Below are 144179 nucleotides of genomic sequence, written 5' to 3' on the forward strand. Positions count from 1 at the left end.
CACACGATGCTGCAGAGTTGTGTCAACCAATACACAGCATCCAGGGCCTTAAGGAAATCCACACCCGGGGCCCTGCCACTGAAGAGGTTTTTGACAACCTCAGTAACCGTCCAAAAGTCATTGTCCATTCTCCTTCTGACAGGAGACTCTGCCAGTCATTCCCAGCAGACCCTCACAATACGTTAAGGCCTGCCAGGTCTGACAGGGATCTTCCCATCAGAGCCAACTCACCACCAGATGGTGATCGGTTGACAGCTCTGCACCTCTCTTCACCCGAGTGTCATATGGCTGCAAGTCCGATGACACGATCACAAAGTCTATCATCAAAGTGAGGCCAAGGGTGTCCTGGTGCAAAGTTCACATGTGGACACCCTTATGCCTGAACGTGGTGTTTGTTATGGACAAATCTGTGATGGGCGCAGAAGTCCAATAACAAAGCACCGCTTGGGTTCAGATCAGGAGAGACGTTTCTCCCAATCACACACCTCCAGGTCTCACTGTTGCTGCCAACATGAGTGTTGAAGTCCCCCAGCGGTACAAGGGAATCCCCCAAGGAACAAGAAGTGCCCCCCCCTGCTCGTCGCCTCACCTCTGTGCGTGGAGGTGAGTCCGACTATTTGCAGCCAGAACTTCTCCACCTTGCGCACCAGCTCAGGCTCCTTGCCCACCAGAGAGGTGACATTCCATGTCCCAAACGCTAGCCTCTGTAGCTGAGGATCGGACCGCCAAGGTCTCCACCTTCGGCTGCAACCCAGCTCAGTCTGCACCTGAAACCTTTAGCCCCTCCCATGAGTGGTGAGCTCACTGGAGAGGGGACCCATGTCGTCTCTTCGGGCTGTGCCCGGCCGGGCCCCATGGAAATAAATTTCTTATATGCAAAATATGCAAAATAGAAGAACATTTGACTTGCCAAAGGTGTTTTGGTCAGTCAACCATTTTTTTTCTATTGGCAATTTTTTTTTCTTATTTTTAGTAATATATCTTAGATTTTAGTACATGTTACTCAAGAGAAGCAAATTGGTCTAACATAGAAAATATACATATACAGTACATATACATAACATAAAAAATATCTGGATAGTCAAAACAAAGTATTTTAACTTTGAATTCAGATATTTAATTTCAGTTGGTGCAAGTTTCTTACCACGATGATGCAATCATTTCATAACAAATTTTCACAAAACTTCAGTATGGCTCATATTCATCACTGTGAAAATTCCACTTCAAGGAAGACTTGGGTCTTTACCACACCAACTACATATATGCTTCATTGCCACCCACAGGACTGGAATGGATCTGCCTTGCGCGATATCATGATATTTCAAATGAGCCAGATAGACACTTTTAATATTGTGCGGCCTTGTTGGTGATCTGCGCTCCGTGCTTTTTTCCTATCGTTATCCTGTTCAACAAAGTATTTATCCCTTCCTTCCTTGCCTCACTTCATCCTCTTCTCCTCTCACTGGACATCCCTCTGGGATGACTCTTCCACCATGACCCCCCCCCCCCCCCCCCCCCCCCCCCCCCCCCACACACACACACACACACACACACACACACACACACACACACACATCATCATCATCACCACTGCAATCACCAGCATCAAAGTTCAGGATGCTTTCTCCAAGACACATAAGAGTGTCCAATTAAGGGAAACACACATGAACCCACAAATGCTGATAAACACACATGCCAGTGCGCACAAAAACACACACAGATACTTGAAGGAATGTCAGATATGCCAGTAGGAAGGATGAGGGGCAATGGGAACACAAAGGGGTCCATCTCCTCAGAGGAGAGGAAAAACAGGGCAATAAAACCATCATGTTGAGCCAGGAATCTGCTGATAGCACAAATACATATATGCAGGTTCAGAGAGACAAAAGAGAATCTGTCAAGCAGATAAAGCCATCAGTTCTCCTTTTCATGCATGGTTTTGTCCACAGGCGTCCCCCTTTCACCTCTCCTCTGTCCCGCCAACACTTGTCAGGCGAGAGAGTCATTAATGTTTAGCTGGCCAGTGATGGCATCGCTGACAGAACTCATCTGTCTAAGGAGACGAGATAAGGCAGGGGGACATCCCATCAAAGGGTGCCACTTAGAGAGGGAGAAATGAGGGAGGTGTGTGTGTGCTTGTGGGGGGGTGGGGGGGGGGGGGATGGACACGAAAGGGAGCCATCTTTCTTTGCAAAGTTAAAGGGTACGTCACCAAGGTGGACCACAAAATGATGCTATTGTCATCCTCATCCTCCCCTCCTTTTATATCACTCTCTCTATCCACCTACACAGTCCCCGTCTCCACACCCCTCCTCTTGCTTGTCAGCAGTTTGATTCAATACCTGCAGGTTAGTTACTCATTACTCAGCTGAGGAGCTGCTGGATCCAGTGGAGCTGCATGGACGGCTGGCTTTGGGCATCCACTGGTGTTTGAGGGGGGCTGCAGTTTGACTGACAGATGTGCCAGCGTTGTCCATTCCATCTTGTAAAGCCAAAAGACACAAAGCACAGGAAGTGGAGGGAGGTAAAAAGATTTTGAATATGAATGGTACACTGCAGGAGCGGTTAATAATTGGGAAGTGTTGGACTATTAAACTGAAAGACAAGAGTCTGAGGTTCCTTTTCTGTGTTGCTATGACCTGTACAGCCTTCACTCATGGGTGCACAGTTAGACAATGTTTCCCATTAGCCCAAGAGCCATGCTAATATCCCAACCACAACATCAACATCCATCACACTATTACTGATGTTCAAGCTCTGATGGACCCTGAGGCAATAAATCACAGCTCCATAGGACAAGTTTACTAATCAGTTTTATCTGTGGATTAATGATTGCAGCAATGTGGAAGTGTAGGAAATGAGCATCTCCTTATTCCATCTTTCCTAACATAGGTTAATGGAAAATATGCTTTAACCGCCATGACAAGTTAAATAGAGGGAGTGGGACCATTGTCTTCCAAATCAGCTGTCAGTGTGATTCTGCTGTCAGCACTTTGACTCACTACCTGCCTGGTTAATCATCGAGCAGCTCCGAGCAGCGAGCTGTTGGAGGTGTGGGGCCCACCGTATGGACCCCTGTCAGTGCCACAACAGGACAGCCTCTGATTGACAGATTAGCAAGCGCTGGCGTTTTTGCAAAGAAAGACGGGGAAAACAGGGTGGAGCGAGTTGATTGGAATTGAAGGAGACTGAATGGGGTGCTGCAAAGTAGAGGAGGTGCGTGTACCTGTGGTAGAATGGAGGTCAACAGGTCTTGGACAGAATGATGAGATGTAAGATCTGATGTTTATTTTACAAAGTTTCATATTGATGAACATATAAAAACTTTTCTGGCATTGAAAAGATGGGCAGTATTAACTGTACACTTGTAAATCAATGGAAGCAATTGATGAAATGAGCAGAAAACATTTAAACCCTGTGTGGATTACGACTAAAATATAATAATTATCATCACATTCATTCCATTCCATTTTCTTCCGCTTATCCGGGTCCAGGTTGCGGGTGCAGTAGTCTCAGTAGGGAAGTCCAGACTTCCCGGTCATCGGCCAACTCTTCCAGTTCCACCGGGAGGACCCCACGGCGTTCCCAGGCCAGCTGTGAGACATAATCCCTCCAGTGTGTCCTAGGTCTGCCCCAGGGCCTTCTCCCGGCTGGGCATGCCCGGAACACCTCACTAGGGAGACGTCCAGGAGGCATCCGGACTAGATGCCCAAGCCACCTCTCTGGCTACTCTGAATATGAATGTGCAGCGGCTCTACTCTGAACTCCTCCCGGATGACCGAGCTCCTCACCCTACGGCTTAGGGTGAGTCCAGAAAATCATTTCAGCCGCTTTTATCCGCGAGCTTGTTCTTTCAGTCACGGCCCAAAGCTCACGACCATAGGTGAGTGTGGGAACATAGATTGAACGGTAAATTGAGAGCTTTGCCTTCCGGCTCAGCTCTCTCTTCACCACGACGGTCCGGTACAGGTATCATCATATTCATAATAATAGAAATATATTTTCTTTGCTGATTGGCTAGTAAAAATAACACGCGAGGACGTGGAAGACAACCCCAGGAGCTGTAGGCCCTGAACAACCAGGACTGACGTCAATGTTGACCAGGTCAGGCAGATGGTGCGTAGCGATCGTCGGCTGACTGATCGCAGATGAGCTGGGCATGAATCGGGGCATCGTCTGAAAGATTATCACTGAAGATTTGGACATGCGGAAAGTCTGCGCAAAGATGGTGCCAAAACTAATGAGCGATCGCCGGAAGAGTTGATACATGCAAGTGTGTCAGGAAATCTTCAAGTGTCTTGAAACCCAACCGGACTTGCTAGGACGAGTCATCATCGGTGATGAGTCATGGATCTTCATGGCGGTCATCAAGACGTGAAGATGTGGACGACATCAAAAATGACAACAGAGCTGCTGAGAATCCCGGAAGAATCCTTCCAGGAGTGCATACAAGCGTGGAAGAGAAGGATGGGAAAGTACATTATCCAGGGGGATTACTTCAAAAAGGAAAACTTATAGTTTGCAGTTTGGATTCTAAATAAATCTTTAGTGACACCAGTCCTGGCACTTTTCTGACACACCTCGTATTAGGGGAAAAACGTTATGCGACAAACTTTTGGATAAAACAACTCGCTTCAATGCATATTCAGTGTAGTTGCTACACTGCATTCCTCAATCCCATGTAAACAGCATACCACTTAGAGGGACCATGCACAACCCCATGCATCCTTCCATCACATCCTCGGAAATCTACAATCATGCAGAATGCGATGGGTGCTTTGAAGCGCCACTGATGTAATGAATTTAATTAAAGTGAAAAATATATATTACATTATTTAGAATATATTTGCCTTCATTCTTTTTTAGGACATAAAAATGCGTGCATTGTCATGTTTATTTATGAAACAGTTTGTATACATGAATCCAAAACATCCACTTGAACAAAATAGCGGTATTTCCAAAATTCCTGTTTCTGGATTTTACTGAAAATTCTCCATCCCCTTATAAGCCATTGTGGCGCGCTAATATGCGTAAACCAAACAATGTTCTGCTGGCTGTCACACTTCCTTCAGGGCATGTGAGAGTGGGATCACTTTAAAGGAAGAGGGGGTACATTCTAGCAACTAGAGAGCGTTTCATTTGAAAGGGAAATGGCCTCCCCTGTTGGACATTGTGGCTGCTACAACCAATATTTGTTGAACCCTCCCCTTGATGAGGTTATCACCAGTGTAAGTCTTCTCCTCCCTCCTTTGACTCCCTCATGAAGGTCCACTGAGGTTTGATTTCAAATGGAAAAATTAATAGGAACATAATAGCTGAGGGGCTCGCTCACTTCCACACACATACATGCACATCTTGGTGGGACTACGGGGGTAAAAATAAAGAGGGAGGCGGACTAAAACTTGCCCGGTTATTCCACTGTAACTGACACATGGGACATTGCCCCCTCCCCACACCACCACTTTTGTTTACACCCTAGAGGACTCAACTTTCAAATATTAGCACAGTGGCAGTGTGAATGTCAAATAAATAAACAACTAGGGATATAATTATCAGCAATTCTCTTGACAGCTACTGTATATGAATGATTTATGGTCATATTCACCACCAGGAGAACATTTTTGAAGTAACTCTGACATTGGAACATTTTAAGTTTTTGTTTTCTTCAGAAGTCACAATTCAAGTAACTTGTCCGTTGAATCACCTTATGATAGGACAAAATGTGCACAGTGCAGTTCTGCGTGCCTCTACCAGTATTTCAAAGGGCACACAAACATGCAAACATACACACAAGTTGCACTTTAGCTGATACAGGGCCAATTTGGTTACAGGCCTTATTAAATCAAAGTTAGGACTGGTTGCTTGTGGGCTAACAACGCAAGAAATATGTGTGTGTGTGTGTGTGTGTGTGGGTGAGGCAGGGGGGTCGGCTGTTAAGAGTTTAAAAGCGGAAGAGTTGGTACAGATCCAGTATTGAAGTCGGGGAAGCCCATTGGCACTTTCTGTTCAAACATTTGAGACGACCAAATTGCCGAGCTGCAACGCCCGGGTGGCAGGATTCCCACTCTTCCTGTTTCTCCTGACTTTGAGGAATTTTGCGGTGAACAAACTCCCAGTGCTCCTCTTGCAAGGCCCACCCCTAGTGGCAGATACCTGCCTCAGCAAAACTAGACAGACTGGAGACAAGTAGAACTTTACCGTCACTATTTCCGTACATTATAGAGCAACACGACTATGTTTCAAGTCCCAGTTTCACTTCCAGAATAGTTCTTGTTTTGAACATCTGCTGCACCATTGAGCTCAATCTGCATCTACGCAGATAGGAATACCTGGTCATAGACTATTACAGTGTATTCCTCTGGACACCTTTTGGATTCTCTTATGCATTGCAATATGCAACTAGAATACATTGTGTACAACTGTGCTGCATCTCTCTGGGTGATGTTTCTATTATGGCCATATTATTATTGGCATGCTGAATTAATACCTCTCTCACAATGTCAAAACATGATTATAATATTGGCATTATTTCATGACAGTTGTTTTATTGATTGTTCAGGTGTAGCTAAAGAAGTAGCCGGTGACTGTGTTTTGCACACATATTCGTCAAAACAGTAGTATCTAAATATCTAAGGCAGCGTTACATAATTTAAACCATCTGTTTTGACAGCATAACAATTCATTGGAGGCACAACAGCTTGAGAAAAATAAAGAAAAAACATCATTCAAACCTGATAAGCTAATTTCAGTTATGTTTCAAGCGTTTATAACACCAAAAAACGTTAAAATTGTTGTTTTGTTTTTTTTAAATAACATTGAAAAGCATATGTGGTGTGCTCGAATGTTGTCATATTTACATTTTTTTTAATTTTTCGCCACTGAAAATACTCCTGTCGGAGAATGGAGAAGAGGGAGGAAGTAACGTCATTTTGAGAACCCTACCTGTCTGAACTTTGGTAATGGTAATGGTAATGGTAATGGTTTAATGTTATTTGAACATGTATACAAGTTACAATGGAATACATCACATAGTTGATTTCGCAGTTCCACATGTCCAAAAGGAGTAGAAAAAGCAAAGCTTATTTAATCCTACCCCCCATCCATATCACATCAATTGCAATGCATTTATTCACTTCCTGTATTCCAATGTAGTCTTTACCAGTTGATACATGGGAAAATGATACAATGGAAAATGATAAGGTAATGTAACAATGTAGTAATATACTGTAATTGTCAGATTGTCAGGGTTTTTCTTCAGGCTTTTGATCAAACACTCAAGCAGACGCAGTAAGCCTGTTGAGATTTCCAAAAGACGGCATTCGCTACGTAAGATTCTTCAGTATTATGTTTGGCACATTTCAAGGTCAGTAGTTGTTTTGATAATGTGCCTCACACAAAAGAAAGGATTGAATGTGTATTACCAGAGGGTGCTTCTACCATCAGCTGTCCAGGCTGTCTTTCCTCGACCCAGACCAGGGGAAAATACAAGCACTGACACAGATGGAAATAAGCCAAAAGTAAAAAAAACAGAAGACGTTTGATGGTGGAAAAGCGTGCCAAGGCTGCAGTCAGCCAATCCAATTTTTTTCCTACTCTATATATTCTACGAATCTTAGAATAATATGCCAAATTTCAAGGCTAGCTAAACTGGGACCGCTGCTCACTCGTCTTGTATCTTGCAATCTCTGCAAGATCTGTCAGTGTCAATCACTGGCAGTCAAACAACATACCTGTTGTGGCTGATATCTTTTGTGTGTGTTACATTAGATGCTCAGTGAACTGCTTTGTCAACAAACGGAAACAATTCTGGCTTCCAAAACTGACAACAACCGACAGTGCTTATTCTCTAAAATGATAACGTATACGTAATGTAAATGTATAAATAATGTATCGATGTATGTAGTAACAATGTACGTGTCAGTGAATGTTATTGTGTTGTTGTTGTCAGTAGTTCACTTTCTTTGCTTTGCTGTGCGTCCATGACTGTGTTTTTATGAGTCTGGTCTCTAGAGCGTGTTCTTGGCTTGACATCACAGCCAATGTGGTGAGAGGTGTTTGATAATCACTTCATTTCACTCATTTTGTAGTTGATCACTGCATTTTTCATTATTGCATTTTTCAAACATTTTTTGGTGAGCACCTTAAAGGCATAAAAATTTTAGTTTCTACACAAAATATGCCCCAGAAAATCCGTTTTTCGGGAGACATTGGTCAGTATTTTCTGGGAAGAGGCTCACTGTGCCACATTTGTGAGGCTACTGTTAGTGATTCCTCCAGAAATCGGTCAGGGTCATGGTTTTATTTTTTTCAGTTATGATTAACAAGTTACATAAAGCATAGCACATGATTACAGTTGAACAATTCAACAAGTCCGAAAAGGAGTAGGAAGAAGCAGAGCTTATTTAATCCCATCCCTTCTCCATATCTCAGCAATTACTGATCACTTTGTTAACTTCCTGTGGTTCAAAATGCCACCATTTTCAAAAAATAGAGAATGCGTAGAAATAGATAGCTTACGCAGTGATGAAAAGAGGGGGAAAAAATTAAGTGTAACAAAAATAAATAAGAAATAAAATGAAAACAAATACAACGTAAAATAATACGTTTAAAGATAAATTACAAATTTTCAGGCAAATATTCTTTTTTTGGCAAACATGGGTCCTTTGGAGCCCTCGCTGTCACATGCGCCTATGAAGCAGTTCTGACATTATTTTAATGCTGCCCAAATGATTCAACCTACAAGTTGAAGGTGAAAAAGAATGGCTACTGTTCATTAAAAGACAACAAAAGGTTGGTGTCTAGAGGTAGAGTGACAGTGCGACACACTTAAAAAAAAAACCCAGCGCCTCTTGCAGCAGGCCTAAGGCTCCATGTAGCATTAATTGCTGCCTTCACAGAGCCTGCAGACTCCACACACTAGATAATGCTTGCATCAAAGACAGCACGCACTGAACTTTATGAAATTTTTATTCAGTGTTCACTTCTCTTCCTTTTTTCCCTGTCTTTCTTCCTATCCCCTACCTTGCCCCCCTTCTCCCTTTTTAGCTCCACCGCCAAACAAGACAAGAAAGACTTCTCGCTGCCATGTTTTCGGCTCCACTTCCTTCCTGCCCAGGAGCACTCCAGAGGTTCTCGTTAGTTCTCTCACATAGCAAACGTCTCCCCTCGATCTGCCAAGAGCAAAACTAGAAAGGGGGTAGCGGGGGGAGGGGGGCCGGTGGGCTACAGTGTAGAACTTTGGCGGATACTCTGCATAGCTAGGTGAAAAAATTGTAATATAATTTTGCCGTGATAATTACATATACAAGAATCAGGGGAGAATGAGATGAGAGGGTTTTCTCTCCCTGTAGACAATACACACCAAAGGGCTTAAGTTGCATCATAAGATTAGCACAACTGCATGCAATAAATACAATGCAACCTCATTGTTGGTGTGACAGCACTGCTCTATTTCTATCAGATCAACAAGGTTTGCACAAAGGTTGCCATGAGCAATTCACTTGCAGATTCCTTAGGTTTCACGCTCAGACTCAAACATACTGTGGGGTCATCCATCAAAGCAAAGTGTTGTTTCACACAGAAGTATAAATCAACTACACTTATTTTCTGGGGTCAAAGTTTAAATAATGAAAGCGCTTTAGTTTAGCAAAATTAGGTTCCACCAGGCAGTAGAGCTGATAAAAGAGATACAGTATACTATACTGAAAGAAGTAAAGGTCATTATTATGAAACATACAAATTAATACAGTTAACACAAGGCGAACATATGAGGCCTGAGTGCCACCAAAGACTATTCAAGCTATTAAGTGCTTGAAGCTACAACTACTTCATATGGTTTTATTGCGAATTGTGCAGTGACTACAACAGACAGAACTACTCTATAAAAAATGTTCAGAAAACAGGACATTAGAAAATAATGATGTATGCAACAATGGGCTTTTATCACAGAAAAAAAACAATGTGCTTTAGGAAGCACACGACTGGCATTTTTTGGGTTTGTTTTTAATTTTCCAGGATAGTCAGCAGTGATTAAAGTCTTAAGTCGATCAACCAAGGTGGTGAACATGACGAAACAAACATACACAGTATGATACATTTTATCTGATGTGACAAAGTGTCTACACGTAAAGCTGTGGTTATTCTGCAATTCTAACTTGTACATGTATTTATCTATTTATATTGTAATAAAAGTAATACATTGAACCATTGAACACCCTCAACTGCTGCTGGCAGGGGTGGGACGCTACTGCCCTCAAGTGGACAAACACATGCAAATCAATTCTCCACATGAACATCACTCAAGTGGCTGCTTTACTGTATGTAACAGCCTAAGGAATGGTACTCTATTTGCATTAGTTTGTTGAGTGAACCATCAGCTCTATTGGTTTTGGAACCAGACCTGCGATCAAGCACACTGATAGGGGAGAAACATTCAAAACACCTCTGGGTTTGTTTTACCGTCCTATTATTATCGTTTTAGTAGATATTCAAGAACCCAGAGAACACACACATACACACACACAATACACCAAAGTGTTAAAAACAGAACTGTAAATAAAATAGGAAAATAACAAATATATGTCCCTTTTGAGTCAAGTCAGTAAATTCCTATCAGTTACTAACATGGCTTGACTTCTTGGGTGAAGTTTGCTGGCAACCGTACCCTCTTATTACAAGTATCGGGGATTTGATTTGTAGCATGGACGCTTTGCCACACTGTTGTTCAGTAGTGAACAGCTCAACTGGATTGTAAATATTCAACAGGCTGACTGGGGAGGAAGATAGTAGATTATCATCTACAACACAGTATCACACGTAAATTAGACACTGTGTCGTGTGGTTTATTAATGCCAAAATAAACTTCTAATGTCATGGGTACAATCTCTTGTGAAACTGATCTGCAAGTATCACCAGCTTTGTGAATAATAAATGAGGATACACGTGTATTGTTATGTCTTCTCAAGACATCACATTGCCATCTCCTCTTCCTTCACCGGTCCCCCCAACCCCGGATTGTTCTTCACACTTCAGTTGTCCAAAAGGGAGCGTTGTAGAGCCTCCTGGATCATTGTGTGCTCATCTGTAGAGTAATCCTGTACAAAACATGGTGAAGTATGTTAACATGATTGGAAGTAGCGGGATGATTAGTTTTTAAAGGGATAGTTCAGATTTTTTGACATGAAGTTGTATGACATCCCCATCAGCACTGTAGTCCATTAACAGTGACCAACCCCCACTTGGTCTCCTAAGTTCAGTTCTGGTCAGATTTCTGTGATGAAGAACGTAGTTCCGCTTCGTTGCTGGGGACAATTAGGTAAAAAGTTTGGCTTTTCAAAACAATATGCGTTCAAAAGATTAATACATTTGCATCACAAAAATGCCTTCTCCAAAAAAAAAAAAAAGAAAAAAATCAGACCTCACAAAACGCTCTGTGTTTGTCTCCCGCCGTACCCATGGGTACTGTCACCTGTGCATTGTTGTGTATGTGACGAAGACGCTCACATCTACTTCTGCGACGGAGCGCCGCGGCCATCTTGTTTACATATGTGTTCCACGGCAGAAGAAGATGCGAGTGTCTTCGTCACATAAACACGAACGCACAGGCAACAGTGCGGAGGGATACGGAGGGAGACGAATCTAATGCCATGCGTTTGGTGAGGTTTGATTTTTTTGAGAAGGCATTTTTGTGATGCAAATGTATTAATCTTTTCAACACATATTGTTTTGAAAAGCCAAACTCCTTACTTAACAGTCCCCAGCAACTAAGCGGAACTACGCTCTTCATCATAGAAATCTGACCAGAACTGGATTTAGGAGACCAAGTGGGGGGTAAGTCTTCATTACTGAACTACAGTGCTGATGGGGATGTCATACAACTTCATGTATAAAAAATCTATCGCTTTAAGACATCCTGAACTTACAACAAAGGTATCATATGAAAAAGTGTGTCTAATCTTCAGGTGCTGGAAAAAGTCAGTACTCCTGTAGTTTGGATCCCCCCATGGCATGGAGGCACAGATGGGGCAAACCTATATAGACATAAAAAAAAAAAACATTTTCAGCTATGCATCAAGTGTCGCTGTGGCAGCATGGAGGTACAGTGACTTCTCACCACTTGGCGTGCATCACGAGCATGCTGGGTAGTGCAGTGTTCAACCAGGCCATCCTGATCAAGGTTCTGGCAGTTGCAGTAAGGGCAGGTAAACGTGTAACGGTTTGGCACTGGACTGCAAGGCACAAGACACAAGCATCTATATTACGCTGAAAGATTCCATCTTTTGCTACCAACTACAACAAATATTAGCGAATAAGTCCACTTATAAGGTGTGACAGCAATGCCCTTGATGAGGAGTACAACTACAACATTCCTTTGTGTTTCCTGTTCAAACAGGTTCATTGTTACTCTATATAAAGTCATGCACAACTTTTAAACCCTTTGTGTTTATTCTCACCAACATTAATGCCAACCCCCTTTCCTAATTCAGACATCTTTACTTGGTCATGAACTATAAGAAATCCAACTGTTAATGGGTGATAACAAGACGTCAATCTCAACTTACTGATTTCTACTGAATGGAATGCAAGTGGCTTTTTGACACAGTCCTGTTTTTTCTACTAACCTGATGATAGCAGGCTGGCTCTGGGCAGTCGTCCTCACACCTTCCTCAATGTATTCCTGGTATTTTAGACAAGCTGCAGTGTGGCTTCGCATCTGAGAAAGGCCAACCTGTAGAGTAAGAAAACATGTATTACGAACCACTGAAACAGTGAAAATACGTTCTCACGTCCACCTCTGCTACTGTGTGACAATAGTATATACTATACTATATCCTATTCAATTGTGTTAACAAAATGAGTGTGTCATGAAAAAATAGAAACAACACTGTGGCAACAAACAAAGTATACTACTTTTCAAAAGTGAACATCTTTTGTGAAGAAAAGTAAACATCTTTTGTGAAAGTCTACTCCTGTAAAAAGAAACTTCATAAACATTTATATTCAAGTTGAATGGTTTGATATTTACATACTGGTTGAAAATAGCCCCCTCAGCCAATTAATCAACAAGACTGGCTATGGATGCCAACTCAAGAATGGGTCCACCATCAGTCGCCTCCTCTACATGGATGACATCAAGCTGTACGCTAAGAGTGAGCGAGACATTGACTCACTGATCCACACCACCAGGATCTACAGCGGGGACATCGGAATGTCATTCGGACTGGAGAAATGTGGCCGTATGGTAACAAAGAGAGGCAAGGTAGTCCATACAGAGGGCGTTGCACTCGCAGAGGGCAGAATAGTAGATGTTGAGGAGAGTTATAAGTACCTTGGAATACCACAGGCAAATGGTAACCATGAATAGACCACAAGGAAAGCTGCAACGGTCAAGTATCTGCAACGTGTAAGGCAAGTCCTGAGAAGTCAGCTCAATGGGAAGAACAAGATCCGGCCAATCAACAGCTATGCCCTGCCAGTGATCAGATACCCTGCTGGGATAATAAGCTGGCCAAAGAGGAAGTTCAGACCACAGATGTTAAAACATGGAAGCTACTCACCATGCACGGAGGGTTCCACCCCAAATCCAGTATCCAGAGGCTAGACGCTAAGCGCAAAGAGGGAGGCCGAGGATTAGTGAGCATCAGGACCACTCTCCAAGACGAAACATCCAAGCTCCACAAATACATCAGGAAGATGGCCCAAAGAAATGAAGCACTTAGTGAATGTCTCAGGTAGTGGAAACTGGAAAAGAAGCAGTTGGAGGAACCATCATGGGAGGAAAAACCCCTGCATGGGATGTACCGCCGACAGATAGCTGAAGTGGCAGATATGAACAAGTCCTACCAATGGTTAGAGAGGGCTGGACTGAAGGACAGCACAGAGGCGCTAATCATAGCAGCACAGGAACAGGCCTCGAGTACCAAAGCAATAGAGGCCCAGATCTACCACACCAGGCAGGATCCCAGGTGCATGCTGTGCAGAGAGGCCCCTGAAACAGCCCAGCACCTAATAACAGGGTGTAAGATACTGGCAGGAAAAGAATACATGGAACGCCATAACCAAGTAGCCGGTATAGTGTACAGAAACATCTGTTTAGAATATAGACTGGAGACCCCTAGATCGCAATGGGAAACACCTCCCAAGGTGGTGGAAAATGAGAGGGCTAAGATCCTGTGGGACTTCCGAAAGAGACCGATAAGATGGTTGTGGCCAACCAACCGGACATCATGGTCATGGATAAGCAGCAGAGGACAGCCATTGTGATCGATGTAGCCATCCCCAATGACGGCAATATCAGGAAAAAGGAACACGACAAACTAGAGAAATACCAAGGGCTCAAGGAAGAGCTGGAGAGAGCCTAGAAGGTGAACGCAACAGTGGTGCCCATGGTCATAGGAGCACTGGGGGCCATGTCCCCCACACTGAAGAAGTGTCTCCAGCAGATATCTGGAGAAACATCAGACATCTCCGTCCAGAAGAGCGCAGTCCTAGGAACAGCTAAGATACTGCACAGGACCCTCAAGCTCCCAGGCCTCTGGTAGAGGACCCGAGCTTGACATGAACAGACCACCCATCCTACCAGGGGTGTGTGTGTGTGCGTGTGTATGTATGTATGTATGTATGTATGTATGTATATATATATATATATATATACACACACACACACACACACACACTAAGTCCCCAACTAACGAACACAATTGGTTCCAGACGACCGTTCTTATGTTGAATCGTTCTTAAGTAGGGGAAAAGGTAATATTACCAATGATATCGGTACTACATGTACGTGTATACATATACAATATTTGCGTATGTATGTAAATATGAGTTTGGATGCAGTAGTAATATTAAACGAGGATAATTAATGAAAAAAACAATAATAAAAGTGATATAATAATACGTAATGATAAATGTTATTTACCTTTGAAGAGGAGTGGTCGAGCATACGTCGTGATGGAGTTGTAGGAGGAGATATTGAAAAAAAGGACAAGTTGTCATTAGACTCTTCTAAAAGAGGTAGTGTTCGATGGGTGGTGTAGAATTAAGCAGGCCTATTAACTCTTCATAAACTTTAATCACACGCTCTGTCCGAGTTGTACAATTTAGCTTTCCATTTAGCTTTATCTCCCCAGCGTCTAACTCTTCCTCTGTTGGTCTCATTAGCTCTGAGGCTGCATTACCAGTGTCACAGTGCCCTCTACTGGTCAAGTATGTGCAGTAGCAGTATAAATACTGATTGAGCGACTGACTACAAGGCAAAATAAAATAAAATATAGACCAGTCGGCTTGTGTTCGTATCCGCGAGTGTTTGCTAGTCGGGTGTTCGTAAGTTGGGGACCTAGTGTATACACATTTTTTGTTCGGAGAGTTTGTTTGTAGAGGGTTTTTTTTTTTTTTTTTTGAGCGATGGTCTTAAACTTTTGATTAGCTGATAAACAGCCTATTTCAATTTATTTGTTGTTTTCAATAAATTACTTTTTCAAAGTGCTTTTTGTCTCACTCCCCCTTCTTGCTTTTGCATATTGTAGCGCTACTTAAAACCTCATTAAGATCCAAATGTGCAAAATGCAAATTCTAGCAATTTTTCAGCTGATCTTAAGATTTTGATCAGGAATGTGTATATATATATAATTTCAGACTTAAGTGTTGTATTCTTTTTAAGTGTTTTTTATGACAGTGAAATATATTAAAATGTTATTTCTTTAAACACTGTCTGTACTTCCAGTTTGACCGTCAAATGGGTTGTAGAATAAAGTTGTTTCCAAATGCAAACCATCCAAAAGCTGAGGTTGACCAGTGTCCCAGAATGGATTGCATTCAACTTTAGAGAGCCAACTGCACAAACCTTACCTATTAAGCCCTGTTTGATTTCATAATTTGGCTAACATACCTGAGTTCCACATCCTTTGCAAGCTGCCACAGATGATTGGATCAGGGCCTCCAACTCCACAGCTTTAGTGCAATGGCCAAGAGTAGCCCGACATACAGCACACACAGGTTTCTGTGGACGCAAACATTCCTGCAAACAATTCTGGCAGAACCTGAGTGATAAAGCAGAAATAAACGGTGAACAAGATAGCAGAAATAAATGATGAACAGGGAGATCAAACATTGACAGTCTCAAGTTTTTTTTGTTTGAGCACAAGATTCAAAGTTCAACACACACAATATTTTTCTTTTCCTTTCTCTTTGAACACAAATCTCATGACTTTTTTCACCGTCAACTTTTTTTTGTGCAATTATGCCTTTTGCTCTTTCTTTACAGTTTTCTTGTTTAACTGTATTTTTAGAATGTGCCACGGGCCAATAGAAAACAAGCTGTGGGCCACAGGATGCACTGTGGGCACCACTGGGTGACGACGACATTGGATGGTTTCATTATTACAATTGAATTATTATCGGCTAATAATACATTATAAATATGGGCGTCATTATATCAAGTGATACAAATTACAACAGTTGAATGATATGGCAATATTTGTAGTCTTTTAAATGGTTCACAATTCAGAGTCGACGCAATAGGGAAGAGGACTACAACTCCCATGCGACGTCTCTTTGGTGTAAACAAAACTGATGTAGCAAACTAGCACCGTTTTGCTAAATAACAACAAATGAACATGTACGTTAAGTGTGATTAGACCTGGTCTCGAGAAAGAATAAACATACGGTGTGAACGTAAATATTTAATTGTTCATCCCGTACCACAAACAGTAGGTGTAGGTTAAACCGGAGAACCGAACAAAAATGTTAACTAGTCATGCACGTCAGCGTCGTACCAGGCCTTAAAAAGAGAACAAAAGTACAATCAAGCCGGGTTGATAAACGTCCGTTGCCTTTCAAAGTCCTATCTAAAACGATCCTTTGATGGCTGTAGACGTTTTCAAAGACAATGACTTCCACTGACAATGGCAAGTACTTACGTGTGGCCGCATTGTGTTGTAACGGGACTGTCGAATATTTCGAGACAAACTGGACAGAGAAATTCTGACACGTCGCTGTTGGTGTCAGAGATGTTTTTCTTGTGTTGTGTAGCGCTAAAGCCTCCAAGCATCGCCATTTCCTCTTTCTTCACCCTGTGTTGGTGCCACAGCGCCCACGTGATCACATCATATGTGCTCCTGCGCGAGGGCGGAGCCTCAGGGGGCACTCATTTCATAGATCAATATAGATTTTTAACCATATTATTGTGACTGTACGTATGCATATAATGCTTTAGCCTGTGGAATATCTATGCTATTGTACTTATAAGACTATTTCAAGACATATTGGGCCTGTAAGCGGTGACAAATAGCTGACATATGAAGTGACGTCAAAAGGGTCACCATCGGAAAAGAGGACAAAGCAGTGACAAATAATAATAAAAATAAATTTCAATCAAATGTAAATATATACAAATATAAAAATAAAAATATTAAAAATTAAATGAAATAAAATTTTAAATGAATATACGTAGTGTGATTAAATTAAATAATTAGATATTAAATTTTTCAGAATCTTATTATAATTAACCAAGTTCCACTCTGACTCCTCCCCACCCGTTCGGTGTGTGACGCTGCGGTCCTGCCCATGCGCACTGATATAATGGGAATTTCCAACAGCTGAGAAGGCGTCGCTAGCTACGTCTTGCACTTGTCAAAGGTAAGATGAGCTGCTGCTGCTGGTCTTCCTCCTTATGAAACGTTACAAATAAGGCAGTGTGAGCATCAGTATACACATGTCTCCTCTTAGTGATGCTATATAATCAGTCATTTACAAAGTAGATATATATTAATTTCTAAAGAGTGTAGCCTGGTAGCTAAAGCTAACCAGCTACGCTGAAATGGGCGTTCACTGCTTTTGCTCATTTTGGGGGCCCTTACTAGAGTATCTGGACATTTAGAGCTGCAGATATGTTAATAATTACATGCATGCAGTTTAAACTCAATGTCTCATCGTATCAAATTTGGAACAGTTTGTGGAATGCATCAGCTAAAGATTTTGCTTTCGTCTGTTATTCCACGTACTGGCTGTTCGTGTGGTTTGGTGTGTGGTAACTGGAATAACCAACTAACTAGTGAATGGCCCCTTCTCTTATAGACAACAAACCGTTTAGCCTTTTCCCCAAATACTATATTTATACCCACATTGCGTCTAAATAACACCCTTAATTTTCCAAACAGTGTGATGTTTGCTGTAACTGCTTAGCTTGTAATTATTTACAAATGTTACCGATAACATCCCCACTAGTGGAAATCTGATGTTTATTCAGTCAGCATATTAACTATAACTGACCATGGATGAGTATCTTAATTTCTGTCAAGCATATTCACAGTTATTTGAAACTAACCAAGTTATAGCTATTACAGTTCTTTCTGGTTATCATCCCACTCGCACATCATCCATCCATCCATGCATTTTCTATATACTGCGTTTCGTCATCAAGGTCACAGGTGAGCTGGAGCCTATCCAAGCTGACAGGGCACATACAGACAACCATTCACAGTCATTCACACCTATTCACATCACTCGCAAATCATCTCTGAAAATAATAGCCTGCACACATTCACTCTTATTCTAAAAATTTAGATTTTCTAATCACTGACTTTTCTTATTGAGTAGATTGAAGGCTGACTGACATTGACTGCATGATGCCTGTTGGCATTGTGTGTGTGTGTGTCATGTAAATGTTCATAATACCCTCCCCTGTGTCATTACAGTTTGGAGCAGGCTCAGGACAATCACACCATTGGGATTCTGACTTGATGAGTCCGCATGACCTTGCATCACTGCACTTGCTGATTCCAAGGGATGTATTAGACACAACGTTTCTTTAACAGAGCGTGAAGCAAAAGCCCATCCTCACATCATCTAAAACGACATTGGCTGGTGTCTCTGAAAACAAGTCGCTGTTAGAGCCAGGAACAGAGATGCCCATAAGAAGACATCCATGCAGCTGAACCACAACAACTGACCGTGGCATCTCTTAGTGTACAGAATGTGCTGCTGAGTCTCATTTCCCCTTCACCCTCATCAACGTTATTAACGTTGAGTGTGTGCCGGTGCATACAGAAAAATTTGGTGCCCCAAAATGGTGCTTCAATGTGGCATCCTTGTGCAGAGTATGCAAAGAGGGTGAATCTCTCTCTAAAAAGGCAAACAGCTGACTATTAGTCTGCTGCATAAAATGGATGCAAAGTTAAAAGAGGACCTCTTTCGAAGGTATGTGGGGGCACTGGAGCGGCGCCTGGAAGATGGAGGGGAAAAATCTGGGATAGAAAATTTGCATGATGGAGACAAAGGGAGACACAAGGACAGCGAGGCACTACTTTCTACAGCCACTGCACTACTTGGGGCCTATCAGCCAGATCCAGGACAACGTTTCCGCATGGTGCGCTTTTATGAAGTTGTTGAAAGCTCGCTCCGCTGCCAAAGAGGAGGCAACCTCAGGAGTTTGGAGAGAGCATTCCACACTCTGGAAACCATCTGCACCAACCTCTTGCTCTTCCCCTGGAAGAAAGAATTCAGATGTATAAAAGTAAGTTTATTGTTTCATTAATTGTGCTGCTCAGATTCATGCTTCATTCAAACCTGACTTAAGGCTATGTTAACACTGCAGGTCAATTCCAATTTTTTTGCTCATATGTGACCTGTATCAATTTTTTTTTAATGTAAGTGTGAACAGTACAATTCCAATCAATTCAAATGCAACTCAGGCCTCGTTCGTTTGTTGATATTAATCTGATATGTATCCGATCTACTGCAGTCTGAACGGTCAGATGGCATATATCCGACCTATACGTCATTGATAGGCATGTTCTGCTGGTCGAGACTTGGTTAAAGGTACTCACAGGTGTAGGCAAAAATTTTTCTTGTCATTCGAAAATTATTTTTAAAAAGTGTTAGCAAAGCGGCTCACGCCAATGTCTCACCAGTTCTGGCTCCGACATCCACCTACACGCTCCTCGGAACAGACGTTTCAACAAGTTCTCCACAAACTGTCATAACCAAAAGTGTTGCCCTCTTCCTTTGTCTTCTCCTGATGTGGTTAAGAAAATGTTGACTCCAGCTGCACAAAATTCCTGGAGAGCAGAAACTGGGGCAATGTTTACTTCTGTAAACACACGACAATGAGTGTGAGGTCATGTTTTGAGCATGCTCATCACTTCCTGGACACATCGCCTTCACATTTACAAGTCGCATTTTTTTTTTGGTAATATGAATGACCACATAAAAGTTTGGATTTTAACAAAAGAAATCTGAATTGGTCATCATACCCTACAGTGAATGTAGCCTTAAACTACATTTGGGTCATAACAGTGATTAGTTTCCAATATTCCGCTTCTTTGGTGGGTGGAGACACCTTTAATGATCCCGATTGTACGGTGGCTGTGCAACGTCCAAATGCGCTAAACACAGAAACAATCCATAAAGACACAAACACCATAAAACACATACAACAGGAACATCAGCCAATTAAAAATGATGCAATCGCATAAACACTGTGGGGTAAAAAAAAAATGCAAAAGGAAATGCTGCGAATGCTAAAAACACAAAAACCATGCATGAACAAAACTGAAGGTAGCTAGGCTACCAGGTCTGCGGGATATCTGTCTTTAAAGACATGAGCGGTCTACCCAGAAAAAAAGTTGGCGGGATGAAAAGGTACATTTTCCTTTGTCTTTGTTAAACACTAGGCCGTAAAAATCAGTACTATAAAGTATCACGTCTTAAGTCTTTAAAGGCAGATATCCCTCAGGTCTTGCGACCCGGGTAGCCTGGCTAACTTCAGTCTTGTTCCGTGAACTTGCAGCATTTCTCTTTATGCATGTGCTTTGGTGGTTTGTTTTTTGCAATTTGCAGCATTTTCTTTTGCATTTGTTTATGAGCCTGCAGCGTTTATGTGATTGCAGCATTTTTAATTTGCAGAATTTCCCATTGTGTGTGTTGTGTTTTTTTTAGTTTTGGATTATTTCTGTATGAGCAATGCCATAGCTCACAGTCTGATTGGCTTTTGGCTGCGCCGTTCCTGCAAGAAGGCTCTTCTCTAAAGGAGAAATATCGTCACATTTTACACAAAATCTTGTGACACCCCTGTGTGCCACGATAATTGATTAATCGAATGATTAAAAAAAAAACACATCTATGCTTGTTATGGTTGGGCATCGACTCTCAAGCAAAGATGGGAACCGGGACTAACATTGAGTCTCTCCCGGGATCGTTCAGTTTTTATATTAAATCCTAGATTCAATGCTATGTCACAAATAGCCACGAACACCAACGAAGAAGCCGGTGTGCACCAACAAAGAAGAACACCGCCAGCACCAACAAAGATGAAGCAGCTACAAAGTTTGGCTTATCATAAAAACAGAGCGGTCGGCTCAGTGCAATATTTGCAACACAACAGTATAATGCAAAGGAAGGTCAACATGATTAAACACCTCCTGATTCATGGCGTAGAAATAACCGAGTATGTCCTACATGGGAATTCATCAAAGCAGTCAGAATAAGGGAAGTCCAACAATCAATGACTGTGTCATGTCAATGTAACCAAGGGGTTCAGGGTGCCCGCTGATGAAGTTTGGTGTAAATAAAGCTATGGCTCTAGGAGGTAAGTTTATTCATGTTTAAAGCTAAACTCTTAGCAACAGTCAAGACACCTTTTCAACTCACACAACACACTTCCGGCCTTCAAAATATTAGCTCTGTTGGCTACATCCTGTTTATATAACAAAATAAAGGTGTCATAAAAAATGGCTTACACCAACACTGAAGCAGCAAACAAAGTGCTAAGTGATAACATTAGCCCGTGCACTTTTCATAGACCAATCTTTTAGAAGTTGTTTGATTGTGCATGTTTAAGTGGCTGCAACATCACACACTAACACATAAGCAACAGCATATGTGGAATTATTTTTTCAAAAGTAAACAACTTTTTGTGAAAGTGTACTCCTGTAGAAAGTTCTTAACATTTGCATTCAAGCTGAAAGGTTTGACATTTATTATGGTTTGACATTGGTTGAAGACAAGTTGCCCTGTGAGCAATTCATAGTGATTACATTAAACAATTCATGGAGAAGTTCAAACATTTCATATGAAAAGCACAGTCATTTAAACCATGCAAACCAGAATTAAAACAAGGAATCTGAATCGGAATCGTTAAAATTCAAACGTTGCCCAACCCTAATGCATGTTTACATATACGTGAAGGTGGGGGTACCAATGAGTGGATACTCTACTGAGTGCTAGCAGCAAGTTAGTAAGCAAACGCTGATATGAATGAAGGCACAAAAGCAATGGTTTTGTAAGCCGAATGCCACAGCTCCAGTGTGGCAGTGCAGTAGAGCCTTCATCCCAACAGTCAACGCTTACTGAGGCGTTTGGTCAGCACAGGTAAATATAAACGAAACACAGCAAAATGGTGTGCGCTCACAGACAGTGTCACTCGCTACATTTCAAGAGAAATGCAACCTTCCGATATGGTTGAAAAGCCAATGTTTAGGGAAATGTTGTAAATGTTTGACAGACAGTACGAATTGCCTGGAAGAACGTACATGTCACAAACAGGAATTCCGACTATAACCGAGTGAAAGAAGAAGTGTTGAAGGACATCAGAAAGATTGTATTTTACTCCATATTTTTCCACATTCTGTTCTTTAATTTTCTCTTGCACGGCTAGTCTAAGTGATTGTTGCACAATTAAAAGTACAGATAGAAAGATTCTGGTCAATTTAATAATGGGAACACTGCCATTGCGTTTTGGATGAATGTGAGTCAAACATGATTATTTGACACGTCTCTTAAAAAAAGTACATGGTTAATCATGTTAACAAGAGGTCAATACTCGGTTGTTGTCATATTAGTTACAATTACTGCTGACAACATTTGGTACAGCTCTTGTTTTGGGTCTTATCACATTCAGCAGGTGTGCCTGTTGTGGTCAGCATATGCTCCATATACAGGTGCATAATCAAGGTGTTATTTTTCTCTGATAATGTACAATTCATATAATTGTAATTCGATGAATGCATTTATTTCTTTTAGTGTGTCAAACTTATTTTTAAGGGACCTATAACCAAACCCTAGCAACAGCATACAGTACATTTGATTTATAATCATTAGATTAAAAATCTGCAACATTTTTGAAAAAGTACTTCAGATCTCAACATGTTTCAGAATGTTTGTTTCCTCCTTCAATTTGAACCCATTTATGATCACTTTCCCCATTAGTGTAACTACACAACATTTTTGAGGTTTGGAATGCATGAGAAAATCTAGCATATCTGGTGTCATGCATTGTGGTTGTTGTGACAATGAATTTGTAGTTTAACATGTTTTTAACACTGAACAAGAGCCTGTGCTTCGGCAATGCATTTTGTCCTTCCCAATTTTAGTTCGTATATACAATAATGTTGGTTCAACTGTTTTTCTCTTTCAGACTTTCACTGGCCCATATGTGTACCATCTAAAGTCTGCAATTTCTGATGCTGAGCTCCGATCTCTAATGCGCATAATTGGCTACACCTGTGACCATGACTCGCAGTTTTATTTTCAGGAACATCCAGGCGGCTCGCTTCATCTCCGCCAGTTGGCTTTCGAGTTCTTCCTGGCCCAGGCAGAGTGTCGTCTTCTGGGAGAGGTAGTGGCTCTGGCCCGTGGTTCCGCATCAGAGTTGGAGGCGCTGGAACTCCGCAGGGGCTGCAGAGATGATGCAGCTGGTTGTGCTGAGGCTCTTCGCAGACGCGACAGCCTTGGGGCAGATATGGCTCGCCTGTCTGTGCAGCCTCTGGATATAGAGAGGCCTCATGTTCACCACCTGAGGCGAGGTAGCCGACCGTCAAAGTCTGTGGATGTGACAGATGGGGCAGGTCACTGGCACGCAGCAGTTAGCAAACCGATCTTGAAAGCCTCATTGAGTCTGAGGAAGGAGCCTCTGTTTGTGGATGCAGAGGAAGATATGAAGGATGAGATCATCAGGCCCAACACCTCAGCATCTCTATTCTCTGTGGCAGCACCCCCTTCATACAGCCCCATTGCAGATTTCTTCCCCACGCAGTCACCTCCCCCAGCTGATGCTTACACATCCTACCACCTTTCGTCATTGGATGAGATTGACTTGTACACAGAGCGGGGCGGGGCTGGGACGGGTGGAAGGCAAACACCCTCACGACCTCCGTCCAGAGAGCCCCGAGATGCCCGAGATGGGTGGCTGCTCAAAGCCCACGGTAGTGTGAAGTGCCAGGGCTGTGGAATGGGCTGCTCTACGATGGCCTCTTGCCAGAGGTGTGACATGATCCTGTGCACTGCCTGCCATGATGTCGACCCCTCTCCTTGCTGTAGCCTGCAGGACTACCACCCCAAATCCCCACGACCACTGGATGGATATATTCCTGTTAAGGAAAAGCTTTCTGTCTACTCGAACACACATTCCCACTCGCATCTCCATCCTCACCCTCTCACACTGACCCATTCTCACACTCATTCCCACCCTCACCCCCAAATGGTGGACAAACCTTTACTGTCCACCAAGCTCTTTCCAAGCAAGTCTGTTGCCTTGACTACGCCAAAGGGAGGCAGTAGTGAGCGCATTAGCATGGGGGGATCGCGATGCGGGTTTTGCAACAAGCCAGGAGCATCTCACACCTGTGTGAACTGCTCTAAGGTGTCATGTGACTCATGCATGGGCTTGTATGCCAAGGATATGTGCACACGGAAGAATCCCCAGCACATGTTTGTGCCCAACCATCAGCTCAACTTCAAATCTGGCACCATCTCTCACATGGTGTATCGATGATCCAGGTGTAGGGTTTGCTTCTCTGCTTTTAGTTCCCTGCTTTAAACAGCAACATAGCCTTGCACTGTTAAGCTCTGTAAGCCCTGCTCCCCTTTTTCACAACTCACTTGTAATCACACCTTTTAACTGATGGTGTTTTTGAACTCCACACAGTATATTTTCTGTCACTGTTGGTGGGGCCATAATTTCTGCCCTGAGTTTGGCCTTTTATCTACTGTTATACTTCCTTTTGCCTTGCTACCTGCTCTTGACTAGTCATGTGATATTGTAGCGCAACATTTTTGTCCTCTAAACGGAAAACTAGAGTTAAAGTTCTTCTCATTTTAAATTCCATGCAGAATGATATATACTCCTAAGCTAAAAGTTCCTCAGATATAAAGAATATATATATATAGTGTGCGTGTGTGTAAGAAAAAAAGATTTTTTTTGTTTGTTTTTAACTTGAAAAAATAGCGAGAAAAGACACTGGAAATTAGTAACCTAATAGTATATATTTTTAATCTATATTCTGTAGAACAATGTGAGACTTTTACATAGATGTTAAGTCTACCATTAAGAGTAAGTGGGAAGTACTGTATCTTAAAAGTGACTCACTGAGACAATGATCAGATGCCATATTCTATTTATGAAGTCATGCCTTGTAAATGAACCCCCCCCATTGTTTCTGGCTAATGTTTCAATGCTGCTGTTGACTTGAGAAGTGAAGAGGTTGACCTCTTTCTAGTAAATAGCCTGTTTGTGTGTGTGTGTGTGTGTGTGTGTGTGTTTCAGTTCCATCCAATCGTTAAATCCAGTAATAATCTCAGAACCTCTGTGGTCCAAGATGCTGCATTGCCCCCTCATCAGATCAGACGTTCCCTGTTAGTCTCAGGTGGAGTCAAGTGTCTGGGCCACAAATTAAATGCATGCATTTCTTCAGGCATACTTAAGATTCTTTTAAAAGGTGTAAAATGTGAAAGTGTATGATCTGTCATGCTTTCTGTCTACCTCAAATAGCTCCAGCGAGTTTGTCTTTGACTACCCCCCTGAAATGTTGGAACATTTGTATTTATTACATATCCAAGGGAGATATACAAGAGACAGTCGAAGAGGGAATATGGATAAAACTTACAGATTTGGTATCTTAATAGGTTTTCCTTACCGATTTATACGTCAGTCTTGCCTTTATTCGTTACAGTTCAAACAGTGCATGTGAACAAACAACACCTGTAAGTGTAATGCAGTATAATATTGAAGTAAAGGCTTTTGTGATGCTTCAATGCCACATGTGGTTGACAGTTGAAGCAGTACTATCATCATTTTAGGGGTTCAATGGATGTGTCCATTTTAGCTTAGGAAATTGTGCACTTGAACGTTTCACTACTGACGACATGTTTAATTAAATGTGACTTATAGAGTTAAATGCATGCTTTTCTGACTGTAATGACTTTGAGGGACTCTTCACACATACAAACTTGTTCAGCATAAAAAATATTCCTTTTTCCTTCAAATATGACCTAACGAACTGAAATGCTGCCCACTAACACTACATATTAACTGTCACTTAATTGCTGCTGTTCTGCATTTGGAAAATGTTACTTGGCAGACAGTGGTATAAATACGATGAAGGAAGAGCTCTTATTTAAGAGTTTGAGGGGTTTTACAAAGACTTGAGGTGGCGTGGCAGCTTTTACAGTGCTCTGTGGGGAGGCCCACAAAAGGGATGGCTGCAGTTTGCTGTGCTGCTGCCAGATGGCAACATTCACCCATGTTAATGTGAAATAATATAGTTGTAGTGTCAAGTACATCTGCTTGAAAATGTTATAACCTGTGGCCAATGTGACGTCGATCAGCCTGCATAACTCTAAGCACATTTTAGCTTCACAAAATTTGTTTTTTTAGTATGTGTCCTCCTGGCTATCATTGCAGTGTCAGTATGTTTAGTAGTGGTGGTGTGACACTTGTGTGTCCCTCTCAGGCCATTAGTTTGAGCTCATGCGCACCAGCTTCTGGACAGCCTGGCTGCTGTTAGCATCATCAGCAATGTCATTGATGGATTTGATTGATAGACTTCTAAAATCCTGTGTGTATCATATATTTAGAGTTAAGTTTTCTCATTTACATTTAGCATTTTAAGTGCTTTAATGTTGATCCTCCATGAGTTCAGTGAAATAATGCAGTTTAAAAGTTGTTTATTTAGAAAGTTGTGCTCTTTTAAGGAATTAACTCTCACTGCCTTAGAGTCTTTCGTCTCCCGTTTTCATAAACTAATTACTGCCTGTTTCTGTACCACAAATGAAATGCAAAGAAGTGTGGATTAATCACCACACAGTGTTTCAGAGATGCCTCTTGATGGCCATTCTTGGATCTGAGCAACTTATACTTTTTTTGTTCACCAAAAGACCATACTGTTGTTTGGTCTTAAGATATGGTGTGATCAAACCCGCTTGTTTTCATTCCTTCCCTTTAAGAACTTAGCTTTTTGTTGTCTTTCATATTAAAAAAAACAAAACTTTAGATGTTCTGCTTCTGCTGGACTAATTGTTGAGATTTCCTTTTTAAAAAATCAACTTGAGTCATCATCAAAAGGCAACTTTTATATCACGGATGTCTTGATGTCTATGGGGTGTGCAATCATTTTGTTTTCATCTGAAGCCTTTTAAATGCTTTAAATATTTATCATACCCACACACACATTTATATACATAAATGTGTATGTATATATATATATATATATATTTGGGCTGTCAATTGATTAACCTATTAAATCACAATCACATTCTGTCCTTAGTGTACCTTAGGTCATTTTTAAGTCTTTAATACTCTGATCAACATTGGATTGGACAATATGTTGGCAATTGAAAGGGATAAAAACTTGTCAGGACACTCGTATGTCAAGCTACCACTGTATAAATAATAACAAAATTACCTGCAGTGCTCCAGCACCGTCTACAGCTTCTTCAGTTCCAGCTGCAGTGTGGGCATAGCGATGCTGGTTGCATGCAGCGCCAGTACATCTGTCAGTGGCTCTTGATTTCTATAAACACGCTTGATCATCTCCAGGGTGCTGTTCCATCTCGTCTCATGTCCTGTCTTACAGGGCTTTGAGGCTAAACTTGCCATTCAAAATACCATTTTCTTTGTCCGTTTCTGATGTGTTTCCCCAAACTACGGTGTGGGCCAAGGGTCAAACAGGACAAAAACATAGTGGCGTTATTGTGTTAACAATGACAGACCTAACAAAAAAAAAAAAAAAAATATATATATATATATATATATACACATACACATATACACACACACATATACACACACACACAGTCACATACATTTACTTGTTCATTGTGAATCCTACCAGTAGCACAGGTGATTTATAGAAGTATTGTAAGTGTGATGATGTTGCCAAATGAAGAACAAGGATCAAATCCTGTGATTTGCCCTGGATGTCTTGTCAATATCCCATACAGCAAATAATATGGTTTTCCTAAAGTATAGACCTGATGTTAATTAACCTTCATTTGAATTCTAGAGAATTAATCATCTATGAAAATAACTTCCCCAGTACACCGACGCGGTTCTGAACAGCAGACAGTCATTAAGGTCACTAAAGGGCTAAACAGTTTTCAGGTCTGCTGCTGTGTTTGATAATGGGAAATACCTACTTTACATACATCACTGTACATGAATTGCTGATGTTGGACAAGCAAGAGCTTTGTTATTTTGTTGCATGGAATACTGTATTACGTTGGCCCGTTTGAACACAATTGGTTGGAGATTGACGCTCCCTTTACTTCTTTGTTCGGTAATGGTATATTCTATCAGTGACGTGTGGTGAGGTTCATGGGTAGCGAGGCATGGACTCACTGTCTTTTTTTTTTTTTTAAATACTTAAGTCTTGTGTTCTATTCAACGTTAATACAGGTTGCTCATTAGGTGGTTACTGAAACAAGAAAAAGAAGAGAATAAGTGACTCTAGGTAAAAATGTTTTCCAATACTTCTTAATCCCAAACCCCAAAATCTTTTGTCTCTTGTCTTAAATTTATTTGTTCATGAAGTCCATGTGCCTATCCTTCTTCCGGAAAAGCTCTGTTACTTTGTTGTGAAAGCCTCCTTATTTTTTTGTAGTTTTAGAAGTCTCTGACGTTCTGCCTCAGCACCTGCCATCTCTCGCATGCCTCCATCACGGTGAGCCAGAGTAGTGTGCGCCTCACTGTACATTTCTCTGCAGTTTATTATCCGATTAGCAAGACTAATGATGTCAAACAAATGAATGCTGTGTAATAAATGTTTTTTTCAACCATACTGGCAACATGCTGACAAACTTGCATACACCATCCAATCCAGTTTATGAAGGATGGCACACTCAGAGGGTAGACTCTGCGTGCGCAGCCTCATCTCAGGTTTCTGCCCTGTATTTGATCAGGAAATGTACAAGTTCAGCGATTTTAAATATTGAAAACGATTTAAGTAATACACAATACATTTATAACACAGTTCAGTGGATGTGTATGTATGTTTATGTATGTTTGTTGTTTTTTTTCATGTCGGGTGAAGCTATGCCTCCCTCACCTGCCTCCCCTGACCGCACGTCACTGTACTGTATAGGTAGGCTGTCTTAACCTGACCCACTCTTGGCATGCTCTTTACAAGGCCCAGCCCCATACCTTTTTCCCCTCCCCTCCCACCCCACCACTCTCCTTTTCCCTCCCCACCCACTTTGGCACTGGAGTTCACTGCACAATGTCTTTGTAAGGGTGTATGAACCTTAGGATCGATGTGTGGCCACACATGGGTGTGGACAGGGAAAATAGCCAAAATTGTTCATCTGTGAAAATATATCTAAATGATAAAGCAAATGTAAATGATATTTTATAAAATAATTTAAGGAATAAAATCCTGAAAAAAAATATTGTGAATTTTTTCTTCTGTGGCTGATTAAATGTGTGCATTAGTTATATATCCAATTTAGTTAGTGTATAGCAGATCTCCACTTTTAGCCTGGGTTCTATTCCAAGCATGGTGAAAACATGAGAAAAAAGTGTAATTGCTGAATATGCGGGGATCCACCGTACTTTTTCTACACCAGAGCAGCAGATGGATACACGTTCTTAGTGAGGCTGTGATATTCTGAAATACAGTACACTATTTATTGTGCTATTTGTCTGAAAATGCCTTCACAAATCAATTAGATATGCTTGCAAGTAGTAGAAACACTAGTAGAAGTTACATGTACAAGCAATTAAATATGAATGGCATAAGTGCAGTGAAATTTAATTTTAGAATCAGTAAAAAGCAAAACACTTGAGACAGCTGTTTCAGTCAATCGATGCTCTGATTCCATTCAGGTGAAATTCCTTGTTACATACTCTATACACGCAACAAAAATATAAATGTTACACTGCTGGTTTTGCTCGCATCTTTCATGAGCTGAAGTCAAAGATTTAAAACTTTCTCTATGTACGCTGATGGCCTATTTGTCTCATCTATTGTTCACAAAAAACAGTATCTGGTGTGACCACCATTTGCCTGACACAGTGCAACACATCTCTGTCACATAGAGTTGATCACATTGTTGATTGTGGCCTGTGTAATGTTGGTCCGCTCCTCTTCAATGGCTGTGCGAAGTTGCTGGATATTGGCAGGAACTGGAGCACGCTGTCATTTACGCCAATCCAGAGTATCGCATCGTTCCAGCCCCGACCTCGATAGGTCACCTTTATACTCACGTTTCCTAATATAGTATAGATAGTATAGATCGGCATATGCTGATAAATGCCGTTCAACGCCGATCACCTGTGGCTAGCACTGTTGCAGCCGCAGCGGCCCTTTCATGCAGTGTAGTGTCTTGCCCTAACTAACGTCTTGGGATGCATCGTCCTCCATTTTCTTTCCAAACAAAAACAATTATGTCTGCAGTGTGGAACGTAACTGCTACATGCCATGAAAACTATGTTGCGGGGGTAGCACAAAAGCTTTAATATAGCATTTGAAGAATAACACTTGATGGAGTATGGTGAGTTTTGGAGGCTCACAGTACGATCATCAGTCAAACAGCAGCTAACGCAGCCATGTGACTAACACTCGCCCGTACGTGTATGACAATCAGACGACTAAGCTAATAAGCCGATAAATAATTTGGATTTATCGGACAAAATTAGCAGCCTTTCTCAGCGGCGGAGGTTTGCCAAAAACTTGTTTTCAAAAAGTAAGTAAAAATATGCCCCTCCCCCCCATTAATTACAAATTTTATTAGTATTAATTACCTATTTGTTGGGCCCCCTGGCAGTCAAGGGACCTTGGAATTGTCCTGACTTTTCCCCTTTATACGGCACCCCTGGCCAATAGCACTCATCATAAATAAATTGAAAATTTTATTATTAATTTCAGTCCTGGATGATCGTATCGAAATCGACAGCATAAAGCCCTGATCGGTGCATCCCTCGTATAATATAAAGTTTCATTTAAAAACTGCATTTTGTATTCAGTTGTGTTATCATTGACTAATATTTAAATGTGTTTGATGATCTGAAACATTTAAGTGTGACAAACATGCAAAAAAATAAGAAATCAGGAAAGGGGCAAACACTTTTTCACAGCACTGTATTTTTTCACTTTTGGCATCTACTACAAGATGATCATATGGAAATGGGAAGCCGCTCAGGATAAACACGCAGATGTTTCAAACGCATTGTGCCTAAGCGAATTAGATCACATGCTTATACGTTACGGCAAAAAATAGGTCAGGTGCTGGACCAGTGTCTGCCTCCAACTGAATGATAACCTCTGCCAAGGCAGCTTTATTTTCATGCAGGATTATGCACACCAGATTTACCGGTAGAGTTCTTACGAAAAATGTAGTGGAGAAATATAACATGAGCCAAGACCGAATCCCGTTACTAGGGTAGAGCTGTAGGAAAAGTGTTTCTTTTTTAAATACACTGGCGCTGGCGGAGGTCACTGCCCTTCCAGTGTTAGTTGGGACCTGGTGCAGCTGTGATTATCTGCACAGAGGGAATAAAAGAGATGGATATCAGCAGGACTGCAGCAGTGATCGAAATGCTGAGTGAGTGCCAGTCCCAGCACCCTCCATCATCGTCTCCTTAGGAGCGAGGCAACACTGTGCTGACAAACAGCCTGGAGGGAGGGTGAGACATACAGAGTAAAGAAAAAAAAATACTGTCAAGCTGGAATGAAATATAACAACTGATGGCACATTGCATGGACCTTTAATGAATGCACTTCCTGAGGTCAACTTCGTAAGTTATTTCACTGAAGGCACATTCAGAAGAAATGCAGCATGTCTTGCTTCACATGCTTGTATTTTCACAGAGTCCCTTGTTTTTAACATGTACAGTCATCCCTCGCTACATCGCGGTTCAAACATCACTCCCTCACGCTACAGCGTTTTTTCAAAAATTAATTAATAAATGATCGCTGCTTTGTGGTTGACTACAGCATATTATTAGTCCAAAAATGCACATTTTTAGCAAATTTCACATATTCTTGGCCTAATTTAAGCATTTTCAAGAGTAAAATTTCAAAATTCTTTTGTGGTGTCAAATGACGGTCGTTAGGACACAATGGAGTGGGGCCTCTGCCCGCTAACGATGGTCTTTTGGGTGGTCTCACTTTCGTTAGCATTCCATTCAGATGTAATGACGGTCATGGACCCACCTGAAACCAAGGTGGCCTAAATGATTGGTCATTTAGGAAGGGATAAAAGGACAGCATTGTGTACGGGAGAAAGGTGGTGTCGCAGACCTCCCTCCCCCTTTTCTCAGAGATGGCTTCTCAACCTTAACGTAGATAGCTTCCCTCACTCCTCTTTCAAACCATCTGTCTTCTCTGTCCAGAATGTTTCATTTTGGCCTTAAAAGACTGCTCTTTCTCTTTGAGTTGCAGGTAGACTGCAGGGTCTTGACCTGAAGAGTTAGCCTGTCTATGTTGTGACATGTGCCTGCTCAGTGGCCGCTTGGTTTCCCCAATGTAAAAATTGGTGCATTCCTTACTGCACTGGACAGCATATACCAAATTGTTTTTCTGTTTATGGGGTGTACCAACCTCTGTGTGAAAGTGGTACCAGGTTTGATGTTTACTGGAATGTTGTGTTTGTTAAAAAGTTAGTCAGATAGACCTGAGACATATGGGATGAAGAAGCCTGCTCGGATGAGAGGCAAAACATCTTCTAAGATAACCTGAACAGTCCAATTGCGATTGATTCAATGCCCTGAGAATGTCATAGTCATAGTTTTACTCAATTTTACAGCAGCATATCAAGGCAATATATTGATTGATTGCCTGTATATAAAATCACCCCTCTTTTTCAAGCCCCAATTAACGGACAGTCAAAGTCAAAATCAATATATTTTTTTAAATTAACAACTGGAAGATGACAAGAACAAATTGTTATATTTCTTAGCTGCTTGTCAGTTCTTTCATCAATCTGCTTCATTGATCACCAATATATTAAAATTTGCATTATAACTCCTGTTTTTTTAACTTGCACAACTCCGGAGCCACTTTGATCAAGCCCAAGTCAGCTGGGATAGGCTCCAGCATACACCCGCGACCCTAGTGAGGATAAGCGGGATAGAAGATGGATGGATGGAACATGAGATCGCATTAACCATAATATAAAGACTCATAAAGAGGCACTGTTTGCATGTCGTTTTTTTTTTTTTTTATTTATAATTACACACAAGTATCTCCACACGAGACTCCCACTACCTGGTTTATCTGACTTCAGAGGGCATCCTTAAAACCTTACAGTTGGCTTTTCAATAGGAGTGCAAGCATTAAGAGTAGGGCTGAGCGAGTAAACCGCTATCTGTATCTGTTCACCCATCTATATTATCTGTATCCGTATCTTTACTCGGAGTGGGTGTGGTATAGACCGAAAGTGGGTGTGGTTTAACCAGAAATAGGTGGGGCTTAAATCTGTACATTATTTTAAGTCTGAAATTGGCATGGAGTGATCAGAAGTTGCTGTATTTATTGTTTATTATTCAGCTACAGTATATGTGTACTGTGTATGTGTGTAAGTGATCTGTAAGATTTCATTATTTAAGTATTTTTTAATGATCTGTGTGAAATTGGTGATTCATGCAAACATCCAGTGATGGCAAACAGGGAGGTAATCTGTTAGCTTTGTTCACTGTAGTTTTCTCAAAAGCACCGCGTTCAGTACTACGAGCAAATTTTCTCAACTCACTTTATATCATCAGAAAAATACAAAAAAAGCAAGCACACGGAAAAAAAAATGTGACCGACGCAACACGAGCCGTTTATAGCTCTGTCTTGTCAAATGCACCGCATACGTAATGAAACAAGTTTACCAAGTAATTTGAGATACGAGCTGAGCTGAGGAAAACCTAAAAAAAAAACATCCGGAGTGGATGCAGTGACCAATGCGACACAAGCCGTTTTCAACTTTGTCTAGCCAACTGCACCATGTACTTGCTGCAGCCTGCAGCAAGGCTGTCTAGGGAGTGGCGGTTGCTGTGTGTGACTGGCCAATCAGAGAGCGTGACGAGTGAATACATAAGTAGTTACCCAATGAGGTTTTTCTATCATCACGATTACGGATAATGACGAGCAGTACCCGTTTCATGCCCGCACTCGACAAAAATGCATCATACGTAACGGATGCTCGTCTAAAACCAGTATTCGGCTAATCCCTAATCTCCACGCATATAAGGTCCTTTTTACACTTATTTTACCACCATAGAGTGTGTGCTTTTTATGTCAGTGAATAAAAGGGTTAAGGAAGACATCATCACGATATATTTCCAATTGCTTTATTAACAAGCGGCAAACACAACACGTAAACACACTTATACTGTACATAATTGCAGTAGCACGCTCTGCTAACCCACAGTTCCACTCACGCTAGCTGACAAGTAAGACATGTCTTTCCAAGTTATCTCTCCGACTTAGCTGGCGTTTCAGGTGGCCGCTTCAGGGAGCGGAAGACTGTTTAAGGAAATACTACCATGAATCAGCAGTCCCCTGGGGAAATATTTCCCCACACAAGCGTTTCTTCTCCTCATGATGACAGAATTGAATTAAATTATGTCAATTTACACGAGATTACGCTTTTAACTGTAGTTAAACGTTAAGTTAAAGTTAAACAGTAACCGTAACTGTGGCAATCATGGCGCCCTACGCATAGCACTCGTCTGTAATCTTGCGTCTTCTGGGTTCCACCATATCTGTTGACCTTCTGCAATTTTTAGTCTGTGACACTGCCATCTTCACCTAGTGATTAAACTAATAAGTACAAAACAGGTAAGTACATATTATATGCGGGCCATAGTCTGTTATATTTTTAGACTTTGACACAGACCAGTTCAAAATGGATCGTGGGATGCATTTGGCCCGTGGGCCGTAGTGTGAACACCCCTGCTGTAGACACTGTTGCCCTATGAGTCACTGGGTGTGTCCTTTATTTGAAACTGGGAGGTTAAAGAGAAAACATAGCATGGAGCATTTCAGAGCAGATGAGTAAATAGGAGTAAATAGCACAGTACACATTCTGTAAATGACAATGTGATCCCCTGTGGACACACAAGGCTTTGTACATGCAGACACACACACACACACACACACATAAAAAGTGAATGTTACCCACAAGTGGATACAATTAGGGTAAAGCGTTCAGAAACTGATTTTCTGCCCTGTGACATGTGAGAAAGTACTTATCACATACGTGATGTGTACAGCGTGTGTGGGAAGATGAAGAGTTAGTAGCCTATGTCACAGTAGGACCTGTTTCCTTCACTCTTATGCATCATGCATAATGAAATCATCTTTAGGATGCTATACGATGAAGCCACGGCAGGAAAATGGCACTGGAAAATTACAGTGACATCAGGTGAACATGTTAATTCCACATCACGCACAGGGTAGTAAGACCTGGTTTGATCATATAAATAGTACAGTACACTGACTGTGATAATCGATGCAAAAACAACAAAAGTTATGTTTTGTAATTGGTTATATAACTGGGAAATTATGTAAGAGCTACAGGAAGCACACATGTTACATGTTTGCGCGTCCCTCTGTGGACATCACATTTGAAAGCCTTGGAGTGTTAAAGGATCAGTACGTGTGCACACAAGTGGGAGGCTCAATGTGTACAAGCCAGGGTTGGGTCTTGCCCGACTAGTCTGTGGGAGACACAAAATAAGGTGATGTCAAATGATGAGAAGAATGAAGTGTAGTGATGCAACAGAGGGAATGGAGTTTGAGGAATATGTTGGAAAATGAGGAATAACACTGAGGCAGTGAAGCTCAATGGAAGTAGGCAGCTGAGGCGCTTAAAGAGTTCATTTATTCGCACAAATGGACTGCGAATCAGACAGACCTGTCGGCAGTGAGCGAGACAAGCTGTGACAACTATGGAGGTCAAGGCAAGAGATAGGCAGAGTGACTGGGAGAATGAGGGTAGGGTAGTGGTTGGACGAGGAAAGAAGAAAGACAGAGGAAGGAGGAGCTGAGGAGAGATAAAGCTTGTGGCACTCTCTCCAGTTCGACTTGCACCTGAGTCATGAAGCAGGAAAACAGATAAACAACAGTCTGCCTGTCACTTCAGCTCCATCAATGTCACCCACAACACTCCTAGTATGAAAAATATTTATCTTAGGTATGACGGCAGTCATTACTTAAATGGGCGTCTTCTGTACTTCAGAAAAGGAAAAGGTGTCATTGCAGCAACATCTTTGTCAAGTAAAGTATCTTCTTGCAGAATTTACTGCCAGTTGATTGTCCTGCCTGTAGGGGTGTCACGGGATCACGTGTCGCAAGATTAAAACGTGACGATATTTATCATTTAGAGAAAGTCAGACTGTGAACTATGGCAATGCTCCTGTGAATGACAATACACATAATACGGAAGTGGCTGTGCGTAAGACATGATTGGAACTACACATTAAGTGCTTCACACAGTCTATAACCCCGCAATCCAAACTACCTCGGTGATCCCAGTGTCAACGTCAACGAGTGACATGTGGCTGTTTTTTACATCGAAGTTGAACAGCTGCCGCTGTGTTAATGGCTAAGCAGAAACTGTAGTAATTCTACATTTGTTTTGATTTGTAAGATCAAAACACGTAGCTGTTCGGACTTGCCTGCACCCTTAATCATCGAGCAATTCTATTTACGCTCGTTACATTTGGCTGAGCGCCAACTTTACAAGCACCGGCGATCACCAGTGGAAGTTAGGTTTTAATATTCCAAGTGTCACATTTGCCAGTGAGCACTGGTGGTTGATGTGCTGTGTTGCCTTGGTACCTGCCTTCTCCTGGCCTGTTTTCTCTTTTTTGCAGTCACACCTTGAGCAGGCTGGAGGCGGGGACGCTGGGCACACCTGTAGCTTATTAGTCTGGACCTACTTAAGCTGACTACCCGCAGCTGGCAGCCGCTGGTTTATTGTCTCGCTACTCGTCCCAGAACTCCTACTACACAATCCTCGTGCTACGCCTTTTTGGACCCTGTCGCTCCCTGCCATCCAGCTTTACTCCCCAAGTTTGTACTGCTCTTCATGGTGTTGCCCTTTTGTTTTTCTGTTCCTTCTTTTGCCAAGACACCATCGCTTTCTGTTTGTGGAACTGCCTTTTTGCATTTTTTTGTGATTAAAAGTTCCTTTACAACCACACCAGCTCTCAGCCTCTGCATCTGGGGTCCAAACCACACCACGGACTTAACAGAATAAACCAGCCAAACCATGGACCCCGCGGAGCCCGAGCCCATTAAGCTGGCGCTACGTCACCAGGCCCAACGCCTGGGCAGACAAGAGGAACAAATGAATGCATTGGGTTCGTGCATCAAAAGTCTAGCGGACCAACAAGACGCACGCATGCAGGCTCTGGAGACCCAGCTCGGCGCGTTGGTCGCAATTCTACAACAAGGCTCTTCCACCACCGCACCCCCCGCTAACCCTGAGGTTCCCGCAGACCCCTCGCCCTCGTCAGACGCCATCTTACCTGCATTCGGCGCAGCGCTGTCCAAACCCGAGAGATTCTCCGGCGACTCCGGCGAGGTACACACCTTCTTGACTCAATGCGAGCTCCACTTCGAGCTGCAGGCAGCTGCTTTCCGGTCCGAGCGGGCACGGATCGCCTTCATTATATCCCACCTGACGGGCAGAGCCGGGGAGTGGGCCACGGCGGAATGGAGCCGTCGTTCCCCCATTTGCTCCTCCTATTCCGCCTTCACCAAGGCTATGGAACAGGTGTTCCAACGAACTCCTCCTGGTCGCGACGCAGCACGCACCCTTCTGCGGATAAGTCAGGGGCGCCGCAGCACCGTTGACTACGCCGTGGAATTCCGTGCGCTCGCAGCAAAGAGTGACTGGAACGCTTCTGCTCTGTTGGACGTATTCTTCACGGGCCTCGCCGACCCCATCAAGGATCAGATGATTCCGCTGGAGACTCCGGCGACCCTCGACGACCTCATCGCCTTGGCCATCCGCATAGAGAAACGGCTCAACGATCGCCTCACGGACCGGAGACGCATCACTCCTAGCTACAGCCACGGCAGCTACTAGGCCCAACAGATGCCGCCTCCGCCATCCGTCTACAGGGAATTACCTCCGGCGCCGAGGGTCGACGAACCTATGCAGCTGGGAGGGAGCCGTCTCACTCCTGCAGAGAGGAACCGACGCAAGCTCCTCCGCCTGTGCATCTATTGCGGACATGCAGGCCATTCCATCTCCCGGTGTCCCGTCCGCCCCGACAGCCCACGCACCCAAGCAACACGCTCCAGTCCTCCGAGCGCGCCCGCGGACACGCCCTCCGTGATGACGTCACCACCTGACCCGGCGCGTAGACTACAACTCCCAGGTACACTCTCCTGGTCAACTAGACAATTAGAAATCAAACCGTTTATTGACTCCGGTGCTGATGACAATTTTATTGATGAGGTTTTTGTTAAACAACATTGTGTTCCTGTGATAGAACTCAATGAGACAAGAGTGGTGCGTTCTCTTGATGGGCGTCACCTAGCCACTATCACACACCAAACTGTCCCACTTCTTCTCCGCATTTCTGGTAATCACTCAGAGTCCATGAGCTTCCTCGTCATTCCTTCCCGCTCAGCACCCATTGTTTTAGGGCTTACCTGGTTGCTTAAACACAACCCCCATATTGATTGGACTAAATCCTCCATTATCAATTGGAGTGTTTTTTGTCACACACACTGCCTCAAATCTGCGTTTCCACGCACTCGGTCCGCTCAGATTGAACTCCCAGAAAAAATTGATCTCACCTCGGTGCCTCCGGTATACCACGACCTCCAGGAAGCGTTCAGTAAAGAGAAAGCTCAGTCACTTCCTCCGCACAGACCTTATGATTGTGCCATCGAGTTACTCCCCGGGGCTACCCTTCCTTCCTCGCGACTATTTAACATTTCTAAACCCGAAAGGGAGGCTTTGGAACTTTATATCGCCACATCCCTCGCGGCTGGCCTCATTCGCCCCTCCTCTTCTCCATTAGCTGCTGGGTTTTTTTTTGTGGAGAAAAAGGATAAGTCCTTACGCCCCTGTGTAGACTACCGCGCTCTCAATGATATAACAGTCAAAAATAAATACCCATTACCGCTTATGAATTCCGCCTTCAACTCCCTCCACTCCGCCACAATCTTCACTAAGCTCGACCTCCGTTCCGCCTACCATCTTGTCCGTGTCCGAGAGGGTGACGAATGGAAGACCGCCTTCAATACCCCTCTCGGACACTTTGAATATCTCGTCATGCCCTTCGGGCTCACCAACGCTCCAGCCGTATTTCAAAGCTTCATCAATGACGTCCTGCGAGACATGCTTGGTCGTTTCATTTTCGTTTATTTGGACGACATCCTAATTTTTTCCTCGTCGCTTGAGGAGCACGTCCAGCACGTGCGGCTAGTACTCCAAAGATTGCTCGAGAACAAACTATTTGTTAAGGCAGAGAAATGTTCTTTTCACTCATCATCCGTTTCCTTTCTGGGGTTCATTGTGGAACGGGGCCAACTTAGTCCCGACCCAGCTAAACTCCAGGCTGTGGTCGACTGGCCCGTTCCTACATCAAGGAAGCTTCTTCAGAGGTTCCTGGGCTTTGCCAATTTCTATCGTCGTTTCATTAGGAACTTTAGCCGGGTAGCCGAACCCTTGACGAAGCTCACATCTGTTAAAATCCCGTTTACGTGGACCCCAGAGGCAGACACTGCATTCAGTAGACTTAAATCTTTATTCACCTCGGCTCCTGTGCTTACCCACCCCAATCCCTCCTCTCAATTCATTGTCGAGGTCGACGCCTCCGACTCCGGCGTAGGAGCCGTCCTCTCCCAGCGCTCTAGCGATGACCAGAGGATCCACCCCTGTGCCTTCTTCTCTCGCCGCCTGACCCCGGCCGAACGAAATTACGACATAGGTAACAGAGAATTATTGGCTCTTATCTTAGCCCTGCAGGAGTGGAGGCACTGGCTGGAGGGCTCCGAGCTCCCGTTCATTGTTCACACCGACCACAAGAATCTGTCATACCTCCGATCCGCTCAGCGCCTCAACCCCCGACAGGCACGGTGGGCCCTTTTCCTCACACGTTTCAACTTCACCCTGACCTACCGCCCGGGCTCCCAAAACTGCAAGCCTGACGCCCTCTCCCGACTACACGCACCTGTCCTGGAGGAACCCCGCCAGGAGTACATCGTTCCCCAGTCCCGGATCCTGGGGGCCCTGCAATGGGACATCGAGCGGCGGGTGGCCAACGCGGCAAAGGAAGTCTCCATCCCAGAGGGATGTCCGGTGGCCCGGCTGTTTGTCATCCCGGGACTTCGCTCCGAGGTCCTCCAGTGGGCCCACGGTTCCAAGGTAGCATGTCACCCCGGAGTCTCCCGCACCGCCTTCCTGCTGGCGCAACGGTTCTGGTGGCCCTCATTCCGAGCCGACGTCCAGAGGTTCGTGGCCGCCTGTCCAGCTTGTGCGCGGAACAAGCCATCGCATCTGGCCCCAGCGGGGTTCTTACGACCGCTTCCCATCCCCTCCCGCCCTTGGTCCCACATTGCACTGGACTTTGTGACAGGACTTCCCTCATCTAATGGAAATACAGTCGTTCTCACCATAGTAGACCGCTTTTCTAAAATGGCGCACTTCATCGCGCTCCCCAAGCTTCCGTCTGCCCTGGAGACGGCAGACCTACTTGTCTCCCACGCCTTCAGACTCCACGGGATCCCTCTGGATGTGGTCTCGGACAGAGGCCCACAGTTTACATCAGCAGTCTGGAAGGCGTTCTGCAAGTCCCTCGGAGCATCACCCAGCCTGTCCTCAGGCTATCACCCTCAGAGCAACGGCCAAACAGAGCGAGCCAATCAGGACCTGGAGGCGGCCATTCGCTGCGTTTGCCTTCAGCAGCCCGCCTCCTGGTCCCTCAACCTGCCATGGATCGAGTATGCTCGCAATACCCTTGTCTGCTCCGCCACGGGCCTTTCTCCGTTCCACGTTGCCTATGGTTACCAACCCCCAGCATTCCCTTCCCTGGAGTCAGAGGTGGCAGTTCCCTCCGTGGCTGCCCACCTTCACCGGGCCCGCCGGGCTTGGCGCAACACACGGGCAGCTCTGGGCCGGACTTCAGAGCGCAACCAACGCCTAGCCAACCGCCATCGCTCAGTCGCCCCAGACTACAAGCCAGGACAAAGGGTGTGGCTTTCTTCCCGGGATCTACCCCTCCAAACAGACTCTAAGAAGCTCCAACCCAGGTACATCGGCCCTTACACTGTGGATCGTGTTTTGAACCCGTCCGCGGTTCGACTCCTTCTGCCAGAATCCCTCAAGATACACCCGGTTTTTCACGTCTCACTCCTCAAGCCAGTCACCTCCAGCAACCTCAGCCCTCCGGAGGTGCCTCCTCCTCCTCCTAGGCTGATCGACGGCTACCCTGCATTCACGGTCAAGGCCATTTTGGACGTGAGAAGAAGGGGCAGGGGTTTTCAGTATCTGGTGGACTGGGAGGGGTACGGCCCTGAGGATCGCTCTTGGATCTCCCGGTCCCTCATTCTCGACCCCACCCTCATTTCGGACTTTCACAAGCATTTCCCGGAGAAGCCAGGTAAGCCGCCGGGTGGAGCCCATTAAGGGGGGGGTACTGTCACATTTGCCAGTGAGCACTGGTGGTTGATGTGCTGTGTTGCCTTGGTACCTGCCTTCTCCTGGCCTGTTTTCTCTTTTTTGCAGTCACACCTTGAGCAGGCTGGAGGCGGGGACGCTGGGCACACCTGTAGCTTATTAGTCTGGACCTACTTAAGCTGACTACCCGCAGCTGGCAGCCGCTGGTTTATTGTCTCGCTACTCGTCCCAGAACTCCTACTACACAATCCTCGTGCTACGCCTTTTTGGACCCTGTCGCTCCCTGCCATCCAGCTTTACTCCCCAAGTTTGTACTGCTCTTCATGGTGTTGCCCTTTTGTTTTTCTGTTCCTTCTTTTGCCAAGACACCATCGCTTTCTGTTTGTGGAACTGCCTTTTTGCATTTTTTTGTGATTAAAAGTTCCTTTACAACCACACCAGCTCTCAGCCTCTGCATCTGGGGTCCAAACCACACCACGGACTTAACACCAAGTTAGTAGAAGAAATGAATGTCAGGCGTATCAGTGATGATGCAACAGTTAAGTGGGTGTCTTGCTTCATTAATAATGGTACTATGGCGACCAACTCCTCTTCATAATACACCTTATACATAGAAGAAATCTATGTTGACAATGTAGCGACACGGTCGCTATATTTAGCGATTAGGGGTGCTCATTAAAAGTGAAAGACAGAAAGTGTTTCTTGCGTCATGCATTTATTTGGTAATTAAATACAAGCAGTCACAAAGGTTAACTATGAGAGTGGAGCTCTCCCTGCGATTGTGCGTAAGTATCGCCATGCAATTCTGGTCTGTAACGTTTATAAACCACTTTTTAAACCACTCCACAATGAAACCCAACCCCTGACCAGCTGCAGAGCCCTGTGTTGCCTGGCAACACCTCGCCTTTCTGGCGAAACATGCATGGGTGTCCAAGGTGTGGCCCAAAGGCCATCTGTGGAACGTGGCTCATTGCAGACATAAAATAAACAAAATCTCAGCAAGTGGAAAAGTAGAGCAAAAGGCATAATGTAACAAGAAAAAGCTCAAATGTTGATACTAATAACTAATGAAAACACAAAGATTTGTGTTTAAATATATGCAATAATGTTTTTTTTAATTATAAATATCAAAGGGGCTGAGGTTAATAGACAAAGACGAGTAGATAAGACCAAACTACTAAGTTCAACTACAAGCTGGAACTTTTAATGCTGCACTTTAGCCAATAAGGAACTTATATACTGCATACTATGTGGCACTTAGCGTATGTATAATGTAAGAGTTAACTTTTTTAAAGTGTCTGATTGGCGTAGTGGGTAACAATGTCAGCACAGTGGACTGTGGTTGAAATCCTAGTCTGGAACACTCCTGTTTTCTTTTCTCTTCTTCTCTATCCCCTCTTGCTCCGGTCCGGCCGCTCCAAATTTGCATCACAAGAAAACATCAAAGTCAAATAAATTCTGTATAACAGGAGAGGTGTATCTCACACTTTTCCCTGGCAGAGCAAATCTGTTGAGCGCATAAGGGCATTTAGACCAATTTATTTGAACTTTATAAGATTTAACTTATTTTAGTTTTGTTCTGTCAGCAATGAACAAGATTATTTAGTGTTATTATACCATTTAAAAAATGTAGCTGTACCTACCTTGTCAAAATAAGTAATCCATAATCATATTGTACATGTTACTAAGACATCTTCAAGCATCGTCATCTTAATATTTCCAAGACATCTTAAGACATCTTCAGACAAATGTTTATAAACACGTCTTATAGGCATGTCTTGACTCACAAAGACGTCTTGTCATATGTGTCACCTTGTCTTAAGATGTCTGACTTTTTGAGACAAGGTGATGGCTGAGTATGTACCTCTCACATCAAATTCACAAACAAAAGAGAAGTAGAAAGACATAGCCCAAACGTATAAAGAGGAAAGTGTCACACTAATTGGACATGAATGACATAACAATACAACACATCAGGTATTATTTTAACATCGATTTTGTGTAATTATATAACAGTAATGACATATTAAGAAGGACTTTACCTCCGCCAAGTGCAGCGCAAAATGCAGCGCGGTGTTTTTGCCAGTGTTGTTTTTTCTGTTTGTCTGTTTGTTTGTGTTGAAAATAACTTGAAAAAGTCTGAATGGATCTGGATGAAATTTTGGGGGTGATCCAAAATTCTACATTTTCCCAAAATTCACCCTTTTTCCTAAAACTAATTACCTACTACGACTGCCACATTTCTCAACCGATTCAAGCCATTCCAACATGAAACTGTTCAACAGGCTGCTTATATTTATAATCAAAAAACTCCACATTTTCCCAAAATTCACGCTTTTCCGTAAGACTCCTATTACCTACTACTACCACATTTCTCAACCGATTCACCTCATTCCAACGTCAACTAATTCAACAAAGTCAGGACATTCATGCTATTAGCCACTGGACAAAAATTCCCACATTTTTTCTTCCGGATCATTCCATGTTTCTCTACTGATTCAGACCGTTCCAACATCAAAGCATTCAACTAATTAAAGTTACTGTTTGTTAGTTACTGAGGGACTAAGGCACATACATTTAGAGTAGAGTACATTTAGAGGAACTAATGAAGAACTAATGAGTAGTGGTTAGGGTTAGGTAGGTTCATTCCTCATGAACTACTGTAACTTTGTGTTACCTTATTATAAAGTGTTACCGTATCATACAATTATTAGCATAGTAGGATTTTTAGCGAGACACATATATAAACACTTACTACTATTGTGTTACATGTTAACATGCTAATGTTAGCATGTTACCATTGCTACCATGCTGACATTAGCATAGTAACATTTTTAGCCATTTTCATAGCTGGACACTTATGTAAACACTTACCACTATTATGCTGGTGTTAGCATTCTAACATTAGCTAACATTAGCAATCAAAATATGTAGGTAGCATAACTGTACGACTGATATTTATGGTGTAAATCAGAATTTGGGGGAGGGGGGACTATGGCACTTGGCGGAGGTCTGCCCTCTCAGAGTGCTTTTCTAGTTGACCCTGTTATACAAGCAAATATTAAAATTGTTATTTTGTAATCAATTTGCATATTGAAATAAACTTCTGCTTCAGTTTATGAGGAAAAACTTAAATGTCACATGTTGGCATATTTCATGGCAGCAGGGCACTGTTTACTGAACTCATAATTCTAACATTTACAGAAAAAAAGGTCTAATTTATTATTCAGTTTTTTTCACAGCTTACTATTTTTGGTGTTGTTGGGCCGAACACGAGGTGACGTAATGGTGACGTTTCTTGCACATAACACAGAACACTAGTGGATGGACCCTTCTTCAAGCTCTGTGCGAAACTCACCACTGTGTTCTTCAAAGCATTGTTAGTGAGCACAAAAGTAACACACTTCACCTTCTGCGGAAACTAGTCGGCTACTAATATTTTCCTGAAACGTACTTATGTTCTACTGCTGATTACTAAACAACGGAAAAAGATAGAAACAAACTTTTTTTTTTTCTGATGAAAGACGGAAGCCTAATCTTTCCTTTGGTAGGTTCCATGTTTATATAGCTATAGAACACAATATTCAAAATCGTCTAAAATGGGCAGTACTGAAGGGTTTGTCTTCTGAAAAATGGCTGGGATTGAATGAGTTAGTAGGGCTGTGTTCAACGAAGGATTTTCATAGTCAAATCTGGGTGGTAGAGTGGTTGTCTCCCAACCTGAAGGTTGCAGGTTCGATCCTCAGTCCTCCTGTGATCATGTCGAAGTATCCTCGGGCAAGATACTGAACCCCCAGTTGCTCCTGATGCTGTGTCATCAGTAGGTATATGTGCTAAAAGTGTCAAAGCGCTTTGAGTGCCTTGGAGGTGGAAAAGCGCAATACAAATGAAATACCATTTACCATCAGAAAAGTGCACATAAAATAGGAACAGCATGGTTTGAAAAACAACAACCTAATTTCTTTGGATTATTTTTTTTAGTGGCCATTATGATTCAACAAGTCCGTCGATGTCATCCTAGCACTCCCCGTAGTTCCTTTGGAGTGTGCAACTGCAACGGGTGATTATTACGGGTCATTAATGCTTAATAAGTATAGGTCTTCTGCTGAAACACACAAATCATTTTTAGCAGCATTTTCAGAATGGTACAATCTCGATCACATGACATTTTCGTATGATTTGACGGCGAGATTGATAGTCAGACTCCTCCAAATCGAATCGTCAAATCGTTGATTATTCTAAGACACCTCTAGATATTAGATTAGAAGTATTAAAGGAAGACGATAATTGCAAACGGGCCGCACGGTGGTCTAGTGGTTAGCATGTTGGCCACGCAGTCATGTGTGGCAGTACCGGCCGATATAAAAAAAAGGTTCATACACGGAATGAAAAATTAATGGATGGTTGGATTCAAAACAAGGCACGGCTGTACCCCACACAATAACTTTGCCTGGAATCGTATAACTTGATTCAAGTGATAGTTTTGTGGCACAATTCAGATTTTTAAAAAATGCACGGAATAGAATTGCAATCAGATCTGGTTTAAATGTGGATACAAATTTGGTATCACTCAGATCTGACATTTTCATTGCAGCCAAAAAGGACAGATTTAAACCATCAAGGTGAGCCTGACATTATCAAAATGCAAGGATTGATGCACATACCCAAACAACATAATTAATGTAGTAAATGCATTCATTTTATTTTCTGATTTTTTTTTAGATGTATTCTACTGATTGGCCAGATCTACAAACCAACTTTAATATCAAACGAAGCAAGGTACTAAATAGTGAGGCTGTCAACTTGTTATATCCTAAAGGCTTAATTATGCTCCTGAGTCACAGCGCTTCACCCTCTCCAAACCCTCCGGCGGAGCTTGACGTGCACCCCAAAAAATTCCAACCTCGTGTCAATGGCAACATGGGCTGTAAAGCTGTGATTGGTCAGCTTTTCTTCGTACATCATTTCTGTTTTTTCACTCTCTTGGAAATGCCAACAAGTCCACCATAACAAAAAAGTTTGTAAAAAAGATCACCTAAATAATACTGTAGCATGTTGATGGAGTCACACCGAGTCTGACAGTCTTTTTAAGTTTTACTGCCAAAATGAACGGCAACTGCAGTGCAGTTCCAACACAATCAACTTGCACACACTTCTCTTCCTCTCCACAGTCGCAGCGATATATCAAATAACATTCACAATGAGGTGCATTCACGAACACCAGAAATCAGAACATCAATGTCACATGGTCGCTACAATACGCTATTTTTATTTGGATGTCGCCAGTCATCATTGTTTACGACTACACCGAAGCTAGCTAGTCAAAGAGAAAATGGAGTTGTGGTTTCTCACTCAGGAAAATTTTAGTGGAGACCTGCACTTTAAGAGTGCTCCCGGACAAGAGTTAGAAATGAATAAACGCCGTCAACAGAGCCGGCGCACTGTTAATAATAATTCAGCCTTAAGACGTGACAGAGCGAGACTTTTTGCAGAGCCATTTAAGCGACAGAAGTGGAACCTGATCGAGAGGCCCATAAACAGCATTAATATGCATTACATGCCAAATCCAACTGAGGTACTAAGGGTGGTAATTCTGACTTTCTTTGATATGAGATTCCAAAACCATTCTTTAAGGTCAAATTATGCTTTACTCTGCCGAGCTAACCAAATGGCGTAAGTCTGTAGAGTCAGACTGTGTCAGAGATTATATCAGAACATCTACGTGCCTCAAATCCTTGCCTTGAGCTGTTATGCATGCGGGCCTGCAGGATAAAATGAATTTGCTCCCCATTTAATGAGCAGAGCATTTACATTTTACAGTCTTGTGGGAATATTGTTACTATAGTTACTTGCACACCATTTGGTGCTTTAACGAGTTCATATCTTGGGGGATTTATCAAAGGTCAATTGCATTTTTGACATACTTATAATTAATTGTGGATAAGTGGTCATGTTATTATTCAGACAGAAGAGATTGTCAAAAAGTTTGCAGCCCTTTAAAGTGTATCTGTCGTGATCTTGTTATCTTCTACACTGCATGTACAGTTATTTGTCAAGTAAGTATTTTGTAGAGACTGCAACCACCACGCGCAGGCCAGACTTGGTGCTATGGTTCCCTTCACTAAAGGTGGTCTACATCATAGAGCTCACTGTCCCATGGGAGGATTCCACCAAAAAGGCCTAGAACGAAAGAAAATGCGCTACACAGGTCTGGCAGCAGATGCACAACAACGAGGATGGAAGGCCAAGGTCTATCCAGCTGAAGTAGGATGCAGAGGTTTTGTGGCTTCTTCTACCATCAGGCTTATGAAAGACCTTGGCATTCATGGACAGGCTCTGCGACAGACAATAAGATCAGTCTCTGAAGCGGCCGAAAGAATCAGCCAGTGGCTATGGATCAAGCGTAAGGACACTTGCTGGGCTCAAAGCAGAGGGGGGCACACACCTGGGATGCCAGGTGTTGCCGATGAGCTCTCTGGAGGTGTCATGGGGCTATCATCGAAACATCCTGAAGGAGGGTACCCACCGACCCTAAAGAAGTTTTAAACCCACTCACTTCCTTCCTGCCCTTACTCAGGGGTGGGAGGAAGGGGGGAGGATGAGCGATGACCTGGTGGGCGGGGCAAATTTTTTTTATCCCAGGTCGTGACCTTACTGCCTAGCTCATCTCCCTCCACTTTCCAGGCACTACTTTACTCATGATTGAGCATTGGACATAGGCTCAGGTTTGATCACCCTGTCGTTGGCCGCCTTTGATGAGGGTGTCTAAGTTGAAAGGCCGAAAACACCCACTGGTTCAAAGGTACACTACTGATGATGTGTCCCAAAATTTACATCCTTCCCAGGGCTGAGATAAAGTTCCCACGCCACTCTGAACATCCACGCTTCAGGTGAGCACCATCAATTGGCAGAAAGGACTTTTTCCACCAAGTCCTGTGTATTTATGAACTTCTTCTTATCCTTATATCTGCAGTATGTACATTTTCTAACACTGAACATCTTCAAGTTTATTGTAGTGAACCCTTGTCAGAGAAATGCATTTGCAATGCCTCAAGTGAAATGGGACAACAAAGCAATTTAACTGAAAACAATGGCTTAAAAAATAAACAAATACTAAAATGCAATTCAGATTAACGTAATCATGAAATAGCTGAACTTTTAAGAAGTGGCCACCGTACAAACAAACACTTATTGCTAATAGTCAACAGAGTAGAAAGAAACACAAACGAAACACAAACACAAAAATGAGGGCCAAAGGCTTAAATCCCCAGTGCCACAATATTCCTGAAATAAAGTTTATGCAGACTGCTGAGAAGTACAAGTCAAGTGCTCAGAGGTCATTGGAAAGAAGGCCGAAACACGACCACACGACTCACAAGTTGAAGGGTCAAAATCAGCCCAAGAAATACACAAAGGCTGACTTTTCAAAGGTTTTACTGAATGATGGTGAGATGATGATTATTATGGACTTGTTTCTGGATCAATAATGAACATGAAGCACTGCTTCTAGTCAAACAAGGTGTTTGAGGTGTACTCATATGGGCTGGGCTCATTAAAGCTTGGTTTATGCTCCCACGCCAAGGCACTAGTTTAGGGTGCGCTGTCTCGCGCCTTCCCCTCCAAACACTCACATGCACCTCCAAAAAATGTCATCTGGCGACACGAACTGTAAGGACAGTGAGTGGGTGGCTTTTTCTTCATTATTTTCTGTGTGTATAAAAGCTGTTCAGAGGCCATGCAGCCCACATTTGGATAAGGCTTCTCCTCCGATTTTGGCTTAACATTTGCAATAAAAGTGACTGTTGTGACACATTGATTAGCTCCTACTCCAGTAACATTCTCCGTCTCAAATTATTTGCCATTGTTGACCGAATAATGACCAGAGCCCCTTCCTCACTTGTTTTAAATCCTATTGACAATTTGTGAGCTCTTTTCAAACATAATGAGGGAAGACAACAGCTATTTGAAAAATATACAGGACCTGAATATGATTTGCCTAATAATTGTGTACCGTATACAGTGTATATAAGAACTGTGCGGCAGACATTCACACTAATTATGTTCTATACTTTCCATTGTAATGTCAATTCATAAAAGTTATATAGGGAGTTACAGGTATATGTATTGAAAAGGTACTGGAAACAGTTACTATGATACATGGTTTATTCTTTTCAATTTCTGTTCGAGGGATGTTGTTGACTCAACGTGAGCACTCTTTGCTAGGGTGACCAAACGTTCAGTTTTCTCAGGACATGTCCTGTTTTCACGTCCTGTCCTGGCCGTCCTGGTTTTTGTTTAGAAAGTGATGAAAATGTGCTCTTTTGTTAAAGTAATAGCTTTTTTTTTTATTGAAAAGTTTACAATGAAACATTTGTGAGAGCTATTTTTATTAAAGTTGGATTTGCTAATATAGTTAATATTTTTTTCATATTTTTTTATTTATTTGACCAGTAAGACTTGAAAATATTCTATTCTTACAGGATGATTTTTCTAAAACAGAAGAGACACTATTTCTCACATTATTTCATCCATTTTATTCCAGAGATATTCAAGTTATTTTTACAGAATTGAAACAAATCAAGGAGTATTTTGTAATCTAAATCATTTTTATCCATACACAGGAGGCATGCTTAAAATGTATTGAAATTATAAGGCATTTATGAGTAAACTTCGAACTTTGAGTATCTCATTGCTGGGCTGATTGTCTTGGTTTTCAGTAATCAAAATATGATCACCCTACTCTTTATTGAACAACAGGGGATTGAAACATCTTTGATTTCCACAGCTTTCAGACACATGCTGGGGTAATGTCTCCCATGCTCTTGGATATCTTTTGCTCAAGGGCAGTTCAATGATATTGATGAATAAAACACACTTTCCAACGTATCAGCGTTTTGATCTCTTCTGAATTTGACACCACTTAGGTAGGCATAGTTGGCATGTTGGCAAATTATCCCAAGTCTCCGTTCTGGCATCATATCCCAGTAAAATGTTCTGGATGAGCTCATGATAGCCTCCAGTTACCAGTGCTGGAATGTGTGGTAATTTCAACATACCAAGAGTTAGTGTACCAAGATGCATGTAACTCAATTACAAGGTGTTTTAGCCAATCACAACTGTTCATCTTCAAAACAACATTCCTGTCTATGTTTATCAAAAGTCCTGTTGGAACTGTTGTGCATTTGCATATTATTGCAATAAAGAAAATAAAAATGTATGGTATGCTACATTCACATAGGGTAGAGATAAACTGGCTCCTCAACATCCAGTGGGTTAACAATTTTATTCTAGCAGACTGTGCTACAACCAACTCCAAATCTTCCAAAGTTCTCCATGTTGAGAAAACTTACAAATGTAACTATTGCATTTCATTTTCCTCCTATCATTCTTTGTTTTCTTTAAAATGCAAATACAGGTCAAAAGAATTGAGTCACTGTACACTTACTGTGCACCAGTGTTGCATAAGATTTGACATAAGCAGCTCTTTGTGAGTTGCTATCGTGACACCAATCTGTCTCATAGCTCGCAACGGGTGTAAATTGGAATCAGACACATCTGATTTCTAAAGTTCCTATAACAAAGGCTCGGCTTTTATTTTTGGATTGCAGGAATCAGACACACATCACATCAGCCACAAATATGTTTTGTTTTTATTTCGATCTTTAAACAGTTGTAAATAATCATACTTGTTTTGAATGGTCCATGTACTGTTGATAGAAAATGCAGCACATCCTAGAAGTGGATCGTATGTTAGAAAAACAGTAGAATATGAAGATTGGCATGTTCTACTGCACTGAAGTCAACATCATAAAACATCTGATTCAGTCATGAGGGATGCCCGCTGCAACATCTGCACGTAAGCAGCCACCGTTTGACGACCCCGCACCACCTGAAGTTCCAGTGTTCCACTGAATGAAAAAGTACCCCAGGTCATAATGGACTCCCCTCCACTGTGCCGGGTAGAAAACATCTCAGGTGGGATCTCCTTGTCATGCCAGTAACGTTGGAAGCCATCTGGACCGTCAAGGTTACATTTTTTCTCATCAGAGAATAAAACTTTTTTCCACCTTTCAATGTCCCATGTTTGATGCTCCCTGGAAAAGTCTAAACGGGCAGTTTTGTGGCATTGAAGGAGACAAGGTCTTTGAATTCGCTTTTTGTTTTTTAAACCCTTTTCCCGCAGATGCCGTCTGATGGTTATTGCGCTGCAGTCGGCACCAGTAAGGGCCTTAATGTGGGTGGAAGACCGCCCTCTGTGACAGCCAGTTGGACTGGGTAAGGTTCATCATCATAGTTAAAGGGATAGTTGGGATTTTTTTACATGAAGTTGTATGACATCCCCATCAGCATCCTAGTCCAATAACAATGACTTACCCCCCACTTGGTCTCCTCCATCCAGTTCTGGTCAGATTTCCATGATGAAAAACGTAGTTCCATTTAGTTGCTCGGGACAATTAAGTAAAGACTTCTCAAAACAATATGCGTTCAAAAGATTAATACATTTGCATCACAAAAATGTCTTCTCAAAAAAATCTTTGGTAATCTTTCTTTCTTTCTTTCTTTTTTCTTTCTTTCTTTCTTTCTTTCTTTCTTTTCTGCAGATAGCATACCATTCTCTAACAAATTCATGTGTGATGTTTTAAAGGAAGTCCTTTTAAAGGAATTATACAAATGTAATGTATAAAGAAAAATTACAGACAGAAACAAAAACTACCAGTAACTATACTATTACTGTGCAAAATGGTAACGTAATGGAAATTTTAGGCTAAGGTTATTCATTAATACTCATGGGATGAGTAACATTTGTCATGAACTGTCAGGCACGAGTTGAGGTTATCGAGTGCTTGACCCCCAGTATGCAGAGATGAGGCAGCGGCGTGCAAAAATATAGTTTTTAATAATGCAAGTGCAGTTACTCATTGCAGCAACACAAAAGCGACAGAGGAAACGGTTATGTGGAAAACAAATACAAAAGGTAGAATCAAGGTAAGTAAACTGATCTACGTGACAGCACCGGTAAGGAGACAAGGTACAGTAGGAACCGTGGCAACAGCAACATTAACGACAATGAACCAGCGCCGTACGTCTGACGATGCTGGTCCTTTAACGGCCACTAATGGTAAATGGAAACAGCTGCGCGGCCACCGGGTGTGAAATGGCTACCTCTTCCACCCGGCAGGAAGTACACATTGCCAAAATAAGAGCGCAGAACAGGAAGCACTCGCTCCTGTCCTGCGAAACGTGACAGTATACCCCCCGACACATAACGGATGCCAGACGTTCAGCAAGTCCATCAATTCCAGGGTGGGTGGAGGGAGGATCGGCGGAGGGTCGCCGGGCTTGCACGCCCCCCACCACCGGACGAACGACGAAGCCGCACCGGCATCCCCACCGCTGCCGAGAAGGTGTCTGGTGGCGACGGAGGGTCGCTCGACAGTGCAGCCGGCTAGCGTGGCAGACGAGGCAGCCCCGTGAGAGACAAATGGAGCGGCCGGGTCCGCAGCGACAAAGTGGGAGGCAGCAGGAGCGGCCGGGTCCGGGTGACGGCTTGGTCTCGGCTGTCGGAAGAGCTGCAGTGAGTGGCGGCTTGGTCTCGGCTGTCGAAAGAGCTGTGGTGAGTGGCGACTTGGTCTCGGCGGATGGAAGAGCTGCGGTGAGTGGCGGCTTGGTCTCGTCGGACGGAAGAGCTGCGGTGAGTGGCGGCTTGCTCTCGGCCGAGGGAAGGACTGCGGCGGACGAAGGCTTGCTCTCGGTCGACGGAAGAGAAGGAGGAGCCTCGGCGGACGACGGCTTGCTCTCGGCCGCAGGTGAAACCCGAGCCTGAGGTGATCCAACCCGACCTCGCTTAGGTAACCTGTCGTCTCTGCGGCTGGCTCCAGAAGCCCATAGCCCCCCCCTCAAGGGACGGATTCCAGACGTCTCCGAGAGATCCGGAATGATAGAGAGGTGGCTGGAGGTGGGCCTTGCGTCCGGTCGCCTGGCTGCGAGCGATGCTGGTCCTTAATTCCTCGAGGCGCTCCTTGAGCCCGCCAGGTCCATCGTGGTCATACGCATATGCTCATAACGAGCGGCCTTTTCTGCAAAGGGGAACTGTCTCTGCGGGGGTCAGTCAGGTCTGGCTGGTTCATTCTGTCATGAACTCTCAGGCACGAGTTGAGGTTGAAGATCACATGGTCAACTATGTCAAAGGGAGCGCTCAGTTCTAGCAGAACTAAAAGCGCTACTTTACATCTGTGTTCAAGCGGATAGAATTTGTCACCTTGATCAGAGCTGTCTCAGTGCTGTGGTGGGGTATCAAGCACATTGTTAGAGAGGAGAAAGTCAGTAAGCTGTTGGTATACAACCTTTTCTATTACTTTTCCCAAAAATGCCATTTTTGATCTGGGCCAATAGTTGTTCAGTGCTGTGGCATCAAGACTGTTCTTCTTCAGAAGAGGATTAATGACAGCAGTTTTTAGGACCCTTGGAAATGTTGTAGCCTGAACTAGATGAGTGCTACTTGTGGTAGCAAACTGCTCAGCACAGACACTTTGGAAATCTAGTGGGTAACTCATCAAGGCAGCAACGTTGATGAAACTCAGACTGCAGATGATGTCTTCGACTGTTTTGTCAATGACAGGTGAGAAATGTGTCAGCTCGAGGTGTTTAGCTGGCGGCATAACAGATATTTGTGTTGTGGAAATGATTGCATCTTTTATACCTTGAACTTTGTCATGAAAGAATGTTGCAAATGTCTTTCTCAAGTGAGTTGTAAGGGCAGTGAAGCTGGAGGGTTTGTTAATCTGTTAACTGTAGCATACAGTACACAAGAGTTGTGACTAGAGTTGGTGATGATTTCAGAAAAATAACTCTCATTTGTTCTACGCAAGCTTTGGTTGAAAGCATGTAACTTTGTAAACCTCATGAACCTAGAGCTTTGACTTGCGCCATTTCCGTTCACCTCCCCGGCACTCCCTTTTCTGTGCTGTGACAGACTCTTCTTTTCCAAAACATTTACAACACTTGATGTATAAGAGCTCAACGGGTCATCAAATTTAGAACACGGGGTGTTTTCAAACTTAACTCTTGCCAAAATGTGTCCCAGTGCTGTCATGAGTCTTCCCTCAACAACTGCTGACCCAACTGCTCGTTTGGGTGAAACAGACAAATAAACCACACAAGTGATCAGACAAAGCAACATCCACAACATTCCCATTTGAAATAGCAACACCCTTAGTAATGATCAAATCAAGAGTGTGCCCTCTACTATGGGTAGGTTCAGTCACATGCTGAGTTACACCAAACATGGACAGCAGTGAGTTATTTCGCATGCCTGTCACTAGCTCCATCCACATGCACATTCAAGTCCCCTGTAATGACGAAACAGTCAAAATCAGTGCATATAGCTGAAAGTAATTCAGTAAAATTGTCAATAAAACAAATCTGTGGTGGTTTGTAAATGGTAATATAAAGTATGGAAGTCTGAAGAAAAAAGCCCAAATGACAATTTTTGGGTGAGTATATTGTCCCTGAGTAAGGCACAAACACCCCCACCCCTCTGGTTTTGTCGTGTTTCAAATAAAAAGTTGAAATGAGGACTAGACTCAATCAGGAAAGCATTAGCTGTGTTTTTGTCGAGCCATGTCTCAGTTAAATACATGAAAATAAGATTGTAAAAGGAAATAAAATTATTAATTAAAAATTATTTATTACGTAAAGATTTGACATTGAGTACAGCATGTTTAAGGTTAGCTAGAATGAACTGAGTGTTGTGTTCTTGCAAGGGATCTGGATTAGATTGCTTTGATCAGACAGTCTAAGTAAATGTCTGTCTTAACTAATCGATGTGGATTGACAGTAGTTATTGTTTTAGGCGAGAACACTCCCTCCCTGGGCCTCTGGGTGATATCAGGTTTAGCAACGAAGAGGCCCTTAGTGTTCATAGACAACAGTATTGAAGCTATTGGGAATAGCAGCTACGGGCGCTGATGGTGGAGGCCAAGTTCGGGGAGATTTGGTTGATGGAATGGGCTGAGGAGGCATTTTAATCCCTGATTTCACCAAGCTTTCAAGACGGTCAGGAAATCTCATGGGTGAGGGTGGAGACAGGAACAGTAGTGAAGCATTTCCGGAGGTTGTAGATGCAGCAGGTGGGTCCCAGGCCTTTGGTGATCTGTTTGTTAGCTTTATTTCGGGTGATGATAAATCACCGTGGATACCAACATTACGACTTGGCTTCAGCTTAGCACCAAGTCTATTATAAGTGTCTCTAAAGAGTCTTGGAAAAGACATTTATGTTGTACGTAACAGTTTTATCACTCTTTCCTTTAGAGGTAAATGTGGACATCTTACAATCAAGAGCGAGATTTTCTCTGCTTCTTGTACAATATTTCTCTCCAAATATCCATCCATCCATCTTCTTCCGCTTATCCGACATCGGGTCGCAGGGGCAGCAGCCTAGGCAGGAAAGCCCAGACTTCCCTCTCCCCACCTACTTTGTCCAGCTCTTCCCGGCAGATCTCGAGGCGTTCCCAGGCCAGTTGAGAGACATAGTCTCTCCAACGTGCCCTGGGTCTTCTCCAAGGCGTCCTACCAGTCGGACGTGCCCTGAACACCTCCCCTGGGAGGCGTCCGGGAGGCATCCTGACCAGACGCTTGAGCCACCTCATCTAACTTCTCTCAATGCGAAGGAGCAACGGTTTTACTCCGAGTTTTTCCCGGATGACAGTGCTTCTCACCCTATCTCTAAGGGAGAGCTCAGCCACCGTACGGAGAAAACTCATTTCAGCCACTGGTACTCAGGACCTTGTCCTTTCGGTCACTACCCAAAGCTCATGACCATAGGTGAGGGTAGGAACGTAGATACACCGGTGAATTGAGAGCTTTGCCTTTCGGCTCAGTTCCCTGTTCACCACAACGAACTGATGCAGAGTCCGCATCACTGTAGACGCCGCACTAATCTGCCCATCGATCTCGTGTTCATCCTTCCTCACTCGTAAACAAGACCCCGAGGTGCTTAAACTCCTCTACTTGGGGCAGGATCTTATCCCCGACTCGGAGATGGCACCCCACCCTTGTCCGGGCGAGAACCAAGGACTCGGGCTTGAAGGTGCTGATTCTTATTCCTAGCCGCTTCACACTCAACTGCAAACCGATCCAGTGAGATGAAGGTCACGGCCCGACGAAGCCAACAGGTCCACATCGTCTGCAAATAGCAGAGACCCAATCCTGCGGCCACCAAACCGGAATCCCTCAACGCCCTGGCTGTGCCTACAATTTCTGTCCATAAAAGTAATCAACAGAATTGGTGACAAGGGGCAGCCGTGGCGGAGTCCAACCCTCACTGGAAACGGGTCCGGCTTATTGCTGGAACCTGTCTGACACTGGTCATACGAACAGCCTCGCTCTCCAAATACATTTACTTAATTCTTTAAGATCATGTGATCAGAGGAATGGTCAATGGGTGTATTTAAAGGGATATTCATCAGAGCAATGGGGGGACAGTCATCACACAGCTTTTTGCTCAGAAAAGTTTGGACACACCGATTCATTCAATGCGTTTTCCTTATTTTAATATGAGACAAAGTGCGTTCCTTGTTGGCTCAATATGGGAGTTGGGAACCCTACGTGGCACAGCACACACGCACGTTCATGTTATGTTTGTGTTGTCATGACATGAATTGTCACGTCGCCATGGCAATTGTTTTTTGTCATTGGCTTTGAATGGCATTTATTGGCATATGCTGATCACGTGTTTTTTTACGGAAATCGACTGATACCAATCGGTGGCTGATCCATCGGAGCATCCCTATTTACAACACATCACATTCAGGCTTGTTTGTGGCTTAAAAACTAAGGACAGAGATTCCAAATATCTGTGTATTTCTGTTTACATATTAGTATTTTACAGTGCAGAGATGCAGGACAAAACTGAAACTGAAAGCTCAAGTTGAATAGCCAGTCTTAAGAGCCACAGATACATTCAATGACAAACTTAAAGATACAAATAAATTACCCTATCAGAAGCTGCTGTCATGTCTTAGATAAAGGTGTGTAATGATGTTTATATAATGATTGGTTGATTTGAAAATACTCGATTCTTAAGTCTCTCCTCCTTTCGCATACAGTAAGTACCTGTCAATTGACCTACAGTCTAACTGACTCCAGCTGCAGCAAGGCAAATAAGTTCTCCATTCTCTGGGAACACTGAAGCTATAGCCATCGCTCAAGTTAAATATATGATGCCTGAGAAGAACAGAACAGAGAAGACAACAAAAATTCCTACTGTAATGTCTCCTGGTTTGTACATCCATATAACGCAAGTCTTGATATACATGTTGTGTTGAAAACAACTTATAAGTATGAGCACATGAAACAAAAGCTACTGTCACCTGTGGTTCTATGATATGTTGAATAATTTTCCATTTTTTTTCTAACAATTTAAGATTATTTTCTCGATAGCATCCATGAATTCTAAATCCTCAGTCATACACACGCAGTACGATAAAGCAGTATTTGCAAAGATGCGACATGCAGCAGCAGTCTGTGACATAACATCGCATTCTGTTGGAAGCAGCATGATTCTGTGAGAATTTAGCAGAAAATCATACAAAAAGAGAGGCACGATATTATAGTCTAACTTGTGCAGTGGTTTGGGAATACAAGGCCTTCAAGTATTCAAAATGTGTACAACTAACTGCATAAATTTGTATATGAAATCCTACTATACACACTTGAGAACAGGCTCTTGTAATCTACATAGAAGGAAACATATGGACATATATAATTAATTCCAACCTTCTGATAAGCATCAACTTCACTATGCAACAAACAAAACTCTCAAATCAATTTTACAGGAACAAGTCTTTTGCTTGAACATCTTGTCAGCCAGGGGGCTACCTTAATCTCACTGATATTCAATCTGTATGATTACAGATTGATTCGTTTTGCTGATGTGTTGGATTTAATTCAACCACAGTTATTTCTGCTGTGCTGTGTCAAACTTCTTTGCTTCACGTTGGATAGTAAAGAAGACAAAGCCATATGCAAAAAAAAAATGCAATGGAGATTTGGCAGTTTGAGTAAGTTATAGAGTGATAAAATATTGTTGGGGGGGAAAAAATATAATTTGTGATTGTATTTAGGTGACAAAGTGATGTACCATGCATATGCACCAACATCAGTTTTACAGTATTTCACATAAGTACACCCCTCACGTTTTCGCAACCATATTTATTGGAGTATATCTTCTCAAGGGACAATACTATACAAATTAAACTTACATATACTTTTTCAGTGTACAGCTTGTATATATGCTGTAGGGTTATGATAATGACCAGTTTGTATTCCAGTGGGTGGTGTACTCAAAAAGTAGGTATTGGTCAATGTGTGTGGATTTTCTGTAAGCACCAACATGGAGGCAACTGTCATCTGCAATGTGAACGTCACAGTCCAAAAAAGCCAACTTAATGTCTCTGACATCCTCACATGTGAACTTGATGTTTTTGTCCGTTGAGTTAATGAGCTCAGTGAATGCTAGCACTTCTTGGCTTCTAATTTTGATCCATGTGTCATCCACATATCTGTATCAGTGACTTGGTGCTGTTCCATTAAAGGAGTTCAGAGCCCTCCTTTCCATGTCCTCCATTTAGAGGTTGACCAAGATAGGGAATACTGATGATCTCATAGCACAACCGTGCTTTTGTCTGTAAAAAGTTCCCATGAATTGAAAATATGTTGTACTGAGGCAATGTTTCAGCACATGACATATTTGTTCTGGGTTGAGTGCGGATCTATCTTGGAGGGTGTGGTCAAGGTGTAAAAGTTGCCTCAGTTTCCACTGCATCCTGAGTTGGAATACAAGTGAAGAGGGAGGTGATGTTGAATTAATCAATAGTTTCATTTTTGTCCAGTTTTAAGTTTCTGACTTTTTCAACAAAGTCCATTGAGTTTTGGATGCGGTGTGGTGTTTTGCCCACCAGGGGTACTAAGATGTTGGCCACATACTTAGCAATATCGTAAGTTACAGAGTTAATGCTGCTGACGATGGGTCTGAGGTGGGCCCCTTCTTTGTGTCTTTTTGGAAGACCATAAATGCCAGGGATGATCTCTTGTGGGTATAATTGGTAATAAAGTGCATGGCTATTCGTTTCTGACCTCTGTAATGTCTGCAGGTGCTCTGTGATTTTCTTCTCGTAACCACTGGTTGGGTCTCTTTTTGGTCTTTCATATGTGCTGGCATCATTGAGAAGTGTAAGTAACTTGTCATGGTAGTCAGTTGTGTTAGGATTACTGTGCATCTCTCCTTGTCTGCTGGCAGGATTGTGATGTTTTCATCTTTGCTCAGCGATGTCACAGCTTTTCTTTCCTTCAGGGTGAGGCTAGAAGGGGGAGCCTTGGCATAATGGAGAGAGCTGCCGACACTTGTAAAGTAATTTGGTCCTCTTCGGTTTCAGTTCAACCCTTTAACCAAAACTTCCTTCTCCGGTTGGGTAAGATTTCTGTCTGACTAGTTCTTTACCCATGTACTGTGTAGTTTCTCATTGGTTGAGTTTCCAGTTTTTTGCTGCCAGGTGAGCAATTGTGATGCAAAACTGCTGTGTCTCAGTTGTCATTTCTGAAACTTTGTTGTTTGTCTTGCTTTGGTTTTGTTGTGTTGACCAAGTTGGGCTTTATTGGTGAAATCACCTTTTCACAGACTTCCTCGGGCAAAATTGTTTGTAATTTGAGGGATGTTTCGTCTAATTTTACCTCGAGGCTTTCATTGGTAAAATTCATTCATGAGTTGTTTTTGTTGTTTTTTTCCTGTAGTCTTTCATGGCTTGTGGGCATGAGGTTGTTTTGTCTACATCTCAAGTCAAATGTTTCCGGTAAGCCGCAACTTTCCGGGCCATCCTTTCATATTCCCCCACCATTTTGAGGATATCAAACCCAAAATGTACAGAAATATGCCTGTGACTGTTCTCATTCATCCAGGTCATTGTTTTCTCAGGGCATTCAATCGATCGCAACAGGACTGTTCAGGTTGTCTTAGAAGATGTTTCGCCTCTCATCCGAGAAGACTTCATCAGTTCATGCTCAAAGACTAGATGGGACACACAAGTCAGACTAGATAGGACAGCTCTAGTCTGATAGCTTGATGCAAGAGCCAATCTATTTATCCTCTAAAGGACAAGGCAGGTCCAAACAGAAATGGTTGGCTCTTTAGTGGCGTCAAATGATGATCGCATTTCTTCTTTTTGCATTTTGAAGCTCTACTTAGAACTTCTATAAGATACAACAGCACAAAATGTAAATTCTTCAACTGGTCTTAAGATTTTGATCAGGAGTGTATGTGCAAATCTTTTTTCTTTTTAAATGTATTTCTATAACGCTCTACAGTCCGGAATTTATGGTATATCTGAGTTTCATTTCTATACTATTGTCCCTTGACACAATATATTGTAATGAAAATGGTTGCTGAAATAGTTTGTTTTTTTTTAGTTACAAGAATTCACAGGATACAGGAATTGGAAAGGACATGAAAGATGGTGAGATGTGAAATTGTTCTTTTCCAAAGGAATATCACAACGTTTGCTGTTGCGAGAGCAGTCAGAAGAAGAAGCCATTCAATTGTAAACTAAGAGGAAAATGCCAAGTTAGAAACATCACAGAAGTGCAGTCCATCCTGAAAACAGCTTAGGTATTGTGTTGTTGTGGCAAGAGCCATGCAAGTCATCTATTTTTTTTTTACAAAAGTTATTGGAGTTTTGTTAGGAGGTGCTGACACACTGTTTCGCGCCATCCTTTCCGCCTTTAGAGCTGACAAAAGCAAGTTACCTTGAAACATGCAGAGAAAGACAACAGCTCTTATTTTGCTCTAATACATTTTTCTTTAATGCCGATACTTCTAGTATACCTACTTTATATCTGTTCTTCTTTGTATGCGTGCTTAAAGTACATGGCTTTTTTTCATTATTTCTCTCTGTCACACAGACACACACACACACTGTTTTAAGTCAGCTGATGAAAGGATAATTTTATTGACTTATTACAATTTTATATTTTACTATTTATTTTAATTAACATTAATATGCACCAAAGGTAATTTCCTTGGATCTGGGATCATGGAAAGTTAGTTTGACAGCAAAAACATATTACGTAGTGTTTTTCAGACAAATGTACTGTCCAAATATATTTTATATGCACTCAAAGAGCTTTAAAAATATTACTATAAGAATGAACATTGAGATTATAGATGCATCAGCACCTGCTCACTTGTTCCTTCAGTTTTGTTCGATTGATTACCAATTCCGTGCCTTTGTACATATCTCTTGCATTCCACTTGTCATTGAAGTGAAAGCAGGTGCTAAAAGTCATTGTAAAAAATTACTTACTAAGTAAGCAATGAAAGGTTTGCAAAAAAAACACAGCTGTGTGGGCTTAATACTTCCCACAGCTGCAGCGTAGCGGTACCTACAGTATCTGATTGCTTTAATGGCCGAAAAGGTTGGCCTGACTCACTCATAAAACGAGAAAGCTCTATGTTTTATGGACACTTTAAATCAAAGCCTAACATAACCTCCATATTCTAATTACAAAGCACACACACTGAATAGTTTCTGGAAGAAATATTACCAAGATTTTATACCAGGAAATATATCCTCACTTTAATTTTCTTCCGTTGAATGTGCTTTTTTAAATTCTTCCAAGAAAACCCAAACACACAATCATACATTACTATTTAACTACTTTTAGTCACAGTGCAGTGCATCTTTTGTACAATTCAAGACATATAGCTTATTTAAAGAGATGTACATTTTTGAGCCATGGATCTGATTGTAAATATTTTCGTCCTGAGGTCTTCCTATTGAGTACACTGAGACCAGAACTCATGTCGTGTAATGGATTTGTGTTTGCCTGGAGATACAGTAGATCATTGACAATACAGTTAACATCCATTTATGCTTGGTTCCATCCCTCACATTACTTGGGTGACACCTTGAAACCAATGCAGCAAAGATAAATATTTTCTTTTTAAATAATGAAAACCGTGTGATCCTCCACTTGGAGACATCCATCAATAAATATGTAAATCAAACACAGTATCAATTACAGTATTCATAATAAATACATTAAAGGTCATTTCTAGAGAGCTCTTCCCTCAAAAAGTCATTTCAAGAGTCCTCTTAAAAGTGTTTACGTTACCTGATTTAACAATATCTTGCATGTTGGTTGTTGCATGACTTTGCGGTCATGTGTGTTTTGGCAGTATCACATACAGTATTTGAGGTGTAAGATAAGTTCTTTAAAGTTTGGCCTTTATGGTTATGACAAGTTCCTCCCATTAATAGTTTCCTTACTCATTCCCATCCTTGCAGATTTACAGGTAATGTCTCTCATCCATTTGCTTTACTTCTCACGTACTGTTTGTAAATACATTCTAGAGGAAGTCACTCTGCTGCTCGTTGGAGAGCTGACTGACAGCCACTTCACTCTGCTGTGACCCTGTAAGTATCCTGGCAGTATGCTGAGGGCTGTAGTGGATACCCTTTTCCCTTGTAGCAGTGATCTCAGGACAAGGGCAATGTCTGCATGTGCCATGGTTCTCTGGTAAGCCATTGGACAACCGCGTAGAGTTGCATTCTTCTTTGTGATGAGCTTGTCTGCACGTTCCCTTCTGTGTGGAGTTGTGCTGACACAGACACCCGCAAAGTGACCTTCTGCACAGGGCCATATCCCGACACAGGGACTTGCGGAAATTGGGCTTGAAAGACAGATAGACTATAGGATTGTAGAGGGTAGAGGATTTGGCGAAGATAGCAGCCAGTGCAAAAGCCATGGGTGGCACAGCTGAGGGATTACCAAATGCTGCCCACATGGACACAATTGCATACGGACTCCATGCTGTCAGGAAGCCAATACAAACTGCCACGGACAGCTACAAAAAGATGACATGCAAATTAACATGAATGTACATACTGTATGTGTAATGGAAAAAAATCAGTGTTGGAAACCTACCTTAATAATAAGTGCATGTGCATTGGTGATCTTGTTCTGAGGGGACATGTGCTGTTGCACTGCCTGTCGGGATCCCCTTACTGTCAACAAGATGAACGTGTAGGACAAAAAGATGATAGTGCAGGGCACAACGTAGCAGAAGAAGAAGAGGCAGATGATGTAGCTCATAGCTGAAGAGCTCTGGCTGGGGGCATGCCAGTTAATGCAGCATGCTGTTCCGTACGGTTCGGGCCCGTACTCTCCCCAGCCTGACAGGGGCCCGGCGGCAAACACTGCGGCGTAGCACCAGATCCCGGCCACCAGCAGGCAAGAGTGGCCGTAGGAGAAGTTGTTGCCTGAGGAAAAACACAACAGAGCAGCTCACCAAAAACAATCAGAAGAAAAATTTTTGTCAGCTGTGTTCTCACAAATACATAGTGCATGAGGACTCTATGTGCTTATGAGCACATATACTGAAAGGATGTCGACAGGACACTATAACCAATTTGTCATTTACGGTATCACAAACCTCAGAAAATTACTTCTAGAACATGCTTGACAGAGGAAGGTAATTTAAAAAGGCAGTACAGATAATAAAACCAACAAATAACTATCTTGTCACTAGATTAGTTCTTAGTCATGAGATAAAAACTACTAGTTTAACCAGATTAATTAATGAAATATTTTTATGGATCCGTTTCAACTAATTCCAGCACATTGTGAAGAATATTCTGACAAGAATTTATATATACAGTGGTATGAAAAAGTGTTTGCCCCCTTCCCGAACACAAAATGTTTTTAGATGAACCTTTTCATTATTAAGGGAGAAAAAAAATCCAAACCTCCATGGCCCTGTGTGAAAAAGTGATTGCCCCATCTGTTAAAACATAACTAAGATTAATTTAGATCGATCAGTCTGGAAAAGGTTATAAAGCCATTTCTAAAGCTTTGGGACTCCAGCGAACCACAGTGAGAGCCATTATCCACAAATGACGAAAACATGGGACAGTAGTGAACCTTCCCAGGAGTGGCTGGCCAAGCAAAATTACTGCAAGAGCGCAGTGACAACTCATCAAAGAGGTCACAAAAGACCCCACAACAACATCCTAAGAACTGCAGACCTCATTTGCCTCATTTAAGGTCAGTGTTCGTGACTCCACCATAAGAAAGACACGGGGCAAAAACGGCCTGCATGGCAGAGTTAGTGTGATGGTCTGGGCCTGTTTTGCTTCTTCAGGACCTGGAAGACTTGCTGTGATAAATGGAACCATCAATTTTGCTGTCTATCAAAAAATCCTGAAGGAGAATGTCCGGACATCTGTTTGTGACCTCAAGCTGAAACAAACATGGGTTCTGCATCAGGACAATGATCCAAAACACACCAGCAAGTCCACCTCTGAATGGCCCATGAAAAACAAAAAACAAAATGAAGACTTTGGAGTGGCCTAGTCAGAGTCCTGACCTGAATCCTATTGAGATGCTGTGGCATGACCTTAAAAAGATGCTTCATAGTGGAAAAACCTCAAATTACAACAATTCTGCAAATATGGGTGGGCCAAAATTCCTCCACAGTGCTGTTAGAGACTCATTGCAAGTTACCGCAAACGCTTCATTGCAGATGTTGCTGCTAAGGGTGGCCCCACCAGTTATTAGGTTTAGGGGGCAATCACTTTTTCACACAGGGCCATGTAGGTTTGGATTTTTTTCGCCCTGAATAATAGATACGATGGATAATTTATTTATCTCCAAGAGGAATTCATATACGTCAAAAGTAAATAAAATAATAGTACTGTAAATAATAAATAATAAAAGTTATAGTAATAGTATAGTATTGATAGAAAGTTTCATTAAAAAACAAATTTTGTGTTCAGGTGTGTTATCATTGACTAATATTTACATTTGTTTGACGATCTAAAACATTTAAGTGTGACCAAAATGCAAAAAATAAATTAATCAGAAAGGGGGCAAACCCTTTTTTACACCACTGTGTATATACATTATATACAGGCCTAATGAAAATCTTAAGACCAGTTGAAAAATTGCTAGAATTTGCATTTTGCACATTTGGATCTTAATGAGGTTTTAAGTAGAGCTACAATATGCAAAAGCAAGAAGGGGGAGTGAGACAAAAAGCATTTTGAAAAAGAATCCCAAGATGCAGAAAGACCCAAAAAGTCAGTGTATAAAAATGTATTAACACAAAAGACAAAAAGATACAAAGTGTGGAAAAAATACAACACAAATCTCCGAGCCTAGCCACGGGAAAAAACTCAACAAAAAGTGCAAGAACGGAAAGCGCTGCACACACGGATAGCAGGGTAAGTCAAAAACGTATAACAAAAAAACATTGCATAAAAACCAGCAGGTACAAGAAGAAACCGAAAATCACTGCTGCACAAACGCTAGGAGGAAGAGCAAAATACTCACAAGATACGAGGGCAGGGTTGACCAGAGAGCTAGGAACACAAGATAGCATGAGCGTGCATGAGAAGACAAACTAAAACAATAAATAGCAAGCAAGACAGGCTCTAAATAGTCCCAGCATTGACTGATTAAAGGTGTGCATGAGCTCCTCCCCTGGATCGGCAGATGTGCTGCAACAAACAGTAGAGGGCAGCAAAGCAACATCACAGCTCATGACAAAGGGGGAGTGAGACGAAAAACATTTGGAACATTTGGAATACTGTCATTGCCCTCCTGATGGCTAAAGCGATGAAGCGTTCTCTTTTTGAACGTGGTCGGATTGTCGAGCTGCATAAGCAAGGCCTCTTGCAGCGTGCCATTGCTGCTGAGGTTGGGCGCAGTAAGACAGTCATTGTAAATTTTTTGAAAGATCCTGAGCATTATGGAACAAAAAAGTCAGGTGGTAGACCCAAAAAAAATCACACCTGCGCTGAGCTGGAGGATCCGATTGGCTGGCCATCAAGACACAGGGCGGTCTTCGGCCCAAAGTAAGCCCCTTACTTTTGCAGACTGCAGCACAATAACCATCAGACGGCATCTGTGGGAAAAGGGTTTAAAAAACAAAACGAATTCAAAGACCACGTCTCCTTCCACGCTACACAACTGCCCGTTTAGACTTTGCCAGGGAGCATCAAACATGGGACATAGAAAGGTGGAAAAGTTTTATTCTCTGATGAGAAAAAATGTAACTTTGACGGTCCAGATGACTTCCAACGTTACTGGCATGACAAGGAGATCCCACCTGAGATGTTTTCTACCCGGCACAGTGGAGGGGAGTCCATCATGATCTGGGGTGCTTTTTCATTCCATGAAACACTGGAGCTTCAGGTGGTGCAGGGTCGTCAAACGGCGCAAGCTTACGTGTAGATGTTGCAGGCATCCCTCATGACTGAAGGCCCTCTTCTGTGTGGTAACAGCTGGGTTTTTAGTCTATAGTTTATAAAAATGGCCACCAGTTCCAGACAGTTGATGCCCTTCATGAAGCCATCTTCACCACTTGGAGCAATGTTCCCACTAGCCTCCTGGAAACACTCGCATCAAGCATGCCCAAACCAATTTTTGAAGTGATTAACAAGAACGGTGGAGCTACTCATTACTGAGTCCTACTGAGAACATTTTTTGTTCTGGTTTGGAGAGTTTTTTTGTTATTTTTTGAGCGATGGTCTTAAACTTTTGATCAACTGATAAACAGCCTATTTCAGTTTAATTGTTGTTTTCAATAAATTGTTTTTTCAAAGTGCCTTTTGTCTCACTCCCCCTTCTTGCTTTTGGATATTGTAGCTCTACTTAAAACCTCATTAAGATCCAAATGTGCAAAATGCAAATTCTAGCAATTTTTCAACTGGTCTTAAGATTTTGATCAGGAGTGTATATATAGATATACAGTATATATATATATATACTGTATATATACACACACACGCACACACAGTATACAGTACGATACAGTATATTCTTAGTTGTAGGTTTTAATTTTCTTCACTATAAAATTTTGCCTACTAATTCTTATAACAAATATGTTATCACATGGATAGGACAAGAGTTCATTTACTTCTGAATGAATAGACTGCAGTGTTGACAGTGTCTATTGTGACTTCAGAAATGTTCAAGTGAGTGATGGAGTTCTGGAATGCACGTAATGTTAAACATGTTCTCAATTCCAGCAATCCAAACATACTGTAAACGTTTAAATCCATTTTTATGTAGAGAAGTTAGAGTATACAGTACTTGGAGGCCAACGGATGTGAGAAAGGCCACTTGAATTGCTGTAATCTTCACAGCCTGAGGCCAGCACGTCACAGGTAACTACTATTGAATATATAGTGTAAACAATATTACAAATTATACAACATTACAGATGATGATGGTAATGATAAAAGCAATTTCATAGACCCCAAGCTACCAAAGAATTGCACATAATTTTGTCATTTTAATTAAACTTGACTTTATTATATAAGCTCAATGTATTGTTCTTCTGTCCAAATTGGTGCAATCACAGTAATGTGCACAATTGTGAATGAAGTGATCCATGAGAAATACCAGAGCAGCCCTCACCCAGAGCCAATGACTAATTGATTTGGACCATTGCATCATCGTCACTGCGGTATTATTTTGTGGAGGAACACTGCAAGCCTTATCTGCAACATCACAAAGCCTCTTCAACTGCATGTCAGCCCCTCTTACAGTTCAAACTGAGAGTGGGGGTGGCTGCTTAAGCCTTGTAGCGTACCATGAACTGTGTCGTGTTAGAAACTGTGTGGGGGATGGGGGGAGGGTATTACAGATATCTTTTATCTGGTGTGAAGCACCCTTTCACTGATTAAACCATCTCAACGTAATATTCAGTAGGGATGAGACACGTTTTAGACGAGTGTCCGTTACGGATAATGCATTTTTCCTGAGAACGAGCATGAAACGCGTACAGCTTGTCATTATCCGTAATCGTGATGAAGGAAAATCCTCTTTGAGTAACTGCTTATGTATTCACTCTTCACATTCTGTGATTGGCCATCACACACAGCGACCACCCCTCTATACACAGACTCCTTTCACGCAATGCATTTGACAAGACAGAGTTGAAAACGGCTCGTGTCACGTTGGTCACTGCTTCCACTCCGGACGTTTCTTTTTTTTAGGTTTTCCTCAGCTCAGCTTGTATCTAAAGTAACTTGGTAAACTTGTTTCATTACGTACGCGGCGCATTTGAGAAGACAGGGCTGTAAATGAATCGTGTCGCGTCAGAACACGGTGCTTTTGCGAAAAATACAATGAACAGATTATTTCCCTGTTTGCCATCACTGGATGTTTACATGAATCACGGACTTCACACAGATCATTCACAATGAATAAATAATAGTCTTACAGATCACTTACACACATACATAGTACACATATAGCTAAATAATAAACAATAAATATAGCAACTTCTGATCAATCCATGTCAATTTCAGACTTAAATGTACCGATTTAAGCCTCACCTATTTCCAGTTAAACCACGCCCACTTCCCTTACATGTGTTCACACATTGTAAGCAAGAATGTACCAATGAGTCCAACTATTTTTCCCTGGTACTACTGGGCTACATAACACAACTCTGCCTGTGCCCTATATGAATAAATTGTAGGTTGATCAGAAAGTGCCCCAGAATGGCTTGTCTTCGACCTTAGAGGTTCCTATGAAATTGAGATGATAAATATTTTGTAAAAACCAAAACACAAAACTAAAATGTATTTGCCACGGTGACATATTATACTATCTTTTCAATATTTTTTTTCTGTGCTTACTTTATGCAACAAGCAAGCCCAGTTTATTCAAGTGGAGATGTGTTTTGATTGATATTTTATTAAGCAAAATGTTTCCTGACAGATCTATACTTTCTCTGACAGTTGCACTTCAGGAGATACTTCCCATCGATTCTGTTTTCAGTGCATTCTATGCCTTCTCTCTAGTGCCTGCTATTCCCATCTCCCTTTTTAATTTGACCTTCTTAAATGAAACACACAGAGGAATGAGTGCACCTCGCAAAAGACGTGTGACTCATCCCCCTCAAATGTTTTGTTTTATCAACTTTGATCCAGAGCTCGTATGTCAATCAGCAGTCATGCGTGGTCTGTAGATTAAGATTTGACCATTCAGTTGTAAAACTAGACTATTTTGCTTGTCTTCAGGGGTTTGTTAAGAATAGTAAAACTCACTTAAAGGAGCTTCTTTTTCCATAATGAAATAATTAACTATAACAACACGCAGTGGAACACAAACTTCTAGAGAAGTGAAAGGGCTGTGGTCTGCATATCAAGACAAACACTCAAAGCAATGTGTAGTGAAAGTGCATTCATTAAATGAAGTTTACCAATGCCATCGCTTCATAAAGCAACAGTGCATTATGGCATCCTTCTAGATCTGTAGCTTATTTAGTATTTAAATTTATATTGTGCAGGTGGTGGTTATGAATAAATGGCGAGAGGAGAAATTGCATTAATTATATCTATATTAATTATATCTATAGCGTACTGTGGGCTCTACCACAGTAGATGTTGTTTTAGTGGTTTTGCTTATTTCTATTATGCAATTATTATTATTACGTTATTATGAAAAAGTAGCGTGAGGAGTAATGGCTTTGATTATACCGTACAACATGTCCAGGTTGGGCGCCTGTACGTCTGTTCGAGCATGACAAAGTCCCCAGCAGACGAGTACAAAGTTGACAAACTTTGTAGTAGGTGAGAATGGCCATGTAGTGCAAATACATGAATATATTCTATAACTGTAATGCTCATCAACAAAATCCAATAATTATGACTTATTTTACTCAGATGTGCACAAAAATGTAATGTGCTTTGCATACTTTATAGCTCCACTGTCACATCATGACGTCTCCGATTTTCTTCATTTTGCAACCATGTGACGTCATTGCAATGCAACATAAACATGTTACCGTACAGTCTTACTATTCCTTCAAATCATGAATACAAAATAAACCCCCACAGGGATGTAATGTCACATTTAAAACTCGTAGAATGCAAACCTGTCAGTGTTCAACAGTTCAACACTGAATGCTCACTTTAAAAACTCTGCATGTTTGTCTTGGTACGTCGGCTGCACCTTGTAGAACGTGAAGGATTATCTGGTGACTTTAAACCTGGTGCAATGTAAAGCCAGTGAAAGCCTCAGTTGTTTACCTGCCTTAGATGTACTGATTGACGGATCGATACTTCACTAAAAACACTTTTAGCCAAAGGACATCTACGTGGACTGTTGATCCATGGGATTACTCTGCATCCATTTGTTTTGATGTTCTGCTATTGACATTCACACAGTAGTGAGAACTGTTTTAGAAAAGTGGAATCCATTAACTCATTCAATTCAATACACTTTTCTACATATCTATAAATAAAAGATCATATTCAGAACAACCCATTTGAAAACGAACACTTCAATCTTGTGTTTTAAAAATTTACCGCGCAACATTTATTATTCATTTATTATTCATTATTAACTTACCATGAGTCAACATAAACACATACATCCAATTCAATTAAACCTCAGTCTCTCTGAGTTTAACTTGGGAAACCTGTGTCAGCAGGTGTAATGATATGAATGCCTTACAGTGAAAATATAAATTGTTGCTTCACTTCCCAGGGCATTGAATCGATCACAACGAGACTGTTCGGGTTGTCTTAAATTACATTTTGTCTCTTATCCAAGCAGGCTTCATCAGTTCATGCTCAAAGGCTAGCTGGGACACACACCAGACTAGATAGGACAGCTCTAGTCTGTGAAAGTGTTGCAAGATCCACTCTATTTATCCTTTAAAGGAGGCGTCATGTGCAGACACGAATGGTTTCACTCTTTTGTGGTGTCATGGGATTGTTAGGATACAATGGATTGGGGCCTCTGCATGTAATGATGGTCATGAACACGCCCGAAATCAAGGTGGCTGTGCCTTGTTCAATTTGTTACAGGCTAAATGATTTAATCTTTTAGGAAGGGATGAAAGGACAGCATTGTATGGGTCTTTGTCATTGACCTCCCCTTCTGTTCAGAGATGGCTTCTCAACCTTAACGTGGCTTCCCACACTCCTCTTTCAAACCATCTGTCTTCTCTGTCCAGAATGTGTACATTTTTGTCCTCAAAAGAGTGCTCTTTGTGTTTGAGGTGCAGGTAGCCCACAGAGTCTTGACCTTAAGAGTTAGCCCGTCTGTGTTGTGACATGTGCCTGCTCACTGGCTTCTCGGTTTTCCCAATGTAAAAATCTGCATACAGCAGATTGTTTTCTGGGTATGGGGTGTCCTGTCTTTGGGGTGTACCAACCTTTGTCTCAAAGTGTTACAGGGTTGGAGTGTACTGGTATGTACATCTCTATTCAATTAACCGATGAGTCTCCTGCAACCGCCTGGTGGATTGTCAGTCGCAAATCACTATCACACATTGGTATTAATAGCTATGGCTGTCGGCAACCTCCTGATGTGGCTTTTATTAACTCCACAAGATGGCAGCTTCTTCATTTGAAATATGATGAATGGTCAGCATCCAGCAGCTTCATCCATCTCTGCATGCGCTTTAAAATGTTGTCAAGGGTAGACTGGGACAAAAATTTGGCCCTGGACTTTTTGGTCCAGATTGGCGCACTACAATCCGCTGACATATATTATGCCAACTCACCCCATTGATGTACATACAAACACACAAGCCCTTAACGCCACTATACTAAACAATATGCCTTTATATCCTGGAGAGTTGAAAAAATAAATCATTTATCGTGGGCTCACTGGGCTGCAGGTGAAATCATGTCCACAGGAAATCACAAATCTGGGCATGAAAAGTGTGGAATAGTTCTGACCAATGTTCCCTCTAATTGTTCAAGTATCTGAGCAAACACCAAAATAAACTGAGCATTCCTTGGACCTCTGTGAGCAGCATCAGACGTGCACACTGTACTGTAGTATCGCACCTGTCCAAAACCTGAGAAGTGAGAACTTGCATTCTGTCATATTTTGTATATGAGTGGTTTTAAACAGACAGCAAGGAGGATTTCACAATGTAGCTTTCTTTATTCTACACCTCAGACAAAATAAGTCATGGTCTCATTCAATTAACCATCTGAATCTTGTAGAAAACCCCCTAGTTTATCATTTTATTTTCTTGTTTATCATTTACATTGTTAGGTATACTTGAAATTTCTTCTTTGACTTTCACTTTCTGTTTTAAAGGGTGCCTGTTGTGGTACATGAAATTGATGCCATGTTTGTTGTACATGTATACTTTTGTCTAAATAAAAAAAAAAATTAACTCTCAACTGACCTTTTGGTCCCTTCAGCAACACAAACTCGGGGTAACACTTCCGGTATCCGGTATGCGCGGCCATCAAAATAACTGTGCAGTAAAACATGCAAAGTTACGCCACACATTCGTTCCACATTTTCACTCAGAAAACTGGCTTGCTACTTTGGCTTTGCAGCGTGTTTGATAAAGCTGCACTTTCTCATTCAAAAAATCTCACCCAGCTTCACCTCTTCTTCTTCTGTTTGCACACACTCCGACAGCCATCCATCCATCCAGCCATCCATCTTCTGAGCTGCTTATCCACACTAGGGTCATACACTAGGGTGTATGCTGGAGCCTCTCCGGCAGCCAGTCCACCTTAAAAGAAACGCTTTTTTTACCTTGGCTTGGTGAGACGCTGTTGCACTGCCCGTTTGTTTCTCCATAATACAGGGTTAGCAAGCAGCATTCGCTATATGCTAACGTGCAAAACAGCAGCATGTACGACATAACACGCTGTTAATGAATTGATTGGATGTGGAAGTAAATACTGGCAAACAGGATCTTATCATTGGCTGGACAGTGCTCATCATTGTGTTACATGTTACCGCTTGTTGTTGTTCCCTGTCACTCACTGTGTTGCATTGCAAAACGGGACAGAACAAATTGTTATGTGTTTATTTCATTTACAGTTCAGGTCGGATTGTATTGGTTGGCGGTGCACAGAGAACTCGAGAGCAGTGCGCGATAATGTGGAAATGGACAATAAACCATAAACACTGACTGAAAAATAAAGCATACATTTTTTTACATCAATGTCCTTCATGATGCAAATTAAACTGTGGGCGCTAAAAAAGGTCCGTGTTGACAATTTAAACACTTGAACTCTGCAGATGACATGATTGGGGATTTGTCGTTATCAGCAGAAATGATTACAAAGTGTAAAAATAGCATATGTACATGCTCAAAACACATCACATTGCACCATGTGACTTGTAAGCTTGGAGATGTGCCATGTGGCATCCTTTGGTGAAAGCATCACCTAAGTGCGTCATAAAAGCAAATCATCAATGAATCAGTATAGTATGCTTATTGTATACTTTGGATAACTAGATTTAGTTGTAACATACCACACCATGTTTGCTATGTATTATGTCTAGCAAAGTTCTTAGACAGTAGAACAAACGTTCTGAACCATTTACAGTGGCACCTCAACCTCGATCTCCCCACCAAACACACTCATGCACACAGATTCAAATATTAATGTAAATAAAACCTCTGATACTAAAATCAGTTTAGTTGACCTCACCCCGGCAGAACAAATGTCCAACATGTTAACAACAAATTAAAATTCCTCAGAACACAACAACACTTTATTTTCCACAGTGTCTGGATGAAGTACATACAGTAACACTGAGTTACATTGCAAAGCATAATCCTACCATAGTTTGGGCAGCAGACCTTGAGCCAGCAGACGGAGGAGAGCACCGTGAGGTTGGTCAGACTGCACAGGCCAAACAAAACGCCACAAAAGGCGTAGACGGTGCAGGTTGTCTTATTAAACAGCCACCTGGATGTGGAGGAAAAAGTATAAAAGGAGTGGTAAAGGAAAAAGACAAAATAAATATTAACACATTTGCATGAGCGGGATTTGTTTGGAATGCTGGTTTTGTCATTGTTTTGTTTGTAATGCTGAATGGCTTCAGTCATGAGAGTCATGAGAGAGATCACATCCACCGAAAAAGAGTTTTTCCTGCTTCCTACGTTTTCTGCCACCCTGGTGTATATGTTAAATAGTAGTGTTCATCTGCTATTGCACAACAAAAGAGTACTTCACAAATGGTTTCGGCATGTTGGAAAGTCTTGCTTTTGAGCACTGAAGAGGTTGCCATGGCCATAAGTATGAGAAGCTAACCTTTGTCTCCCCACAAGCACCAAATGTGACGAAGTAGTGACATAATATGGTAGATGAAAGTAAGACTCACTTATGAGTGTAGGCAGATGGCACAGCAAGAGGGAAGAGGGAGATGGTCATCAGCAGGTCACTGATGGCCAAGTTGACTACAAAAAACTCTGCTGGCTTTAAGGATGACTTTTTTCTATAGGCCACAAACAGCAGGATCCCGTTTCCCAGCACCGACAGCACACCTGTAAGGCAGAGTTACAGGCTGTTGAATCTTAAATCTAATACATGTTAGCAGTGTATTCTGTGTGTATTAGGGCCAGAGGTCAAACAAAATAAGCAATTAGAGTACGGTATTATTAAAAAAAATAACATCACAAGACTAAAAGTTGTATTTTGGACTTAAGTGTAAAAACAACTTTCTTGAGACCTGCCATATTTTCAGCAGGTAATGTCATTAAATAATTGCTTAAAACACTTCTGGTCGATGATGAACAAACCTGACAATGTAGACTTTAGATTTCAGCTCATTTTCATACATCCTTCTCCCTAACACTTGCAACTAAGGATAAAAGAGAAAGAAAGAAGCTCACCAAAAATGGTATATAGCGTTCCCATGAGGAAGTCATTGTCTTTTGATATTCTGGACATGAACAGATACGTTTCGGAGGCATTTCCCATCTGAAAGAAAAATTAAAGAACAGAAACAAAGATAGATGAAGCAATATAAAGTGTTCAGCTCTGGCATTGTTTTTAAATTAAAAAAACAAAACACCTCTTTGATGCATTTCCACACAGATAACCCCAGTTGGACAGGGCTTACTGTGCACATGCTCTAAAACAGGGGTGTCAAACTCGTGCCATGGAGAGCCGAGACAATGCAGGTTTTCTTTCCAGCCGGTCACTAAAGCAGGTGATTTTAATGATCAACACCTTCAGTTTTAGGGAAGGAGCTCATCAATTTAATCACCTGCTGCAGAAACTGGTTGGAGAGAAAACCTGCAGTGTCTCGGCCCTCCAGGGCACGAGTTTGACACATGTGCTCTAAAACCTAGGTTCCCAAAGTGGGGTACACCAAATGTAATTGGGGTACATGAATAAAAATCAAAAACAATTAGCGCCAAACTATCACAGTTACGAGTGCGCCCGAACTCGAAGAACGGAGCAGAAAGGAGACAAAGCATTAAGTTTTTCATTGCCCTGTGTGCATCATATGAACAAATAAGTTTGATGATTATTTTGTGCATTCATAAGCCATTCATAAGCCTTTGATACAGAAGGATGCCAACATCGGACTGGAATTAAAAGTGCTCATGTGAAACTAGCAAAATAATATCAAAAATTCACATTTTTGATCCAGAATTACCATAAAATGAAGTAACCAATTAATTATGTTCAATATTTCAGGTTAATTAAGATAAAAAGGTTTATGTTTTTTAAGTGTGCAGGAGTAGGGGGTATATGGCTTCTGTCTGAAATGTCTGAAAGGGCACACGACTGTAAAAAGTTTGGGAACCACTGCTCTAAAATAATCATCATAATAAGTAATTTTTTTCTTCATTACACTGTTAATAAGTAGCAAAATGTATACAGTCTTACTAAGTCCTTTAAAATAAATCATTATACGCTGACTGCATGGTTTCAGTCAGGGCTGGCTCTATACTAGCCCCCCTAAATAAATGGCTTGCCCCTCCAAATCAAAAAAAGCACAAGACAGCTCCCTTCATCTCTCATTTTTGTGGTCTTTCACAGCCCAGATCTCCCCCCCCCCCCCTCAGTAAACATCCAATCACTGGTATGCAAAGGAGCCAAGACACAGTGCTGTGGTGTCAGGTTTCAATACAGCTGCCTTTGAGGAAACAGAGAAAGTGACCTGTAAGAAAACTAATAGTTAACAACAACAATTAAAAATAAAGGTTAATAGAACGTCTATGTAATACTGTATATTTGTTCAATCGACTGGGGGAATAGTTAATAATAAATAGCTGTTTTATCCCAGTTGGAGCGTTTCTCAGCCACCTTATTGTGATCAGGGGGTTTGCCCCTCAGTGACCCTCAGTGCTATACCGGCAGGAGCTGAGTCTTCAGGTGGGACACACAAGTTGGACAGGTCTCAGGGTTGAGGCCTGACAAAGTGCAATCTGCTTCTCTAGGTTGAGGGCTGGATACACAGCTAACAACCCATATGGTGAGCAAAAAACTCATTAAAAAATGTGCTGGCACATGATGTGCAAGCATAATCCCCCCTTCACATTTCTGACTGCCCTCCCATACGTGCATACCTAGAACCGGCCCTGGTTTCAGTTGGTATATCTCTTAATCACACAGAAATTGATTGAAAGGCACAAAAATCAGTATGCTTGCTGAGCACTCTGTCACCCACGAAGGACTTCTGTGGAGCTCATGCATCCTCTCATCAATGAGCAGACATGAGCGGAGGTTAAATTAAATTCCATCCAGCGACAAATTAGTTTTGTCAAGCAAACCAGGCTATTATCATACACACAGGAGATTATCTTCAAAGACAACCAGAGGTGAGGAAATTCTTTTCTGTACAGATTTTTTATTAGAATTGTATGTGGACTGTGCACCTAGAAGGCATTGCAATCCAGAACAGGTGAGACTAGGGCTGTCAAAGTTAACGCGTTATTAACACGTTAACAGAAGGTTCCGTTAAGGGAACTGTTTTTTTGACACGCGATTAACGTTCGCACGTCCTGTTTGACCATCAACCCATATCGTAGTTTGAGGAAATGCAGTGGTGTGGCATCTACAAGCGGGAACAAATAGTGAAGCGAAATGGAGAAAGAAAAGGGTATATTGAATGGTAAATTTCACTTCAAAGCCCTGGCAGATAGCTCTCTCGACAAGACCAAAGTTATTTGGATCTGCTGAAATAGAGAGGTGCTCAAATACTGGTGCACTGCAGGTATTTTTTATTGTTATTCATACAGTGCTACGTTGGCATACGTGTCTCAACTAACGAGTGTTTTTTCAGATGCGAGCCGTCTCTCCTCTGCTATTTTGCTATGAACTGCGAGCTAAAATTTTTGTAAATGTGCTACGTGCTCCTAGTTACGCGCAGGCATAGCCGAGGACAGCTATTTGGGGCTTCTGTCAGAAGTGAAAGAGGGCACATATGGTTATGGTTATGGTTGTGGTTATGGTTTAATTTATTTCGAACAAGCATACAGATTACACTGGTTGCTTCATAGCACTCTGACATGGTAGTAAATGCTAGCGAGGAAATCTATTAGCGTTATTAGTAAGCATTAGCGATGTATTAGCGTGAACCTGAATAAAAATTGCATAGTGGGGATAAGTGGCATAGAAAATGAATGGATGGATGTTGAAAGACCCGCGGTGTCATGCTTCCACATCGTTTAAGTGGCCAAACTAAGAACGGTGTGATAAAGTGTGTGTAAAAGCCTGCCTATCCAGTGATCTCCTAACCGTAGTACAGACTGAATAGTCATACGATGTCGTTGTCTTGTGCCATAAAATTTATTGGCCCCAAAAATATCCAGAGCGCTGAGAACGTGGCTGCACTTCAGCGGTGGAGGGTGAAGAGAGAAGAGAGATGGCCACCGCATGCTGAAGCACAGAACTACAACACTCAACTTCCCACAATGCAATTCCTCTTAGAGACCCAGACTCGGCCTGCAACAATAAGCTGTAGCCTGACTGCACTACAGCCTAGGTTCCCAAAGTGGGTATGTCAATTATAATAGGGGGTACATGAATAAAAATAAAAAATAAAAAATAAAAAATATAATATTTTTTACTAACAAATTGATGGATGCTTTGCTTTGAAATGGGAAGTGACGTGAGAATGTCAAGGTGACAAGCACACATTCAAGTATTTATTTTGATAACCAAAAATGCTTGGAATATCTTGGTCAGATAATATTAAAGTTGAGAAGAAGTGCATACAGTCCAATTTTCCTGTCAAAGTGAAAGCACAAACACATTTAGAAGAAAAAAGGTGCATTATTAGTATAAGTGCATTATTGATGCACGTTATTCCCAGGCTTTTACGGGCCACATAAAATTATATGGCCTGCCCCCGGGCCTTGAGTTTGACACACGTGGGTTACACTGTTGTCTTTGTTGTGGCTGCAGAGGAGATAAATTGAATGTGGTGATGCTTTACTAAGCCCTGAAGGAAGAGTTCAGTGAAGCATCAGAGGATGGGTAAACAGACAAGTTAGACACATCGGGCCTGATCTTCCAAGAGCCCAAATAATGAGAGCTAAATTGAGTGAGCAAACTACAAAATTGCACGTGGAGGGAGTGATTGCTACCATGATTGCGTGTGCAGTTTGTAACTTAGGTGCAAATATGTTACGGACAGCCGCATTTAAATGACTACTTTGCTGAGTGGCCTTCAGAAAAAATGAGGTTTTCAAATAAACACACTGGTGAACTCCAGCAGAGATATTACAAACAATTGGTGTAAATATTAAACAATGACATTTACTATTTTTTAGGTTATGATATTCATGTGAACATGTTGAAAATGTTCTTATATAGCATTATGTACTCACACATTATGTAGATAGCTGCATAGCCAGGTGAAAGCCACACTATCGCGCTAGGAGATACAGTACACGACTGGACAGGGGTGCACGGCTCGCTGTTACAGCCACACTAACTGCGATGGTTCATTGGAATGATCCCGATGCAAGGAAATACAGTGTTGCAAGGAATTTTTCCATGAGAGATATGGCACATATCTTGATACGCACACAAAGGATTACAGTATCTCTCTCCGTCGTCTGTCATTGCACCAACGCCTCCTTCTCACCACAATGACTGTGGCCATTGGTGTGCAATGCTTTGCCAGTTTGCACCTGCCTTTCAAATGTGTTAAATACAGACGCAAAAATACGACCGCAAGCAGTTTGATTCAGGTTTGATAAATCACATTGCGGTGACTAAATGATTACATTTGCATGTCGTCCTCCCATTTTTTTTGCACATTCTGATAATCTGTATAAGTTCTGCATATTCATGACAGGAAACACGCAAAATGGAGTTTCATTCATTTCAATCATTTGACGGACGCAATCCTTGTTGCAGATCAGAGTTGCGGGCTATCAAATTTGCACGTTTTTATACACAAAACCTTTAGTTGTGCTGAAATTGTCCATAATGAGGAGTCTAAACAGACCTAACTGCAGAGACTGCTTCTATGCTTATAGGTCGAATAAAAGCAACATTGTGTTGCTTGCACTCAACCTAAAATATTTGAATTTAACTTTGCATCATGCATGACAGGTGAAATTTTCTTTCAGCCCAGAAACTTCTTTCAGTGCTTCGAGTAACATTGTCTCGACTCCTACATTGTAGCCTATTTCTTCTTCTACTCAGTTCTTTCCCAGTGCAGACAGCAGTTAAGTCCTAAGACAGATTTACAGTCAGCCTGCGCAGACGAATTCAAGACCAGAAATGAGAGCATCATTGTAGGGAAACTATAGACAGGAACTCATCACCATCTTCCTTAGAAAAAAACTAAAATAGAGAATGAATGACATTTGGGCCGGTGACTGAAGTGGTCTTCCATGACAAGCCTCTCTGTCGTACAAATTTACAGCCTTCTATATAGACAGTACAAACGCAGAAAATGAGGGCAACACTGCCAAGGACAATGAAAAGGTGGACCATTACAATAAAAGAATGGAAGGCTGGAACAAATGTGAGAGGACATATGAGGGATGAGCTGTATCCCATAACTGAAACTGTCAGCGGTGCATGATTGAAAGTAGAATGATGTAGATTACTTGGCCCACATGTCCAATGTATGCATTGGGGGGTTATATAGCTCATCTCGCCCAGGAACGCCTGGGGGTCCACTGGAGTATAGCAGTGTGCGGCTCTAGAGAGGGACGCTTTCCACTGCTGCAACCCTGGCCTGATAACAGTTAAACAGCAGAAGTTGAAGATGCGTAGATGTATGTGTAGGCGGTTGAATGGATAGCAGGGATGAGCCGAATACTCGTTTCAGACGAGTATCCGTTAAGGATAATGGATCTTTAAACGAGTACAGCTTGTCATTATCAGTAATCACGATCATTGGGTAACTACTTAGGTATTCACTCTTCATGCTCTGTGATTGGCCAGTCACACAGAGCGACCACCCCTCCCTAGACAGACTCCTTACAGAAAGAGAGAGGAGTACGTGATGCATTTGACAAGACAGTTGAAAACGGCCTTACTGCCTCCACACTGGACGGGTTTTCTTTTAGGTTTTCTTCAGCTCAGCTCATATCTAAAGCTCTAATGCATTTTTGCTGAGTACGAGCATGAAACAAGTACAACTTGTCATTATCAGTAACTATTGGATAACTATGTATGTATTCACGCTCTGTGATTGGCAAGTCACCGCCTCTCCCTAGACAGATTCGCTACAGCCATAGAAAGGGGCCATGCCTTGTTTCGTTAGGTAAGAGGTGCATTTGACAAGACAGAGTTGAAAACGGCTCAAAGTTATTGTGGGGGTGGTGGGGTACCCCTGTTATCTAAGGCAATGGTGGAGGTGTGGTAGGCAGGAATGCCAAGCACAGGGGTCAGCAACCTTTACTATCAAAAGAACCATTTTGCCACCTCTTCAACTCAAGAAAAAGTCTGGAGCTGCAAAACATAACACAGTTTGTAAACTTTCAGGGGTGCACGATAATGATCGATAATTGCCGATATAAGCAATTATGACATCATACCGATAAATCCGATAACATTAAAAATAGCTCCCATAACCGTGTGTGTTACTGGGCTAAGGTGAGCAAATCAAGCGCTCTTTTTGTGTGACATGCTGCACACCTCCGCTGAGCTTACTTGTAAAAAATCGTGGCATCAGCCGTGTGAGAATCTTTACCCTATCAGCCACATGAAATGCCAGCATTACCACAATGGTGTTATGAAAGCCTACGAACATGCCAGCACGTGGCCAAAAAGCTAGCCACTCTGGATAGTAGGGATGAGCGAGTACACCAAAATCTGTATCCGTCCACCCATCTAAATTATCTGTATCCTACCCGTATCTGTACTCGGAGTGGGCAGGGCATAAACCAAAAGTGGGTGTGGTTTAACCGGAAATGGATGGGGCTTAAATGTGTACATTATTTTCAGTTTGAAATTGACATGGATTGATCAAAAGTTACTACATTTATTGTTTATTATTCAGCTATATGTGTACTGTGTACGTGTGTAAGTGATCGTAAGACTTTGTTATTTAATTATTTTTTTTTATGATCTGTGTGAAGTTGGTGATTCATGCAAACATCCAGTGATGGCAAACAGGGAAATAATCTGTCAGCCTTGTTCACTGTAGTTTTCTCTCAAGCACCGCGTTCAGAACAAGGAGCAAAGTTTTACAACTGACTTTATATCACCGGCAAAATTATAAACAAGCAGACAAAAAAAAAACCCAGCAGTGTGACTGATGCACAAGCCGTATATAGCTTTCTTGTGAAAGCGTACGTTATGAAACAAGTTTAAGATTGCAATGTGCATACTGTAATGTATTGATAGGGGTGTAATATTTTACCACGCTTATGTACAGTATATAATGTAGTATGGTAGCCATACAGGCAGAATGTTTGATGCAGTTCTTACTACTGTGCAGGTGTACCTAATGTTGTGGCCAGTCAATGCAGGTTACTGTCACCACTGTTTGTGTACTGCCAACTGAAAATAAAGAAAATTCAACCCGCAGAGTCTGTCGGGAGTGGCGGTCGCTCTGTGTGACTGGCCAATCTGGGCATTCCAAAGAGGGTGTCATTCTGCGATTGTACATATTTAATATGTGATAGCTGACAACTAAAATCATGCCTTGTTTGTGCTGCAGTTTACTTTTGGATCTCATCTCGTGCTTCAAGGCATGTAATAACATGACATTTTTGCTCTTGTATTCTGGAACTAATTTTTCATTTGAGGTGTCATCCGACAGCCAGACTGACTCTGTTTCTGATTTTGAATCCAGATTTCCAGGGGCGGTATCATTTCGCTTTGTGTTTGGCATTGTTGCTAGGCCAGCGCTTTGAACTCCAGCAGTTAGCAAACATGCAAAAAAAAAATGAAATCAGGAAGGGGCCAAGCACTTTTTCACACCACTGTATATAAATGCAAACAAATACTGTAAAGGACAAAGCCACAGAGATGAAAATACAACCTTGACGGAGGCTGAACAAGGTCAGCAATATACATAAAAGAAACTTCCTGGCTGGTCTCTTTTTGTGCGGAAATCAATGTCCACTTGGCATCTTTGTGACCCACTCCTGGGAGGCTCAAAGATGTTGTCAACAAAGGCTCCACTAGCCATCACAAACCTTCACTATCTACAGACTGCAGAATACATGTTGCACTCCTTGTGTTTGCAAAAATGATGTTTTCGTATGTGGGTTCATGTGTCATCAGCATGTTAAAGGGTAGGTGTAAGGAGATTATTTCAAGCAGCATGAATACATGGTCAGCAAAGAACTTCTTTTCTCACCTGTCTTTGATAAAACCCCATCTCTGGTTCACTGTTCCTTCCTCTAACTGCAAATAAAGGAGCCACCTGTGTCCTCTTTTGCATGGCTGTCAGTCCCTCCATTTGCTTTCTGGCCCCTAAAAAATTCTGTCATTCCTTCAGCCAAGATGCAGTGGCCAAATCACTGGTGCTGTTCTTGTGCCAGACAGCAGTCTGTTGTGGTATTCAAAACCTGTGTTTGGATTTTCATTGTTTCACCCTCCTCTTCCCTAACTGTCAGAATTAAATTAGATAAGAAAATGGCTGTTACATAGACACATTAACATCCTTGCTGCGACTGCACAGCACAGATGCCAACATCTGGTGTCTGCAATCCAGTGGATGGCACTTGGGAGTTTTAAAATGAACTTTTTATTTAGGTGCACCTCAATAAATTAGAATATTGTGCATTGTATTGTATTGATTTCAAAGTTCAATTAAAGGCTCAGAAAGTTCATTTTTTTAAATAGAGTTTAAATGTGCGATATTGAACTTTTTGAACGTTTTTTGAATTTTATGAGATACTAAATTTGGGGATTTTAGTGAGCGATTGATGATTTATGGAAGCTATGGTGGACTCGTCGGTGGTAACTGAGCTAGCCACCTCCGGTGCAGCTTCAGTGCCACTTAAACAGTCTTTTACACAATATTTATTTCTGCTTGGACACGCACGCAAATCCATCAAAGCCATACTATACTTCCTTTCCTATATATGACACCCACTAGGTATAGAACTCACATGTGGTGCTACTTTTGTATCACACCTTTCAATCAGCAGAAAGTGAGTGCAGTTTTTGTTGATGGGCAGCGGATCTTGCAGTGTCAGAGCGCCTTTGCTCCGTTTCATGTCGGGTTGATGAGAGCGGTGGAACTCAGTCTCACATGTGCATGTGTGGCCTGAGCACACTTTTCAAGCAGCATGGCAGGCAGTGTCGGCTGCCACCCTACTTTACTCCTTGCATGGGTGTCATGTGCTCGGTCACTGAGATGATGCTGTGCCTCAGGGAGACGCTCAGATATGTGGTTTGGCTCTGCATGAGGCCCTTCAGCTTCAATGAATTGACAGTTAGAAACGTGACTCAACATATATGTGTCATTCTCTATTTGAATCTTCTCTCTCGCCTTTTTCCGACAGCATTACTCGACTCTACTGTATTCTCAAACTCTTTGACTTACATCATGTGATTCCAGTCAGACTTTGTTGCACAAAAGAATACTGAAGTAAAAGTGAAAATATAGATTTGAGTGTTGTTTTTGATGCATTCTGCATAGTAGTGGAGGTTATTCTCTCAGGGTTTTGTGCGGCCAGCATATGTCACACAATGTGCTAACAATGACGTCCGCACGCATCCAATTTGCTAATTTTGGGATGGCAAAAGGTGTCATGGTGCAAAAAATACACACTTTGCTGGGTTTTGTGTAAAAAGCAAAGCTTATGTTTTTTTTAATTTTTTGTAGGAAACTTTCAGGAGTGATGGTCATGCTCTGTGTGTTGCCTGCTGACAGTTAAATCTGTGGAGGAGGAGGCCGCTGCTCAAGTCATTCATAGGTTCACTTCACTTGTGATGATTCAGTTCACATACGGAACAACGGTGCATAAAAAGAAGACAAGGAAGGAGCAACAATATTAGCACTGTGCTGATTTGCCACAGTTTGCTGAAGACTGGATATTAAGGTCTGTCTTTGGAGGAGCACACCTTTTACGCTGATGAGAAGGGGCGCCTTGAAGGGGGGAAAAGTTAGGACAATTCCAAGGGCCTGTGACTGACAGGGGCCCCAGTAAATAGGTAAATAATTTTACAATCTGGTTGTGATTTATTTTTAATATATATAAGACAATTAGACAATTTATATTAGAACACGAAAACAATCTCTTGTATTTGGTAGTAACAGTATTATATAAATATTCATCATCCTCACTGACCATAAGTACTTCCATATTGACTGACCACCCCCGCTATAGCTACATGAAATGGTTTGGTCCACTACTACCTTCACTGTGCTCCATAGCTGCAGCTGTCAGTCAGCAGTTGCAGAGCAGAGTGAAATGATGCTGCCAGTGCCTACTAAAATCATGTCTGGGCGTGAGAAAACGGAAAGAGAGAAAAGGGAGAGAAAAAAAGGCAAATGAATAGGGTGTCAATATGTGACCCGATAGTTTTGTAGCCAGTCAGTCTGTTAGCTTAATGTCCACAATGAAATAAGCTAGCACAGTGTTAGCATGTTGTGTTGGCCTACATGTCGCTCCTTTTAAAGCAGGGACTCTGGAAATTACAAAAAAAGAAAACATATTTTTGTGATGACAGGAATTAATTTACTAATTATTTTTCCACATAATGATTCCATTTCAACTTAATTTTGATTTTGGTTAATTTAAAAGTTAATGTACTGTATAAGTAAGTTGTTTTTTTTTAAGTCTGACACGCTCTGCTGTGACATCTTAGCCTTGTCTCATGTTGTGGTATTTGTAGTGGACCTTTTTGTATGTCTTGTTACTGCTTCTTTGTTTTTGTTTCCCTCAGATGCTGGTCCTCCTGAGGTGGGCGGAGCTGCCGGATGAGCACAGCTGAATTCCATCTGCTCCTCGATTTATTCCCTACAGCTGCTTCAGGAAGGCGTGGGACTATTCTTCAGTTTGGACTCTCCTGTCACTTTGTCTAGACATTTTTCCCTTACGTTTGTTAGTGCGTTTTCCCTCTATTGTTACCGTTTGCCTTCCTGCCTGCTCATCCAGCAGCCCGCCTTTATCTCAGGTAGTTTTTGTTTCATTTTTTGGACATTGTTCGTTCCCTCTTTTGTCGCGGTGCGTTCGGACTCTAGTTTGCGCCATAGTTTTTTGTTCCTATTATTTTCTTGTTTCATCTTGCCAGAATAAAACTTTTTCCTACCTGGAGTTGTCTCGCCTCTGCATGTGGGGATCCAACACCAGCCTTCCACGCGCCAGACGTGACATTTGGAATTTTACAACTAAAATTACAGTGAGACTGTAAAAGATGGCCTTTAGCACATTTGTTATGTTCTCTTGCATCAAATAGTGAATTGCATACTACTGTTCGTATATGCAGACTGTTGCACGGATAACGCACTAGTAGTAAATATCGCACTGCTAGTATTAAACAATAAGAGGCAAGACATTTGCACACTTTCAGTGTTGGAGTTATGTAAAGCTCTTGTTGGGTCACTTAAGGTCCCAGAGACCTGCCAGGTGGGGGGGCACAAAGTGATTTTTTTTCATGGGGCCCAGAGTTCCTGGTGGTGCTTCTGCTTGTAAATCTTGAAATAGAACAATACACTGCATTAAGTTATGGAGCATCATTCAGAGAAATGACAAAAGCTACCACTATCACGTATTAACGTGTCCTCCGGTATTATAGATGTTCAAGATCACCTTGGCAATGACAAAGATGATATTATTTTAATTAAATGCAAGGGCACCATTAAAATGCTACGTTATGTGATTTTTTTTTAAAAAGTGCCTCTTGAAAGAGAAAGAGAGTAACTGTGACAAAGGGTTAGGCTCGGCCTGTGTGTGGCGTTACCCTGGGGTGCGAAGACATGGTGGCTTGTTGTGATGTCTCAGTCTGGACACAAGGGGCACTTTGTACAAGGAATACGGAGGCGCAGGAGAAATAAGAGATGAAGTACAAAGGGGAGTCTGGTCGATAAAGGAGAAATACAGATGCCGTGTTACCACTGGTGTGCTAGCTAAAAAATAAGATGAGCGGAAAAAGAAATACAAGACTGCTTCTTGAAAATACCACACTTGAGTAGCCATTAAAATAATTTTATTAAACAAAAGAACACATGGTGTGGCACTGTAAGAGACAGGTTTTGGTCCAGGTGTGGAGGCCGCGGTCACATGCTCATTGGTGAGTGTGTGCAGAAGTATTAACAGGTGCACTCTTGTCAGTGTGGAGGAGGCAGTTTACTGCTTCTTACACACTATTATATGTCATATTCTGCCATCATACTTACATATTCATATCCTCAGTTTGCCACCCTGGTCTCAGCAATAAATCAACCACACAAAACGTATTCTGGAGTTCAGCGTCAGTCAGTCAAGCGCGTCACAAACACAAGGACCATACCTACACCTCTCAGTGACCGAAAGGTAAAAGGAGGCTGCAATAGGCACAACACACAAAAATTCGAAGTAGCAAAATAAAAAATGAAGAATGTCTAAAAGGCACAGCTAGGTCAAAGAAAAGTCACCATGGAAGGTGGAAACAGGAGCACCACCAAAAAGAGAATGAATACAGAAAACAGGAATAGTGGTTACAAAGAAGCGAATGTTGTTCAACGAGCAAATGGGTTGCAGAAGTCCAAGGGAATTCCCAAGCCCAAGTTCAAACAAAGTTCCAACAAAGCAAAGCAAAGACAAAGAACCCGGGCCGAGAAGATCCCCCAGCTGAACTATGGACACTCATTTATGGATCTTGCAGTGAAAACCATGTCATGAATTCCGATTAGTTGATGGGGCCACATACTGTAAGTAAAGAGTTTGGCTTCTCAAAACAATATGCGTTCAAAAGAGTCATACATTTCCATCACAAAAATGCCTCCTCAAAAACTTTTCTTACTTTTCTCTTTCATCATATCACTGGGTGCTGCCGCCTGTCCATTGTTGTGTATGTGACGAAGATGGCTGTGGCGCTCGCATTTGCATCCGCTGCGCGAACGTCACAGCCATCTTGTTTACGCATGTGTTCTACGGATGCAGATGCGATCATTTCCAGGAGACATTTTTGTAATACAAATGTATTACTCTTTTGAACACATATTGTCCCAGCAACTAACTGGAACTACGTTCCTTATCACCGAAATCCGACCAGAACTTGGCTCACAAGACCAAGTGGGGGGGTAAGTCACTGTCGATGCACTACACTGCTGATGGGGATGTCATACAGCACATGACATTTGACTATATATATTTGACATAAGACTATTCCATGCTTGCTACTTGAGAAAAATGAGGTGTAAGATCAGTGCATAAATAATGTCAGCAATTTAACCGGTGCATTTTGGTTTATTCCAGGTTATTAGTGGCCCTAACAAAGAGGTGTGAAGAACCTTTGGAATAGCTTCAATTTTTCTTATTATTACCATTATCATACTGTATATTTATTTTCTACAACTTGTCCTCAGTAGGGTCACGAGTGAGCTTGAGCCTATCCCGGCTGACATTGTCTGACGACCAGTCCAGGGTGTACCTCACCTCAAACACATGGCTCATATAGACACATATAACAACCACACACACTCACATTCACACCTATGGACAATTTAGAGTCTCCAACATCTCCAGAGTCTCTTAACATGCATGTTTTTTTAATGTGGGAAGAAGTAGGAGTACTCAGAGAAAACCCACACACGGAGAGAAAGAACATGCAAACTAACCACTAGGTCACTGTGCGGCTCCTCCTTCTTATTGATATTTCATTTTATTTACTACTACTATAATCATGATTATCCTGGTCATTATAATGACCTTTTTGAAGGCTTTAAAATGCCTTGAAAACTCACCAAATGTTGCCAGCCCATGTATCCTGGCAAAAAACTGCACAGGTTGCCTAATCAGTTTGGTGCCATTTTTTGGAGATTTGAGCCATTTCTCAGGTTTGTACCCGAACTAACTTCTCCCAGCTTTAAAATGATTTTCCTGATCAGTGGTTGCATTGCAAGGACAATAAACTGCCACCTAAAAAGCCACCTAAGGTGCCCTGTTCTGACTGGCCCCAGTTGATCTTCTCTTCATCTCCTCATTAACTTCTTCCTTCCCCAATGTTCCATGTCGTCCATGTCCATGACTTAACCTCACTTGAAAGTACTAGGTATCATGTATTTTGGAGCAGAATGATTTTTGTCCAGACACAGTTGTAAAAGGGTATAGGTTTTTAGAAGAAGTAATGGTGTGGAGATGGGTGTAATGTATCTGAGGATATTTGTCAACCATGGGAGGGGCATTGGACTGGTGTATGATGTAACCATGTCGATGAACAAAGTTACGTAAGAGAGAAATAAAGATGGAAAGAGAAGCAACCCCTGCTAGGAACACATTTCCATGAAAATTCCTTCAAAAATCATCTAAAAGCTAATGAGATATGAGGGTTCCTTTTCATAATACATGCTTGGGGAGTCTGCTGTATGAACATAACTGGATATGTGAAACAGTGTGTATTTACATAATATCCTACATACTATATAAGTTTGCAGTGGTGAACTCAGGAGACTACTCGGCCACCATGCACCCAAGTAGTCTGGTAAGCATGCTGGCCACACAGTCAGGAGATCTGAAAGATCTGGATGCCAATCTCCTCTTGGGCTTCTCTGTGTGGAGTTTGCATGTTCTCCCCATGCGTGCGTGTGTTTTCCCCAGGTACTCTGGCTTCCTCCCACATTCCAAAAACATGAATGATAGGTTAACAAACGTCACTTCCTGTTGTATGGAAAGGACATTCTCGGAAAAGCTCTGTCTGTTATTACGGGAGTTTGAATTTTTTGTGACTTTTTGTGACCACAGTTTGTGATTACAACTCTGCAAGTGAGTGCTGAGACTTCCGCCTCAATTCGGACCAGCGAGTGGACTAAACAAACGTTTAGTTGGAGCCGACAGCCGTTAAAGGTAAGCTATCAAGCTACCCGCGGCTTGACGGCTGCTAACGAAGCCGGACTTTTAAAACATCTTGGAGTCTTCTTGTGGAGATTTCTCGGGCTAACAAGGACTGGTGAGACACACACCCGCTGTTATAACGAATATTAAACACCGAAGGCATTATAACACAAGTTAACGGCTAACTGACGGTGTTGCTAAGCAACAGCAATAATGCCAAAGATAAAAGGGAGAAGAAGCGGATCAAGCGGCGGCTGCAGCAGTTTTGGTCAAAGCACTCCGGATTCAGTGATAAGTATGGAAGGTGTCGGTTCAGCACTGACCCCTCAGCCGCCGATATCCGGAGGTGCAAGTTGTGTACCTAACCCTCCGCTGAGACCTGGCGACGAGGATATACTCAATTGGAAGAGTCAATTGAGTAAACATACGGATGGAACAGGGAAAGCTATGCAGAAGTTTAAGGAGGTCAGGAAAAAGCAAGAAAAAAGCTTAGCGCAAAAGCAAGAGGCTACCATAGCGCAAATGATGGGGGATTTTGGAAAGCAGCTGCAGCAAATTGTGGAGAAGGTATCGAATATTGAGGAGAACACCGGCTCTATGCAACAAGAAATAGGTTCCCTGCAAAAAAATATGGGCTCCTTAATGAAGAAGGTCCCGGACTTGACAGATGAAGTTCAAGGTCTGAGAGTGGAGAACAAAGAATTACAGGAAAGTAATGCAGCACTGAGAGCCACTCTCAAAAAAAGAGTGTGAAGAAAAAGAAAAAATCATTGAGCAATTGAAACCAGCATAGATGCCATGGATCAGAACACGCGAATGAAGGATGTGGTAGTGACGGGGCTTCAGATCAAAGCTCGGTCCTATGCCAGGGCAGTGGCGAATACCGACAAAGCAGATGAAATGGATGTCGCTTCAACGGAGCATCAAGTTGTCACCTTTTTGCAATCTAAGGTGGTGGACGTAGACATCCAAACTACTGACACCTGTATCCCACTGTATGGCAGGAACAGCACTACACCCATCATCATTGTCAAGTTCACTAACAGGAAATTCAAGATTGCACTGCTGAAACAAGGAAAGAAGCTCAATGAAACAAACTTCTACACGAATGACCACCTGACAAAGCTCAATGCTGTAATGTAAGAAAGCACGTGATCTGAGGAAGCAAGGAAGCATCCAAGGAACATGGAGTGCAAACTGCAAAATCTTCATCAAAGTAATTGGAGGACCAGAGGCCAAAATTCTTGTTGTCAAAGACATCAAGGATCTAGAAAAATACTGAGGTCTCCCAACATGGAGGAAAACAGCTTTAATATGCCTCAAGAAGATCTACAATTGGACACTTTTCGTGCCACAGATCACAAACAATTGGATATGGAAAAGGACATTGACTCATTTTTTTTTCTCATATTACAAATGACTGTTATTGTACGGAGGAGCAATATAACAACAATTTCAATCACGGCAATAAGTTGTCCATTATCCACATAAATAGCAGAAGCATGTATGAAAACTTCAATAACTTATAAACAATATTTGAACCTATTCAAGGAAGCCTTCAAAGAAATTGCAATCTCAGAAACTTGGATTAATGCAAACAAAGGTATGGACTTGAAATCTCTTCTTTTCCTTTTGGCTTTTCCCTTCAGGGGTCGCCACAGCAAATCAATTTCCTCCATCTAACCCTGTCTTCTGCATCCTCTTCTCTCACACCAACTACCTTCATGTCCTCTTTCACTACATCCATAAACCTCCTCTTTGGTCTTCCTCTAGGCTTACTTGTACCTGGAAGGATATGAAATGATATGTACAAATCGGCGCAATTCAAGTGGAGGAGGTGTGGCACTGTACGTGGACAAACATCTGAACTACAAAATGGTAAAGAATATGTCATTTGTTATTGACAACATTTTAGAATGAATGTTGAATTGAATGAATGAATGAATTTAGAATTGAAATCTGAAAAGAAAACGTAAAAATATGTTAATCAGCTGTGTGTATAGAAGTCCAAAGTCAAAGATTGGAATGTTTGAGGACTGGATTAAGACAACCTTTACAGTCATAGGTCAAAAAACAATTTTTACATGTGGAGACTTCAATATTGATCTTTTGAATCTACATAAGTACAAGAAATAGATGACTTCACAGGCACACGGTATAGTTTGAGTTTATATCCTAAAATTACTGTGCCACCCTTGGATGGATGGATGGAGACTATCAGGATTTTGTGTGTGTTTGTATAATACAAGGCACATGAAAAGCACAATACAGGACTGTAGTGGAACAATATAGTTGTTTTGTTCTTTTACCCACGACAGGATAATTTTGACTTCCTTTCCTGCTCCTGCTTTTGCTCATATACAGTATTATGGTACAGTATCTACTAGGGATGCTCCTATCAGGGTTTTATGCTGCCGATTACGATCAATCATCCTTGAGTGAAATCGTCCGATACCGATCACATGAATTAATTATAACTGTTTCTATTTATTTATGATGGGTGGTATTGGCCAGAGGTGTCATATAAAGGGGAAAAGTCAGTACGATTGCAAGGTCCCCTGACTGTCAAGGAGCCCCAAAAATAGGTAATTACTAATAAAATAAATAATTCATTAATAAATAACCCCCGCAGGGTGATTTGTTTTTCATGGGGCCCAGAATTGGCTGCACCCCTGCTATTGGCTGTATGAAAAAAGGAACCATAAAATCACCTTTATTTAGACAAAACGAACATATTTGACGTACCTTTTCAAGAAAATATATATCACTGTGGAAACTTACAGATGATGAGACGACTTTGAGCCCTAGCAGGACATCCAGGCAGAACGGAAGTGGGCTCCAAGTGAGAGAGCAGTCGGCGAACCCGGTGCTTTCCACCGCTGATCTAGGCTGGTCATCTCATCCATTGAAATCAAATATTTTCCGGGTTATTTGCTTAGCATTCTGACTGTCACACACTGATGATGACTGATGATCACACTGCGAGCCTCGGAAACCCTTGAAAACTCACCATACTACTTCAAGTGTTTGTTCTTCAAATGGCGTATTAAATCAAAGCTTTTGAACGTGCTAGCCCCGTGAGATAGGTTTCATGGCATGTGTTGGCAGGTAAGTTCCACACCGCAGACGTGATTGTTTTTGTTTTGGCATGCCTGCGCAGTGTGAAGCAAAGTGGGAGGATGCTACTGAGGACTATAGTACGAGCCACAGGTGATCGGCTTTGTAAAGCATTTATCAGCATATGCCGATCACTTGATTTTTCACAGAAATCGGCTGATACTGATTGGTAGCCGATCGATTGAAGCATCCCTAGTATCTACCACTATATGGCATTGAAGCATGACCCTGACATGACCCTGATGTGAATTTACATCTTAATTTACATTTTAATCTCTCTGTATACTCTTGTTGTGAATGTTGTATGATGCAAAATGGTCGACAAAGTGCAGCATTGTAGAAACCGTACATTAATTCCAGCACTTTGCTGGGAACAACTGTTTTAACAGTCGCTGCCTTTTAAAACCTCACAAACATTCTTGACTTTGAAAACTGACTGTTACAAATTGACCAGAGAGACTACACATTTTTACTGGAGTCTATTGCAGATTATTCGGGGACAGGCTGGTGAGCAATATAGATGATTGACACCCAGCCAGATGTCCTCAAGACATTACGTCAAGCTTTTTAGCCATTGTGTCTTCTCACAGACACAGTTCTTCACTTATAAAGTACACAGGTGCCACCACCTTTCATGGACACTGTGTATTACATGCACCCACTCCCCATAAAAAAGCAAAGCATATGTATTTATGGAAATTAATTTCTATTTTGAACACAGGGTGCTGAGTCTCTTTTTTCATAGCCAAGAGCAATAAACACAACCAATTAATTTAGTGTCTATACCAGTGTGATTTATATTGTATATGCACGGTTTTGTTAATTTGTCTGTCTTGTAGTGTGTGTGTGTGTGCATCTTTGGGAATTGTGGTCATGTTTCTACTGTGTGAACTGGCCCTCATACATACTGTATCGACCCTGAGGGTCTGACCATGCTCACAGATAATCACACACAGGGTACACACGCAGGCCCACACTCTCTTTATCACATACACAGAAACTGTATAAAAAGTCAAAGTCACGTTTCACTTCAAGACACAATAAATGGCAAATGTCCCTGTCGGAGTCAACTTCAAGCCACTTTGTCCCATCTCTGTGTAATGATATTCAGTAATTGCTCACCTTCTTATTGAGTATTACAGACAAATTCTCTCTGCACACAGTGGGTGCAGCGATGTTTCACAGGTGTTTTGGATGCCTTTAAAGCAGTAACATCACAGAACATACAACATGTTTGATGCAAGCGCCGCATAAACCTCTCTGAAGAAATGCATTGGCAATTACTGTAAATCTGGGGTTGCTAAACTAATGGACTTCGCATATATATTTCCATGTTGGCAGTTGTGAACAGAAACATTTGTCAGTCTTTTTCTTTTTGATCATTTGTTACTTGTTACTAAACATCCCAAAGACATTTCCATAACATGTAAACTCTTCAAAAAAAGAATAAACAGAGGGGCAGAAGGATTACATTTACGTAGGAGAAGATAAAATGTATGGCAGAGCACTGCATGCAGACAGAGACTGGGAGATAGCAGCTGCTCTCACATATTTTACTGTTGCAATCACACTGATATTTTTAAACTAGACAAATAGAAAACTGGAGTTCACACATAAAGTGGGGGCTTGTGGTGACTGTCATATGACAGCAATGGAAATATTACATACATGTTGGTGGCTTTTCTGATTTTGTTGTCATTCATTGCTGAACTTGCTAGATTTCTTGCTAAAAATGTCATTGCTTCAGTGAACGTGGCTACGTACTAAAAAGGACAAAACATTTTTCACGTGGCAAATGAGTCAAAGCTTGCTACCCAACAGTCTTAAGTTGCAGTTGCTAAGCCACCTTCACACTTGCATGTGCTTAAAACCACATCAAATGTGTAATCTATCTGTTTCGACTGCTTCCCCCTCCCTTCTCCTGCAATGGACTATTCCCACATACTGCGCATGTGCAGATTGATTCAGGAAGACAAGAGCAAGAATTTGTTGGCACTGTTTAGAGAAAAAATTAAGCGTAGTTACCCAAGAGAAGAGGAGAAGGCGAGGAAAACAGTTTTTATCAAAACTACCCCTTGATTGTGGGGGCAAAATTTGTGCAAATGTCAAGGTGGTAATACTGTCCTGTACAACTCTTCCTCCAGTCCAGTAGGAGGCACATTACAAGTTGTTTGCCAACTGTATCCAATTCAAAAGAAGATCCATCATCTCTGCAAGTGGAGCAGGAGGTCATTATATATGACAGTACAACAACAACAGTCTGACTCACGGTGTCATCTTACTGAGAACAACACTAAACTAATCACACAGCCACTTAACACTCCAAAAGTATACTTTAGAAATAGACAAACATGTACCAATACCAAGTATAAAATGAAAAAAGCCTACATTTTAAAGCATTGCATCTGAGCAACACATTCATTGGGGCGCTACAATGACGTCAGCCTCCCTCTGTGTGCCTCGCTCCTCTGGCTCCCTCTAGTGGACAGCAACATTGCAGTGCCATCCATCTATTTTGGTTATCCTCCAATTAACTGCTCTTCTGGCAAATGCATTATGGGTAGATGTTAAAATAGCTGATCTTTGTTATTTAAAACTTGTATTGGTACATGTAACGTATATTTCCTATGTGCCTTTTGAGTGTAAGTTGCTGTACAATGAGTTTAATGTTGTTTGTAAGATGAAACTGTGAGTCAGACTGTTATATTGAGTAATGACCTCCTGCAATTTTCAATGACAATGACAATGTTTTCTCTGGGTACTCCGGTTTCCTCCCCCATTCCAAAAACATGCATGTTAGGTTAATTGGCAACTCTAAATTGTCCATAGGTATGAATGTGAGTGTGAATGGTTGTTTGTCTATATGTGCCCTGCGATTGGCTGGTGACAAGTCCAGGATGTACCCCACCTCTCGCCCTAAGTCAGCTGGGATAGGCTCCGGCATACTCCCGTGACGCTAATGAGGATAAAAGGTATAGAAGACGGACGGATGGACAGACGGACGGACGGATGGATTACTTTTCCAAGCTAACACACCATTTTCATTGCTCCCAAGTGACAAGTAGCTGTAATTACTTATGTTTACTTAGACACATTTTTGCCACTTTTGAAGAAATGTGCCATTAGTTGTTATATTGAGTAATGACCTCCTGCAATTTTCAATGGGTTGACAAGCTTGTGAGTTTTTCCATAGCTATGATTTGCTCCTGTCACTAAAGCATAGCCTGGTCCTCACGGACTTGTGCGTGCTACAATATGTCATTTTATGAAGTGGACACGTGCGGCTTATACCCCGGTGCAGCTTATATATAAACAAATTTGTTTTTTCCTCTAAATTTAGTGGGTGGAGCTTATACACCGGTGCGGCTTATACACCAAAATTTACGGTAGTTTGTCATAAGCTTTCAATTCGTCTTGTTTTTAAAAACAACAACAAAAAAAACCTTTAGTTTTGGATGAAAATTGTTCATCTGGCTCTTGGTGATGAAGATGAAGAAGGTGAAAATGAAGATCCAGCATAGTAGAAAGATGGTGAATGAAGACGATGATGATGATGATGATGATGATGATGACGATGACAATGGGGAACCCTAAGGCAGGTGATGGCAACTCAACATTGACTGGAAGTAGAAATCCTCACCAAAAAAAAATAGACGTGCCAAGCAGGCATGGGTCGGTCACCGGTTTCAAGGTATACCACAGTATGAAAGCGTCACGCTTTTCAAAACCACTAAAATTATCCGTCATAATGTTCCTGCAATATGAGAGAAAGTGGATGTCAAGCCACTAGGTGGAAATATTTTGTCACGTCCCGTGTTATTCCCTGCAGTCAGAACTGGGCTACATGTGTTGAAACCACAGACGTGTGCTGTGTTGCCAAAAGCCTGGCATAGATCGATTTATTGTGTTTTGACTTGAATTTCAAGATTAGTCAATGGAGTAGACTGCATTGAGAACTGTATTATTTGTTTAAAAATAATTTTGTGTTATTTATTTTAAATACATCCAGTGGTGTGAAAAAGTGTTTGCCCCTTCCTGATTTCTTTTTTTTTCCGCATGTTTGTCTCACTTAAATGTTTCAGATCATCCAACAAATTTAAATATTAGTCAACACAAGTGAACACCAAATGCAGTTTTTTAAATGAAAATATTTGTTATTAAGGGAGAAAAAAATCCCAACCTACATGGCCTTGTGTGAAAAAGCGATTGTCCCCCCTGTTAAAACGTAATTTAAGTGAGATTAATTGAGGTCTATCAGTCTGGAAAAGGTTATAAAGCCATTTCTAAAGCTTTGGGACTCCAGCGTACTACAGTGAGAGGCATTTAACTGCAATAAACCAGGGCGGACTGTACAGGTATATTTTCATCTCTGTACAGTGGTGTGAAAAAGGGTTTGCCCCCTTCCCGATTTCTTAACACCCCCTCAAAAAAGAAAGTAATTGAGATCTATCAGTCCCCAAGGTTTTACAGCTATTTCTAAAGCTCCAGCAAACTAAAGTGAGAGCCATGACCACAAATGGCAAAAACATGGAAAAGTGATGAACCTTCCCAGAAGTGGCCGGCAGTGGTTCCAAGACGAAAACCACTGCTGAACAAAAAGAACATTAAGGCTCATCTCAGTTTTGTCAGAAAACATCTTGATGATCCGCAAGACCTTTGGGAAATTACGTCAGACAAAAGTTGAACATTTTGGAAGGTGTGTGTCCCATTACATCTAGCATAATAGTAACGCCACATTTCAGAAAAAGAACATCATACCAACAGTAAAATATGGTGATGGTAGTGTGATGGTCTGGGGCTGTTTTGCCGGTTTAGGACCTGGAAAACTTGCTGTGATTAATGGAACCATGAATTCTGCTATCTACTAAAAAATCCTGAAGGAGAATGTCCGGCCATCTGTTTGTGACCTCAAGCTGAAACCAACTTGGGTTCTGCAGCAGGACAATGATCCAAAACACACCAGCAAGCCCACCTCTGAATGGCTGAAGAAAAACAAAGTGAAGACTTTGAAGTGGATTAGTCAAAGTCCTGATCTAAATCCTATTGAGATGCTGTGGCATATGAAGGCGGTTCATACTCAAAAACCCTCCAATGTGGCTAAATTAAAACAATTCTACAAAGGGCCAAAATTCTTCCACAACGCTTGATTGCAGTTAATTGCAGTTGTTGCTGCTTTGGGTGGCCCAATCAGTTATTAGCGGATTATCACTTTTTCAGACATGGCCATGTAGGTTTCGATTTTTTTGCCCCCTTAATAATAAAAGGTTTCATTTAAAACCTGCATTTTGTGTTCAGGTGTGCTGTCATTGACTTATATTTAATGTTTTGGATGATCTGAAACATTTCTGTGACAAACATGCAAAAAATAAGAAATCAGGAAGGCAACACTTTTTCACACCACTGTTTGTTCTACTTTTATCGTGTTCTATTATATGGTTTAAAAATGACTGTTTTGACTTGACATTTTTTTTCTTTTCAATAAAATGTATTTCAAAATAACACATTTTAGAGTTATTATAATATTGTGAAATTGTGATATTTTTGCCGAACGTTGTCATACCGCTCCATGCCCATCCATTCATCCATTCTTTTTCTATGCCGCTTATCCTCACTAGTGTCGTGGGGGTATGCTGGAGTCTATCCCAGCTGGTCCATGCCTAATGCAAAACAATCATTGTATGTCCATTAATTTGTCTTTTTCAATAATTTATATACAATTAACACGATTTGACAACTTGAAAGTGACAACTTTTTGCAGAAGCGACATCCATTTTGTCTGGTTTGTCCTTATTCCCAACTGCCCTGGTGATCACATCACTCATTCGTGTGTTCTGACCCATCTAGGGTGGTTTTCAGATGCTCAATGATTTTATCTTTTTCTTCAATCTCTTTTGTGAGAGCGGCTTTCAGTGCTGCATTACTTTCCTGATTGTTTGTTCTCCACTCTCAGGCTTAGAACTTCATCCGTCAAGTCCTGGACCTTCTGCCTTATGGAGCCCATGTTTTGTTGCATATGATCCAGCATCCGTACCTTCCCATCTACATGCTCCAGCCTCTCAAGTTTCTGTAGTATTTATGCTAGGATATCTTCTTGCTTTACCACCGTCTTTTGCAACTGCTTCGACACGCTCTCTTGTTGTCTATCAGCATGCTTAGTCAGTTGGTGCTTCAAATTGGTTACATGCTCGTCGGGAGGTCTTGGCGGCGGGGGGGCGGGTACAGCACCCGCACCTTCTTTCATCATAGGTGACTCCATGTCTATAATCGAATCCGGAGCGCTTCGACCTGAACTGCACGAGCCACCATCAGATCCGATTCTTTTCTCTTTTCTCTTTGGCATTATTGCGGTTGCTAAGCAACACCGTCTCGCCGTGTTGTCGAGTTGCCAGTTAGCTTGTCTTACACTGCCTTCGGTGTTTATATTTGTTGTAACAGCGAGTTTGTGTCTCTCACCAGTCGTTGTTACAGCCGGAGATATCTCTTCAAGAAGATATTTTAAGAGTCCGGCTTTGTGCTGCCGCGCTGGCCGTCAAGTTGACCGTCCAGGGTTTTAGCTCAACACTTTGCGTTCTCAACTTTCATACTGAAGGGCCTTCATTTGAGCTCACAGCAGTGCGCGGGCCCATCTGAGCCAGGCGGGTTACACTAGCACATTGCTGTCCCCTACACAGCAAACAATGAAGTTATGTTATGAACACTCTGAAAAACAAACTCCAGGCCCATACCAAAGGTGACGCTGTATTAATTTTGTGGTTTTAATTTGGCGTAGTGCCTGTCTGTGCGAGACTACGTTGTAAACCTCACTTCCTGACGCCTTAGAAGGCAAGCTACACATCAAGTTGACAGCTCGGGCTTTTAGCTTAATGGGTAGTGACTCGACTCTTACGCGGTAGACCCTGGTTTGATCCCTGGGCGTGTGCATGGATGGACCAGATGGGTTACTTTTGCTTGATGCACAATACATAATATATCAATAGCATTGTAGTAGTAATAACTGTTATATCACTACTGCATTAATAACACATTTAGTAATGTGTTATTAATGGAGAGCATGGGGCTGAATTTTGTGACGAGTAGGGCTGTCAATCGATTAAAATATTTAACCGTGATTAATCACACAGATAGATAGATAAAAACTTTTATCTATCTATCGATCGACCGACCGACCGACCGACCGACCGACCTACCTACTATAGTAGTAGGGATTTGATACACAACTACAACGATAACTACATCAAATTTTATGTAATGGGATATCAATTATGGAAATATGGGCCATTATTTTATTCAAAAGTCATATAGTTAGAAATCTCCCAGTTATTGCATGTTTAATGCGAGCGGCAATTTGTCAAACTTTGTTTGACGGTCCTTGAACACACCTTCTCCCATTCTCACACACTGCACAGATATATAGATATTTTATTTATCTCCTAGAGAAATTCACACAGATGGACTACTATACTGTATTTTTACCCTTTTTTCACCTCATATTTACTCCCAAATGCTGATACTGGAAAAACTTATTAGACCACGCTTGTTTCTTCAGTTTATTGATCCATTTTAAAGCCTGGTACAACTACAGGTACACTGTTTGGACAAATATAATGATGATAACAAATATAGCTCATAAGAATTTAATTTAAGAGCTGATATCTAGCAACTTCCATGGTTTTCTTGATAATAACCAAAATCACTTAAGTTCTTACATAAATATTGTCGTTAACTAGCAGCTCGTACTCAGATTTTAGCTTGCAGTTCCAACCAAAAAATCAGCCGAGAGATAGTTCGCATCTAAAAAAATACTCGAAAGTTGGGACACTCGTAAGTGTGAATCACAAATGGGGGCAAGTATGCGCTCTAAGCGTGCTTGTGTGTGTGTGTGTGTGTGTGTGTGTGTGGGGGGGGGGGGGGGGGGGGTTAGCGGGGATCACTAAAAGTGCTACGTCGTGTCTGTGTGCTCCTACATCCGCACTGAGGCCGTACTCACCAAGTACGGATCCCCAAATTTTATCCACGGTTTTACAAGTAGGCAACATGCACTTGCATGTACGGCGGGTTGGGGCCCTCACTCACACATAGGCTGTCTGCATTTTCCCCATGCGTGCGTGGGTTTTCTCTGGGTACTCCGGTTTCCTCCCCCATTCCAATAACATACATGTTAGGTTAATTGGCAACTCTAAATTGTCCATAGGTATGAATGTGAGTGTGAATGGTTGTTTGTCTATATGTGCCCTGCGATTGGCTGGCGACAAGTCCAGGATGTACCCCACCTCTCGCCCTAAGTCAGCTGGGATAGGCTCCGGCATACTCCCGTGACGCTAATGAGGATAAAAGGCATAGAAAACGGATGGATGGATGGATGGATGGATGGATGGATGGATGGATGGATGACTTTTCCAAGCTAACACAGCATTTTCATTGCTCCCAAGTGACAAATAGCTGTAATTACTTATGTTTACTTGGACACATTTTTGCCACTTTTGAAGAAATATGCCATTAGTTTTATTATTTATTTTGTATTATTGATTGCATCGAATCCTTCTGTTTTGAAAATATATCGTTTTTGTGTATCTAGATTCACTATTACTATTGCAGCCTGCAGTGACCCTGAATGCAGTGTAGTGTCTTGCCCTAACTAACAACTTGCAGACACCGGGTCTCTCACTTGGAACCCACCTACGTGCTACTAGAAGTCCTGCCAGGGCTCCACCAATGTATTCAATCTCACATCCAAAGTCTCCTTAAAGAAGGCGTCTCGTCCTCTGTAAGTTTCACAAGTAATATCTCTTGAAACAGTAAGTCAAATATGTTTTTGTCTAAATGAAGGTGATTGTATGCTTCCTTTTTTTATATCAGCCAATAGAAGGGGTGCATCCAGGAATTCTGGGCCCCATGGGAAAAGTAGGGTCCTATGATTTCCGCATTAATGGAATCGCGGACAGAATCGCGGAATTGGCCAATATAAACATAATCTATTGTTAAACGCGGAATCTTGCAGAAAGTGACATGTGAATGAAATGATGTCATTGTGAGAAGAGGAAAAGTTTGTGTGGGTAGTATTTCCCCGGAGGGTCGCTCAATTGCGATTGAATATCATCACAAACACTACTAAACATGTCGAAAGCTTGGAAACTCCTCTCTGACGCAACGTGAATGGAAGCACTCTTTGTCACATTTGTTTAATTGTGTAAACAAAATAAAGGTGTCATGAAAAATATCTTACATTAATAACGCGGTTGGAATTACGTCTGTGACTACATCTTCCTTAACCACAAGCACGGGCATTACAGTTTGTTGAAGATTTTGTAGCAATATGTGCTGAGGCTGACATCCCATTAGAAAAGTTAGCTAAGCTACATCCATTTCTGAATCACTGGACAAAGTGGGCCAATGACGTATTGCATCAATAATTGTAACGATTTTTGTATTTAATCAATGAACATTTTATTCACTAACCCAAATTGCACACACACTTTGCTGGTAAAATAAGTGGAAAAGGTAAAAAACGGAATTCTCAAAAATTAGGGCCCAAAAGAAGAAACCACATTTCCCCCCTTTTTTATTAATTAATGACTAGGGATATTATGCCAATTTTATGGCAATATCATCATCGGCCCATCAATATTATCAATATTGGTATAAAAATGTGATATTGGTAGATTGTTATGAACGGCCAAGGCCGTGAGACAGGAATCCAAAAATGCAGAGTCGGATAAGTGAAACAGAAAAAGTCTTTAATACAAAAATGGACAACAAAAGGGTACCAAAAACAACACAAGAAACAAAGTACAACAAAAATACATCCGGACCTAGTCGCGGGAAATAGTAACAAAAAACACTGCTTGCAAGGTGAGCTGAGCAGGGAAAAATACGGACAAGTAACGAAAAGAGCTGCTAACAAAAAACTAGCAGAAAGTACCAAAAATACAGCTACTGCTGAAGACGTCAAGCAGGCAGGTAGGTACTTACAGGGAAGCCGAGCGAGGGTCAGAAAGCCAAAACACAATGCACAAGGACAAGCCGGAAGGAGCTGAACAGGGTGTAGCAAAGGGACAATCTGGCACTGGATGTGAGTAAGCACACAGCTTAAATAGAACAACTAATCAGGCACAGGTGAAGATGATCAGCAATCAGGGTGCTCAGGAGTGTGCTGCAACAGAGAAGCAGTAGAAGGCAGTACCGCAGCACACAATCCTGACAGTATCCCCCCCTTTTATAAGACGCCCCCTGGCGGCCTACCTGGTTTATTGGGGTGAGCGGAGTGGAAGTCGGAAATGAGGGAGGGATCCAGGATACGGGAGCAGGCGACCCAGGAGCGCTCTTCTGGTCCATATCCCTCCCAGTCGACCAAATACTGCACCCCCCTCCCCCTTCTTCTCGAATCTAATAGGGCTCTCACCGTATACGCGGGCTGGCCGTCGATGATGCGGGGCGGGGGTGGAGCCTCGACCGAAGGGCACAGTGGACTGGTAGCGACAGGCTTGATGCAGGAGACGTGGAAGACTGGGTGGACTTTAAGAGCCGGTGGAAGCTCCAGCTTGACAGCTGACTTGTTGACTATTGTTTTGATCTTGTAAGGTCCCACGAACCTTGGAGCCAGCTTCCGAGAGGTCCCTGCCAGCGGAAGGTCTTTAGAAGACAGCCATACCTCCATCCCAGGCTGGTAATCAGGTGCGGGAACCCGGTGCCTGTCAGCAATCCGACGGTTGTGTTCTGCTGTTCGTGTTAATGCAGCCCGGGTCTCTCGCCAAATGCGTCGGGCGCGTCGAAGGTGTACGTGAACAGCCGGGACGGTAATCTCTGCTTCCTGGGAGGGAAAAAGCGGGGGCTGGTAACCAAACACAGTCTTGAAGGGTGACATACCTGTCGCCGAGCAGGGTAACGAGTTGTGGGCATACTCGATCCAAGGGAGGTGGGTTGACCAGGAGGAGGGGTGTCGATGACAAACGCACCTAAGTGCTGCTTCCAAGTCCTGATTGGCCCGCTCCGTCTGGCCGTTGGACTGTGGGTGGTATCCAGAAGAGAGACTAACGGTCGCCCCCAATGCCTTATTAAATGCCCGCCAAACTCTTGACGCAAACTGAGGCCCTCTGTCCGAAACAATGTCTGTAGGTATCCCGTGTAGGCGAAAAACGTGCCTCACCAACAGTTTAGCTGTTTCCAGGGCCGTGGGCAACTTGGGGAGCGACACAAAATGCGCCATCTTAGAAAACCTGTCTACGATATTGAGTATGACGGTCCGGCCATATGACGAGGGTAATCCAGTGATGAAGTCCATTGCGATGTGGGACCATGGCCGACCAGGGACAGGTAACGGCTGAAGCAAACCGGCAGGAGGGCGATGGGAAGCTTTACCTCTGGCGCAGACGGAGCAGGCGGCGACAAACTTCTTAACGTCGGCTGTCATGGTAGGCCACCAGAACCTTTGGGAGACCAGGAATAGGGTTCGTCGAATCCCCGGGTGGCAGGCAATCTTCGACGAGTGACCCCACAGCAGCACCTCGGATCTGAGTCGTTCAGGAACAAACAATTTCCCCTCAGGGCACCCCTCTGGTAGTTCCGTCTCCTCCGCCGCCTCAGAGACCCTCCTCTCCACCTCCCACTGAAGAGCGCCGAGTATCCGGGCGACAGGTACGATGGTCTCCAGTGGTGAGTTCGACTCCACCGGGGAAAAGATCCTTGATAATGCATCAGGCTTAATATTCCGTGATCCAGGTCTGTAAGTGATAGAGAAATTAAACCTTGTTAAGAACAGTGACCATCTGGCTTGGCGAGAGTTGAGTCTGTGCGCTGAGCGTATATATGCCAAGTTCTTGTGGTCCGTAATAACTACCAACGGCTGGGCTGCACCCTCCAGCCAATGTCTCCACTCCCGCAGCGCAAGCACAATGGCCAGCAGTTCCCGATTACCCACATCATAATTTCTCTCTGCCGAGGTGAGGCGACGTGAGAAAAAGGCACACGGGTGCAGCTTCTGGTCGACTGGTGAGCGCTGGGATAGGACCGCCCCCACTCCCGTATCCGAGGCATCAACCTCAACGATAAACTGCAAGGCAGGATCAGGGTGAGTAAGGACAGGGGCAGACGTAAACAGTGTTTTAAGCTTGGTAAACGCTTTCTCAGCTTCAGGAGACCAAACAAAGGGAACTTTTACTGATGTAAGCCTTGTCAGAGGTTCTGCCTTTATGCTGAAATTACGAATGAACTTCCGGTAGAAGTTCGCGAACCCCAAGAACCTCTGCAAGTGCTTCCTTGATTTGGGAGAAGGCCAATCGACCACCGCCTGGATCTTGGCGGGATCGGCTCTTAACTTGTCCTTCTCCACTATAAACCCTAAAAAGGACACAGATGTGGTATGAAACTCGCACTTCTCCGCTTTGACAAAAAGGCGATTCTCCAACAACCGCTGAAGGATGCAGCGTACGTGCTGGACATGCTCCTGAAGGGAATTAGAAAAGATCAGGATGTCATCTAGATAAACAAAGCAGCAGTGGTTAATCATATCCCTAAGAATATCATTTATTAAACTCTGGAATACAGCGGGTGCATTGGTGAGGCCGAAGGGCATAACGAGGTACTCGAAGTGACCGAGCGGTGTATTAAAGGCCGTCTTCCACTCGTCCCCCTCTCTAATACGAACCAAGTGGTAAGCATTCCTAAGGTCGAGTTTGGAAAAAATCTTGGCCGAATGAAGGGACGAAAAGGCGGAGTCCATGAGAGGAAGCGGGTAACGGTTCTTAACGGTAATGTCATTAAGGCCGCGAAAATCAATACAAGGCCGCAGCGACTTATCTTTCTTTTCGACGAAGAAAAAACCGGCCCCCAGTGGAGAGGACGAGGGGCGAATAAGTCCGGCAGCCAGAGAGGACGCAATGTATTCCTTGAGAGCAAGTTGCTCGGGTCCAGAGATGCTATAAAGTCTAGCATTGGGTAACGGTGCTCCCGGGAGGAGTTCGATAGCGCAGTCATATGGACGATGGGGGGGTAAACTCTGAGCTCTATCCTTGCTAAAAACCATGCGGAGATCATGATAGATGTCAGGAACACCGGTAACGTCAATATTCTCAGGGCTGTTAGGCTTACCAGAAACTGTGGGTACCGCGGAACGTAAGCAATTAGCAAAACAATGGCTACTCCAATTGATTATCTGTCCCCTCGTCCAATCCACCATCGGGTTATGAATTTGCAGCCAAGTGAGACCCAAAACTACGGGTGCGGATTGAGACGGAGCGATAAAAAAACTAATGGACTCATGGTGGTTGCCGGACAACTGAAGGGATAACGGAACGGTTCTATGAGTGACTACCGCCAAGGGACGTCCATCCAGTGAGTGGACCTCCTTATGGTCCCTCAACTCAACCCCCTGAATGCCATGTTTCTTAACAAAATTAGAGTCAATAAAGCAATCATCCGCCCCCGAATCTACTAATGCGGAAACCTGAACATTGACGCCCCCTCCCGTAATGAGTCCCGTCACCTGTAGTCTCTTAAAGACTGCTGGAGTTGGAGCCGACGCCGGAGGCATCTCAGCATACTCACAATGGCCCTGAGCAGGCTGACTCTCCCTTGACTTGGATACGGAGGTCGATCCTGCTCCAGTCTCCTTAATGACGTCAGGAGGGAATCCGGAGCGGCGTGTCGGGCGCGCTGGACATCTGCTGATGGTGTGGTTGGGCTCGCCGCAGTACAGGCAAAGGCGGAGTCGTAGCCTGCGTGACCTCTCTGCAGCAGACAGGCGTCTTCCCCCCAGTTGCATCGGTTCCGCAAAATCCTCGGTGGCCGCCGTAGATGGGACTCCCTCTGTTCCGCTGGTTCCAGGTGTTAGTGGTATCAGCCGAGTCTCCTGACGGTGGTTCTTGGCTGATCCTGCAGGTAGTCCCTCACTCCGTTCACGATCACGTTCCCGGAGGCGATTATCCAGCCGTATGGCTTGGTCGATAAGCTCGTTGAGCGTGGTGGTGAACTCCCTCACCGCCAGTTCATCCTTAATCCGCTCGTCAAGAGCCTTGCGAAATATTCCGCGGAGCGCCTCCTCGTCATATCGGCTTTCTGCCGCCAGCACCCTAAAGTCCACCGAAAAAGCCGCTACCGAGCGTTTGCCCTGTCGTAGGTCCAACAATTGGTTACCGGCCTCCCTACTACGGATAGGGTGATCGAAGACCTGTCGTAGCTCCTCCAAAAAGACGGAATAGGAGGTGCGCAACTCCGGCTTAGCTTTGCTCACCGCTATAGCCCACGCTGCTGCTTTATCAGTAAGTAAGCTCATTATAAACGCTATCTTGGCCTGGTCGGAATAGTAAGTGCTGGGTTGTTGGTCAAAAATCAGGGTACACTGGTGTAAAAATTGTCTGCAATCCATAGATTCCCCCGAAAAGCGTGGGGGGGGTGGGAGGCTAGGCTCGCGACTATTACTGCTGCTGGCAGCAGGTGCGATTCGAACAACCTCTGATGAGGGAGCTGCACCCTCCGACTGTCCTGGGTGAGCGCCAAGTCCCAGATGCTGCTCAATAGCACTAATGCTAGTGGCGAGGGCAGCCAGGGACTCCATAACTCCCCGGAGGGATTGCTCATGGCTGCCGACAAGCGCACCTTGTTGGGATAATGCGGCCTTGATATGTGCGAACTCTGCGGATTCCATGTTTGGCCAGATTGTTCTGTTATGAACGGCCAAGGCCGTGAGACAGGAATCCAAAAATGCAGAGTCGGATAAGTGAAACAGAAAAAGTCTTTAATACAAAAATGGACAACAAAAGGGTACCAAAAACAACACAAGAAACAAAGTACAACAAAAATACATCCGGACCTAGTCGCGGGAAATAGTAACAAAAAACACTGCTTGCAAGGTGAGCTGAGCAGGGAAAAATACGGACAAGTAACGAAAAGAGCTGCTAACAAAAAACTAGCAGAAAGTACCAAAAATACAGCTACTGCTGAAGACGTCAAGCAGGCAGGTAGGTACTTACAGGGAAGCCGAGCGAGGGTCAGAAAGCCAAAACACAATGCACAAGGACAAGCCGGAAGGAGCTGAACAGGGTGTAGCAAAGGGACAATCTGGCACTGGATGTGAGTAAGCACACAGCTTAAATAGAACAACTAATCAGGCACAGGTGAAGATGATCAGCAATCAGGGTGCTCAGGAGTGTGCTGCAACAGAGAAGCAGTAGAAGGCAGTACCGCAGCACACAATCCTGACATAGATATCAATATCAGGTTTTTTCCCGATAATGAAAACCGATTTTAAAAAATACTGTATGGATGGTCATTTTAACGTTCACATGTTCCTGTCCGCTCTGAGTGCCGTAGAGTTGGCTATCTCCACGTTAGCATCTGGGACGCTAGCTGTTAGCCATCCAGTGAAGCACAAATAGGATGCACTCCGTGAAGGTCTTGACGCTCTTGTCAGCTCGGCGATCTTCCTTGGTAGTGAATTCAAGTTTTGCATGATAATAGAACGTATCAAAGGCTTGAATCTCCACTTCCTTGCTAGCATTAAAATGTGCTTAAATGAACAAACGGAGCGGCTTGAAAGGCAGCCACTCGTGGCGACGTGAGAGTTGGACAATTTCGGAAAAAATTGTAGATAGTTTATTAATCTCCAAGAGAAATTCATATTTCCAGCAGCTCTGCAAAAATGTCATAATGAATCTAATCATAATAAATACTGTAACAACCAAGGCAAGACATGAGAGATAAGAAACATATAAAAATACAATAAGAATAAATAAATACGGAACAGGTCACGTGAAATTTGTAGTGCAATAATACATAATAAATAATAATAATAATGCTTAGTAATAATAATACATAATAAGGTAATAAGTCCAGCCCAGTCCTTCCACGGCAGGAGATATGTGATGTTACACATATCTGTATCGGTATCGGTTGATATCGGAATCGGAAATTGCGAGTTGGACAATATCAGCATATCGATTATCGTCAAAAAAGCCAATATCAGACATCCCTAGTAATTACGTATATTTTCAACCCCCTGGCAGCCAGGGAACCTTGGAATTGTCCTGACTTTTCCACCTTTATATGGCACGCCTGGCCAATAGCACGCATCATAAATAAATTGAAAACTGTAATGTATAATGAATATATGTGATCGGTATCGGCTGATTTCACTCTGGATTATCGGTATCGGAATTGTCAGCATAAAACCCTAATCGGAGCACTCCTAATTAAAACCACTGAATTGTTTGCATGGAAAATCATGCAACAGCTCCAGTTGTTTCAAAAGCAAACATGGACTTAGCAGGGCAACATTTCTGGCCCTGCTTGTGTCTGGGAGTCTCAATTACAAGCATATTCAACCCAAAACCTTCCAGTGGAACAGTGGCAGTCACATGGAGATGGAGAACACTTTATTGCCTGTTGATTTCCATTTCCAAGAATGTGTAGACTGTCTGTGGATTCTTGTGATTCCTCGCTTTACACTGAACATCATGTATGCTGTGTTAAACAGCCACCATGTCATGCCACGAACACAACTCTGTGAGACACGGGAGGTCATGTATTCCACATGACAAATTCCAAATAACTGTCACCTAGTCAACTGCGGTGTACAGGGCTCACATTGCGGCATGCACTCTCCCAGCCTTTACAACAAGAGTATTGCAGGCTCATAATAACTCATCAAGCTAATCTTTGAGAGACACTTAAGTAATCTGCAAAATGCCTTTGAATGCTGCAGCACTGTGAGGCAAAAGAACCCCATTAAATACAGTAACTGTATGGACACACACGCAGAGTGGTCTTTAATTAAGAGAGTGGAGTCCATGGGAATGTTTCTGTGTACAACAAAGGTCAACTCAAAGCAGATGAACAATGTAACCATGCTCTGGGAAAGTTCCTTTATAATATTTGTTCTGAATAAACCAGATCCAACAGATGAAAAACAAAAGTTAATAAGTGGTACAAAGACTTTGTGCCTACCGTAGTGAGAGGGTGTGCTGGCTGGGGATCATGGGCGTTTCAACTCCAGAGCGCAGCGCGTCAAACCTTCAACCATGTGTGGCAACAAAGGCAGAAGATGAGAAGATTTTGTGTGAAGCTAATGGGCAAAGTGGGCTGTGTACAGAGCCACAGAATCCACCCGTAGTCAGCAAGCAGTAGCCCGACAGCTGTGCTCAGCTCGAGGAGATCCGAGAGGTGACGGATTGAGAGAGACGGGCTGCTGCTGCTGCTCTCTCCTCGACCCTGCAGCTCACAGTGACTCTCCCAAGCTCTGCTGCTCGCTCTGCTCTCCCTCTCTACTTAAATCTTTGTCCACACATGGATTCACCACGCTGCACACCCCCACTATATTCTCCTCTGTCTCACTCACATGCACATTCACGCTGCACTCAGGTTGGCTTCCCCCGATGCAGATTTTCTTTCAATGGGCACCAATATCACAGTTTTTTTATTTCCGAAATTCATTTTACTGTCATATTTCCAGTTCTCAAATGGGAAATACCAAAGGATGATGAGGGATACCACCAAGGTGATGAGGGACAATAGCAAAATTCCCAACCTGTTTGGATGAGGGTTCTTGCAGAGTGGGTGAGGTTGACATGGGTGGCATGGCATTACTTTGAAGTGCAAGTGAAATGTCATGCTTAATATTATCTAGTGAGTCCAGTTCCACTGCTGTGTGCAGTTGTAGTGCCGTGTGCGGCATGTTCGACTCAAATGCAATTTTTTTAACACTCCCAAAGACATCATTATGAGAGTTATTCATGAATGACGTCATGTCCGTGGTCATTCCAGAGCTGTGTGGAGGGAAATGGATGGGTTTCTGACTTTCATTTGGGTAGCATCGTGACAACGGCAGAACATATTCATCAATTCTTCTATGCATTTGAATATAATACATTCTCCACGCATAAAAACACCCAATATAGTTTTTCTACATGCAGTATAAGAGAATATAATAGGTCAGTGGTGTCCAAAAAATGAATAAAATATACTGTAAAAGTACAATATAAAGTCAAAGACAGTTGTAATCTAACAATTGATGTATTTTTTATTTATTTATTTTTATAATAATCTGTGTGAAGTTGGTGATTCATGCAAACATCCAGGGATGGCAAACATGGATTCAACTGACAGCCTTGTTCACTGTATTTTTCTCAAAATCACCGCGTTCAGTACTAAGAGCATTTTTTTTTTACACGACACGAGCCGTTTACAGCTCTGTCTAGTCAAATGCGCAGCATATGTAATGAAACAAGTTTACCAAGGAACTTTAGATACGGGCTGAGCTGAGGAAAACCTAAAAAAAAAACCCCGCCCATGGTGGAGACAGTGAATAGCGCGACATGACCCGTTTTCAACTCTGTCTTGTCAAATGCACCGCGTACTCCTCTCTCTGGCTGTAGAGACTCTGTCTAAGGAGGGGCGGTTGCTGTGTGTGACTGGCCAATCACAGAGCGAGGATTTTCCTTCGTCACCATTACAGATAATGACGAGCTGTATTCTTTTCATGCTCGTACTCGGCAAAAATTCATTTTCCGTACCGGATACTCATCTAAAACAAGTATCTGGCTCATCCCTAAAAATTAGGTTGCGGAAAAAGTTAGAATGTTACGAGAAATATGTTGAAATATTATAGGAATAAAGTCACAATTACAAGAAGATTTATTAAATGTAAGTTGAAAAAGTTGAGAAAAAAAAGCAGAAATGGAAAAAAACAGTAATAATTATACAAGTGAAAATCTTAAAAGAAAAAACTTTGTTTTCCTGCAATGAAAACATTGCAAATTTACGATTGGGGGAAAACGTTATAATATTATGGGAATACAGTTAAGGGAAACTATTATGGGAGTAAAGTCAGGTTACAAAGAGAAAATTTAAGACAATTTAAGAAGAAAGTTGAAATATTTGGAAAACAAAAAAAAACAGCAAAAATGGGGGGAAAAAGAGCAAAGAAAGACCACAGTTCTAATACGCTTTTTCACCTATATCACAAAGCTGAGATGCATTTTTTTCTTGAAATATATACTGTATATAACTTCATAGCATATCTACATGTGTTGCTTTACGAAATATCAAAGTGGCCCCTGCATCTGGAAGCATTTCCTGCCGACACGCTGCTTATATAGAGGAAAGGCGGACGTGACTGAGGACATGTTGCAAATGTTAAAGGGAAGGGTGGGTGTGAAACAGGACGCTAAAGGCACGCCCCCAGTAGGTGCGTATATAGTGCCAGTATGTGCATTGTGCAAAACAAAATCGGTTTGGCTAAGGACCCACGAAAATGGCATCTACGAAGAGACAGGCTTATGAAGCACAGTTTAAACTGCAAGCTATCAGTTACGCGGAGGAACATGGGAATCGAGCAGCCGCGAGAGAATTCAAGCTCAACGAATCCATAGTTCGCAAGTGGAGGAAGCAGGAAAACGGGTTTGGATTAATGATCAAAGAACAGCCGGGAGAAGCGTCTCTACAGTCACCACTCGACTGAGGGCAGTAAAGCTTGCAGAAGAAATGAACATCAAACATTTTCAAGGAGGTCCATCTTGGTGCTTTCATTTTATGTAACGGCGCCATCTATCCATCGGGCAAGGACTACCGTGGCACAGCAACTTCCAACGGATTACAAGCAAAAGCTGACCATCTTCCGCTCCTACTGGAAGTAAAAAGATTGCAGACAAAGACATCCAGCCCAACCACATCACCAACATGGATGAGGTGCCGCTCACTTTCGACATCCAAGTGAACCACACAGTAGAGAAGAAGGGGATCAGCACGGTGGCGATTGGCACAATGGGGCAGGAGAAGTCGGCTTTTACTCTTGTGCTTGGTTTCCATGGTAATGGACAGAAACTGCCACCTATGGTGATTTTTAAGAGGAAGATTCTGCCTAAAGAAAAGTTTCCAGCCGGAGTCATCGTTAAGGCCAATCAAAAGTGCTGGAGAGAGTGGCTGAGTGAGGCGTGCGTAAAGAGACCGGATGTTTTTTTCCACGCGTCACCATCCTTGTTGATATGTGGAAAAGTGTGGATAACGGAAAAGTGATCTTTTTTTCCATGGGGTCCAGAATTTGTGGCTACACCCCTGCTATTGGCTGAGATGAAAAACGGAACCATAAAATCACCTTAATTTAGACAAAAACATATTTCACTTACTTTTCCAAGAGAACATTTAACTCGTGAAACTTAGAAGATGAGACGCCTTCTTTAAGAAGACTTTGGATGTGAGATCGAGTACATTGATGGAGCCCTAGCAGGGCTTCCAGTAGCACGTAGGTGGGTTCCAGGTGAGAGAGAAGCAGGCGGACCCGGTGTCTTCCACCGCTGACGAAAGGCTGGTCATCTCGTTCGATGAATGAAATTATTATTTGGGTTATTTATTTATTAAAACCTAATCATCAGGTGAGAAATCTAGGAGTAATAATGGACTCAGACCACCAAAGATAGATTAGACTCTCGTCTTTCATCAGAAAGAAAAGTTTGTTTCTACCTTTTTCCGCTGGCACGCTACAAGAGGCCTTGCTTATGCAGCTCGACAATCCGACCACGTTCGAAAAGAGAAAGCTTCTTAGCTTCTTTAGCCATTTAGCCACAGAAAATGAAAATTTTGATCAGATTTTGGCTTTTATAGCCTGTGGTCTTAAACTTTTGTTGAGGGGATGAACAACCTACAGTATTTCAGTTTTGTTTTGTTTTGTTTAAATTACAAGTTCCAAATTATTTTTGTCTCACTCCCCCATTCTTGCTTTTGCATATTGTAGCTCTACTTTAAACCTCACTAAGATCCAAATGTGCAAAATGCAAATTCTAGCAATTTTTCAACTGGTCTTAAGATTTTGATCAGGTCTGTATATAGTTGTATGTATATATATATATATATATATATGTATATGTATATGTATATATGCATATATGTATGCGTGTGTATATGCATAATGTGTGTATGCGTGTGTTTGTGCGTGTGTATACAGCTATGTATATGTATATGTATATACAGTATGTATAAAGTACATATGTGGGTGATCTATGTGCAGGGCACATATAGACAGTCCAGGGTGTACCCCGCCTCTCGCCTGTAGTCAGGTGGGATAGGTTCCAGCATACCACTGCAACACTAGTGAGGATAAGTAGCATAGAAAATAGACGGATGGATGGTTTTGTGTCACTACTGCCGCCTAGTGACCAGAATACTACATATCACTTGTACTTCAATATGTTTTGACTAATAATCGGCCATAGTCTTACCACGAAACAGCGGTAATTAATTAATTAACTAATTTATGAAAAACTGCAATATAGCGAGGGAGCAATAATCGAGCCGCGATATTGCAACTGTATAGATATAGCTATATAAGCATAGATCATGTTTTGTGTAGTTCATGGTGACTAATACTGTAGTGAAGTTTAACAATGTTGAGAATTTCAAACCGGCTGATTGGAATCAAATGAAGTCTGAGCTGGGCCTTCTTTCGTTCTCGTATGCATCACTGGGCTTCTACAGTATATATGAAAATGAGCAGCATATGACAACATTATAGCCATCCTCTTTATTCAGACTCTGCACAGCCGCTGCGTCACATCTTTGGGTTTCACAGCACCATCTGCTCATATCATAGATGAATAGCGTCCTGCTTACCAGAATATTTCAGTCCCCAGTTGAAGCCCATTTTGCAGAGGCGCAAGATTTATTTGCATTCATTCATCCTCACTTGTTGTTTTGTTCTTTGGTAGCATTCTTGTGCTGTTCATAAATATAAAAATGGTAGTACATGACTTTATATGCCTTATCAAATAGAAAACAGTTATTTTTTTAGAAAGAGTTCAATGTATAGAACAGTTAGGTGCATCAATAAGATATTCATTCAAGTCATTTTTCATTCATGATTAATTTTGTATTAATATGCAGACCAGTTTTTTTTATTATTATACAATATCCAACTAAATTTTAAAAAAATCTGCATTTACACAGATAAAAAATTGTAAGCTGACACCTATTCATTTCAGTTTAAAAAATATCTGAAACTCTCAGCATGATGTAGTACAGCTCCAAGCCACTGCATTCTACAAGCACGATTGCCTTGGCAGAATTTTGCATTACAGTTTTTGAGTTTAATTTGATTGTGTACCTGGTTAAAGTGGAAAAATCTTAAATCTTCCCTGAGTAGTAGTGACTTCCCAAGGGTTGTGGCATTGTTGTGCCTTTTAGCACACTGAAGAAGAATCCAGCTGAGGCAGACCATGCTGCTCACACCCCCTCTGGCCATCTCCGCTGGGTCGTAAGACACAGTCATGACACAGGCAGCCACGTGACTACGGACCCTATGTATGCATACAGATAATGTTGTGGACTGCCACAAGGACACACATCACTCTTATTGTGCTCCATTGTCCTGTTTTTTGGCGAATGAAGCTCGTCAGCATCATAAGTCATTTTTCATATGTAGTTAACTGGCGTGAACAGCAGAGCCGTACCTAAGGATGCCTGCAGAGATTTATTAGATTAAGCTACATCTACATACCCTCAGAGGCATAAATCATGAGTTGCATGCAAATCAAAAGCGAGCCTGTGGCTGAAGCCAGCAGTGCAGCGAGCATTTCTTTGTGGACTATGACAGTTACGTGACGTTTGCGACCTCTGCCTCGCATCTTGAGTCGCATAAACGCCCAAAAAGCAGAAAAACTGAAGGTGAAGCACAAGGCTCCAAAAACTAAACATAAGTAACAACAAAAAGCGTAGCTGAAGGCCAACTAAAAACTTAACCATAAATAAATGACCAAACCAAGGAAACCACAAAGATGAAACAAGTTACCAGAGAGACTCGGGGTATGAGACATGCAAACTCCACACAAAGATGTCCAACAGAGATTCAAACCCAGATGTCCCAGTGTCCTATCATGATAGACTTCAATGTTTGTAAGAATTCTGTGTTCTGAAAAAAACATGCATTGGTAAATGTCCCATTCTTCTTGACTTTACGGCAGATTTTCTTGAACAAAACCCTGCTCCCTTTCTTGTCTTATTCTGATGTGAAGAAGGGTAAAGGTCGCTCTGTTTCTACCAGTGTTCATTATCAGCTGTGATAATGACTACAATCAGCACAGGAAGGATCATTTCATGAATGATGGATTCTGTAATATTTTTGATGTGCTGACATTTAGCATTGCTGCTTCACATTGCCTCTACTTTATATACTGTTTACACAGGTCGTAATAGTGTTTTTCCACAGTCCTACATAATTCTTGTCAAGTTTATGCCTAGCGGTTGTGTAGCCGCACCAAGAGAAAGAAAAAATGCACCAGCTGTAGTAAAAATAGAGAACTGCTGTGCTTGCAGCTAAAGTGGTTAGTGCAGCAGATTCATTCGATTATGATGGAAACGTGGTGCAGCCTTGCTCAAGGAGTTTGGTTCAAGAGAAATTACTGTGGACAGGTGAGGCCAGCTACTGTATATCTAATTGGTACATGTGCAGACCATTCACTGGCTTTCTTTTAAAGCAGCTATATCACCATGGTAACTTAGGCTAAACTCAGAACCAGGCTTTCAGCTTAAAAGCAGCTATGAAAGTGCCACCGTTTCACTGTTTCGCTAATTCGGAGATGGCGTCAGCATTTATTTACAACCTACGTAGCCACCGAGGTGACATGGAGAAGGAAAAAAAATTGAAAACAAAGAACATTCCTGGATGATATCATTCATCTATAAGCCAGATCGATTCTCAGCTGAGGGAATCCGCTAGATATGCTCACACAAGTACCAGGAATAAAATGCAATGTGAAATATTAATAATTAGGCCAATGTTAGCAGACGTAAATGTCACAGCAGCCCTTGCGTGAGTGCTCAGCCCGTTAGTCTTCCTATTACAATGTTTGCTGGAGGAATAAGCACTCTGATGCATCAGTCAACTGGAAGAAAACGCGTGTCACAACAATATACAAGAAGACATATTTTTAAGATTAAAAAACAACAGTTTTTGCCCAAATGTATTTTTTAAATGGATAAGTGTTAAAATGTCAAAGTTGCGCAATGTTGAGTGTTGATAAATGAAAAGGCCGCTCTTTTGGTAACTCCTCATAACACTTCTTAATAAATACTGACTTATTTTTTGTAAAATACGCCAGCCGGAATGGCTACTTTTTCGAGCGGAAGCAAAATAATATGATGTCAAACGCCCCCTTTTATGTGAACGTGCACTGAGAACAAATCCGAGAACCGGACTTGACAGTTAGTTGACAACCACCATTGCAGTATTCATTCAGGTTTTGTTGAATTCAGGTTTTGTTGAGCTGCATCTTGAGCACAAAGCCTGGGTTGGTTCACCCATTTTCGCAGAACACCCCCCAAAACCATCTTTTCTTTCTGTTAAAGGTGAATGTCATTGGTCAAGATGTGTGGCGGCGTGTCTGTGTCCACACTGAGCAGGAGGAGGGGCGGGGTTGAACATGCTGTGGTGCTCTTTGAGCCGATTTGTTTGTGAGAAATCTGCATGAAGAGATTTGACCTATTTTGATCTATTGAGATAGGTCTTTGTTTTTGTATTTTAAAATATAATATAATATTCTAATATATTTTTTATGAGCCGAGCCAAAATAACTGGCTCTCTAAAAAGAGCCGAAATTTCCATCACTAGAATTCTCTGTGTGAAAAAGATTTCCCTTTCAAATCCCAGTTTCTTTAGCATTAAAAAATAAACATTTATTGAGCAAAATAACAGGCATGATGGGCCAAACATACCGATAACATAAATAATAAATATATTAAATCAAAGCAAACAATAATAAAGACCTATTAAGGCATTTGAAAAACCTATGAAACGCATCATGTGTTCAACATGACGCGAAACATTGCTGCTATGTTTTAGGCCCGGGAACAGAGCGGCAGCGCTAAGTGTGTGCGTGTGCGTGTGTATGTGTGTCAGAGATAGGCAATCGAAGAGAAAATACTCTCAAGTGTGCACCCTTGGTGTATTTCATCAGCGGGAGAGAGGGGGAAAAGACTTTGCATGCATTTGCAGGGTAATGAATGGGTTAGCAACACGTTGGAGAAAACTAGCGAAGAGAATGAGTGTCGAGTATGCGTGCATGTTCGTGTGCGGGTAAAATGTAGCGCTAGTGACGGCCGTGCTCCGTCACAACTAGAAATGAAATTGAACATAAACTCCACCATATTAATGTGATTTTATAGGGGCACTCACAATCATCTTAATTTGCTTCTAGAAGTTCAAATACCAGAAATGCGAACTTATTCGCACCACATGAACAGCATCATTTGTGACCTCTACCAAGCGTGACAAACATTGTTTATTCAATTTATTTTCCCTTTTTGTCATTAAAAAACTCTTACAATTTATATTGTGTACATTATGTTTGTCTTTGCTTTCTTTCATGCACACCTTTGTGTTTTAATAGATGGACTCAAGCACAGCTTTCACTTTGAGTGGTGTGCAAATGTTGTCTCTTTGTTAACATCCTCTATATGCATACTGCTAAACTTGTTGATTATTTTGTCATGCATTCATCCATCTTTTTGACTCAGGGATTCCGCAATCTATAAAGTAAAAATGCGAAAACTGATCCTAACACAATTATCTGACATTGTAGTGCATTGGGTGTCTAATAGAAAAACAGCAATGTATGCGCTCTGTGAACAGGCACAACCTGTTACGTTCTGCTGGAGCTGCTTTGCTGTCTCCTGTCTCTTCTTTGTTGCAGTGCACTGTTGGTCCTGCCAGGGTGGAGCCACCTGCACGCACCCGGGAGCAATTCCAATCAGGCCTTCTTAAACCATCCTTGCACACTCACTCGCTGCCAGATTGTTGCAACATCTGCACTCATGTCCAGCTCAATCTGTGCCTCTCGTTGTGCTACCCTGCATGTTGGACATGTTTCCGACTGAAGTTTTTGTGAGTGCTTATGCAAGTCCTTAGTTTTTTTCAGCAGCTCCCTTAGTTATACTGTATTTTGGATCGTGTGGCTTCGCCATGTTTTTGTGTTGGACTTTTTTTTTTCTCTATTTTTTCCACTCCTTTTGAGTGCGCTTTTTGTTATCAAACATTGGGCCTCATTCACGAAAATCTTCTTAAAAGTCTTCTTAAGAAGTGTACTTAAGAAGGCGTGGGTTGGAAACTGCGCCGCATTCACGACACGTTCTTAAGTAGGGATAATCGTTCGCACCGGTGTTCTTAGGTTGATGAATGCCAACTGCGATGCCCGTGCATGTGAGCCCTAATTTGCATAGGTCACCGCCTATTATTTCCCATACAAGGTAAAAAATGTGCCGTGCGCAACAGGCAGCTGGAGGCAGAGATGGCAACGCGCATGGGCAAGACTGAGGAGCAGCTGGACAACAAACAAAAGAAAAACTTCAATTCTACTGAAATAGAGGTGCTTTTACAAGGAGTGAGCGAACACAAGACCACCTTATTTTCAAGTGTATCCACGGGTCATCAGGCCATCCAAAAAGAGTCGGCATGGAGCACCATTGCAGGAAACATAAATGCCGTTTCCACGGAGAAACGCACCACCGCAGAGGTTAAAAAGAAGTGTTTTGACTTAAAATAGACTAACAAAAAAAAAAGATTGGACTGCACCGGAGGGATCTGGAGGAAACGAGGGTGGGCCATCAATCAGAAACCAAACCATTTCGGAAACTCTAGAAAATATTTACACAATCATGATGGAAAAATAAAGTCAAAATACATAGTTTGTGTGTGACAATTTATTTTTTCTGTGGTTACATTTGATAAGACACTGCCTAATTAATACAGCAGCCCCGTGCTCTGGCTCACGACGTGGCTGGGGGCGCTCCGTGCGCAATAGGCACACCACGTTTCATTGCGATGTTATTCTGATGATCCTGCACACCTGCAAGAACAGAGAGGGAAGCCTGAAACCTGAAGCGGGACATCAAATATTCGTACCTTTCAGCAAATAAATCTAATGGTCCCTCTACATTCTCTCTCTGTGCAGCGCACGTCCAGCCAGGTACTTTTTTTTTTTTGATGAATTGGGATTTGAATATATATTTATCGATGGAGTATATTTTAGTTGTTTTGATGATAAATAATTGTTGGGATATTTTATTTGCACTACATTTTTTGGGATCAGGTTGCAAAATCCATCATGAGGGCGATTGCGCATTGAAAGTGCAAGCTTTGCTTGTGCGTAAGAGTCCTCCTGAGTGTTCGTGGAATTTGTTCTTAGATCTAAGAACTGTGAGTTAAGAACACGTTTCATGAATGCCAAAAATCTTCGTAAGAAGGCTTTAAGAACAGATTTGTGCGTAAGAACGTTTCGTGAATGAGGCCCATTGTTTCTTCACATTTGTGTGTGCTTTGGGGTCCAACCACTGGGGCCTGTTGCACAGAAGTAGGACAAGGGATTAAGCCGGGATATCATTGCTATTCTGGCTGACTTTATCCACGATCCGGTTTCACAAAAGTGGGATATGTTCTGACATAAGTTATCGTGGAGTTTTATCCTTTGGAGTTAGCAGGCTCCAGACCAGGCTAAGGTCCAGGATCGATTTCATGTCGTCCTTTTATCTCAATCAGTAGTCATCATAAATGGAAACCAATAATTAATCCACTGCCCACTACACATTGCTGCCACATTCAACTACACCCATCGTCATTACTTCAACATTTGTCATCATTCATTTCAATCATTGGACATAAATGATAGATGATGATGCAATCACTTACATCTGCAGTCAATTTCACCTACAATATTCATTTCATTGATCTTATCAGACTACTTTGAGTAAACAATCTTTTGGACCATTCCAGAATTTAAGCATGGTGGACTAATGGTTAGCATGTTTGCCTCACAGTCAGGAAATTCAGGTTAAAATTTGCATTCGGACATCTCTGTGTGGAGTTTGTATGTTGACACGTGTCTGTTTTTGTCAATGTACTCTGGTTTCCCCTCACAAGCCAAAAACACGCATGTTAGGTTAACTGGAGGTGTGACTGAATGGTTGTTTGTCTGTCTGTATCTTCCGTTACTGACTGGTGGCCAGTCCAGTCCAGGGTGTACCTCACCTCTCATCCAAAAGTCAGCTGGCATAGGCTCCAGCTCGATGGATAAATATCTCAAAAAGAAAGTCTTTTTAGTTTTTGGTTGGGGTTTTTTTCCCCCCAATTTCCAGTTAAAAACATACGCATTGACCAAAAAAAATAACTTGGTAGGGTGGAAATAATGGTGGGCTTGTCTAACTGTGTTCCCACCGATAACCCTTGACTTCTTTTAACACGCTTTTGTGCATAAGAGTGTTGAAATTAAGTTTTTCTTTAGGTAAGCGTCTTATGTTCTCAGGAGCACCAATGAATCACTATAAACGAGGTAAGACTGGAAATAAAAATAGACACAAAATATGCAGACTGCATTCCTTGCACCTGAAATCAATGTTGCTACCTTGGTGCCTTTGACGCTAATCCTGGCGACATTCCAAGCCCTCTTGGCAGCATAATTTCCCAAAAGCGACTAGTGACAAATCAAGCTACTGTGTCTGGCGTCGTTTGAGAGTTTTCTGATATTTGGGGACTTAAAAGTCAAAGCACGTATTGATCTACAGTTTGTGTTCTTGCTGAGCAGCAGCGGCTGCTCCTGAGAGATCCGCCCCGCCGTCATAGTGGAAATTCATGCGTGCTCGAGGCGTGATGCCACCGGGGTGGATCTCGCCCTGTACTGCTCATTACACTCAAGCGTCATTGGGACTCGGTCACTCACCTGTCAGTGTGTCAGAACGTGTGATGGAAGAACGATGTGTGATAAGGTAAACAAGTAGTCCTAAATACAAGAAAAGGTGGAGGCTGGAGTGTGGATGTAATTATTACTCTGTCTAGACTTTCAGAGGCGCTAGCCAATTTTATTTTGATGAAGTGATCAACAATTTTACATTTAACTACGAATCAAGTTGGGCCGCACGGTGGTCGAGTGGTTAGCATGTTGGCCACACAGTCAGGAGATCGGGAAGATCTGCGTTCGAATCTCCGTTGGGCGTCTCTGTGTGGAATTTGGATGTTCTCCAGGTACTCCCGTTTCCTCCCACATTCCAAATACATGCATGTTAGGTTAACTGGCGACTCTAAATTGTCCATAGGTATGAATGAATGTGAATGGTTGTTTGTCTATATGTGCCCTGCGATTGGCTGGCGACCAGTCCAGGGTGTACCCCGCCTCTCGCCCAAAGTCAGCTGAGGTAGGCTCCAGCATACCCGTGACTCTAGTGAGGATGGATGAAGAAGAATAATCAAGTTTATTTGTAGTTGTAAACATAATTAAGTTGTACTTACAGTAATTATATGTTTTGTCTGTCCTACGAGGTGAAATGTCTAGTCATTTAGGTGGTATGGTTCTCTTACACAATGTGTCTTGTGTTTCATCCAAATAATGTGAAATGAAAGAAATGACAAATACTGTATTTACATACCATCACAGAGGCTCAGGTTCCTGTTTGTTTGAAACAATCATTCCTACCTACTCCTTTTTATCAGGGAGAAACTATTATTATTAAAGCAGACAATTACCTCTCATTGGAAGGTTTGTTTGGAACAAATATCTAACTGCCCCCAAACTGCTTCATCAACTTCAACGTCATCACAAACAAGGACCACAAGGCTGGCAAACAGCTTTTACCCACAGGCCATCAGGCTTCTCAACGAATCACTCACACACGCCGCACGCAACACACGCACACACTCATAGCACTTTATGTATTTATTTATTTATATTATTTATCTGTATTAATGTCTCTTCTGTTGTTGTTGCTTAATTTATTGGTATTTATGTTTCTTATGTTCTTATTCTTTTTCTTGTGTTTTCTTTCTTTTCTTGGGAGAAGGAACGGAATAAGAATTTCATTGCATAGTATAACTGCGTGTTTTACTGTGCATATGACAATAAAACTCTTGAATCTTGAATCTTGAACAACCAATTGGATTTCGCAATAACAGTCACCTTGGATTGCAGCAAACAAGTGCCTACTCGTAATTCAAAAGGCCTCATATAATTGATGCACAAACATACATGAACTTGTGTACCACAAAGTAGGTCATCAGAATTATTTATGTCCCTGTTTTTGTTGTTTTTTTTATTCTGTTGTTCAATTACTTTTAACATTTTATCGGATGCAAACAATCATAGCACAGCCTTTTGATGGTGAAATATAAAAGATATGAGACAATTCTAGGAAGTGCTTTTTGTTCTTGTACACAAATTGCATCATCTATAGAAATGCCAATGCCATTATTATTAGAATTTGCTTAAAGCTATTTGGCAAAATATTTAAAAAGATTTAATAATAATAATAATAATGACACTACTGTATTATAGAATGAAACCAAAGATCAAAACCTGTTTTAGGCCAAAACATTTATTTGAGAAATAAATACATAAACGTTCCTCCATCCATTTTCTTCCGCTTAATCCAGCGAGGGCCGGGTATAAACGTTTTCCTATAAAAATAAAAATATGATAGCTTTTAAAAATAACAAATTTTAATTTTAATGATTCAATCTACAAGGTTGGACACAGAAGAAATTATTACAGTTTTTTCAATTGCTAAAACACAATTTTGCAAGCTAGGTTGGTTTTATCAAAATCCATCCATCCATTTTCTATACCGCTTCTTCCTCATTAGGGTCGCGGGGGTATGCTGGAGCCTATCCCAGCTGACTTCGGGCGACAGGCGGGGTACACCCTGGACTGGTCGCCAGCCAATCGCAGGGCACATATAGACAAACAACCATTCACGCTCACATTCATACCTATGGACAATTTAGAGTCGTCAAATAACCTCACCTGAGGAGGTTTTATCAAAATACTTAACACAATTCACAAAACCACACACCCGAACTGCAAAATCCCTCATACATCCTGCAAAATGAAGCACTGCAACCAAAACCACATATAGCTTCATCAAAATCAAACTTTTGTACCAAGCGGCACACACGTCATTCATATTACAAAACTTATGTCTAATCAACTACACACTGGTGGGCATAATGAAAAGCACTCTTATCTTTAGTATGCTTTGCCATAATACTAAAATAGTTCAAATTATAGAACAGTCTTCAGATTGTTCACATGCACAGAAATATTTGCAGATACACACACGCTGTTGAAACATTTACTTTTATTTTTCCACCAACAAGTCAGTGCAACATATGCACCACAGAACACCATGCTCACGAAACAGTTAACTGAAAAAGAAAATTGCAGAAAAAAAATATAAAAAATATATATAAAAAAAGAGGCAAGAAAAATTAGGCAGCATCTTGCCGCACAGCTGGGTCTGGCCACAACGCCTCGTCCACATCACAGGCAATACCTTCCCTTGCCAGACATCAAGGGAAGAAGAGTGCCTTATCCATCCCTGAACCGCACCCACATCAATTTCATCACATGCCTCTTCCATAGCCTGCACAAGAGGCATCCGCACAAAGGGCTGCTGGTCGTATACCTTCCACCGCCATGCCGAAAAAAACTCTTCTATGGGGTTCAGAAATGGTGGGAGTTATTGCACGAGAAATGCTGGGTGGTCAGCAAACCAATTTTGGACTGGGGCTGCACGATGAAAGATCACGTTGTCCCATACTACAACGTACCGGTTTCTTTGATGATCTGCATCATTCACATGCTCTGGTGGTATGAGAATGGTGTGGAGTCTGTCCAGAAATGTGAGAATATGGGCTGCGTTGTATGGTCCAAGTATGGCATGACGATGGAGGACACCATGCGTATTGGAGATGGCAGCGCACATTGTGATGTTCCCACCACGTTGGCCAGGAACATCTATAATGGCTCTGTGGCCAATGACGTTTCTTCCCCTTCTTCTGGTCCTTGCTAGGTTGAACCCAGCCTCATCTATGAAGATGAACGCATGTGGGATTGCATGAATCCATTTCCAGTACTGCCTGAAAACAAAGAACAAAAATCAGTCAATACGGTGTTATCCAGTACACTGGGAAACAGTGTTGCGTGTCGTGTAATGCAATCAATACTGTACTTACAGTACATCCACATATGCTCGTCTGAGCTCTTTGTTTCTTTGAGTGTTTCTCTCAAAAGTCAGCTTTTATAAAGTTGTTTCATTCTGATTTGGTTTTGCTTGAGAATGTGGACAGACCAACTCGCTGAATGTTGTTGAATATGGTGCTGTCTTGGAAGATGTGGCTTAGAATTTCTCGTAATCTGATTTCATTAGTTTACAATGGCAGCTTCCTGTACTCCGGTGAACATTTGGCCCCTTCCTCCACCATGGGTGCGTCTCTCAGTCCTTTGGAAAAACAAACAAACAAAAAATATATCTATAGGGCTTGGACAATGCAGCCTATTGATAATTCCCCCACAGTAGAGTAAATTGTACAGGAAACTTGTACCGTTAGTGTATGACATCACAGCCATTCAAGAAATAAACAAGTGTCACCCAACTGATACAATATGACATTGGGTCTACTACATAGTGTGAAAGAAATTTTGGTTACATACCTGTACTCCAGTCTAAATGTCCGGATGACAGAGGCGACAGTACTCTCTGCACAGAACTCTCTGTCCAGCCTCTCGCATTGTCAGCCCATGGTTGATGACATGATCAACTAAGGTTGTAAAGCAGGACATGTGTTAAGAGTTTTGGAGACTTGAGAAGAGGTTTTGCTCTCTGTGTGTCAGTTTAAATAATTGTGCTATGCATGTCATTTTAGTTTTTTAGCAATTGAAAAAAACTGTAATGTCATCAGGAGTCATATCATTAAAGCATTAAAGTCATATCGTCGACATTGTGAGTTTTGTCAAGGAGAAAACCTGCATACAGCACTAAAGAGCCACACTGCTAGCGATCAAAGAATTATATAAATTAGACAGTCCCGGGGCTTACTTACTGCAAAACTGTTCTTGTTTAGACACAATTAAAAAGCCATCTAACAATTACCCAAGGGAGCTGACCATGAAAACATCGGTATGGAGCTTCTGTTTTCTGAAAATGATATGCTAATCATTTGTCAAATGTGGAATGATCAAGACTCCTTTGGGTCCCGGAGCTATCTGTTTAAAAACAGCTGCAATCAAAGTTCACGTTTGAGCTCATTTTCTTTGTTCTTTCTTTTTAAACTGAGTCTGAATGCAAACACATTGTGTTTTGGTGGAGTCAGTCTACAAAGGTGTTTGTTTGTTCAAAGTTAGAACATTTTACTGTACTGTGACTGTCAACAAAGAAATATGTGGTATGTTTGACCTTGGCCTTACTTTTCTGGAAAGCCTCGCATCCATCAGATGTTCAGAACTCCTTTCATGCCAATCCATACATGACGCTTTCCAAGGCCATTTTGTAGACGTAGCACTGATGAGTTTGACTGTTAAATTGGTGTCAAATCCCACAGAAGAATCTAATCTGCTCAGCATACTGAAGCCAAGTGATTAATGACTAATGAAGGTTTACAGCCTGATGAAGTGACCTTGGGGTGCAGTAATTGAGTAGTTTGGTAGGTGGAAAGATCCAAGCAAACAAACTCAATTTATAGTCGCCATGGCTGCATCGCACCCTCACTCTATTGCATTTTTTGAAAAACTATGTAAAATAAAGCCTGGGTCACAACTCGGCGTATTTTTTTTTTTTGGCCCTGCGATTTTTGGCATTTCCCAAATTGCTGTTTTTTTTCTGTTTTGTTCGTAGAGAACATACAGTAGTTGTGTTGACCATGAACAAGTAAGATCTCAACACGCATGGAGGACGTCCTTTTATGTTACATGTCCCTTTTCCCCTAGCATAACTGTAGGCTTGTCCGGGAATGGAGGACGTACAAAATATCTGAACGTGCGTTGGCCGCACTAATTATATATGTGGGGTGCGTGTGTGGCGCACGACACACATAAGGCTCCGCAAGTGTGACGTACGAAAAATTTACATTTTCCCAAACCTGACACCAGCAACATGTACAAAAGACACACTTTGGCCATACGGACAATGCATGAAGACGTACAGAGTGCGTAAGTTTTGTCTTGAAACCTGAAAAAAATGTAAGTGCCTGTAGAGTTTGTGACATGAAGAACCTCTGCGGCCAGTCTATGGCTCGAAAATCAGCATGTCACACGTGCGCCCTCCTTGTATTTCTTGCGGTATTTTGCACGTAGACCGGCCGTAGGAGCCCGTATGTCCAGTTATGACCCAGGCTTATAGCAAAAGAATGCCGTGGTATTCATGTTTGAATACAGCCTATTATTAGTAAAAGAATACATATATTTAAGCAAACTGTACGTATTCTTGGCCTATTAATTATTTTCAAGTATAAAAATGGCCAAAATGAACAAGAATGCAAATATAAGGCATTAGAAATATGTGATATGTATGTAATATCTGCGCTCGTGTGCGCCTTTAAGGAGTGGGGCCTGGGAAGTTGTGTCTGTGTGTGTGTGTGAGAGACCTCGGTGAGCTAGAGTTGACTGTGTTGAGCTGAGTGGAGCAAAGACGCTCGTGTTGTGGAGAGTGTAGTGACCGGCGTGAGTTGTGGCCAACAGCAGCTCCTGTGTGACTGTTCACTGCATATGTGTTCTCTGCTTGTTAAAGCGATTGAGAGGTGCATCATGAGCCTCTCCTGAATACTTTACCTTTTATTCTGAATACGTTAATTTGTGTTTTACATGAGTTGTTTACATATTTACCATGCTATACGATTGTCTAAGCACGCTCAAATATCATCCTTATGTCATATGTTGCTCTATATCGCTTCCCAACATCTAGTAATGCAACATTGTGCTCATGTGCTTTTTCGTCCTCACAGGTGCTTTTAAACCGTCTTGAGATTTTCAGTTCTAATGAGATTCTAATAAGGCTGTCAATCTTTATCTCTTCCCTCTTTTCCATTACTTCCTTATTTGTGTTAATGGCAGTATGCTTCACTTGCACCAAGTAATTTGGCATTTTAAAGCAGAATGACGTTTTCACCGCAGCTCAGCAGGTTTTGAACACTGCAAATTGCTTCTGTCACTACTCCTGAATCAGTTGGTGTCTTGACTTACCGCTTTAGTGTCACAAAAATGGTCCCACCCTATACTGTACATACCAATGACCCTTGTCCTACTCAGCAGCTCAGTCATACAGAATGAGTGCATGATTGTCTTGCCAGAACAGCTTTGTTTTGCAACAGGAGAGTGTGGTATACTCCTTCTGTTCCAGTCGCGTTGCAAATTTATTGTTAAAACCACCGAAAAGAACATGGTTAGAGGGACGACAGACAAAGATAGTGATAGTGGAGTCTGAGTAGGGGATATTATATTAGGGAGGGGTTAGGGTAAGAGAAGAGACCAATATGAAGCCACAGATAGTGAGAGCATCCACTTCATTGCCTGTTTCTGTAGTGTTGGATGGGCCAGATAATCAACGGGTGTAGGAAAAGAAGGGGTGTAGTTCTGAGAACCTGGTTGGAAAACGTGGGGATGGACAGCGAGAACAACGGGTGAGACATACCAGCAGACAGCAATAACTACAATAAAAGTATCTTTGTGGTTTTTATTACTCCTCCCATTACTGTAATGAATTTGACTGATCTAACACAGCAGATTTGTTTGGGAAACGAAAGGTTTGGTTTTATAAACCAGAATATAGCTGGCATACTGTTCTACTGTGTAACTAGTATGGCTGGGAGATATATCGATATTTAATTTGAGCACGATATCAAAACCGACCATATTGTTGATATATAGACTGGATTTGTGCTGTATCTCCCTCATCCCTGCATGCAGGAGGAGGGGCGGAGCAGAAGCCCGGCGGCTCCAGTCGAAGCGACAGGAAGGAATAAGCGGTAGCTCAGTAATGTGGAGATACTTCCAAATCAGAGCATACATTTTTTTTTCCACCACCTTCAAACTCAAATATGACAAATGTATGAAGCGGAGCGCTGTCTGCCGCGCTCCTGTTGGGTTCCTCATTGAAGGAAAAGCAAAGTGGTGTGCTATTATAAAGAGGTGTCCTACCACATGGCTAAGATATGGTCCCCGTCGCAACAGTGGGAAAAAGCTGCTTTAAAAACCTGCTGAAAAGGATGGACTCGCAATGTCCAGCAAGCTTCACAGTCACAATTATTTAGCACGACAAGCTCTACCACAAATGTACAAGGAAGTTAAAGAGACAGTTGCTAAGCCTGATGCAGTTGACAGGTTGGTGTTCCTGGCACAAAATATGGACATGCTTGTGTCTTCTAAAAATACCAAAAAAATACACCTGTTCCATTTAAAGTATTTTTGAGTTGCTGACATTTTAAACATTTCCTCTTAAACCGGGCACGCCTTCATATTTTGTTCTTTTGTCATTAGCTGAGGATTTGAGCATAGCTAAAGGTTCGTCATCAAAGAGATTATGTTCGGCTTTTTATTTTTTTTTTAATTTCAATTAAGAAAGGCCTATTTTTAGATACGATTTTTTTATGTGCATCTTGCATGAAGCAAATGAAAATGTCAGGTGATCAAATGTTTACTATTGTGACGACACGGGGGTGCCCACAGCTGCTGCTCAGCACACATTTTTTCATAGAATGTATTTGTTTTTGTGATACATAAACTTATTTTCATCCAAAAACAGCCTAATTTGTGTTAATAAAGAACTGAAAAGAACTTATACTTACTATCCATTAATAAAATCATCCACTGCAGTTGCACAATCCAAAGGAGAGGAGATAAAACTCATTTTTAGTTTGGTGAAAAATCACTCCTATATCATCCATCATGTCCGTCCTTTTATGTTACATGTCCATCTTCCCCCAGACAACAGCCACGGGGACCGTAACATAACTGGAGGCTCATCCAGGAATGCATTTTGTCTTCTCTTCTCCAGAAATTGAAAAAGCTTAGCGCTTAGTAAGCATCTTACCTGTTGAGCTGCCGTGCCATCATAGTCTGTGCTCATCTTCATTGTCAGTTGCATGCAAACCAATGTCTCTTTGGGAGCGCTTGTGTGTCTCATTTTGGATGGATGGATAGTCTAAAAAAAATAGATATTTTTTGCATTGATTGGCCATGAAGTGGATCTCAGGGAAGAGGCTATTTATCTAGGTTTAACTTTTTTATTGGTTTACCTTGAGTTTTTGGCTTTTGCATTAGGGGTTTTAGATTAAAATGTGACAAGATTTCTTGTTTGGAGAAAAGCTGTGTCGCAAGAACAGGGCCACCAGAAGCCAAACAGACTGTGAACTATGGCATCACTACTATGAATGAAGTAATATAGAAGTGGCAGTGTGCAAGGTATTATTGGAAGTGCACATTAAGTGCTTTAGGCACACCATGCAATCCAGCATAACTCAGTGGTCACAGAATTGAGGTGAGTGGTTTTTTTTTCCGTCAGAGTTGAACAGCTACTTGCTACTTATTCATGTCCAAGCAGAAGTTGTAGTGATTCTACATTTGATCAAATGTATTTGTCAGATCTAACCCACGTAGATGTTCGGACTTATCTGCACCCTTAATCATCGAGCGGTTCTATTGACGCTCATTGCATTCGCTGAGCGTGAAGTTTCATGCACCACACACCTCATGCATAGAAGCAGTGGTGCTGTGAAGGGGATGGGGGGGAGTTAGGTCAATTTCAAGGGCCCCTGACTGACCGGGCCCCATTTAAATAAGTAGAATTATTTTGCTATCTGGTTGTGTTATTTTTTTTTTTAAATATAGTCAGAAAACGATTAAAAAAATATTATATGTGGTAGTAACAGTTAAATATCCACATTGACCCAAGGTGAACTTCCCTATTGACTGACCAGCCCCCCCCCCCCCATGGATACATGAAAACATCCACTACTACCTTCACCGTGCTTCCAGTCATTCGGCAGTTGTGGCACATTAGAGTAAAACAATGCTGCCAATGCAGAGTAAAATAAAGTCTGGGAGTCAAAAAAAAAGGAAAGCGAGAAAGGTGAGAGAAGAGAGGCAAGCAATCAATATGGGACCCAGTTTTTTGGGGGGTTTTTTTTGCAAGAAAGGTGGGTAGCCTAGGCTGTCTGTGTGTCGTGGAAATTAACCTATTAGCTTAATGTACACAATGAACTAAGCTTGCAGAGTGTTAGCACGTTGTATTAGCCGACATCTCACTCCTTTTTATCCAACATCTAATCTGCGCAGGTAAACTGCTGTGCAATGCAGTGCAGGTCAGAAAGATGTGGAAACCCCTCCACAATGCAACCACGCCCTTGACCAACAGAACCAAAAGGCAGAGCTTGGATACAATCCTGTCACCTGGCAGCACCTTGCCTGCCTGGCAAAACACACTTGCGTGTCCAAAGTGTGGCACCTGGGCCATCTGTGGAATTTGGCTCACCGCAGAAAAAAAATAGGCAAAAACCCAGCAAAAGTGGAAAAATAGAGCAAAAAGGCATAATGTAACTAGAACATGCTAAAATGTTGATACAAATAACTAATAACAGATTTCTCTTAAAATATATGTATAATGTTTTTTTATTTTTTATTGTTTTTTTGCCTAAATTATAAATATCAAAGGACAAGTGGACCACCCTGACGTAAATAGACAAAGACAGATCAGAGAAAAACCGTGAGCTGGCATTGCTCGACTACAAGCTGGAATTATTAATGCTGACACCCCTATTGAATTTGTCAGACAGTACCAATTGCTTGTGAGAAAATACAAGTCACAAACGCCAAATCCGCAACTTTAGAGAATGAAAGATGACATATTAAAGGAAATATTGCATTATTATGATACATTATTATTATTATTTTATATTTTAAAAGTGGTCTCAAATAATGTTGACAATAATATTGTTTAGCATCAATTTGTGGGACAAACATTTCAAAACACGCCTGCATTGTTTTATGACTGGGTTAAATAAAAAAAAAAGTTTGGTTGTCCAGTCATATTTTTTCATTGTGCTTTTCTTAAAATGAACTCATCTCATGAGTTGGGTGTCTTGTGACACCCCCACTTTACATCATTGTGTCACTACAGACATGGACGCAATATAAGTTTTGACACAGTGCTCCTGTCCGTCATATCACAGCCAGACACAAAAATGGTGAGGTGTTTTTTTAACATGAAAACATTAGCCTTGTCCTTTCAGTCGTTTTACCATCAGGTCATGGTATTTTTAGATATCTTCTATACCACTCGCATAACTTCCCTCCTCCCTTCAGATGGCCTCACACAGATTGTCCAGCCATGCTTAGGAGATCCACCTGGGTTTATGCTTGGGAGATCAAGTGTGCATGGGAGTCAGTGATATAAATGAATTGAGGAAATGAGCATCACTAGCCGACTCTGACAGCAGGCCATGGTGAAAGATTTGATGAACGTGTTCTTTGAACACTCTGGCCTTCTCGCTCAATAGGGAGGTCATAAGAGGAGTATGACCTCAGAGGGAGCATCACCACACAATACCCTTTAATCATATTCTGTATGCGCACTTTCCCCCAATAAAATACTGTAAAATGAACAATGGCTGTGTGATAACTGACTTTTATCTGGTAGGACACTTTAATATGTAAAAAGCTTAAGACTTAATCCATTCAATCAAACACCAACTTTCCAACTTAACTTTGTTAAAACCTGTGGATCAAAGAGCTTTGATACCAGGATTTTGTGTTCTATATATTATCATTCATTGCAGGAGTTGTCTTACAATATTAATAAGACCTGCGGTGTTTTGTTTGGGCCAATTTCCTTAAAGCTGCTGTATGTCACAGCTACGTGGTTGCTTAAAGGGCACTAACTTTGAAACGTGCTGCAAGCATTTTATCCCGCACTCTTCCAGCTTTGAGCAAGTAAACTACACCAAAAGGTAATGCACGTACACACGCATTAGTTACGTTGTCAGTTAATGACAGCAATTACGCTACAAACGTTAGGCTATACATTCATTGATAGCTATCGTAACAACAGCGTGACTGAAAACTGTTGGTGGCTTCTCTGAGACCGCTAGTGTGTGTGTGTGTGTGTATGAGCCACGGACATGTACGTGAATAACAGACAGCTGTAGTGACAGCCATGAACGCTAGTTATTTTATTCGGCTCGAAAGACAATTTTTATGCAGTTGAATTCATCATTGTGAAATTTATACAGTCGTCCCTCGCTACATCGCGATTTGAACATAGCTCCCTCGTTTTATCGCTGTTTTTCAAAAATTAATAATATAAATGATCACGTTTGGGGTTGACTATAGCCTATTATTAGTCAAAAAATATTTAAAGACAAGTCATATGTAGTTTTCTGTTCACCAGGCATCACTACTGTTACACTGATGAGACATTTCTTTATACTACATTACCTTAACTGGCAGCCAGTCTGACATGACTGAGTGGGGAAAAAAGGTCTCCTCCATTTTGTGTGGAAGTGGTATGTTTTTGGATTCTTCCCCACTTGGTTTCAAACCTATTCTTAGATTTAGAATAAATAAATTGGAGGCGAACGAGTTAGCTCGGTAGCTTACTATTGTTAATCCAGGAGGCTGCCCTGGTGTCTTAGTGTGCTCTGTTTTGTTTGTTCTTGTGCGTAAAATGTGCAGCTGCGTGCTCTTACAAAATCTGGTGAGCATGAGAGCTACTACTCCTGTGGATATACTCCCAGTTTTTTTTAGTGTTTGCTGCGGATTTGGTTAATTTGTGACACGCTGCAAAAGAGGAATACGTGGTGGAGTTCTCGTGTGCCTCCGCAGACGAGGATTACGCTCAGCTCTACGTGAGATTTTCCTCTCCAACACTGGTTCGCTCACAAGAGGGACTAGCTGACACTGCTGATGAATAGGAACAGAGACTTTTCCTTCCTGTTTTGTGCTTCACAGAGTTATGGCTCCATGGACGCACCCCGGACAGCACGCTACATCTCAAGGGATTCCAACTTCTCTGTGATGACCAGGATCCGGAGCTCTCCGGCAAAAACAAAAGGTTGCTTTGTCTGTTTCTACATCAACAGCGGTTGGTGCACCGATGTGACTGTGATTGCCCAACACTGCTCATGCCTTCATAAACTGTGAGCCATTCTACTCCCCAGGTGAGTTTCTGGGACGCTGTTTACATCCCGCCAGCCGCGGAGGCGCACGAAGCTCAGTGTGCGCTCACGGTTCACATTACCAATGTGGAGCGGACTTTCCTGAACTCCTTGATAACTGTACTCGGTGACTTTAACAAGAGGAACCTGAGTCAGGAACTACTCAAATACAGACTGTTTATTCAATGCCTTTCCAGAGAGAACACTTTGGATCATTATTACACTACAGTAAGCGGAGCCTATCATGCCCTATCCCATGCAGCCCTCAGTCTTTCAGATCAAGTGATCATCCATCTGATTCCCGCGTACAGGCAGAGGCTGAAGCTCTTCAAACTTGTAGTGAGGACATCAAAGAAACAGACCAGCGAGGCGGTGGAGGAGCTATGCACATGTATGGAGACAACTGACTGGGTGGTGTTCAGGGTTGCCACTGACAATATGGATAAGTTCATGGACACAGTGGCCTCATATCCACTTTTGTGAAGACCATATCATGCCAACATGCACCAGGGTGACTTATAACAATGACAAAGCCTGGTTCAAAGCTAAATTCAGACAGATTAAGAGAGAGAAAGAGGCAGCATTCAAAAGTGGAGACAGGAGGTGGTACAAGGAGGCCAAATACTGGTTTAGCAAGGAGGTGAGAAATGTTGGGGCCCGGCCGAAACAGCCTGAAGAAGCCACACAGGATCTCACCCCCGTAGGCCCACCATCTGTGGGGGCAAGCATAAGGGTCAAGTGCAATGCATATTGGGTAGCGGCCAAGGGCAGGTGCCTGGCTGACATGGTCTCCGGTGACCAAATCTGGCTGACTTCACTGGTGGCGAAGGAGCCCGATCTTGTGCATTGAGACATTCCGACTAGACATAATCGGACTCACTTTGACCTACAGTTTGGTTTCTGGAACCAAATTTGAGAGGTTCTGGACCTTGTTCTACTCTGAAGTTGCTGCAGGGAGAGGTGGCAAGCTGGTATGAGCTTATTAGTACCCTCCAGCTCGGTGCCTCTGTGTTGGAGTCATCCCCGGTGAACCAACACCTTGAAGCGAACACTTCCCTTCACCTTTGGGTTGAGGAATGGGTCCTAAAGGTCCTGACTAGCTCAGAATACCCAGCCTTCTTGGAGACTATCAGGGGCGTGCTGGAGAGCATCCCTGCTAGTGACTCTGTAGTTCTAAGCAGACTTCAACGGCCATGTGGGCAGTGATAGTTGTGACCTTTAGGGGTGTGATCTGAACCCGTGTGGAGTAATGTTATTGGTCCACAGTTTGGTATCCTGTGGGGGGTGCTCTGGGAGTACGGCATTTGGTGGCACTTTACTACGTGCGACTTGGAACTTGTACAACTGGAGCAGGCGCCTGGTTCACATTGCCAGCAGTAAGTTGAGCCTGTTCCCTCTGAACGTTGGCCTCCAGCAAGGCTGCTCTGTCATCAATTTTGTTCATAATTTTTATAGACAGAATTTCTAGGCGCAGCCAAGGCATTGAGGTGGGCCAGTTTGGGGGCCTTAGGATCTTGTCTTTTTTAAACTTTAATTAAATAAATGCTTTTTAAATAAATGCGTTTGAGAATATCCTCAAACTCCGCAACTGTCTTTTCATTCAAGGCGTCATCCTCCTCATCCAACAGTCAGACTGGCCTTGTTTCTGATTTTGAATCTGGATTTCCAGGGCTGGCATCATTTCGCTTAGTGTTTGGCATTGTTGCTTCAAAACTGCCTTGAACTTCAGCAGTTAGCCAGGTAGCTTGGCTTGCTCGCAGCTCTCAGCTCTTGTAACTAGTTTATTTTAAGGAATCTGTACCTCTCGCCTATCCGAGTTAAAGTTGAGAGTGTCAGCAAGCTGTTCTGATCTTCAGGAAAGCACCAAAATAGTTACAAATTTTAGTATTGACAGCAGAGCTCTTGCCATCCTTTCCAGTAAAAAAAACCAAAAAAACATAAATGCAAGTAGTCCTGCGAGCATATCACTTATGTGCTCATGCTGTCAATAAAATGTCTCTACTTTTGAAACACCACATGATGTTACGCTGTTGGCACCACAATTACCTTAGATTATTGTTATCCTCCTGATACGGCGGGACAATCGATGCAGCAAAGATTAAATGATTTCACACCTGCTTTGATGAAATGTCTCCACAGAGGTAGAGAGGCACACTGTGCAAAGTGAATTTGACTCCAGTGAGCTTTGGAGTGTGGAAAAGGATGGTGTTAATTAAAAGTGCACATTATTTGATTAAGCTTATGATCTGTCTGTAGTCTCACACAAAACATGGTAATTCAGTCAGCATACAGTAGATCCCTGCTTTTCGCTGGAGTTCAATTCCTAGCCTGCCAGCGAATGGCAAAAATCCGCCGGTAATTGACAGACCCATAAAAATGTCTATTTTTAGTTTAACATTGACGTTCTCTTCAGATTTTTGATCAACAATAAAGTGACTGTTCGAAATATTAGATCACATTCAGCTCCAGAACCTTCTTTCTTCAATTGCCATTTAACTAGCAATGGAAGCTAACCCTCGAAATTCGCAATCCAGGTTTAATAATGCCTCACATAACTTTATTATTAAACACATTTTCAATTACAAAATGTACAGTATAGGTATTCATCACTAATGAATGATAATGATGATAAATACAACAGATGAATCAGAGTCAAAAAGCGGTCTATTTTTGGATTAAAAAAAATAATTTTTGGGACCAAAAACCTGCAAGTTTGCGGGGCCGTGAATGCTAAATTGTGAATGTGATGGGATCGACTGTATATCATTATTACTCGACACCTTAACCTCAAACAGGAGGTCATTCAAGGGGCAGTGGAAGTTGTTTCCCAAGTGAAAGGAAAGCAGGAGCTAAAGTGGTTGTGCTGGATAAAAAGCTGTGATACATTTTTAGCAGCCTATGAAGCTCTTGCTCATGCAGCAATGTAGTTGTTGCCTATTGAATGTAACACTCATATTTCATTGGCTTTTTCTTTCTCTATTCTGGTTACCCCTCCACACTCAGTGTGCGTGCTAATTCAGCATGCATGTTTGTCGCACACATCCCCAAAAGAATCCTGTCAGGCGTACTGTGCTCGGAAGCTAATCACTGCAAGGCACCAGTCAGTCACTGAAAGCAAAATGTATACTGTACAAAGCATTCTTGGATTGTGTCACAAGCACTGACACTGAGCACTCAATTTAAGCACTGTATAGTATACAGTACCTCCTATTATATTCCTATTCCTATTCCTATTCCTATTGTATTCTGCTGCATGATTTGTACCATGCCCACAGCGCAACATTAACGGTATGTAGTACATACTGCATACAGTCGTCCCTCGTTAATTGGTTTCAGACCTGACTGAAGTAGGATTACATATTAATAAATGGAATATTTTTGTAATTTGATAGACACTTTATTAATCTCCAAGAGAAATTGACATTAATCTCCGATAGAAGTCAGACCATAGAAAACCTGCTTATGCCATTCTAAAAACATTTTTTACCATTATTAGATCACTGTAGACATAAAATAACATCCCTATAGTCAACTTTACATTTGTATTGTACAATGTAAGAGATATAATATAGAATAAGCCATTTTAGACATAAATAAGATAAGACAGACTAACACTTTAGCATTGACAGCATACTTCTTGGTGGCTATTGTCTCATCAATGTATCGCTACTGACACCAAGAGATTAATGTAGAATACTACTCTACTGCAGCTGTATGTGGTGAAACAGAGACTCACAATACACTTTAATCGTGTTATTAACAAGCAGAGAACACATGCAGTGAACATTCACACAGGAGCTGCTGTCGGTCACTCTCTACACTGCTAACCTGCTGCTAACACTCGGCTAACAGCCAACTCTAGTTAGCTGACATCACACAGGTCACTTTTCCGGCCCCACACACAACAAATCAGAGACTGTATTACATTTCATATCACATCTTTTGAATGTATTCTATTTGTATTTTTGTTCATTTATCCATTTTTATACTTCAAAATGCTTAATTAAGGCTGTGAATTCGTACAGTTTGCTTAAATGTGCAAATATCTTTGCATATTGTCCCCATAAATGTCACTTAAAAGGAGTTTCAGTTAAGGCCAAATGAGTTAAATATGAATACTGAATAAAGTGAATGAACTGACCAAAAGAAGAAGCAGCGAATCAACTGTATTTCACAGGTCAACTACAACTCCCATGACCACCGCATACCCGGAAGACAATGACGTCGCCGACAGGCAGACTGTAACTTTTAACGTCTTTATCATTAAAAGTGCTAAAAAAAAGCCCATCCATATAAAGCCTGCCTTGCTTAAAACCGATGCTTCATTTCCTAGTTTTTACCTTTTAAACAATGATCGATATACTGTATAGGTCATCCTGAATGGAAACTTGAGAACCCAGATCAATGTAATTGATGCATCGATGTAGTGAACAAATCGTTACACCCCTAGCAATCACCCAGAGAGACAAATTAGCTTCAGGTTATATACACTTTAACCCTTGTCCAATGCCCTGTTTATTTACAACCAGTGTTAAAAATCTACATTTTTATGACACATACCTGTCTTTGTTTTTGGGGAACTTGGAAAATTACAAATCTGGTCTTTTGGTTGTGTATTAGAGCAATTAATGGCTGAGCAGTGTGCAGAGGACATGTTTACTAAGCAATGTTTCTGGATTCTGCTCACTATCATGGCGGCCAAACACACGTTTTTGCTGGGACATGTCCTTGAATGTAAAAAACGATTGATTTCAGACTAAACAGCACAGCATAGTCTAATAACGGATCATGAGTGCTGCAGTGCTAAAGTACCATTGAACGTGACGTGATGCTCAGTGAATATCAGGACAGGTGGACAAACCCTCAAGTGGATGCATTGCCTCTGTGCAGTTTGAGGTCCAGAACAGTAGTCTTCAACAGTCAGAAGCCAGCTCCTTCCCTTCTCGTGAACTGTATTCTGTGGAAAATTGGTTAAAAAGCCATTTCTCACAAGGTTGTGTGTCAGTCACCCACTTCAATGAAAATGTATGGAATGGCCAAGGTGTGTGACCATTTTCACTCTCTACTGAGGAGCCGGTCTCTTGAGATTCATGGTGGCTGCTTTCTTTTGGACTTCCTCTTTGATATGCCTTGTGCTCCAAGTGATGGATTTCACAAGGTCACTGTGTGATGGAACCGACTGTTCTGTTCACTGTGTGTGGGGAAAGTTCAAGTTCGAAGGTGTGTTTGGATGAGGAAAAATGAATGGGTGTGACCAGCCCCTCCACCTGGACTGACGTGGATAAGCCCTTGGGCAGTTTGGACAGATGGCTGGGCAGGACTGAAAATCAGCAAGAAAAAGGAAAAAGATACAGTCATGGCAAAAAATATTGGCATGCCAAAGATGCCTATGTTTTTGGCCATGACTTTGGCGAATAAAGCCTAATTTATACAGCCATGGCCAAAAACATTGGCATGGCATCTTTGGGATGCCAATATTTTTGGCCATGGCTGTAAATGCAGTTATTTGCATCAATGCATCCTTGTTTTCTTTTTGTTTTCAGAATCATAATCAGCTTTATTCACGGTGTGTTACCACACTAGGAATTTGACTCCGGGCTAACATCGCTCTCTGTTACAAAGTACAACAATAGTAAATAAGTTCACATATAAAGGAGAAGAAGGACAATACTACTATTCATACTGTATTTGCATAGACTATTACAGAGTAATAATTATGGGATTCACAATGTTACAGGTTACAAATTAACAGTTTTACATCCAGAACAGTATGTAGTGCAAATGCTCATGATGCAAATATGAGTGGTAGGTAATAGAAATATGGATAAATAATAAAGTAGTACATACTGTAAATACATACATACATACATACAGGTCAGCTTGTGGGGGTGGTTGTTGTTAAGTGTTCAATAGTTGTGGGTGGGGTGTGAGTGGTCAGCAGAAATGTTGCCTGCCGTCTTCTTGGCTCTGGACCGGTTCAGTTCCTCAGTGGACTGCAGGCTGGTCCTGATGGTTTTCTCTGCAGAACTGATTGTCTGTTGCAGTCTGCTCTTGTCCAGTTTAACTGTTACGGAGATGCAAAGAACAGACTGTATTATTGCATTGTAGAAGGCTGTTAGCAGTTCCTTCGGCAGGTTGAACTTCTCGAGCAATCTCAAGAAGTACCTCTTCTGCTGTGCCTTTTTCTGAATTGTGTCTATGTGGGAGGACCACTTCAAGATGGTGGAGCACAGGAACCTGAAGAGGTCCACTGTAGACGGTGTTGTTGAGGATTATGAGTGGATTATAACTGTCCGCCAATATGATACACCACTAAAGATGACGATCTACAGTCACCATGACAATGACAGAAATTATATTTTTATTAAAAGCCATCAAAAAGCTGGAAAAGAAGAAAAAAAGATTGTGGTTGAGGAGGGCATAAATGTTGCGTAACTGTAGTGTAGAGCATATGAAGCATTGCAGTTACTTTATTCTAGTACGTCAGACATGAGATGATGTTTTTGGTCTCATTGGTTTGTCAGAATTTTCTTTTTTTCTGCCTTTGTCAAGCATATTGTGAGATCTGGTGTCTGGGTCTGAGCTTAATCAGAGGTAATTTATGATCTTATCCTAAGATTCAGTCACTTATCAGTATTGTTTTTTGACTAGGCAAATGTGGAAAACAATATGGTATAACCATCATACCATTATTCTACAATGGCAATAATTACATAAACTTGTTGTGGACTACAGAGCAGAGACAAACGGAGTGGTATCAAAAAAGGTACTTTAATAGCAACAGAAGGAGCTCACAGAGGAGAAAAAACAAAGTACAGCAAAAGACGACGGTGACGAAAGGTCACTGGGAAGCTAACAAAGTACAAACAAAAGGACAAAGTAGTAAATGAGGAAAAGACAAAAAATCCTCAACAACTTACTGGGAACAGTTGGGAGCAAGGCATAAAGGCCAAAGAGAATGACTAGCAAACGTGGCATGAGAAAACAGAGCGTGCACGGTGCTGGCAAAGGTAGTCAACAATGTGGCAACGACTGAAGAGGCAGCACTGCTTAAGAAGGGCTTGATTATTGATTAACTGCAGCTGTGCCAGACAGGAGAGCAGATGAAAGGATTCCTCTGCAGAGCTGAAACAAGACAGCAGAGGGCAGCAGACCAAGCAGAGAGCAAATCATGACAGAATTATGATAGCAAACTTCTGGCAATGTTCATAGTTGGAGACTTTCCGTGGGAATGAACCGGATTAAACCTATTTTGCAACATAATCAGTTTTTATGCACATTCAGTTCAATTTTTAGGAAATTGTCAAAAAGCTTGAATATTTTAACAAAATTGAAAGCTTTACATGGAAATATTAGTTAAGGACTTTTTGTTAGAAGCACTGACTCTACAAGCGAGAAGAGTAGCCAAACTAAACCATGACATTTAATACTCCAAAAATGTCTCCAAATATTTTTTATCCAATTATGTTGCATCCAGTTCCAGGATGGAAACATATGCAACAAGACAATGAAAAAGCAAACAGCCAAACCAGCGAGGACAGAAACAAAATCTCTTAAGGGAACGCTCATTTAGGGCCAAAGGTATAACGGCAACATGCCGCAAAAGCCAGAGCAACAGAGCAGTCTGTGGCATTTTAATGAGGTTAGCCAGCGTTACCATACAGTGTTGCACTTCCTCTCATTATCATCATTACTGATTATCATCAGATTTGAGCAGCTTTTTCGCCTCTGACCCTGACAGTACCCAGCCTGTCTGCCCCTCACTCTAAACCAGCCTGTCTGTGTAAGCAACCTGGACAAGACGCGATGGTGCATCGGCTACCCCTGGGACTCCATGTAACATCTGCTCTCCCCAGGACTCACATTACCACACAACAAAAGTGTGTGTGGCAGGGATGACAAGGCAGATATCCGCATTCAGGTCGATAGACGACTATATCTATCAAGCTATTTGCATCTGGCATAATATGGACAGATGCTACTTTTGTTATACATCATTATACACTTCAAAATACACTATTGCAACTTGAGGGGAACCAAGCATCCCCATCAGCAGTGGACTATTTCAACAGTGACGCTGTGGAAAACACAAAAAAGATCGCTGAGGCGCGCCGTCGCGGATGAAGATGCTCGCATCTTCATCACATACGCACAAATGGAGAGGCGCAGGGACACGGCGAGAGACAAATATAATGCACAGCGATTTGTGAAGTCAGATTTTTTTGAGGAGGCATTTTTATGATGCAAATGTATTATTCTTTTCACCGCATATTGTTTTGCCAAACTCTTTCCCTAAATGACCCAGCAACTAAGCACAACTACGTTCCTCGTCACGGAAATCCGACCAGAACTGGACTCGCGGAACCAAATAGGGGGATAAGTCACTGTTGAAATAGTCCACTGCTGATGGGGATGTCATATAACTTCATGTCAAAAAATCTGAACTATCCCTTTAATGTAGTGAGACTCTTTCTGCAAGAATCTGAGTATATTCAAATTATTGGACATAATTATTTTGGGGAACACATTTGTTAGTTGTATAGCATACAGACAAATAATGCTGTTCCTTGTCAGTACTCAACTCCAACTGGGTCTCCTGCATCCTTGCATGTGATAATATTGGCTTAATGTATTGCTGGTTATTTGAATTCGGCACCATCACGGATGCCTCTTTCACATTAGTGTGCACACACTGATGATGATGATCACACTGTGACTAACCAGTTAATTCACACGCTAATGGCACAGCACAATAAGCAATTACAGAGTTCAGTATGTGGCTCCAAGACACTTTGACAGTGGAAGTCTCAAGAGGATCAACCCAGCAATCTTTTAATTGCAAGACAGCCTCCAAAGCTGTGTTGCCGCTGTGGCATCAAGGCCTTTCATTTCTCTCATGGCTCTCTTACTGAGACCGTTTCAAATGCAGCATTCAGAAAATTGTGATGAGCGTCAGGATTGTGTGGGCCTACATTACCTCTTACACTGGTCACCTTGTCTTTATCTCACAAGGTGGACTGTCTAAAACCAAACTGACATTATCTGTGCTTGTGTCACTTATATTCAGCATAGTACTATTAAAGTGCCGTAGGCACAGAACACATTATGATCACACATGCCCCCTCCATGTTACTGAGGGGCTTTCCACATGATGTGCAGGACAGAAATAGTCCCATTTAAATGAGCCATGGCCAGATCCTGTCCTACAAAGGCTTAAGTGGCACACACATCCATGTCTACCGATAGAGCTCATGTTACTGTTCTTCTGTAAAGTATTATAGAAGCACCATTAGATATCGTCAAAGACCATAATGTAATCGTGTCAAATAATTCACCCAGAACTGTGCTCCCATTGTAAAAGTATCTAAAGCATGGATGTGAGGATGGCTCATTCTATATGTGTGTGCGCGTGTGTTACAGAAACTGATGAGAGTTGCTTGGACGTGTCCTCTGGATGTCACGATACCCTGAGGGAGAAGGTGTCACAGAAGAGGATATCAGGCAGAACATGTACAGTTCGGCTCTGTGATTCCTGTTGGGGGGCCTTTACCACCCCACCAGTCTTTTTATTACAGTACCCCAGATCTGGCAGTTCACCTTACTTGCATTTAATTGTATCCCATTCATGTGTCCCACACATGGGTATGGTTTGGTATTTTATGTTGGGTCTTCATGTAACTTATGAAATTACTGAGTTTGAATTTTGGCTTAGATCTTTGTGTGTGGAGTTACATTTTTTTCTGGGTACTCCATCTTCATGCCACATTTCAAAAACATGCATGTTAGGTTAATTTGGCTCTTAATTAGGGATGAGCCGGATACTCGTTTTAGACAAGTATCCGTTTTACGGATAGTGCATTTTTGTCGAGTACGAGCATGAAACAAGTACAGCTCGTCATTACCCGTAATCGTGATGAAGGAAAATCCTCATTGGGTAGCTACTCGTGTATTCACTCTTCACGGTCTGTGATCGGCCAGTCACACAGTGACCGCCCCGCCCTAGATAGACTTGCTCCAGGCTGCAGTCGGAGAGGAGCTGTGCCTCGCTCATGTACGTGGTGCAATTGGCAAGACAGAGTTGAA

At 42.1% G+C, this 144179-nt stretch overlaps 3 protein-coding genes across 3 annotated transcripts; 1 reads left to right on the forward strand and 2 right to left on the reverse strand.

The window, feature by feature from the left end:
- Window positions 1-9920: 9920 nt before the first annotated feature.
- rnf114 (ring finger protein 114) lies at window positions 9921-17110 on the reverse strand. Its single transcript, XM_054796931.1, has 6 exons — window positions 16920-17110; window positions 15890-16040; window positions 12621-12727; window positions 12113-12227; window positions 11922-12029; window positions 9921-11093 (listed from the first exon to the last, which is right to left on the reverse strand). Exons 1-6 carry the CDS (start codon window positions 17054-17056, stop codon window positions 11028-11030), a joined length of 684 nt encoding a protein of 227 aa, XP_054652906.1. The 5' UTR covers window positions 17057-17110; the 3' UTR covers window positions 9921-11027.
- A 471-nt stretch (window positions 17111-17581) lies between these two features.
- On the forward strand, window positions 17582-28052 carry spata2 (spermatogenesis associated 2). The gene is made up of 3 exons (XM_054794312.1): window positions 17582-17637; window positions 18696-19513; window positions 23414-28052. Exons 2-3 carry the CDS (start codon window positions 19163-19165, stop codon window positions 24767-24769), a joined length of 1707 nt encoding a protein of 568 aa, XP_054650287.1. The 5' UTR covers window positions 17582-17637; window positions 18696-19162; the 3' UTR covers window positions 24770-28052.
- A 29737-nt stretch (window positions 28053-57789) lies between these two features.
- Window positions 57790-110329, reverse strand: opn7b (opsin 7, group member b). Its single transcript, XM_054792736.1, has 6 exons — window positions 110099-110329; window positions 75521-75608; window positions 75010-75172; window positions 74467-74594; window positions 63820-64154; window positions 57790-63739 (listed from the first exon to the last, which is right to left on the reverse strand). Exons 2-6 carry the CDS (start codon window positions 75606-75608, stop codon window positions 63242-63244), a joined length of 1212 nt encoding a protein of 403 aa, XP_054648711.1. The 5' UTR covers window positions 110099-110329; the 3' UTR covers window positions 57790-63241.
- Between the last annotated feature and the right edge of the window lie 33850 nt (window positions 110330-144179).

This window comes from Dunckerocampus dactyliophorus, chromosome 1 (assembly GCF_027744805.1).
Source record: "Dunckerocampus dactyliophorus isolate RoL2022-P2 chromosome 1, RoL_Ddac_1.1, whole genome shotgun sequence".
In the NCBI taxonomy this organism is placed as follows: Eukaryota; Metazoa; Chordata; class Actinopteri; order Syngnathiformes; family Syngnathidae; genus Dunckerocampus; species Dunckerocampus dactyliophorus.

Coding starts and splice junctions, on each gene's coding strand:
- rnf114 (XM_054796931.1), bottom strand. CDS start 17,056: ATGGCGATGCTTGGAGGCTTTAGCGCTACACAACACAAGAAAAACATC. Junction 12,228..12,620: donor AGCCAGCCTGCTATCATCAG/GTTAGTAGAAAA, acceptor TGTGCCTTGCAG/TCCAGTGCCAAACCGTTACA. Junction 12,030..12,112: donor CTCGTGATGCACGCCAAGTG/GTGAGAAGTCAC, acceptor ATGTCTATATAG/GTTTGCCCCATCTGTGCCTC.
- spata2 (XM_054794312.1), top strand. CDS start 19,163: ATGGATGCAAAGTTAAAAGAGGACCTCTTTCGAAGGTATGTGGGGGCA. Junction 19,514..23,413: donor AAGAATTCAGATGTATAAAA/GTAAGTTTATTG, acceptor TTTCTCTTTCAG/ACTTTCACTGGCCCATATGT.
- opn7b (XM_054792736.1), bottom strand. CDS start 75,608: ATGGGAAATGCCTCCGAAACGTATCTGTTCATGTCCAGAATATCAAAA. Junction 75,173..75,520: donor AACGCTATATACCATTTTTG/GTGAGCTTCTTT, acceptor TCTGCCTTACAG/GTGTGCTGTCGGTGCTGGGA. Junction 74,595..75,009: donor CCATCTGCCTACACTCATAA/GTGAGTCTTACT, acceptor CTCCACATCCAG/GTGGCTGTTTAATAAGACAA.